This window comes from Salvelinus sp. IW2-2015, linkage group LG4q.1:29, assembly GCF_002910315.2.
Source record: "Salvelinus sp. IW2-2015 linkage group LG4q.1:29, ASM291031v2, whole genome shotgun sequence".
Lineage (NCBI taxonomy): Eukaryota > Metazoa > Chordata > Actinopteri > Salmoniformes > Salmonidae > Salvelinus > Salvelinus sp. IW2-2015.
In genome coordinates, this window is record NC_036842.1 from 42,909,336 (window position 1) to 43,053,514 (window position 144,179).

General features: G+C 43.5%; 2 protein-coding genes across 6 annotated transcripts; one reads left to right on the forward strand and one right to left on the reverse strand.

Annotated features, from left to right (window-relative positions):
* Nucleotides 1–38,694: 38,694 nt before the first annotated feature.
* On the reverse strand, nt 38,695–88,543 carry ptdss2 (phosphatidylserine synthase 2). 4 transcript variants are annotated; one of them, XM_023984733.3, is made up of 14 exons: nt 88,501–88,543; nt 88,312–88,347; nt 80,163–80,511; nt 67,682–67,783; nt 66,171–66,253; nt 55,208–55,275; nt 49,798–49,932; nt 49,623–49,673; nt 49,330–49,443; nt 48,611–48,729; nt 48,279–48,393; nt 47,894–48,039; nt 47,608–47,793; nt 38,695–44,547 (listed from the first exon to the last, which is right to left on the reverse strand). In XM_023984733.3, the coding sequence occupies exons 3-14, from the start codon at nt 80,402–80,404 to the stop codon at nt 44,361–44,363; spliced, it is 1,548 nt and encodes a 515-aa protein (XP_023840501.1). In that variant the 5' UTR covers nt 80,405–80,511; nt 88,312–88,347; nt 88,501–88,543; the 3' UTR covers nt 38,695–44,360. The 4 variants fall into 4 exon arrangements, with proteins under 4 accessions (XP_023840501.1, XP_023840500.1, XP_023840502.1 ...); XM_023984732.3 differs by lacking the exons at nt 88,312–88,347; nt 88,501–88,543 and adding an exon at nt 82,397–82,481; XM_023984734.3 differs by lacking the exons at nt 88,312–88,347; nt 88,501–88,543 and adding an exon at nt 82,185–82,378.
* A 21,311-nt stretch (nt 88,544–109,854) lies between these two features.
* On the forward strand, nt 109,855–111,705 carry cdkn1cb (cyclin dependent kinase inhibitor 1Cb). Of its 2 annotated transcripts, none has more exons than XM_023984737.2 (3): nt 109,855–110,568; nt 110,743–110,860; nt 111,246–111,705. In XM_023984737.2, exons 1-2 carry the CDS (start codon nt 110,040–110,042, stop codon nt 110,856–110,858), a joined length of 645 nt encoding a protein of 214 aa, XP_023840505.1. In that variant the 5' UTR covers nt 109,855–110,039; the 3' UTR covers nt 110,859–110,860; nt 111,246–111,705. The 2 variants fall into 2 exon arrangements, with proteins under 2 accessions (XP_023840505.1, XP_023840506.1); XM_023984738.2 differs by having other exon boundaries at nt 111,297–111,416.
* The last annotated feature ends 32,474 nt before the right edge of the window (nt 111,706–144,179 follow it).

Sequence of the window (144,179 nt, forward strand, 5' to 3'; positions counted from 1 at the left end):
CCATGGAGCTGGACCGGACGCCGTGCCTGGACTGGGAGTCGGCGCAGGGGAAGGCTCCCGCCATGGAGTGGGACTGGACGCTGTGCCTGGACTGGGCACCAACGCAGTAGAAGACTCTAGCCTTGGAGCTGGACTGGACGCCGTGCTTAGACTGGGCATCGGCGCAGGGGAAGGCTCCGGCCATGGAGCTGGACCGGACGCCATGCCTGGACTGGGAATCGGCGCAGGGGAAGGCTCCCGCCATGGAGCAGGACTAGACGCTGTGCCTGGACTGGGCACCAATGCAGTAGAAGACTCTGGCCTTGGAGCTGGACTGGACGCCGTGCTTAGACTGGGCATCGGCGCAGGGGAAGGCTCCAGCCATGGAGCTGCAGGTTCTGGACCATTGACCGTCAGAGGATGGTTCCGTGCCGTGGACCGTCTCAGGAGGTTCCGGACCGTGGACCGTCTCAGGAGGTTCCGGACCGTGGACCGTCGTTGGAGGTTCCGGACTGTGGACTGTCGTTGGAGGTTCCGGACTGTGAAACGTTGCCAGAAGCTCTGGACTGTGAACCGTCGCCGGAAGCTCTGGACTGGGAATCGTCGCCGGAAGCTCTGGACCGGGGGCCGTCGCCGGAAGCTCTGGACCGGGGACAGTCGCCGGACGCTCTGGACTGGGGACCGTCGCTTGAAGCTCTGGACTGGGGACCGTCGCCTGAAGCTCTGGAATGGGGAGGCGCACTGGAGATCTGATGCGTGGGGCCGACACAGGTGGCACCGGACTGGTGGCACCAGACTGGTGACACGCACCTCTGGGCGAGTGAGAGGAGCAGGCACAGGACGCACCGGACTGGGAAGGCGCACTGGAGGCCTAGTGCGTGGAGCCGGCACAGGTGGCGCCAGACTGTTGGACAGCACTTCCCCACAAGGCGAGTCGGAGCAGGAACAGGACACACCTGACTGGATAGGCACACTGAGGAAGAGTGCGAGTGACAGCACAGGACGTACCTGCTGTGGAGACTGTACTGGAGACCTGGTGCGTATAGCGGCATCAATGGCACCGTTCGATGACACACCTCACCCGGCAACGTGCGACGAGCTGGCAAGACTACTGGGCTGTGAAGCCGCACTTGCGAGACCTGGTGCGTATAGCCGGCCTCAATCTGTACCGGAACTTTAACACAACTTCTCAGGACGAGTACGGGGAGCTGACTCAGGTGGCATTAAACTAAATACACGCTCCTCAGGGCAACTGTCGTGCAATCTTCCACCAACTTAACAACTCTCTTAACAACTCTCTTTAACACTTCAACCAACATACATACCCCACCCAGACACGCCACTATGGTTTCTTCACTGTCCCCAAAACAAAAACTATTTAATACGTCACTCCAGTTATTATAGAGCCATCGTGGATGCTCTGCGACCGAGGTTACTCAGGCAAAAAAGCAAATTTAGCTTTAAAAAACAGATAACAAATTTTTGTGTCTCTTGGTGTCTTTCAATATCAACACTTTATATATAATTTTCTTTTTTGGGGGGGGTTTAATGGCTTGTCTATAACTGCTTCTGTACTTTGTAATGTATTGTATGTTTTATATGTGACCACAGGAAGAGTAGCTGCTGCATGTGCAGTAACTAATGGGGATCCTACTAAACTAAACTAAACTAGAGATACAATAAATACAATAGGTGTTGGACTGCCCGGCCGCAGAACATTTATCTCCAATCGCCCACATGTGCGAAGCAACAATCCCCACTGAGCTTGCAAAGTATCTGCTGTATCTGACAGAATAAATCTAAACTTGGCCACATTGAGACCCAATCGGATGAATGACGTCTAACAGTTTAAAAACACATCCCCATCTTAGTTACACCCGTGAACACACACACACACACACACACACACACACACACACACACACACACACACACACACACACACACACACACACACACACACACACACACACACACACACACACACACACAACACACACACACACACACACACACACACACACACACACACACACACGTTACAGGTGGACCCTGTAACACAGCCCCCTCTTGTCCTTTCACTGAGCCCATGGTGCTGCACTCAGCTAATATTTGCACAACCAGCTGTTCAGCTCTGCCAGCCCAGGGAGGATGCAGGGGAGGCGGGGACAGAGAGGCGGGAGGGAGCCGTGGGCTGTGGAGCTTGGATAGCTGTAAAGTGCTGTTTTGTGCATTGCAGGTGTCTCCTATTGTCTCTCAGGTGTCACGCTGATCAAGCTCATCGTGTGGGTCGCAAATGTGTCGAATAATGTGACGTTTGTCCATGGACTGTCGGTTTTACAGTAAACATAGATGTACACATAGGTTTGATGTACTGTATTTAACGGATTGATGTTATAATACAGAGTCTCAATCAGGGGAGACATGCCAAATCATGGTCCGGTACCAAGATACACTTTCTCATACTCACACACTCTCATTCCTTCCATTGTACAGTACCTCTGCTTCAGTCACTACCCCAGTGTTCATGTAACACATACTGGCACATTTTACCCATGGCACGATATTTCCAAAACAGCCATTAAATGTTCGATACTAGATCCAGGCTCTTCCTAAATGCTACAAAATCACATTTGACTCTCTCTGAGTGCAGACCCTGCTGGTAAATGTCACGCCTTGACATGGACAAGCCTGGACAACACAATCGTGCCCCGAGGGCCTCTGGTCCTGTCACTTCCTGTCTTGAGAGAGTGCCCTGCCAGTCCATATAAAAAAAATACTATAATATACTATGCTCTAAATACTGTAGTCTTTCTATATTTATATACTATAGTATTCACTGTAGTGTTTTTGCTGAAGTATACTATAGTATTCACTGTAGCGTTTTTGTTGACTTTGCTGTAGTATTTATTCAGATCCTAAAAAGTTCTACAGCTGTACCACTGACAGCATTTTGACTGGCTGCATTACCACTCGGTATGGCAACTGCTTGGCATCCAACCATAAGGAGCTACAGAGGGTAGTGTGTACAGCCCAGTACATCACTAGGGCTGAGCTCCCTGCCATCCAGGACCTCTATACCAGGCAGTGGAGGAAGGCCCATAGGCTGTTCTCTCTGCTACCGCAAGAGGTACCGGAGAGCCAAGTCTGGGACCAAAAGGCTCTTGAACAGCTTCTATCGCCCAAGCCATAAGACTGCTGAACAGTTAATCAAATGGTTACCCTGACTATTTGCATTGACCCCCTTTTTATTTGCAGGGACTCTCTTGCACCAGCTCTATAAGACTCTCCACACACACTCACACATACTACACTGACACTTCACACACACACACATAGACTACATATAGCGCCTTCGAAAAGTATTCAGACCCCTTGACTTTTTCCACATTTTGTTACGGTACAGCCTTATTCTAAAATGGATCAAATTAAATAAAATCAACATCAATCTATACACAATACCCCATAATGACAAAGCAAAAACAGTTTTTTATAAATTTTTGCTAATGTATTAAAAACACAACCTTATTTACATATGTATTCAGACCCTTTGCTATGAGACTCTACATCAAGCTCAGGTGCATCCTGTTTCGATTGATCATCCTTAAGATGTTTCTTCAACATGACTGGAGTCCAATTGATTGACACACATATAGATACACCTATCTATATAAAGGTCCCACAGTTGACAGTGCATGCCAGAGCAAAAATCAAGCCATGAGGTCGATGGAATTATACATGGAGCTCCGAGACAGTATTGTTTAGAGGTACAGATCTGGGGAAGGGTACCAAAACATTTCTGCAGCATTGAAGGTACACAAGAACACAGCGGCCTCCATCATTCTTAAATGGAAGAAGTTTGGAACCACCAAGACTCGTCCCAGAGCTGGCCGCCCGGCCAAACTGAACAAACGGGGGAGAAGGGCCTTGGTCAGGGAGGTGATCAAGAACCCAATGGTTACTCTGACAGAGCTCCAGAGTTCCTCTGTTGAGATGGGAGAACCTTCCAGAAGGAAAACTATCTCTGCAGCACTTCCCCAATCAGGCCTTTATGGTAGAATGGCCAGACTGATCCCACTACCCAGTAAAAGGCACATGACAGCCTGGTTGGAATTTGCCAAAATGCACCTCAAGACTCTCAGATGATGAAACCAAGATTGAACTCTTTAGCCTGAATGCCATGCATCACGTCTGGAAGAAACCTGGCACCGTCCCTACGGGGAAGCATGGTGGTGGCAGCATCAGACTGATGTTTATCAGCGGCAGGGACTGGGAGACTAGTCAGGATCGAGGCAAAGATAAACAGAGCAAAGTACAGAGAGATCCTTGATGAAAACCTGCTCCAGACCACTCAGGACCTCAGACTGGAGCGAAAGTTCACCTTCCAACAGGACAATGACCCTAAGCACATAGCCAAGACAACGCGGGAGTGGCTTCAAGACAAGTCTCTGAATGTCAATGAGAAGCCCAGCCAGAGCTTGAACCCAATCGAACATCTCTGGAGAGACCTGAAAATAGCTGTGCAGCAACGCTCCCCATCCAACCTGACAGAGCTTGAGAGGATCTGCAGAGAAGAATGGGAGTAACTCCCCAAATACAGGTGTGCCAAGCTTGTAGCGTCGTACCCAAGAAGACTAGAGGCTGTAATCACTGCCAAAGGTGCTTGGTAGCGAAAGGTTCTGAAAACTTATGAAAATGTAATATTTCAGTTGTTTATTCTTTATAAATGTACAACATTTAATAAAAACTAGTTTTTGCTTTGTCATTACAGGGTATTGTGTGTAGATTGATGTCATGCATTTTAGAATAAGGCTGTAACCTAACAAAATGTGGTACAAGTCAAGGGGTCTGAATACTTTCCGAATGCACTGTACGAAATACATACACTCACACGCACAAAACACACACACATGCATATTGACGGCACACACCACACACTCACACATAGACACACTTTCACACTCTTTACATATGCTGTTGCTACTCTGTTTATTATCTACCCTGATTGCCTAGTCACTTTTACCCCTACCTACATTTAGATATTTTCTCAATTACCTCAACTACCTCGTACCCCTGCACATTGACTCGGTACCGGTACTCCTTGTATATAGTGACGTTATTGTTATTTTTTGTGTCACTATTTCCTTCGTACTTTCTAACTCCGCATTGTTGGGAAATGGCTCGTAAGTAAGCATCTCAGGATAAAGTCTACAGCTGTTGTATTCGGCGCATAAATGGCAAATAAAATTGAAGTTGATTTTATTATATTTTATTCACCGTAGTGTTTTGTGGACATGATTGTAGTATACTGTAGTAAAGTTTATTATAGTATAAATACTGTAGTATTACTATAGTAAAAACTATAGTATACACTATAGTAATTACTGTAGTGTTTTTGTGGATATTATTGTAGTATTTACTATAGTGTTTTTTAATTTATTCTCTTTGACAGAATTGGGGGCTTTCTCCTTGAGGAAATGTACATGTCAAATACTAAGAGCGAATTTTCCTTAACCTGTATGACAGCAGACGCTTCTGCTCTTTTCTATAACCTGTAGAGAACACAATATACAGTATGGTCTGTACTTAGCATGCAGGTTGCTAACTAATGGGTGGCACAAATTGGGATATAGGGGATAGGAATGGGTGGAGCATATGTAAATGAAATAATGTAGTATTACTATACTGTAGTTGTCACACCCTGGCCTTAGTTATCTTTGTTTTCATTATTATTTTAGTTAGGTCAGGGTGTGACATGGGGAATGTATGTGTTTTGGTTTGTCTAGGGGTTTGTACGTTTAATGGGTCAGTGTCTTGTCTAGGTGTTTGTATGTCTATGGCTGCCTAGATTGGTTCTCAATTAGAGGCAGCTGTGGTTTATTGTCTCTGATTGAGAGCCATATTTAAGGCAGCCATAGGCATTTGGGTTTTGTGGGTAATTGTCTATGTTGTACGTTTGTAGCTTGTGTGTGCACTTACGTTTATAGCTTCACGATCGTTTGTTGTTTTGTTTAGGTTTATAATAGTGTTCGTTTCGTGTTTTTTCTTTATTCTCAAATAAAAGAGAATGTATTTTCCACACGCTGCGCCTTGGTCCACTTCTTCCACTCAAGACGATCGTGACAGTAGTATTGACTACAGTGTTTTTTGCAGATAAAACTGTTGTATTTAATATAGTATTCTACAGTATACTACAAAATTGTATAGTAAGCACTACACGGCCGAGGGATACTACAGAATGTAGTATAGTATGCTACAGTATATTACAGTTCACTATAGAATTCTATAGTAAGTACTGTATTATTCTATAGTAAACTGTAGTATATGTTTATGTGGGAGTGCCTGACAGCAAACAGAAGGAAAGCCAGTGTGAGTGACATTCAGCCTTTGTAAACCTGGGTGACTTCTTCTTACTGTACACATACTGACTCACCACTGTTTAAAAAAAATTAACTCTTACGTCAGATAGAGCATGCATACTATTAATAGATCGATTGACAGATAATAACAGCCACTGTTGCTACGTGTAGGCTACCTCGAGAGTTCTGGGTTTGTTCATTGTGTGGAAACGTGCATAATATCGAAACATGAACACATTAATTGCACCTGAAATCAAGGTACCTGAAACTAGATCGGACAAAATGTGTATGTTTTAACCTCTGATTGATTTAAATGACATTCGTAACAAGTTGCTAGTTAGGTTTAAATGCACACTTCATGAGATTATCCCACATGTGTTTTAGAGTCGAGGTAGCAAACTTCTACAACATTTCCATATGTCAGTATATGCTGGGAAAGTGGGTTTTTTCAGTCTCCACTTATGTATCCACCTTTTCTGTGCTTCACTGAACTTTAAGATTGTTTCATCAAAATCATGAAAATGTGTCCCCTTAACCTGGTTCATGTTATATTCGTATTAATGGATTAAATTACTTCTACGCGATGCCTTTTATGAAGGTTTTCAAGTTTGTTTTTGTGCCATTTGCGCTTGAAGTCAATAAAAAGAAGTGAATACGTCAGACTTTCCCAGTGCTATATAAGATTCTCTATTGAGGGTAGGTCATTCTGATGGAAAACTTGTTATACTGGCTGCATTTCTGCCTGCTTGAACCGCACTAGCTCAGATACACACGAAAACATTAAATGACCCTGGGAATTGATAGGACATCGCTCAGAGATGCACAAAAATGATATAACATTCAAAAGTCAACAAAGTAACACCAAAAACTTTTCAGCGCTAATTGAACCACAGAAAAGACAAGGCTATTACCACTTCCTCAAACCTCTTTCCATTGACATCACTGTCTCGTTAACACTGATATTATCTGACAAAGCAAGTAAATGATAGCTCTGGTCTCTGTACCTTGGCCTTGCCACGGTAACTTCCTATCAAATCATGCTGTCACAAGCATCATTTTTGATTCCTCCGTTTTGCCACTTTGCTCAGTGTCCCTCGCTTATGGCTCTCAGAGTAATGGTGATGCGGTGCTTCGTAGCATAAAGAGGCCTTTCATTCTCCGTCGATGCACAAACACACAAACAATATCAACATGATGAGATTATCTACTGACAGAGAACAACAAAGTCAATGTAATTGTAATACAAGCCCTGTTACGGAAAGCCCTGTATTGTAAACAATGCATGGAATGCATTAACAATACCTGGCCTAAAAACATCCTAAAATAGCTCATACACATAAATTAAATGTATCACTTGAGAACATCACTTGAGAACGTCTGTGTTGTTGACTCAGAATTCAAAGTTTTGGAACAGAGCTGTTTTCAACGGAACAGGCCTCTGTCTTTTTCAAACCCCATTACCTGCCCTGAGAATTTGGACAGATTACTGTCCAGATTACTGATTACTGATGATCACGTGATTAGGCACTCACAGCTGAACATATAGCCTCCTGCAGTCTAAAAAGTGTATGGTTGAGGTATTGTCCCTAGGGTACAAAAAGGTCAAAAAACACAATGTACATTCAGCGGTACACATATGATCTGATTGTTCAGTACTTTTTTTAGTTCATGTGTGGATAATCTAGTATAATGGTATATTTATGTACTCACTATTTTGAATATTAGGTACAATCATTACTGCCCTATGAAATGTAGGTGGGGCAATGTACTGGCGAGGTTACATTAGCATATATGGGGGCATGGTTTACACGGTGATGTATTTGTGCCAACCATTAGTGGAAGTGTTGTACCAGTTGAAGTGGTCTATGGTTATTTAAAAGCACAATATGTGAGATTTTTCAATCAAATAGCTCTAAATGCCAGTCTGGCCTCGGTGGCCGCAGATGAAATTCCATTGGTCGGGTCGCCTCTCACGGGAAAATTGGCCTGCGTGCTCTAAAAGGGACACATACGTAATAGGCGTGGCCACTTGCCTTTTCTGAGGACCCCAGTTAAACAAAAAATCATCAAATTACATGTTATTGGTCACATACACATGGTTAGCAGATGTTATTGCGAGTGTAGCAAAATACTTATGCTTCTAGATCCGACAGTGCAGCTGTAGCTAATATCTAACAAATTCCACAACAAAACCTAATACAAACAATCTAGTAAAGGAATGGGATAAGAATATATAAGTATAAAATATATGAATGAGCAGTGACAGTAAAGAATAGATAGTGAAGGATACAGTATACAGTATATACATATCAGATGAGTAATGTGAGATATGTAAATATTCTTAGAGGCATTATTAAAGTGACTAGTGTTCCATTTATTAAAGTGGCAAATTATATCAAGTCTGTAGGTAGGCAGCCGCCTCTCTGTGCTAGTGGTGGCTGTTTAACAATCTGATGGCCTTGAGATAGAAGCTGTTTTTCAATCTCTCTGTCCCAGCTTTGATGCACCTGCCCATAAAAACAACATCCTCTCTGGGCAGCTTTAAAAATAAAGTAAAACATATGTTTGATGTCTTCTGTGCCCATATGAATAACCCCTATGATGTAACTGGAATGATGCGAAAGATGTTCTTCTTCTCTGTTTTTGTTGTATTATTTCACTGCCATACTGTGTTCGATCTTGTCAAGCCTTGTCTCAAGAGGACCACAATGGAAATAAGTCCCAGACTTTATTGTGTGTTATCCTCAAAGATTTTACTCATGTATATGTATGGCGCTTTCAAGTTTTATGTGTGCTTCTTTTTTTAAATGGTTGAATTAAAAACTAAACTAAACTAAACCTGTACTGACCTCACCTCCTGGATGGAAGCGGGGTGAACAGGCAGTGGCTCGGGTGGTTATTGCCCTTGATGATCTTTTTTGTCTTCCTGTGACATCGGGTGTTGTAGGTGTCCTGGGGGGCAGGTAGTTTGCCCCCGGTGATGCGTTGTGCAGACCGCACCACCCTCTGGAGAGCCTTACGCTTGTGGGTGGTGCAGTTGCCTTACCAGGGGATGATACAGCCTGACAGGATGCTCTTAATTGTGCACCTGTAAAAGTTAGTGAGGGTTTTGCGGTGACAAGACACATTTTTTCAGCCTCTTGAGGTTGAAGAGGCGCTGTTGCGCCTTCATCACCACAGTCTGTGTGCGTGGACCATTTCAGAGGCGATGAGGAACGGGCAGTGGCTGAAGGAGACCAGATGGAGCTTGCCTTTTGAGTCTTATTCTGGGCACATACCGTGCATACGGTGATGAAGGCAGAGGCGTCAGGGACCATGGTGCGCCACCAGAAGCGTTGTCGGAGGAAGGCCAGGGTTCGACGGGACCCCGGCTGACATGTAAGCCTGGAGGAATGAGCCCATTCCAGGACCTGGGACCGGGCCGAATCAGGAACGAACATCCGGTTAGCCTGGGCACCCTCTAGAGTCCGGCTGAGACAGCCGAATTCTTTCTCTTTGCTCTTGTTTTCCTTAATAGGATGTCTGTGGGCGGAGCCGGGAGGGTCGTCAGAGAAATGGGACACACCTGGGCTCGGGTGTGTCCCAGGATAAATGCACCTCTTCCCCATTCATTGGGAAGACTCTCTCCATGCAGACACAGATTTTGGTTGTGGCATTTTTGTGGCTGTTTTTGGTTGTTTGCGTTGGCACCTTTCAACACCCTTCATTATCACATTTATGCACGCAACCACTCACTTTACTGATTACTGACTACACACACACCATTGTTAATTATATTTAGTTTACTTTAGTTAATAAATATATTTTGTTATTCCTTATCTCCACGTTGTCTCCCTTTTTGTTACACACTTTGAGCCGGTTCGTGACACCAGTGTGTCCGACTCACCCGTCGCCGATGATTCTCGAGGGAACTTGGGTGGCTTCGGAACTTCTCGGAAATGCAGCCTTCGGGGACTTCAGGATTCCTTTGGAGGTGAGCAAGCAGCAGCGGATGAACAAGTGTGACCCAGACCCGACCTCCTCTCACTCCTGCGTTCACGTAGATGCCCATCAATCCTAACGGTAAGGGCGATGAGGGAATCGAGGCCGAAAGGTAGCTCCCGAGCTGCAAGCTCATTTTTTATCTCCCCTGATAGTCGTAAAGGAAGGTATCAAACAGGGCCTCTGGATTCCAGGCACTCTCAGCGGCCAATGTCCGAAAATCTACAGCGTAGTCTGTCACACTATGGGAGTTCTGAATTCATTTCAGTAGTTTTCCTGTCGCCTCTCTTCCGGGCAACGGAGAATCGAGCACCTTCCTCACCTCCGCCATGACATCTTCCAGATTATAGCAAACACCGGATTGTTGCTCTCAAACAACCGTAGCCCAGGAGAGCGCCCTTCCAGACATTAGCGTAATAAGATACGCTATCTTTGACTGATCTGAAGGGAACGAAGATGGCTGTAGTTCAAAAATAAGGGATCCCTGGGAAAGAAATGACCGGCAGGTTCCAGGATCCCCAGCATATTGCTCCGGAGGAGGAGGTAAGCGGGGTTCTCGCGTAGCCGAGGTATGCTGACCAAACCCACCACTGGTAGGGGGGTTATTGAGCGACTGGGAGGTCTCAGATGTGGCATGCTGCCTGTGAGACAATTCACGGAACTGCTCCATTAACGCCTTGAACCCCTGGACAGGCAAGAGTTCATAACCAGGTCAGAGTCCAAACGGTACAGGGCGGCAGGCAGGCTCGAGGTCAGGGGCAGGCAGAATGGACAGGCAGGCTGGCTCAGTGTCAGGGCAGGCAAAAGGTCAGGCAGGAGGGCTCAGTGTCAGGGCAGGCAAAAGGTCAGGCAGGAGGGCTCAGTGTCAGGGCAGGCAAAAGGTCAGGCAGGAGGGCTCAGTGTCAGGGCAGGCAAAAGGTCAGAACCGGGAGGACTAGAAAAGAGAGACTAGGAATAACAGGAGCTTGGAAAAACGCTGGTTGACTTGGCAAGACAAGACTAACTGGCAACAGACAAACAGAGAAAAACAGGTATAAATATACTAATAATAATAATAGGTAATAGGGAAGATGGGTGACACTTGGAGGGAGGTGGAGACAATCACAAGGACAGGTGAAACAGATCAGGGTGTTACAGCTGGTGACACTGTCTGTGATTCATTTAGAATTCAATGCACACTTAACCAGCATGGCTACCACAGCATTCTGCAGTGATATGCCATCCCATCTGGTTTGCGCTTAGTGGGTCTATCATTTGTTTTTCAACGGGACAATGACCCAACACACCTTCAGGCTGTGTAAGGGCTATTTTACCAAGAAGGAGAGTGATGGAGTTCTGCATCAGATGACCTGGCCACCACAATCACCTGACCTCTACCCAAATGAGATGGTTTGTGATGAGTTGGAACACAGATTGAAGGAAAAGCAGCCAACAAGTGCCCAGCATATGTGGGAACTCCTTCAAGACTGTTGGAAAAGCATTCCAAGTGAAGCTTGTTGATAGAATGCCAAGAGTGTGCAAAGCTGTCATCAAGGCAAAGGGTGGCTACTTTGAAGAATCTAAAATCTAAAATATATTTTGATTAAAAAAAATATATATTGGTTACTACATGATTCCATGTGTTATTTCATAGTTTTGATGTCTTCACTATTATTCCACAATGTAGAAAATAGTAAAAATAAAGAAAAACCCTTGAATGATTAGGTGTGTCCAAACTTTTGACTGGTACTGTATATAAAATATATTTAGATTTGTTTAACACTTTTTTGATTACTACATGATGCCATATGTGTTATTTCATATTTTTGAAGTCTTCACTATTATTCTACAATGTAAAAAATAAAGAAAAACTCTGAAATGAGTAGGTGTGTCCAAACTTTTGACTGGTACTGTATATATTTATACTCTGGATTCTGACATTGCTCATCCTATTCTTCCATTCTTTTACTTTTAGATTTATGTGTCTTGTTAGATATTACTGAACTGTTGGAGCTAGGAAAACAGGCATTTTGCTACACCGGCAACAACATCTGCTAAACGTGTATGCGACCAATAACATTTGATTTGATTAGTCGCTACTCAGCAATGTTGATTCTAAGATCTAGCCTGCTCATTTTAAATGTAAGTAATTTAGCTGACACTCTTATCCAGAGCGACTTACAGTAGCGAGTATTATATATATTTTCGTACTGGTCCCCTGTAGGAATCAAACCCACAATCTTTGTTACAAGCACAACGCTCTACCAACTGAGCCACATGGGACTCAGACTGCATTGTGAAGTATGGGTGTCTCTCAGTTCACACACTTCCTCACTCTCCTGGAGGTCCCACTCAGGCAACATACACATGAAACCAGTGGTGGAAAAAGTACCCCATTTTCATACTTGAGTAAAAGTAAAGCTACCTTAATAGAAACTTATTCAGGTAAAAGTGAAAGTCACTGACCAAAATACTAGTCGACTAAAAGTCTAAAATAATTTGTTTTTACATGTACTTAAATATCAAAAGTAAATATATACTGACCAAAAATATGAATGGAAGAATTTCATCGATTTTACTCAGTTACAGTTCATATAAGGAAATCAGTCAATTTAAGTGAATTCATTAGGTCCTAATCTATGGATTTCACATGACTGGGCAGGGGTGCAGCCTTGGGTGGGCCTGGGAGAGCATAGGCCCACCCACTGGGGAGCTAGGCCCAGCCAATCAGAATGAGTTTCTCTCCACAAAAGGGCTTTATTAAAGAACAGAAATACTCCATCAGCTGTCCGGGTGGCTGGTCTCGGACGATCCCGCAGGTGAACAAGCCAGATGTGGAGGTCCTGGGCTGGTGTGGTTACACATTTCTGTGGTTGTGAGGCCAGTTAGACATACTGCCAAATTCTTTTAAACGACGTTGGAGGTGGCTTATGGTAGAGAAATTAACATTAAATTCTCTGGCAACAGCTCTGGTGGACATTCCTGCAGTCAGCATGTCAATTGCATGATCCCTCAAAATTTGACATATCTGTGGCATTGTGTTGTGTGACAAAACTGAACATTTTAGAATGGCCTTTCATTGTCCCCTAGCGTGTACTCATGGACGCCCAAAAATACCAACAAAGTTATATTTTATCTTTCGTCTGTTTCATAATTTTCCTTCAATTCACAAGAGGCTGAATGTATCTCACAGGAGAAAGCATCCGAGCGAGCGAAACAGTGCCCCTCTATCTCTCTATGTGTAGGCCATCTATCTGATACTGTCTGGTCAAAACAACATTGTTTCTGCCTATAGCATTGAATGCAAAAGAAGCCAGCGAGCATGTGGCCTCCCTTGACAAAAAATAAGTATAAATAATGTACCAATCAGCGTTGAGCTAAACTGAGCAAGCTCAACTGTGAATGGTCCTGGCGAAAGAAAAAAAAGAAGCCAGCTTGGATTTGGCATCTCTCCTATTAAATCTCTTTGAGAGTATACGTCAATAACAAAAACAACTTGAATTGTTGCATCACGTTGTGTTGTCCTCCGGTGGCTAGCTAGCTATCTAAAATTGACCCTTTCCTAAATTAGCCATGGATGGAGATAGGGATTTGAACTTGTGGTTTTACTTAATTCTCCGTAATGTCCAATGATTATAACGGCGATTCTGATCCAACCATTAATTCATACATTGTTGTGCCCCTGGCCTGAGAGAATGGAAGTTCAATATATACTGTAGCTAGATGTAAAAGGCTAATGTTAACTAGCTAACGTTGCCCATTAATGGAAGTTCGGCTTAGCCAGGTAGCATTTTAGCCAGGTAGCTTAGGACAACAAAAAATAAAAGTGTGTACTGTATGACAGAGTGAAAGACCGTTTCATCAACATGAAAGAGAAGAGGATGGTATTGGCGTTTCTCTACAAGTAGGGTGAGTCAACATGGTTTACTACTTGTACGAATGCGCACACAAACAGAAATCAGAACCACGGACAGCCACATATTTAGCTTATGTTGATTGGACTAAATTGTTTTTGGTATCTTTTAGTTGTCACTGTATTAGACTAAGCATAGGTGGTTTGATGATGTTGAAATGGTGCTGGAAAAGTGGAGGCAGCTCCTGTTTTCTTTGCAACTTGCGGTAACTCTCTGTGGTTCTAAATCAATAGTTGTTTAGTGGTCCGAAAATGTCAGAAACATTAAACTTGCTTAACCATGCTGTAGGTCATGTAACTGTCTGTTACATGCAAAATGCGTTGTAGACTTCACAGAGGTTGCTATCTGGTTTTGTGATAAAACAAAGTGTGTGTGATGGAGAAGTCCGTCACTGGCCGCGGGCAGCATTTGGTAAGCTAACAGATCAACACGCACACTCATCTCCCCTCCCTGCTTCGTTGTCAGCTAAGTTAGCAATGTGGGTCGACACACAAGTTGACTTAGCGATGTCAGTTCATACATTACACACATTATTCTTACCTCCCTTCAGTAACAGTTTGGTATGGTATAAGGAATAGGCAGACAAGCTTTCATGTTTAATTTAAGTCACGTTTATTGTACACCCGTGGCTTATTTTTCAAATTGGTATGTTTTGTTTCTAAACGTCTGCGCAAGAATGAAGGTTTCATCGAGTTGTGAGATAGTACTTTAGCACATATAACACACTGTGGCCTGAGGAGAGGCACTACTCCCAATATAAGTGAACCCAAAATCAATGTAGTTCATATTTGTGCCTCTTCGATGGTCCAATGTCCATCGAACAACAAATGTAGAATTACTGATGCTAGCATTGGATGTGCTCGTGGAAGCAGAACAACTTGTGTCGTCGACAGGTAATAGCAATACTACCAGTAGAGCTAGTATGTGTCTCTATGGTTGCGGGCCTTACTTTTTTTAACCATGTATCAATTTTCGAGCAAGCGGAATGAGCAGAAGCTACGTTTGGCTACATACGGACTTTTAGTGGAATTCCTGCGAGAGAATAACAGTTAATGTGATTGGATGTTAATAATTTGACTAGGCTTCCTGTGTTTGACATTGTGTTGTTATTTCGCTGAACACTATATGGTTTAATTTTACTTTTGGCAGTGAAATGAGGCTACTCATGTGAGAAAAAAAACTCACCCAAATGTATAGTCCCGTTGGAAAATATAAATGGACTGTTTGAAAATGTGAAGAATAATTTTGTTTGTTAAAAAAAAAATGTTAATCACATTTTTATTTGGCATACCCCGACGGCATTGTGCCTACCCCTGGGGGTACCCAGTTTTGGAATACCTGTTCTACAGGAAGAACTCGATTAAGCCAAAAATAAATATGACGAAGTCCACGCAAACTAGATCAATCTGACAACCTAGTAAAAGACAGGGACGCACAACTTGATACCCTGCAAGCAAACTGCAAACCAAGGACGATCAGTTAATGAACACAATGACAAAGTTGGATGAAAAAACAGCGCAACTCATTGAAGTCGCTGATCAAATGAATGATAAGAAAACCCAGGTGTGGAATGTAGAAAACTTGAACTCTAAGCAAGCAGGGGACATCTCATCACTGATTCTCTCTCTCTGCACTCAAGACCTCTCCCTGCAAACCATGACAGATAAGTATGAGGCAGAATGGAGCAAGTGCGACACTCACATGTCTAAAATAAATACTCTAAGCGCCCAAGTGGACTCCGCGATGCAGCAGAATACCACCCGTCTGAAGTAACTCCAAAACAGTCACAGCATGACTACCTGCAGCGTGACTACCCAGTATTGAGCAGGAGCACTCACTCCAGTTAGAGGGTGTGGAATCAGGGATTTGAGCAGTGAATGATGACACACAAAGACGGTATCTACCATGAAACAACGACACCAATAGCCACAGCAGTAAAACTAACTATAAAGAATGTTCCCAACCAAACCGGTACCGCAACGATTGACCTGGCCACTACGTTCCTTTACCCAACCCACCGAAAGGGTCAGGGTACAAGAGTAACAAGGGTGACAAAGGGTTCAATGATGACCGAAGCATAAACCGATACTCTCTAGAAGCTCTGCTAAGAGAAGTAAAGAAGCGGGGAAACAATGAGAACGAGGACAAAGATAAGTCGCCATAACTAGGCGTGGACTCGCCGAACAAGTCAGAAAAAAATAACACCATTTGCGAGGACATAAACGATCAAATTACCCCCGCTCTCACTCGAAACCATATCCAGGACCCGCTTGATCAAGAAACAAGCCCACCAGCTTTGACTATAGACTCAGATACAAATGTTGCGACGCACAACGTAAGCAACATCGCAATAGCCAATTCCACTCAAACTCTGATAGAGGACCCACTTGATAGAGGACCCACTCCACATTGTTGGGGATATGACGAGGAAAAACAACTCAAACAGGCCATACCTCAAAACAGTCTTGGAGGACTGCTTAACCTGTGATGCGCTGATTGACTCAGGCTCGACAATTTCCCTAATTTCTCAAACTTTGCACGACGAACTCAAAAGGGCAGTGGACCCAGCAAAACATTGGTTAAAAACGGAAGAATGCGACACTAAACTTTGTGGCTTCACTCAGGCTACCTAGTCTCTCACCAGGTGTCTCCAACATAAACTAAACTTCCTTATCCACCCGGTGTAGCTTTGACACCGAGCAGATGCTAATTGGGGTAGATTTAATAGACCGTTTGATACCACTAATGGATTGGAAGACCAACCAAGTCTGGTCACAAATAACCATGCCACCTCCATTGACACCTCCGCCTTCATCAGAGGCTACTTACACCAGGAACGTACAATCCCTCCATCAGTGCTCAGACTGTCCGCAATAGGCTGAAAGAGGCTGGACTGAGGGCTTGTAGGCCTGTTGTAAAGCAGGTCCTCACCAGACATCACCGGCAACAACGTCTCCTATGGGCACAAACCCACCGTTGCTGAAACAGACAGGACTGGCAAAAAGTGCTCTTCACTGACGAGTCGCGGTTTTGAATCACCAGGGGGGATGGTCGGATTCACGTTTATCGTCAATGGAATGAGCGTTACACCGAGGCCTGTACTCTGGAGCGGGATCGATTTGGAGGTGGTGGGTCCGTCATAGTCTGGGGCGGTGTGTCACAGCATCATCGGACTGAGGTTGTCATTGCAGGCAATCTCAACACTGTGCATTACAGGGAAGACAACATCCTCCTCCCTCATGTGGTACCCTTCCTGCAGGCTCATCCTGACATGACCCTCCAGCATGACAATGCCACCAGCCATACGGTTCGTTCTGTGCGTGATTTCCTGCAAGACAGGATTGTCAGTGTTCTGCCATGGCCAGTGAAGAGCCCGGAACTCAATCCCATGGAGCACGTCTGGGACCTGTTGGATCGGAAGGTGAGGGCTAGGGCCATTCCCCCCAGAAATATCCGGGAACTAGCAGGTAACTTGGTGGAAGATTGGGGTAACATCTCACAGCAAGAACTGGCAAATCTGGTGCAGTCCATGAGGAGGAGATGCACTGCAGTACTTAATGCAGGTGGTGGCCACACCAGATACTGACTGTTACTTTTGATTTTGACCCCCCCTTTGTTCAGGGACTCATTATTCCATTTCTTGTTCATACAAATATTTACACATGTTAAGTTTGCTGAAAATAAACGCAGTTGACAGTGAGAGGACGTTTCTTTTTTTTTGTTTAGATTTACTGGTAAATGAAAAACCTGTATGGTCTGTTTGGTGCCTAATAATAAACCTACAACAGTAATTATAATAAGCCTTACCTACGAAACTCAAGTTTATTGTCATCATATGATAGCCAAACAGATGTCATAATGAGTTCTACACCTAATATGTATTGGTAAAAAGTGACATACATTTTTTTTATGTTAATTTAGCTGAGATAGGTGTTTGTTATATGTGTTTCGTTAAAATGAAACCGAAACAGTATGATTCTATCAAGATTAGTTCAAGCCTTTTTAGCTCTCCCAGTCATGTTTCACACGATAACGTATTACACCGCTCAATCAAAACAGAAACCAGTCACAGAGAAATTATCCAGTGCCTGATCCTCCCATGATTCTCCCATCAGTGCTCCCTATCCTCCCACTTCTCTCCATACGCCCATTAAGGGTCATTCCAGCATGCAGCTGCCTACACTTTACCAGACCAGGCACTGATATGGTGTCATTTCCTTCTCACAAATTGAAAGCGCAAGGGGGTATGTGCAGAACATGGAAAATAATGTTGAGAGCAGGTGGAGAGTTGAGAATTCCCCCCCAAAAATCAAGCCGTTGTCACGACTTCTGCCGAAGTTGGTCCCTCTCCTTGTTCGGCGGTCGACGTCACCGCTTTCTAGTCACCACCGATCCATGTTTCATTTTCGTTTTGTTTTGTCTTGATCATACACACCTGGTTTCCATTCCATTAATTATGTTCCTTATTTAACCCTCTGACTTCCCTCTCTGTTTTGTGCGCCATTGTTTGTCATGTGGGTTCGTGTTGATAGTGCTCTGGATGATTGTGTTTGTTCCTTGTTTGGAACTTTACGTATATTTTGAGTAAATTTGGACTATTACTCATATCTGTATCCTGCGCCTGACTCTGCATTTTCCCATTCACCAACAACCTCACAGCCGTAGAGGATCATGTTGGCGAGCTGAGAGAGAGTAAAGAGCTCAAACAAACATGTGTGCCCAGAAAATGGAATTGAGCGCATAAAAATTAAGTGTGGAGCATATGAAAAGCCAAAAGGTTCAAATCGTCTTACCCGGAACCTATCTTAACACTTGTAATTATCATTTTTCACTTGCTTTTTTCAAGTGGCAATGTCATTTTCTTTACGTGTTTTTTTTTTCACTCGTCCATTCTGTGTATTTACAGGTGATTTGAACACTTATGGTCATTTTTACATATATTCATTACACCTGTCCAGTCTGTATTTAGAGGTGATTAGAACACTCGTTATGGTCATTTTTACATATATTCATTACACCTGTCTAGTGTGTATTTACAGGTGATTAGAACGCTTGTTATGGTCCTTTTTACATATATTCATTACACCTGTCCAGTGTGTATTTACAGGTGATTAGAACGCTGTAATCCAGAGACTCCACCCAGAGACTGGGTGGGCCGACCACTGGGGACGAGGGCTGGCGGGGGGGATGAGGGGGACGGGGGCGAACCCCCCCCACCGATGGCCAAGGCCACCAGAGGGCTCCATTACATCCAGCCAGCTCCCTTCCCCAGCGATATGGGGGAGAGGGCCAGAGAGGGCTGCCTACCCCTGCCCAAGGCCACCAGGGGGCACCATTACATCCAGCCAGCTCCATGCCCCAGGGTGATGAGGTAAGAGGGCTGAGGTCAACCAAGACAGGGGGGGGCTGTCCCCCAGAGTGGGGGGGGGGGGGGGGGGGGGCATCCCCCACCAACGGCAACCAGGGGGCGCCAATACATCCACCCAGCTCCCTTCCACAGGGACGTTGCCTAACCTCCGCCAGTGGCCACCAGGGTGCGTCACTACATCCAGCCAGCTCCCTGCCCCAAGGATGTGGGTGTTGAGGGCCAGAGAGATCTGAGGCCGACCCAGGAAAGGGGCCGACCCCCGGCCACGGCCACTAGGGGGAGTCACTGCATCCACCCAACTCCCTGCACCAGATAAGGGGGAGAAGACGGCCGGAGAGGGCTGGGCCCAACTCAGGGAAGGGGGCCGACCCCCGGATAGGGTGCCCAATCTCTGCACTCTGCCAAGGCAGCAAGCGGGCGCCACTCCATCCAGACAGCTCCCTCCCAGGGAGGGGCACTAGGGAGATTGGGGGAGAGTGCCCGAGAGGAATGGGGCCTACCCAGGGAGAGAGAGGCCAACACACGGAGAGGGGGGCTGACCCCCTGCCCCCACCACCAGGTGGCGCCACAACATCCACCCTGCTCTCTGCACCATGGAAGAGGGGGGAAACTGCCAGGGTGGGGTGGCCGACCACCAGAGAGAGCCCGACCCCTACCAGTGGCCACCAGGGGACACCACTAAATACACCCAGAGAGGGCTGGGGCCGACCCAGAGAACGGGAGCTGGCCCCCGGACAGGGAAGGACCAGGAGGCACTACTTCATCCAGCCAGCTCCCAGCCGCAAGGACATAGCCCAGTGAGTGTGGGCCAATCTCCAGAAGGGTCCTATCCCCCGCCTACGGCCAGCAGGGAGTGCCACTACATTCAGCCAGCTCCCTGCATGGGCTGGGGAAACCCAGGGAGGGAGGGCCAACCCGAGCCCATAGTAAAGGCCACCAGTGGGTACCACTACATCCAGCCAGCTCCCTGTCCCAGCTATAGAGAAATAGTAATGGCGTCTTTTTGTAGGGACTAACCCCGCCATGGTTCGTTCGACAGCCCGGGGTAATGAATGGAGTTTTTGTAGGGTTTTTTGATTATGGCCAAAAACTACTTATTTGGTAAATACAGGCTTAGGAAATATTATACATTTTGTTCTATGAGATAATCTTCATCAGCTAATGTCATAGTTTGGGATTTTTTTAAACATTTATGTATTGAAAAAAAGCACATAAAGCACATATAGGCTTCACAATTGATAAAGGTCATGTTAAATGACTGATATTATCTCATAGAAGTAAACGTAAAAGATCTCCTAAGCGCGTCTTAACCTTCACCTCCTAAGCGCGTTTTGTCATACGTCATATTTGTACCATTATAATAGTACATTTACATTTGAGAAATTTAGACGCTCTGGTAAAATGTTGCTAAATACATATAACTCATATCTCTGGTGCATATTTTAGCATTTTTCTTACTGTAACACACGTTTTCCGCCTTTGTTGGTCTTATTACACCAATATTTCTTAATTTATGGCATTGAAAAAATGTATTCAGTTCCTCCACATTGAAATGAATGGTGGCCAACTTGAAAATAGGCTGCTATGACTGATTTTACACAAAATCTATGATGACTCTATGCAACTTTCCAATGAGTAATCTTGTGAAGTAATCATCTAGCATGTGATAATAAAGCACACCCCAATACTGCCTCAATATACCCCAAAATGCATACAGGTATGACCTTTGACCCCCCAAGGTGGACCCATTGGGATGTCATTATTGTAAAAGTTATTTTATACCTTCATTTGTGTTGTATTATTAAGTTAACATATCAATGGCCTTATTTTGGTATTGGTACTCCTTATATATGCCTCGTTATTGTTATTGTTACTATTTCGTTTTTTATATACCAAATATTTTTCTAACTTTTTAACTCCGCTTTGGTGGGAAATGGGCTCGTAAGTCAAGACACCTGTCGTATTCTTTCATTTTGCAACGATTGTTCCCTGATAATACAAAATTAAATTTCAGACCCTCTATCCTCTTGACCCAAACAACCAATGCCAGTGATAACCACATGTAGATATGTCACATGCACAGGGTCTCAGGTATAGTTGCAGGGTACAGTGAAATACTTCAGCTCTGAGCTTCAACAGTGCATCTGAGTGAAACAATAAAACATTTAATAATAATCATTTAGCTACCTCCCATAAGTGGTTATCATAACAGAATAAGACCCTCATAATGATTTTCACCAAGGTCCATGTATAAAACTTTGCCACCCCAAAGTGGACAAATAAGTCAAACTAATTTGAGATGCTTACAGTGACTCAAATTAAGAAGAAAATGTTTAACCATGTTTGTCCTTGTCCTGCATTGTGTAGTCCATATTTTGCTTTAAGTGTGCTTTGTATGCGTTTTCTGCTGTTAATTCAGAACCCATTTAGTTTCTGTATAACGTGAGCAATACAATCAGTCTATTGCTACTGATATCATAAAAGTGTCCTAGTGGTTAGCTGACTAATTGAATGACTGACTGACTAATAGACTCCCGGTGATGACAACAATACAACTCTAGAGCTCCATTCCAAGATTATAGTTTATCGTTTTTCACATTAATTAGCTATCCATCATTTTTCCTTGTCTGAAGTATTAAGCTGCATGTGAAACACATTTTAATGGCACTTTCCATCCACCAGATGGGGTTGTTTTGAGAAAAGTACCTACTTTTTCAAAAACTCCATGTGTTTGATGGATAAATTAAAACAATATTAGTCACCATACTTTCCAAACCAGAAAGGCTGGATGAAAATATTTTCCAAAAAGGAAATTATAAAACATTTTGAGAGACATAAGCTTTTTGTGCGTATGGAAAATGTCTGGGATCTTTTATTTCACTTTAGGTGTTGCATTTATAGTTTTGTTAATTGTATATACGTCCATGTGAAAACGTGCTGCAAACTGAGACGTCATTGCTCAAATTGGTAATCCAATGTTTTGAGAATTGCTGGCTAGCCCTGTTTCCAGTACATAAAATGCAAATATCTAATATTATCTTAAGGCTTCCTCTGCACAATTTCTTTTGTCACTGATAGGCTGTACATTTACCTGCTTATTCCCTGACATTGTCCAAGTTCTGATTACTCATAATTCTCCCTTTCTCCTCTGATGTATTTATTCCATGTTGCCCACTTCCCCACCAGACAGTAGCAACAAACTATTAAAAATGGTGCTAATTTCATTCATCAACTTTTTTTAAAGGGTAGTAGACATTTACAGTATATATTTACAGATCATAGTCTAGCCCAAAACTAATGAGACTGTTTCAGCATGTAAAAGGTAACAGTAAAAAACAAATATCATTTTTGCCAACTTTAAAAAAAGGCAACATAAAATGAGTGAGTTGTGACTGAATAGATATGTAATAAACATTTCAAAACAATACATTATACTATAGACCTGCTAAGTTACTCACGCCCAGCATAAAACACTTTAGAAACAGAATTAACTAAAATACCCGCAAAACACCAGTTTCAACGTCAACAGTGAAGAGGCAACTCCAGGAAGCTGGCCTTCTATGCAGAGTTCCTCTGTCCGGTGTCGGTGTTCTTTTGCCCATCTTAATCTTAAATTTTTATTGGCCAGTCTGAGATATGGCTTTTTCTTTGCAACTCTGCCTAGAAGGTCAGCATCCTGGAGTCGCCTCTTCACTGTTGACGTTGAGACTGGTGTTTTGCGGTTACTATTTAATGAAGCTGCCAGTTGAGGACTTGTGAGGTGTGTTTCTCAAACTAGACACTGATGTACTTGTCCCCTTGCTCAGTTGTGCACCGGGGCCTCCCACTCTTTCTATTCTGGTTAGAACCAGTTTGTGAGAGAGTGGTACACACGTTGTACGAGATCTTCAATTTCTTGGCAATTTCTCGCATGGAATAGACTTAATTTCTCAGAGCAAGAACATACATTTGTCTTATTTTATTGATTTTGTCCATAAGGCCTATGTTTTGTCCATTTGCCACATATGATCATAGGAAGTCGGCTTCCGAACCCAAAAGTCAGTGAACCAAGTCCAAATGGCATAAGAAACATCCAAATGATATATAATTTATCACTATGTTAAGCTCTGAAACAACCTAGAAGGGCCATAGGAAGTAATAATTTCTCATTGATGTTGATTCAGCATGTCCATTTCGTAATGGGAAGTCATTATGGAGATACACTGGCAATGGACACTGTCAACTTGCAGAAGAGCTGTTCACACCGACAATATAGCATATGTGTAATGGACACTGTCCAATCGCTCGTTGGTGTTGATTTCAGCCTTTCCATTTGGTGATGTTACAGTTGAAGTCTGAGGTTTACGTACACCTTAGCCAAATACATTTAAACTCAGTTTTTCCCAATTCCTGACATTTAATCTTAGTAACAATTCCCTGTCTTAGGTCAGTTAGGATCACCACTTTATTTTAAGAATGCTAGAATGATTTATTTCAGCTTTTATTTTGTTTCATCACATTCCCAGTGGGTCAGAAGTTTACATACACTCAATTAGTATTTGGTAGCTGGTAGAAGAATTTGTATGTTTAAGATAATGACTAAAGTATTCCACCCTGAAACCATATAATAATCCAATAATGAGTGTGACTAGACTTTTTAAAGACTAGGTCATTGTGTTACTATTTTGCAATATGAGCAGGGTATAGTTGAGACATTCAACGACACCTGAACTGTCGACTTGTGATAACGGTGAAACTAATAACTGGAAAGAGGCCTCCCAACCCTAGGGAGGAAAAAGCACTGTTAGAAACGGCTAGGCTTGCAGAAGATGATGAAACATGTTGCAGAAGGGTGATAAACAATGTATGTGAACTTTGGAAAAATACAGCCCACCTAAAGAGAGGTGGAGTTTCTACTGATGTGAGTTCATTTGTGTGTGTTTGTGCTATAAAAAGATTGTGTTCTCATTTTGAAGACAGAGCGCTCTCTGAATAAAGTGTTGATCAATTGCAGACTGGGACTTTGTCTAATTCTTCATTAACCAGAGCCTTACAACCTCTTGGAATTGGTCAAAGCGATAAAATACTTCAGTTAGAACATTGGGACAGAAATTCTCGTGACAGTAGCATTGCCTTTAGATTGTTTAACTTGGGTCAAACGTCATTTTGGGTAGCCTTCCACAAGCTTCCCACAATAAGTTGGGTGAATTTTGGCCCATTCCTCCTGACAGAGCTGGTGTAGCTGAGTCAGGTTTGTAGGCCTCCTTGCTCGCACACGCTTTTTCAGTTCTTCCCACAAATTTCTATAGGATTGAGGTCAGGGCTTTGTGACAGCCACTCCAATACCTTGACTTTGTTGTCCTTATGACATTTTGCCACAACTTTGGAGGTATGCTTGGGGTCAATGTCCATTTGGAAGACCCATTTGCGACCAAGCTTTAACTTCCTGACTGATGTCTTGAGATGTTCAATATATCCACATCATTTTCCTACCTCATGATGCCATCTATTTTGTGAAGTGCACCAGTCCCACCTGCAGCAAAGCACCCCCACAACATGATGCTGCCTCCCCCATGCTTCACGGTTGGGATGGTGTTCTTCGGCTTGCAAGCCTCCGCCCTTTTTCCTCCAAACATAACGATGGTCATTATGGCCAAACAGTTCTATTTTTGTTCCATCAGACCAGAGGACATTTCTCCAAAAAGTACGATCTTTGGCCCATGTGCAGTTGAAAACCATAGTCTGACTTTTTTATGGAGCAGTGGCTTCTACCTTGCTGAGCGGCCTTTCAGGTTATGTCGCTATAGGACTCGTTTTACTGTGGATATAGATAGTTTTGTACCCGTTACCTCCAGCATCTTCACAAGGTCCTTTGCTATTGTTCTGGGATTGATATACACTTCTCGCACCAAAGTACGTTCATCTCAAGTAGACAGAACGCGTCTCTTTCCTGAGCTGTATGACAGCTGCGTGGTTCAATGGTGTTTATACTTGCAGACTATTGTTTGTACAGATGAATGTGGTACCTTCAGGCGTTTGGAAATTGCTCCCAAGGATTAACCCGACTTGTGGAGGTCTACAATTTTTTTCTGAGGTCTTGGCTGATTTCTTTTGATTTTCCCATGATGTCAAGCAAAGAGGCACTGAGTTTGAAGGTAGGCCTTGAAATACATCCACAGGTACACCTCCAATTGACTCAAATTATGTCAATTAGCCTGTCAGAAGCTTCTAAAGCCATGAAATAATTTTCTGGAATTTTCTAAGCTGTTAAAAGGTACAGTCAACTTAGTGTATGTAAACTTCTGACCCACTGGAATTGTGATACAGTGAATTATCAGTGAAATAATTTGTCTGTAAACAATTGTTGGAAAAATGACTTATGTCATGCACAAAGTAGATGTCCTAACCAACTTGCCAAAACTATAGTTCGTTAACAAGAAGTTTGTGGAGTGGTTGAAAAACGAGTTTTAATGACTCCAACCTAAGGGTATGTAAACTTCTGACTTCAACTGTAAATCCTTCATTAAATACATTGTAAATTTACAATTGTACACTGTCCATTTGCAATGTCTTACAATGGGCATTAATCATCACGAACTGGAGATGCTCTAATATACTGCAGAAATGCCCAATTGACTGGCCAGTTCATGGGATGGCAGGATGGCCGAACAGTGACAGTGGTTTCTTTCCATCGTTGATTTCAGCCTGTCCATTTTGTGATGTAAATCCCTCATTAAATATATTGCAAATGGACAATGTACACCACTCATAGCACCTTCTGTTAAAACCATATCAAAACTTTCAAAAACATAGTTACATTCGAGCTGCGGGGTCCATGTGAAAGCCTAGCTGAGGCGACCCCGAATCCCGAGTTTCGGGTCAATAGGTCATTCGGAGCTCGAGCAGCGACTTTAATTAGTGATGAAAATTCACTTATTTCGGGGTTGCTACGGGGTCCCTGGGCGAGCTATCGGCCAGAAACGTTTAAGGTCAGTCTCTATGGGCCGAGGCGGTTTCAATGCACCTCGTTTTGTGATTCTGGGACTTTTCATGTAGGCTACTGTGGCTATTTGATCATAATATAGACATAACAGTGGCCTACCATCAAAAACAATGGAGAAAATGCATCCAATAACACTTTAAAATGGAAATAGCAGTTCTATCGTTCAGCCTACAGTATCAGCCAATGTCTGGTGTTCAACGTAGGCCTACAGAGACTTTTGAAAAAAACATGCAGAGCTTGACATTAACCTGTCCATCCACTTGTCCTTCGGACAAGGTGGTGACTGAAAATGTTTTTGTTTGATACAAGAAACCACAAAATAAAATGCATCATTATTCCCATACCATTATTAGAGAATCAGACAAATTATGTTACCCTCTGCCTGTTGGCTACTTAGCGAAGGATATGAACAAATGTGCACACGTGGCTACATGTAGCTCTCGCTTTGATCTCAAAACAAGTGCATCTACTCTCGACCGCTGTTGCTGTAAACAGTCCAGTTCAAAGTGAATGGCACAGATCCATATACGGCAATGGTTTATTTGCATATAGTCCTACTGAAGCTCCGATTGGGTATGGCGCACCGGTCTGCGTAGAGCCCTCAAACTCAACTCTGGACCTCGAAGCCAGTTCGACTGCATTTTTTCCATTGTCACCCTCTAATCAGGGACTGATTTAGACCAGGCGTATGCAATTATCAGGTAGAACAGAAAACCAGTAGGCTCCGGACCTCGTAGGGTAAGAGTTGTGCCTGAGTGGTGCCTGTCAATGCAATAGAATCCTACTCCGATGCGTTCTGCTTACAACAGAATCTCTTGCATAGTTAGTTTAGCATACTAAAGTTTTGCATAGTTCATTTTGGTTTGGTATGTTGCATTGAAAGTGGCTAATATTGCGTTGATTCGATCACAATTCCCACAGTAAAGGTAAACGTTAACAGTGTTAACAGGGAAAACTCCAGAAAGTTGAGTTCAATCTTGTGCATATTATGATATTTCTACTGTGCCGCAGGCAGCTTAGAGGGAACATTGGACACCCCGGCAACTTTGATAAAAGACAAACACTATCAGTTGTATCGAGTTGTATCGAGATGGCTATGCATATTCATGGCATGAGGCTAGTAGCATAGCATCTCTCTATATTGAATGCAGGCGGTTGACGTCAACAACCCTCATTTAATTTTCAAAAAAGGATTACAATAATGAGATGACTCCACCAATCCAAAGAAAGGATAGGTGGGAACTAGACAGCCCGCTGTTCCGCTTTGTGGACAACGAATCCCATTATTAGGGAGGAGAGACATGCATCTTGTCAGTATATCCATAATCTTTGGGTATAATAAGGACTAAAGACTGCCTCCATGATGGCTAACCTTTGTTTTCAACGTAATCTACTCACGTTCGCATACGCCATTTCGTGGTTGCTGCCATCTTTCTTACTGGGATTACCTTGCCTGCGCTGGATAGCAGTATCGCGCGAACATACTCTGTCAGAGCATGTGGACAACCGGCACTTCCCCTGGCTAGCCGGGGTCTTGACCTCAGAGCATGAATATAACATGTAAATATCTTTGGTTGAGAGTGATGAAGGGAAAAAAAAAACATCCTTGGCGACAAAAATTTGAATAATTAAATGGCTGTTTTGTGCACTAAGGTGATGACAAGTGTCTTGTTAGGAATTTTCAAATTTGACTTCTCTATGGGGTCATCAATAGGAGTTGTCTTTCTCTGAAGTGATTCAGATACACAAATTCCACATCAAGGTATTGCAGTTTAAGTGCTGTGTTTGTTGAGTGTCTGTAACGGTTTTCTTCCATTGGTGAAGGAGAGGACCAAAATGCAGCGCGGCTAGTGTTCAACATATTTAATAAACAAAGAGACGAATACGTGAACACTATACAAAATACAAAATAACAAATGTGAAAACCGAGACAGACCTATCTGGTGCAGAACACAAACACAGAGACAGGAAACAATCACCCACAAAATCCCAACACAAAACAAGCCTCCTATATATGATTCTCAATCAGGGACAACGATTGACAGCTGCCTCTGATTGAGAACCATATTAGGCTGGACACAGAAACAGACAAACTAGACACACAACATAGAATTCCCACCCAGCTCACGTCCTGACCAACACTAAACAAGCAAAACACATAAGAACTCTGGTCAGGACGTTACAGTGTCCTTCCCATAAGCGTGCTGAAAGTCGGTTGTCAATTTGTTTACTGTGAAATAGCATTGTATCTGGTCAAACACAATTTTCCCCAAAAGTTTCCTAAGGGTTGGTAACAGGCTGATTGGTCGGCTATTTTGAGCCAATTAAGGGGCTTTACTATTCTTAGGTAGAGAATAACTTTTGCTTCCCTCCAGCCTGAGGGCACACCCTTCTATTAGGGTTAAATTGAAGATATGGCAAATAGGAGTGGCAATATCGTCCGCTATTATCCTCAGTAATTTCCCATCCAAATTGTCAGACCCTGTTGGCTTGTCATTGTTGATATACAGCAACAAAAATTCACCTCTTCCACACTCACTTTACACAATTCAAAATAAACAATGCTTCTTTCATAATTTGTCAGAAGTTTGCTAATCTTGCAATGAAAAAGCATTAAAGCAGCTGGCAATATCAGTGGATTTCGTGATTAATGAGCCATCTGATTCAATGAATGACGGATCGGAGTTTGCCTTTTTGCCCAAAATGAAATTTAAGGAACTCCAAAGCTTTTTCAATCATTCTTTGTCATTTTCTTTGTTTCGTAGCGTAGTTTCTTCTTCTTTTTATTCAGTTTAGTCACATGATTTCTCAAAACAAGCCTCCTATATATGATTCTCAATCAAGGACAACGATTGACAGCTGCCTCTGATTGAGAACCATATTAGGCTGGACACAGAAAACGCTCTAGGCGACCAGTTTTGATAGCCTTTAGCCGCACCCTCATCCTACTACTCCTCTGTTCCTCGGGTGATGTGGAGGTAAACCCAGGCCCTGCATGTCCCCAGTCACCCTCATTTGTTGACTTCTGTGATCGAAAAAGCCTTGGCCTCATGCATGTCAACATCAGAAGCCTCCTCCCTAAGTTTGCCTTACTCACCGCTTTAGCACACTCTGCCAACCCTGATGTCCTTGCCGTGTCCGAATCGGCTTAGGAAGGCCACCAAAAATTCTGAGATTTCCATACCCAACTATAACACTTTCCGTCAAGAAGAACTGCCAAAGGGGAGGAGTTGCAATCTACTGCAGAGATAGCCTGCAAAGTTCTGTCATACTTTCCAGGTCTTGCCCAAACAGTTCGAACTTCTAATTTTAAAATTAATCCTCCAGAAATAAGTCTCTCACTGTTGCCGCCTGCTACCGACCCCCTCAGCTCCCAGCTGTGCCCTGGACACCATCTGTGAATTGATCGCTCCCCATCTAGCTTCAGAGTTTGTTCTGTTAGGTGACCTAAAAGGGATATGCTTAACACCCGGCATCCTACAATCCAAGCTGATGCCCTCAATCTCACACAAATCATCAAGGAACCCACCAGGTACAACCCTAAATCCGTAAACATGGGCACCCTAAAGACATTATCCTGACCAACCTGCCCTCCAAATACACCTCTGCTGTCTCAATCAAGATCTCAGCGATCACTGCCTCATTGCCTGTATCCGCCACGGGTCCGCGTCAAACGACCACCCCTCATCACTGTCAAACGCTCCCTAAAACACTTCTGCGAGCAGGCCTTCTAATCGACCTGGCCCGGGTACCCTGGAAGGATATTGACCTCATCCCGTCAGTTGAGGATGCCTGGTCATTCTTTAAATGTTACTTCCTCACCATATTAGACAAGCATGCTCCGTTCAAAAAATGCAGAACCAAGAACAGATATAGCCCTTGGTTCACTCCAGACCTGACTGCCTCGACCAGCACAAAAAAACCTGTGGCGAACTGCAATAGCATCGAAGAAGCCCCGCGGATATGCAACTGTTCAGGGAAGTCAGGAACCAATACACGCAGTCAGTCAGAAAGCAAAGGCCAGCTTTTTCAAGCAGAAATGTGCATCCTGTAGCTCTAACTCCAAAAAGTTCTGGGATACTGTAAATCCATGGAGAACAAGAGCACCTCCTCCCAGCTGCCCACTGCATTGAGGCTAGTAACACGGTCACCACCGATAAATCCGTGATAATCGAAGACTTCAACAAGCATTTCTCAATGGCTGGCCATGCCTTCCTCCTGGCAACTCCAACCTTGGCCAACAGCCCCGCCCCCCCCGCTGCTACTCGCCCAAGCCTCCCCAGCTTCCTTTACCCAAATCCAGATAGCAGATGTTCTGAAAGAGCTGGAAAACCTGGACCATACAAATCAGCGGGCTTGACAATCTGGACCCCCTATTTCTGAAACTGTCCCCCCCATTGTCGCACCCCCTATCACCAGCTGTTCAACCTCTCCTTCGTATCATCTGAGATCCCCAAGGATTGGGAAGCTGCCCGGTCATCCCCCTCTTCAAAGGGGAGACACCCTGGACCCAAACTGTTACAGACCTATATCCATCCTGCCTGCCTATCTAAGGTCTTCGAAAGCCAAGTCAACAAAACAGATCACTGACCATCTCGAATTCCCACCGACCTTCTCCGCTGTGCAATCCGCGTTTCCGAGCCGGTCATGGGTGCACCTCAGCCACGCCAAGGTACTAAACGATATCATAACCCCACGATAAAAGACATTACTGTGCAGCCGTCTTCATCGACCTGGCCAAGGCTTTCGACTCTGTCAATCACCATATTCTTATCGGCAGACTCAGTAGCCTCGGTTTTTCTAATGACTGCCTTGCCTGGTCACCAACTACTTTGCAGACAGAGTTCAGTGTGTCAAATCGAGGGCATGTTGTCCGGTCCTCTGGCAGTCTCTATGGGGTACCACAGGGTTCAATTCTCGGGCCGACTCTTTTCTCTGTATACATCAATGATGTTGCTTCTGCTGCGGGCGATTCCCTGATCCACCTCTACGCAGACGACACCATTCTATATACTTCCGGCCCTCCTGGACACTGTGCTACTAACATCCAAACGAGCTTCAATGCCATACAACACTCCTTCCGTGGCCTCCAACTGCTCTTAAACGCTGTAAAACCAAATGCATGCTTTTCAACCGTTCGCTGCCTGCACCCGCACGCCCGACTAGCATACACCACCCTGGACGGTTCCGACCTAGAATATGTGGACATCTATAAGTACCTAGGTGCTGGCTAGACTGCAAACTCCCTTCCAGACTCATATCAAACATCTCCAATCCAAAATCAAAGCAAGAATCGGCTTTCTATTCCGCAACAAAGCCTCCTTCACTCACGCCGCCAAACTTACCCTAGTAAAACTGACTATCCTACCATCCTCGACTTCGGCGATGTCATCTACAAAATAGCTTCCAATACTCTACTCAGCAAACTGGATGCAGTTTATCACAGTGCCATTCGTTTTGTTACTAAAGCACCTTATACGACCCACCACTGCGACCTGTATGCCCTAGTCGGCTGGCCCTCGCTACATGTTCGTCGTCAGACCCACTGGCTCCAGGTCATCTACAAGGCTATCTAGGTAAAGTCCGCCTTATCTCAGTTCACTGTCACGATGCTACACCCCACCGCAACACGCCTCCAGCAGGTGTATCTCACTGATCATCCCTAAAGCCAAAACCTCATTTGACCCTTTCCTTCCAGTTCTCTGCTGCCTGCGACTGGAACGAATTGCAAAAATCCTGAAGTTGGAGACTTATCTCCCTCAACAACTTTAAAATCTGCTATCCGAGCAGCTAACCGATCGCTGCAGCTTACATAGTCCATCTGTAAACTACCCACCCAATTTACCTACCTCACCCCCCATACTGCTTTTATTTATTTACTTTTCTGCTCTTTTGCACACCAGTATCTCTTCTTGCACATGATCATCTGATGATTTATCACTCCAGGTTCAATCTGCTAAATTGTAATTATTCGATTTATTGCCTACCTCATGCCTTTTGCACACATTGTATATAGATTCTCTTTTTTTTCTACCATGTTATTGACTTGTTTATTGTTTACTCCATGTGTAACTCTGTGTTGTCTGTTCACACTGCTATGCTTTATCTTGGCCAGGTCGCAGTTGCAAATGAGAACTTGTTCTCAACTAGCCTACCTGGTTAAATAAAGGTGAAATAAAAATAAATAAAAATAAAAAATTTGCCAATCGGTTCTACAACCAGACCTATTTGCCATCATCCCTAAACCATAAAATTGTTAAATTCCTCATCAATACACATCGATTTAGCAGTTTTTACAGTAATTTTCCTAATGGGTGCATGCTTATTAGTAAACTGGGATAAGCAATTTCATAAATGTGTCAAGTGCAGGGTCTGGTTGCTCGTCATTACACACCACAGACCAGCAAATATTATTCACATCAACAACAGAGGAATCACTACATAACTTATTGTATGACCTCTTATACACAATATTAGGCCCAGCCTTTGGAACTTTGGTTATCCTAGATATAGTATATTGTGATCACTGCATCCGATGGATTTGGTTACTGCTTCAAACAAATGTCTGCAGCATTAGTAAAGATCTGAAGAACAGATGATGATGATTTCATTCCTGTACTGTTTGTGGGTTGATTGGTAACCTGAACCAGGTTGGAGCACTGGCTACAGTTTGAAGCTTTCTCTTGGATGGGCAGCCTGATGAAAGCCAATCAATATTTAAAATCAACCAGAAAGCATAACTCTATTGACAGCACATACATTATCAAGCATTTCACACATATTATCCAGATACTGACTGTTAGCACTTGGTGGTCTATAGCAGATTCCTACCAGAATGGGCTTTAGGTGAGGCAGATGAATCCGTAGTCATATTACTTCAACAGTATTTAACATGAGATCCTCTCTAAGCTTCACAGGAATGTGGTTCTGAATATAAACATCCACACCTCTGGAATTTCTGTCTTTTCTGTAGATCTTATAACCGTGTATTGCTACCACTGTATCAAAGGTATCATCTAAGTGAGTTTTTAGAGATTGTCAAAATATGAATGTCATCTGTTAACAAATGATTGATTTCATGAACCTTGTTTCTTAAGCTACATATGTTAACGTGGTCTATGTTAACACTTTTCTGGGATGCTTGATTATTTTTCTTGCTTTACTGGGAAGCTTAGCAGAGGTAGACATGCTCTGGTTATTTTTATTAGTGCAGGGTGAGCTGCACACAGTGGACTTCCTACTAGGGCAGACCACCTCAGTGCTAACAGTATACATCTGGTTCATAGGGCACATGATTACTGCGTACAATAGCTGTAGGATCAGCAGAGGCATTACGGGCAGTAAGAGGGACATAAATTAGGTTATTTACATTGTGTCTTCCAACGCCCCTGGGATAATGTACATTTGCTGAAGCATTTTGACAACTCAGCGACACAATGGTAGGGATTAACTGAGCTGGGCTTGGGTCATTGATAAGTCATTGTCTCAACGCAGCCTTATAATGCTGTGAAATGATCCAGGAACCCAAATGATTTGGGTGGATCCTATCCTCCTTATAATACAAGCTTTGTTTCCAGAAGGTATCAAAATTGTTAATGAATGTAACACCCACAGAGCTGCAATAGTCTCCTAGCCAGTTAAGGGGGGCTAAAAGTTTGCTGAACCGTTCAAGGCTACGATTTAGGTAGGGCAGAGGGCCAGTATAGTATTATGGGCCATTTGTTGGTGTTAAGTAGGGACTTTAAAATCCATCTTCAGCTGTTCTGAGCTGACCTTCATGATGTAATTTGACCCCCCATTAACCATGACAGTATCAGCCCCCAGTGACTGACTCACAGCCTCGGGAAGCAACCAGGTGATATCCTGAACTTTTTGCCACAGGTTAAAAACACTAAGTCTTTGCCTCACCATCGAACTCCCTATCACAATCGCCGGAATGATCCAGCCTCTGCCGTGTCTCGAAGCAGAGGACAGAGCCACAGACCTCACCTGAGTTGGAATTGTCCGTAGAGCTCCGAGACAGGATTGTGTTGAGGCACAGATTTGGGGAAGAGTACCAAAAAATGTATTCGGTATTGAAGGTCCCCAAGAACATAATGGCCTCCATCAGTCTTAAATGGAAGCAAGTTGGAACCACCAAGACTCTTCCTAGAGCTGGCTACCTGGCCAAACTGAGAAGGGCCTTAGTCAGGGAGGTGACCAAGAACCCGATGGTCACTCTGAAAGAGCTCCAGAGTTCCTCTGTGAAGATGGGAGAATCTTCCAGAAGGACAACTACCTCTGCAGCACTCCACCTGTAACGCAGACGCTGGGAGTCAGGAAGCAAGTACAGGAGGTGAATTTAACAATAAATAGAACATGGAACAATACAAAACAAGAGTAGCGTCGGGACATGAGAAACATAACTAATACTGCCTGGGGAAAGAACCAAAGGGAGTGACAGATATAGGAGAGGTAATCACAGAACTGATGGAGTCCAGGTGAGTCTTATGAGGAGCAGGTGCGCGTAACGATGGTGGCAGGTGTGCGTAATAATAAGACAACTGTCAACAACAAGCGCCAGAGAGGAGGAGCGGGGGTAGACGTGACAACACCAATCAGGACTTTATGGAAGAGTGACTAGACAGAAGCCACTCCTCAGTAAAAAGGCACATGACAGGCCACTTGGAGTTTGCCAAAAGGCACCTTAAGACTCTCAGACCATGAGAAACAAGATTCTCTGGTCTGATTAAACCAGGATTTAACTCTTTGGCCTGAATGCCAAGCGTCACGTCTGGAGGAAACCTGGCACCATCCCTACAGTGAAGTATGGTGGGGGCAGCATCATGCTGTGGGGATGTTTTTCAGCGGCAGGAACAGGGAGACTAGTCAGGATCGAGGGAAAGATGAATGGAGCAAAGTACAGAGAGATCCTTGATGAAAACCTGCTCCAGAGCGCTCCAGACTGCGGTGAAGGTTTACCTTCCAACAGGACAACGATCCTAAGCACATGGCCAAGAGAACGCAGGAGTAGCTTTGGGATAATGTCCTTGAGTGGTCCAGCCAGAGCCCAGACTTGAAACTGATCGAACATCTCTGGAGATGCCTGAAAATAGCTGTGCAGCAATGCTCCCCATCCAACCTGACAGCTTGAGATGATCTGCTGAGAAAAATAGGAGAAACTCCACAAACACAGGTGTGCCAAGCTTGTAGCGTCGTACCCAAGAAGACGAGTCTGTAATTGCTGCCAAAGGTGCTTCAATAAAGTACTGACTAAAGGGTTTATGTAAATGTGATATACATTTAATAGATTTTAGAATAAGGCTGTAACATACCATAATTTTGAAAAAGCACTGCATTCACTAAGTATTCAGACCCCCATGCACTGTCAACTGTGGGACCTTATATAGACAGGTGTGTGCCTTTCCAAATCATGTCGAATCAATTGAATTTACCACAGGTGGACTCCAATCAAGTTGTAGAAACATCAAGGATGATCAATGGAGACAGGATGCACCTGAGATCAATTTCGAGTCTCATAGCGAAGGGTCTAAATACTTTTTATTTCTTTTTTTTTAAATTGCAGAATATCTAAACCTGTTTTCGCTTTGTCATTATGGGTATTGTGTGTAGATTGAGTTAAACAAATATCATCCATTTTCGAATAGGCTGTAATGTAACAAAATGTGGAAAAGGCAAGGGGCCCGAATACTTTCCCGAATGCACTGTATGTCTGACTCTGGCATTATAACTGAGAAGAATGGGATAAGTGGTCGTCATTTTATCTCGGCAGGCTTTTTATTCGAGAGAAACAGTGGTGTAGTTGACCTTGGTCAGTCAATCGACTGCTCTTCCCTCTGCCAGCCACTAGCTGACTTGTCGGTTTAACCCCTTCAACTTCTGGCGAATCTTTGTTTTCATTGCAAGAATTTACTATCTGTGATGTGCTAGATCCCTGCCCTGCATTTAATGCAAATAAAAATCCACTGGAGCTGATATGCTTGATCCATTTTTGCTGCAGCTCTCTGCCCCCGATTGCTGAATTATTAACCCATAAGTTTTACCTGACGATTATATATCTGGTACTATCCCCAAGGTTTGGAAGGCGGCCTATGTTCTCCCATTCACAAAGGTGGTGACTCTTGCGATCAACCTGACAGAGCTTGAGAGGATCTGAAGAGAATGGGAGAAACTCCCCAAATACAGGTGTGCCAAGCTTGTAGCATCATACCCAAGAAGACTCAAGGCTGTAACAAAGTACTGAGTAAAGGGTCTGAATACTTCTGTAAATTTGATGTTTTTTTTAATATATTTTTTTTAATAAATTTGGACAATTTTGAAAAACCTGTTTTTGCTTTGCATTATGGGGTATTGTGTGTGTAGATGGGTGAGGAAAAACAACAATTGAATCCATTTTAGAATAAGGCTGTAAAACGTAACAAAATGTGTAAAAAGTCAAAGGGTCTGAATACTTTGAATCATACGTTCTAATATGCATTAGTGTTTTGAATTAATCATCACCTTTGAAAGGCTGTGCATTCCATTGCGTTAGGCTTTGAAACAACATCCACAACCATGTTTTACTGTTTCAACCTGCTGTTGAACTTCTTTCCTCAAACGGATCATCACAGTGAGGTGAGTTGTACATGTACGATAGGCCTACTGTTTTGATGGTAAGTGTTTGTAATTTTCTATTGAATTTGCATTGATGTCAAAGTGGTTAGAGGGAGAATAGAGCCCCGAGTACGAGGCCATTAGGACCGGATGGTAGTTACAGTAGCAAGTTGGATACTACCAAAGTATGTCCAGAGTGCATAAAAGGAGATTACCGTGACTCAACGGTTCCCTGTAATTTTGATCACGTGGAATTTTACTGCAGTCATGACACGACTGCCGGTAATATGGTCACTACAACAGCCCTACAGCCAACCGGCCTCACAACTGCAGACCACGTGTAACCATGCCAGCCCAGGACCTCCACATCAGTCTCCTTCACTTGCGGGATCATCTGACACCAGCCACCCGGGACAACTGATGAAACTGTGGGTTTGCACAACCAAAGAATTTCTGCACAAACTGTCAGAAACAGTCTCAGGGAAGCTCATCTGCGTATTCGTCGTCCTCATCTGTCTGCAGTTCGGCGTCAAAACCGACTTCAGTGGGCAAATGCTCACCTTCGATGGCCACTGAAGAAGTGTGCTCTTTGGGTATGAATCCTGGTTTCAACTGTACCGGGCAGATGGCAGACAGTGTAGCGTGTGTGGGTGAGCGGTTTGTTGACGTCAACATTGTGAAGAGTGCCCCATGGAGGTGGGGTTATTGGTAAGGGCAGGCATAAGCTACAGACAACGCACGAGTGATTTCCTTATATGAACTGTAACTCAGTAAAATCTTTGAAATTGTTGTTTATATTTTTGTTCAGTGAAGACGTTCATTCTGGTTTATGAACATCTACAACCAGGAGCTCAAATTTCTTGGGAACAGAAAGATTTGGACACCATGAAATTTGATTTTACATATGGCCCCTCCTTCCTTTAATCTGTCACATCTAAATAGATTAATCACTTACTTCAATGTCTTTATCAGAGAAGGAACCATTTAACCATGTTTCCTAGAGAACCAGAATGTCAGGCATGAGCCCTAAACCTGAGTGTCAATTGTGTCCATTTTTTCTATCATACTTGTCACATTTAGTTGCATAAGCGTGAGCCCCCTATGAAGTGTAAAGTCAGAGGGTATTAAGATCATTCCCATAAGAGCTAACAGGCATAGGGTCATCTGCAGCTATTTGTTGAGTGAGATGAGACTTCGTTCAAGTCCCTGGCCAACCACGTGACAGCAGACCAGTCTGGACATTTGACATACCTCCCTCAAGTTGCTGGATGCAGGGGAGAGAACTGGGAGAGCAGTGTTGGTGGAGTTGCTTTGTGAGATGGTGTAAACTGTGGAAGGTGTGAACCCATGTTCACAGTTATTCCATTGTTATATGAACGCCAGCTGAAAAGTACCAGCGACCCCGCTTTGGCCAAGTCAGAGCAGGTCCGCTGAGGCCATGGCCAAGTGTGTCACTGGAGCCGGGCCGTGTAGGTGGAAACAAACGTCTGTGCCTTTTTGGTAAATTCTCAGTGGAAATTTGTCATAAAGCCAGAAATGTTCAAATTTTTCATTAGATTTTATTGAAAACTTTATAAAATAACATGCGACAGCAGCATTTCATTTTTTGTTTACTATCCTTTACATGTTCACATTTATTCAAACGGTAGAAAATGGCTTTAACAGCCCTCTCAGACCAACTGCACAGGCAGATGCTGTGACAGAAGGGATCTGCTGCCCTCTTGTGTCTAAGAGTGGGAGTTCACTTACCCGACACCACGCTATAGGCCTTTTTTAAATTTTTACCTTTATTTAACTAGGCAAGTCAAACAGATCTGTCTCGGAAACACGACCCTAGGCAGCACAGTGACCAAATTTACATGCGCACAGTATTCCAGATAGTAGCTCATATCCCACTTAAGGTCTTATTCTGGAATGAATAAACTGAATATTCCTCATTTAAGTTATAGGTTAAATGGAATTGTAACAGAAACACAGACTGACAGGAGGGCCTATAACCTCTCACATGCAGTGTAATATAATACTAACACTAGCAGTAAAATTATACAACAAATGTCTTGGAAACAAGAATGAAGAATATTAATATTATACTTTTTAATACTACTTTTTTTAATTTTATTTTTTTATAAATCTCTTGAGTTTATTAGTACGGAGAATCTGCAAAATAAATGATTATTGAATTATTTTGGTTGTACGAACTGTGCAGGTAGCCTACCTTTTGAAAGTGATTTGTTTGACAAACCAAATGAAAATATCACACATCACCCGTGATTTGCAAAATTGAGCCTCTGCACTCCACCAAAAACAACAGTAAACAGGATACATGCCACAATATCCCGTCAGCATATCCCAGACATCTTATCCGGGTTTCTCATAACCGAGATACAAGCCTTTTCAGGTTATTATAAATGGGATATGACGTTCATATGCATACACTCAAAAACAGTACACTTCAGTATCCCGAATAATAACGGGATATTGGTGTGCATGTAAAAGTGGTCAATGACTAGGTTCTGGTTTCAATGATGGTCTCTTTTGGCATGGAGGAACTACATCACTGCTTATGCCACTACTTTATCCCCTTGAATAAAATACTAAATAGATTTTGGCGGCAACTTTTGATTCACAAGGTTTTGGCATGTCTGCCTCGTGATTTGTTGGGAGAGTCCCCAGATCCCCACCCCCCCTTATCAACGTAGGCAGTGGCATAGTTCCTCTATGCCGAAAGAGTCCATCATTGAAACCAGGCTCTAGTCTCTGTTGCTTGGGGTCGGCTTTTGGAGAATAAGCAGGTTTGGGGATCAATCCCATTTCAGTGCCGTCATTTGAAAAGTAAACAACAAACAATTATCAAGCCAATACTTTGAATTTCAATCAGAGTTTCCTGAATTGAAATCCTGATCCTTAGCAACGGGCACGGTAGACTGAATTCTCAGGCCCACGCCTAAAAAAATAAAACAAAATTCTTAGTGTCATCTTCAAGACACTCCAACATATGACATAGTACAAGAAAACAGGTACAGACTTAGGGATACTTCAGCTAAACAGTATTTTTTTGTTGTACTTTGTACAGGCAGCCTGCACATTCAAAGGGGGCAAAATGTTCTGAAACCAATTTAAAAACACTCATTTGGAAAGTATTCAGAGCCCTTGACTTTTTCCACATTGATGAAGGCTGTAATGTAACAATCTACACACACTCACAATACCCCATAATGACAAAGTGAAAACAGGTTCTTAGAAATGTATTACAAATAAAAAACAAAATACCTTATTTACATAAGTACTCAGACCATTTGCTACGAGACACAAAATTGAGCTCAGCTGAATCCTGTTTCCATTGATCATCCTCGATGTTTCTACAACTTGATTGAGTCCACCTGTGGTAAATTCAATTAATTGGACATGATTTGAAAAAGGCACACACACCTTTCTAAATAATGTCCCACAGTTGACAGTGCATGTGATCAATGGAAACAGAATGCACCTGAGCTCAATTTCGAGTCTCATAGAAAAGAGTCTGAATACTTAAGTAAATAAGGCATCAGTTTATTTTTTTTATACATTTGACATGAGGTATTGTGTAGATTGCAAAATAAAATAAATCTTTAATCCATTTTAGAATAGGGCCGTAACATAAAATGTGGAAAAGGTCAAGGGGTCTGAATACTTTCCAAAGGCACCGTGTACACACTACCGGTAAGAAGTTTTAAAACACCTACTCACTCAAGGGTTTTTCTTTATTTTTTACTATTTTCTACATTGTAGAATAATAATGAAGACATCAAAACTATGAAATAACACATATGGAATCATGTAGTAACCAAAACTGTCAAACTAATCAAAATATATTTTATATTTGAGATTCTTCAAATAGCCACCCTTTGCCTTGATGACAGCTTTGCACACTCTTGGCATTCTCTCAACCAGCTTCATGAGGTAGTCACCTGGAACAGATTTCAATTAACAGGGGTGCCTCGTTAAAAGTTAATTTGTGAAATTTCTTTCCTTTTTAATGCCTTTGAGCCAATTAGTTATGTTGTGACAAGGTAGGGGTGGTATACAGAAGATAGCCCTATTTGGTAAAAGACGAAGTCCATATTATGGCAAGAACAGCTCAAATAAGCAAAGAGAAACGACAGTCCATCATTACTTTAAGACATGAAGGTCAGTCAATACGGAACATTTCAAGAACTTTAAAAGTTTCTTCAAGTGCAGTCGCAAAAACCATCAAGAGCTATGATGAAACTGGCTCTCATGAGGACTGCCACAGGAATGGACGATCCTGAGTGTTACCAGCCTCAGAAATTGCAGCCCAAATAAATGCTTCAGAGTTCAAGTAACAGACATCTCAACATCAACTGTTTAGAGGAGACTGTGTGAATCAGGCCTTCATGGATGAATTGGTGTCAATAAACCACTACTAAAAGGACACCAATAAGAAAGAGAGACTCTCTTGGACCAAGAAACACAAACAATGGACATTAGAGCGGTAGAAATGTGTCCTTTGGTCTGGAGTCCAAATTGGAGATTTTTGGTTCCAACCGCCGTGTCTTTTTGAGACACGGTGTGGGTGAACGGATTATCTACGCATGTGTATTTCCCACCGTAAAGCACGGAACTGGTGTTATGGTGCTTTGCTGGTGACACTGTCCGATTTATTTTTAATTCAAGGCACACTTAACCAGCATGGCTACAACAGCATTCTGCAGTGATACACCATCCCATCTGGTTTGCACTTAGTGGGACTATCATTTGTTTTTCAACAGGACAAACGACCCAACACACCTCCAGGTTGTGTAAGGACTATTTGACCAAGAGTGATGGCGTGCTGCATCAGATGACCTGGCCTCCACCATCACCCGACCTCAAGCAAATTGAGATGGTTTGGGATGAGCAGAGTGAAGGGAAAAGCAGCCAACAAGTGCTCAGCATATGTGGGAACTCTTTCAAAACTGTTGGAAAAGCATTCCAGTTGAAGCTGGTTGAGAGAATGCCAAGAGTGTGCAAAGCTGTCACAAAGGCAAAGGGTGGCTACTTTGAAGAATCTAAAATATATTTTGATTTGTTAAAAAACAAAAATGGGTTACTACATGAGTCCATACGCCTTATTTCATAGTTTAATGTCTTCACTATTATTCTACAATGTAGAAAATTGTAAAAATAAAGAAACACCCTTGAATGAGTAGGTGTGTCCGAACTTTTGACTGGTACTGTGCACAGAGAGACACACACATATATACATACATGTATACACATACATATATACACATACATATATAGACACATACATACACACTATACATACATATATGCCAACATTTTCAGAAACATTTCTGGAAGGAGAGAGGAAAAGCATTACAATTAAAAAAAGGAAACTTTTGAGAAATATATATGTAGACTTCAAATGGCGATAAACTCCTCTCCGACTCTACGTTGCACTACAGCCCAGTTTATAACCACCACATAACATGTTAAATAATTGGTGTTTAATGAGAAGCCGCCTTCATTTAAGGTTTAGAGCTGCTGGTATTACATTCACAATATATTATAAATGGCATTAAGCATGTTCTAGGTCAACAGGCGGTTTGGAACAATTTAGCACAAGTCCTCTACTCTCCATCCAGTGACATACATACTAATACCTATTGCGACTCACAACTAGTTATTTTACATCGGATGGCGCTTGTAATTACACACGGAACCAAGGTGCCGAAGCTCATGTCCCAGCAAGAGTCACCATCGAGCCCTGAGCAGTGCAAAGAAAGACTGCCCATTTTAGTCTCATCTTTGTGATGTGCTTTTTTCTCTCCCTTATTTATTGGGAGGGTGATCGCCAACACAAGTGGATTCAGTCTGTAGCCAACATCCACAATGTGGACACCTCTCCACGCAAAAAGAAATCCCTTCGTGTCATCTAGGCTCGATATTCACCTGTGATGAACAGTGCGAACAGTGCGGTGAGGGGCAACGGGTTATGTAATACTGTAGCTACCACTTCAACTTGAAAGCCCACACTAATTGGTACCCGTCACCTGGCTTTTGGCTATTCCGAGACGCGTTTCCCATGAATGACGCCAGTGTGATTAATTAAGACGTTAAAGAGCCCAATTAAAAACAGGTGTGTCAGACATGGTTAACATATCTCCAATGGCTGTGTGTGCGCCCTGCATTCTTTAAGCATATTTAGAATTGTACAGACGTTCATTCTGTATTTAAAGCTTTTTTTGGGGCCGGCTTTGCATCCCTCCTTTGAGTCCAATTTGGTTCGAATACCATCATCTGTCATGTTACAGCCATCATTACCACATGTTACTAGGATATAACGGTTGCACGGCACCTCCACGGCATTGGGACTTAATTGCCCGAGCGCAGGTTGAGTGGCACAGCCCAAATGGTTTAGACCAGGGTTTCCCAAACTCCATCCTGGTGCGCCCCCTGGGTGCACGTTCTGTTTTTGCCATAGCACTACACAGCTGATTCAAATAACCAACTCATCATCGGGCTGTGATCATTTGAGTCAGCTGTGTAGTGTTAAGAGGAAAAAGAGGAAAAAGATGCACCCAGGGGGGGGTCCCGGGCCCGAGTTTGGGAAACCCTGCTTTAGCAGAATATGGCTTGAGCAGGGATGAGTTCAAAGCTTTGGCTGTTATTTAGCTTGTAAGTAAGTATGTCTGCTGGCCCCTTGGGGGTTCTGTTCCTCTCCCTCCCAACCCTTGCTTCACCCTGATTACATTTTAAGTTAACATAATTCTGCCATGGTGAAAACAAAATCTATCATCTGTCCCAACCCAATACCCTTTGTGATCCCAGTGTCGCAAACAATTTTTTTTTATCATATTTGACCCAATTCAATTTCAACTCATAACAGAATAAGAAAATCTCCGCCCGTAAAGTTCCCAGCACGATTACACAATAAACGTACATGAGGTAAATCCCTGTAGTATGGGATAGCTAGCTGACACCACAACCCCAAATCCCTGTTCGGTGTTTTGTTCTGTGATTAGTGTTAACAGTGAAAAGCCAGCACAGGAATGACTATGACATTGTTCAGGTAGGCACAAGAACAACATCCCCCTTCCCCCAGACACACCTCTTCTAACACCGCTATACTTGTGATCCAGGTGACCTGTGTGTGTATGGCGCTGCGGCGCGGCTCTTTTTTGTCCCTTTCCCCACCCCCTACCAGCGGCAGGCTCCGCCTCTCAGGACTTCCTGTGTCGGAGTGACTCGGAGATGCCGTTGAGTTTGCTGCGTCCCGACGGGGTTGCCGTGCCACCGTTGCCGCGTCCCGACGGGGTTGCCGTGCCACCGTTGCCATGGGGACGGCCGCAGTCCCCCGTGACCTCCTGCTTCCGTCGGCGAGCGTCTTTGTAGCGGAGAGTGATGTCACTGCGGGTAGAGCAGAGGAGGAGAGTCAAGGGGGACACAGCGGCACACACACACACGTGTTAGGACGTTTACCAGCCTATATAGGCCTAAACGTTAGCACATTTCTTCACACACTTACAAATACCCTGATTCTAAAGCACCCCCAATGGTTTTGAACACACTCACCCCCATCCTCCCTAAGGGACAGTGTAGAACAGTAAGACATACATAGGTTGTGTGTTTCTCAAACAGCTGGGGAGGAGGACACGACTTTTCAAGTCTCTGTTTAAGGATGGCATGTCCAGACGACATGCGGCTATAATCCTCTGTTCGCTTCAGAACCATGACTGAAGACAGTTGGTGGAAGGTGCAGGGTGAGGAGCTGTTGATCTGATTGGCTATCAGAGGATGGCGGGTGGGGTCAGCATGCTGACTGACAGGTTGAAGGGCAACAGTCTCATAGCAACAATCTCCCTATTTTCATAGCAGTTCCCTGTGAAGAAACCCTTGGACACACTTTAAAAACGGCCAATAATACAGCCAGGACGGCCAACCCTCTTCTTGAGAGCTACTGGGTGTACTCCGGCCCTGCTTTAACACACCTGATTCAGTTAATCAAGCTTACCCGACTCCTGAGCTGCTGATTTGTAGAATTATGTGTGTTCAAGCAAAAATGTTGCCCGCTGAGGGTAGTAAAGGACTAGAGTTGAGAAACTGCATGCACCCAAGGAGGGTAACCCTCCCTCCAGAAGGAGGGTAGCTCTCCAGGAGGGTTGGCCACACTGGATTTGCCAGGGAGAATTGTTAGAAAAGCCCTCAGAGATATCATGACACGTCAGCTTTAGAAAACCGTCCGTGAGTTAAGCCATTTTTCTACTTCTTGCAGGGTGACATGGCATGTTACAGGAAATAATCATTGACACGGCATCTCACACCACCAGCTCATGCCATGTCATACTTTATAAACTGTGTTGGTGGCTGAGGAATGAGTCATACAGTGCATTTGGAAAGTATTCAGACCCCTTCACTTTTTCAAATTTTCATTAAGTTACAGCCTTATTCTAAAATGGATTAAATTGTTTCCCCCCCTCAATCAATCCACACACAATAACCCATAACGACAAAGCAAAAACAGGTTTAGAAATTGTTGCAAATGTATAAAAATATATATGTATATAAAAAAAAAATATATATATATATTTTTATATCACATTTCCATAAGTATTCAGACCCCTTACTGAGTACTTTGTTGAAGCACCTTTGGTAGCGATTACAGCCTCGAGTCTTCTTGGGTATGACGCTACAAGCTTGGCACACCTGTATTTGGGGATTCTCCCATTCTTCTCTGCAGATCCTCTCAAGCTCTGTCAGGTTGGATGGGGAGCGTCGCTGCACAGTTATTTTCAGACCTCTCAGATGTTCGATCGGGTTCAAGTCCGGACTCTGGCTGGGCCACTCAAGGACATTCAGATAATTGTCACGAAGCCACTCCTGCAATGTCTTGGCTGTGTGCTTAGGGTCATTGTCCTGTTGGAAGGTTAACCTTTACCCCAGCCTGAGGTCGGTCCTGAGTGCTCTGGAGTAGGTTTTCATCAAGCATCTCTCTGTACTTTGCTCCGTTCATCTTTCCCTCGATCCTGACTAGTCTCCCTGTCCATGCTGCTGAAAAACATCCCCACAACATGATGCTGCCACGACCAAGCTTCACTGTAGGGATGGTGCCAGGTTTCCTCCAGACGTGACACTTGGTATTCAAGCCAAAGAGTTCAATCTTGGTTTAATCAGACCAGAGAATCTTGTTTCTCATGGTCTGAGAGTCCTCCAAGCGGGCTGTCGTGCCTTTTACTGAGGGGCTTCTGTCTGGCCACTCTAAAAATAAAGGCCTGATTGGTGGAGTGCTGCATAGATGGTTGTCCTTCTGGAAGGTTCTCCCATATCCACAGAGGAACTCTGGAGCGACCATCAAGTTCCTGGTCAGAAATTTGCCAAAATTACTAAACCTGTTTTCGCTTTGTCATTATGGGGCTTTGTGTAAATTGATGAGGATTTTTCTTTTATCAATTTTAGAATAAGGCTGTAACGTAACAAATTGTGGAAAAAGGGGTCTGGGGTCTGAATACTTTCCGAATGCACTGTAGTCATAGCTTTCCAAATGTTCCAGAACGGCACTTTGAAGTTGACCACTTCCACTTCATTTAAAAGTGTTTTCACTGATCAAACCGTTTTCTAATTGAGGAACAATCTGAGAGAGAAAAGACAAAAAGTCCCGAGTGTGAGGTCAGAAAACAAAAAAAACAGGAAGAGGATAGTAGTACGACACGGCATAACCGAAAACATGCATCATGAGATGGATTGATTCTGTGGAGGGAAAACATGGATCCATTTTGGATCCAGAGAAGGTGAGGTGGTGGGTGATGATGGCACCACAGCAGACCACAGCTACGTAGGAGAAGAGACACAGCCTCGCTCCTACACCTACCTCACTGGACATGAACATTGCCCCTAAGAATGAGAAGGGACAGGAGGAGGGGTGGAGAAAACAGACGAGAAGCTTTAACATGCAGGGCTAATATACCCAGTCACGTCCAGCATGGGGGGGAAGGGGGCAACATTTTTTTTTTTTTGCACACTCAGCCACGTAAAAAAAAAAATACAACCATTATACCATATGGGGAGGTGAGGGGAAAAAAGGAACCCCCCCCCAAAAAATGGACAAAAAAATACATAAAGAAATAGAAAAACATTACTAAAATAATAAATGGGCAGCAATTGAACATAAGGTTCCATGAAGAATCAACATAAATGTATGTCTTCATAAACATGAATTTCATGCAAGGCATTTCTTATCAATTAACAATTCATTAATGTTGATGGAATCGGAATGTTAAGTGTTACCAAAGCACGTCTGCATGGCACAGGTAACAGAAGAGACCAGAATGACTCCAGTTCATGACCCCAACACCGCTGAAGACCTCTTTCACGCCAAACATGTTACGGTATATCTACACTCGTGTCATTATTGCTACGTTCTACAACAGAGGACTCAGAGGAGGAGACCAGGCAGACTGGTTGGCAGCTTACCGGATGAAGAAGCGCCACAATGTCCAGCTGAGGATGAGGACGATGCCCAGGAACCAGCATTGGGTGACAAAGAAGGGGATGGGCAGCATGATGGTCCTGGGGTCGTATTTGACTACGATGAGGAACTCGGTCACGGTGATGGCTGCCACCAGCCAAGCCTGCTGCCCCAGCTTCCTATAGAACTTCCTGAGGGAGGAAGGAGGAGACAAGAGGCGGAGGATGTAATTGCTAGACAGGGGAAAGGGATAACCTAGTCAGTTGTAAAGACGGTGTTACTAATACTCACGGGTCGTCCATGAAGTCGTAGATCTCCCTCATGGCCACGCCGCCCACGTTGACAAAGAAGACGAGGCGAAGCAACACCAGGTAGTGCTCCGGAGGCATCCACAGCACAAACTTCAGGTAGAAGGTGTTCAGCTCCGCCAGCAGGAACTAACAGAGAGAGCAAGAGAGAAGGGAGAGAGAGAGATGGAGAGACAGGCAGGGAGATTGCAGAGATTACAGGTCAGAGAGGAGGAAAACTTGAGTAGAGAGAGATAAGCGACAGATTAGTGTGGGCGAGAGTGAAAGTGAGAGCGCAACATAGACAGAGAGTGACGGTCGACAGAGTTAAGTGAGAGGGAAATGAGAGAGAGAGCAACAGTGGGAGAGAGAGAGAGATTGAGTCTCACCATGAAGATGATTCCCAGGACAGCCAGCCACCTGCGTAGGTTGGAGGCAGGCTTCCACTCAAACTTGACCCAGCTGTAGGGTGTGAACTGGAAGGCCATGCGCTTGATCTTCCCCCTGATTAACAGACACACACATATCGTACAAGATCCATCCCGAATAAGAAACGAGAACATTCTATAAAAAAAACTACTACTGCAAACTCTTTGATAGGAGAATATTAGTTAAGTAAACAATGGCCATATCTATAACTCTTATGACATGGGGACTTGGAACTTCTTTGGGCACAAGCTTAACGAAGCGTAACCAAGGTGCCAGGAGGTGGGCTGCGTACTTGTATGTGGGGATGTTCCACAGCCCCTGCCACTGGTAGGGCTTCATAGACAGCCAGCCTAAGGTCTTCATCCCAGCGTAGATCCCCAGGCCATTACACACCAGCACATCCATTATCCACTGAAAGACAGACATGACATTTAGGATTCACAGAACAAGACATGGCATTCAGCGTTCTCGAAAAGACAGAATCCTAACTCAAGCGTTCTGCACATAGCATTCAGCATCTGACTAAACACATCATTCAGTATCTACTTTAGAGGGAGACATAGCACTCAACATCAACTGACAGGCACGTCATTCAGTATCTACTGACGGCGAGACAGATCTACTGACGGGGCGTCAGGTAGCCTAGTGGGGTTAATAGCATTGAGCCAGTAACCGAATAGTTGCTAGATCGAAGCCCCGAGCTGACAAGGTAAAAATCTGTCGTTCTGCCCCTGAACAAGGCAATTAACACACTGTTCCTAGGCCGTCATTGTAAATAAGAATTTGTTCTCAACTCGCCTAGTTAAATAGAAGGTTAAATAAAAAATAAAATGAACATTCAACTGACACACACTTGAAATTCAATAAAGCCAGTCGCTTTTGAATTGCCTCCCAGTATCAAACCTGACTCAAACATCCATTATCCAAACTGTAAGCAATAACTAAAATCAACACTGGACAAACGTATCCTTGTCGGGACACAATTGTGTGTTATGAAGAACAGGTACATACATGGTCCCACCAGCACTCAGAGAAGTTGGGGAGCTGGTGCTCCAGACTGTACTCCAGGAACTCAAACATCACACTGATGATCATACACATCCACCAGTCTCTGATCACAAGTGTCTGGACAGAAGAAGAGAGGGAGATGGAGACCGCGAATTCGGTTGTGGTGGACTTCCGTAAGCAGTTGCCCACCACTGTGTATGATGATTTTATATTGCCAACTCTACCTTTAATCCTGTATTAATGCTAATCAAGTATGAAATATAGGCTTAGAAATACAGTACTCTACTCAGACCCACCTTAATATACCAGCCAAGAAAGTGCGCTGGGACAAAGCCATCCATCTTGTCCTGCAAAAATAGCATTCATGTAAATATTTTTTAACCTTAGTCAACAGTGACCTTTGGGACGGCCCTTTTATAAGCCACCGTTGCTATTGTGCTACAGGTTAATGTGTGCGCGCACGTGTCTTACCCAGATGTTATGCCAGGGGTCGGTGGTGTTCCCCGGGTCGTAGATGAGGCAGTTGCCGCCATAGTCCCTCTCCGGCAGGGCTACCCCCAGTTTGGGGTCAATGTACTTCATAAACTGTCTCCCATCACGGACCGTCTAATGAATGAGGGAAAATTAAGTATACACAAATAGATAGTATTTAGTGCTTGTCTATATGTACTTGTCTATGTATACTGAACAAAACAAAAACGCAGCATGTAAAGTGTTGGTCCCATGTTTGAGCTGAAATAAAAGATCCCAGAAATGTTCCAGACACACAAAAAGCTTACTTCTCTCAAATGTAGTGCACACATTATTTTTTATTTTTTTATATATCCCTGTGTGTGAACATTTCTCCTTTGCCAAGATAATCCATCCACCTGACAGGTGTTGCACATCAAGAAGCTGATTAAACAGCATTTTGTATTTTTTTTATTTCACCTTTATTTAACCAGGTAGGCTAGTTGAGAACAAGTTCTCGTTTGCAACTGCGACCTGGCCAAGATAAAGCAGTTCGACACATACGACAACACAGAATTACACATGGAATAAACAAAACATACAGTCAATAATACAGTAAAAAAATAAGTCTATATACAATGTGAGCAATTGAGGTGAGATAAGGGAGGTAAAGGCAAAAAAAAGGCCATGGCGGCGAGGTAAATACAATATAGCAAGTAAAACACTGGAATGGTAGATTTGCAGTGGAAGAATGTGCAAAGTAGAAATGGAAATAATTGGGTGCAAAGGAGCATAATAAATAAATAACTAAATACAGTACGGGAAGAGGTAGTTGTTTGGGCTAAATTATAGATAGGCTATGTACAGGTGCAGTAATCTGTGAGCTGCTCTGACAGCTGGTGCTTAAAGCTAGTGAGGGAGATGAGTGTTTCCAGCTTCAGAGATTTTTGCAGTTCGTTCCAGTCATTGGCAGCAGAGAACTGGAAGGAAAGACAACCAAAAGAGGAATTGGCTTTGAAGGTGACCAGTGAGATATACCTGCTGGAGCGCGTGCTACAAGTGGGTGCTGCTATGGTGACCAGTGAGCTGAGATAAGGCGGGGCTTTACCTAGCAGAGACTTGTAGATAACCTGTAGCCAGTCAGTTTGGCGACGAGTATGAAGCGAGGGCCAACCAACAAGAGCGTACAGGTCGCAATGGTGGGTAGTGCATGGGGCTTTGGTGATAAAACGGATGGCACTGTGATAGACTACATCCAGTTTGTGAGTAGAATGTTGGAGGCTATTTTATAGATGACATCACCGAAGTCGAGGATCGGTAGGATGGTCAGTTTTACGAGGGTATGTTTGGCAGCATGAGTGAAGGATGCTTTGTTGCGATATAGGAAGCCGATTCTAGATTTAATTTTGGATTGAAGATGCTTAATGTGAGTCTGGAAGGAGAGTTTAGTCTAACCAGACACCTAGGTATTTGTAGTTGTCCACGTATTCTAAGTCAGAGCCATCAAGAGTAGTGATGCTGGACACGCGAGCAGGTGCGGGCAGTGATCGGTTGAATAGCATGCATTTAGTTTTACTTGCGTTTAAGAGCAGTTGGAGGCCACGGAAGGAGAGTTGTATGGCATTGAAGCTCGTCTGGAGGTTAGTTAACAGTGTCCAAAGAGGGGCCAGAAGTATACAGAATGGTGTCGTCTGCATAGAGGTGGATCAGAGAATCACCAGCAGCAAGAGCAACATCATTGATGTATACAGAGCAGATTGAACCCTGTGGCACCCCCATAGAGACTGCCAGAGGCCCGGACAACAGGCCCTCCGATTTGACACACTGAACTCTATCAGAGAAGTAGTTCGTAAACCAGGCGAGGCAATCATTTGAGAAACCAAGGCTGTCGAGTCTACCAATAAGAATGTGGTGATTGACAGAGTCGAAAACCTTGGCCAGGTCGATGAATACAGCTGCGCAGTAATGTCTCTTATCGATGGCGGTTATGTCGTTTAGGACCTTGAGCGTGGCTGAGGTGCACCCATGACCAGCTCAAACCAGATTGCATAGCAGAGAAGGTACAGTGGGATTCGGAATGGTCGGTAATCTGTTAACTTGCCTTCCGAAGACCTTAGAAAGACAGGGTAGGATAGATAAGTCTGTAGCAGTTTGGGTCTAGAGTGTCACCCCCTTTGAAGAGGGGGATGACCGCGGCAGCTTTCCAATCTTTGGGAATCTCAGACAATACGAAAGAGAGGTTGAACAGGCTAGTAATAGGGGTTGCAACAATTTCAGCAGATCATTTTAGAAAGAGAGGGTCCAGATTGTCAAGCCCGGCTGATTTGTAGGGGTCCAGATTTGGCAGCTCTTTCAGAACATCAGCTATCTGGATTTGGGTGAAGGAGAAATGGTGGGGGCTTTGGCGGGTTGCTGTGGAGGGTGCCGGGCAGTTGACCGGGGTAGGGGTAGCCAGGTGGAAGCATGGCCAGCCGTAGAGAAATGCTTATTGAAATTCTCAATTATAGTGGATTTATCGGTGGTGACAGTGTTTGCTAGCCTCAGCGCAGTGGGCAGCTGGGAGGAGGTGCTCTTATTCTCCATGGACTTTACAGTGTCCCAGAACTTTTTTGAGTTACTGAAAAGTTGCATATCACGGGGGCTATTTGATGCTAATGCAGAACGCCACAGGATGTTTTTGTGCTGGTCAAGGGCCTACAGGTCTGGAGTGAACCAAGGACTAAATCTATTCCTAGTTCTAATTTTTTTGAATGGGGCATGCTTATTTAAGATGGTGAGGAAGGCAGTTTTAAAGAACAGCCAGGCATCATGTACTGACGGGATGAGGTCAATGTCATTCCAGGATACCCCGGCCAGGTTAATTAGAAAGGCCTGCTCGCAGAAGTGTTTTAGGGAGCGTTTGACAGTGATGAGGGGTGGTCGTTTGGTCGCAGACCCATTACGGATGCAGGCAATGAGGCAGTGATCGCTGAGATCTTGATTGAAAACAGCAGAGGTGTATTTGGAGGGCGAGTTAGTTAGGATGACATCTATGAGGGTGCCCGTGTTCACGGATTTGGAGTTGTACCTGGTAGGTTCATTGATAATTTGTGTGAGATTGAGGGCATCAAGCTTAGGATGGCCGGGATGTTAAGCATGTCCCAGTTTAGGTCACCTAGTCGCACGAGCTCAGAAGATAGATGGGGGGGCACTCAATTCACATATGGTTGAGGGCACAGCTGGGGGCAGAGGGAGGTCTATAGCAAGCGGCAACAGTGAGAGACTTGTATCTGGAAAGGTGCATTTTTAGAAGTAGAAGCTCGAATTGTTTGGGTACAGACTTGGATAGTAATACAGAACTCTGCAGGCTATCTTCGCCCCCTTTGGCAGTTCTATCTTGGCGGAAAATGTTATAGTTAGCGATGGAGATTTCAGGGTTTTTGGTGGTTTTCCTAAGCCAGGATTCAGACACGGCTAAGACATCCGGATTGGCAGAGTGTGCTAAAGCAGTGAGTAAAACAAACTTAGGGAGTAGGCTTCTAATGTTAACATGCATGAAAGCAAGGCTTTTACGGTTACAGAAGTCAACAAATGAGAGCACCTGGGGAGTGGGGCTAGGCACTGCAGGACCTGGATTAACCTCTACATCACCAGAGGAACAGAGGAGAAGTAGGATAAGGGTACGGCTAAATGCTATACGAACTGGCCTTCTAGCACTTTCGGAACAGAGTAAAAGGAGCAGGTTTCTGGACTCGATAGCATAGATTCAAGGCATAGGCATTGAGTAATGATGAGAGAGATAGTCTCTAGAGACGTTTAAACCAGGTGATGTCATCGCATATGTAGGAGGTGGAACAACATGGTTGGTTAAGGCATTTTGAGGAGGGCTAGAGGCTCTACAGTGAAATAAGACAGTAATCACTAACCAGGACAGTAATGGACGAGGCATATTGATATTAGAGAGGCATGCGTAGCCAAGTGAACATATGGGTCCAGTGAGTGGTTGGGCTGACTGGGGACACGGCGATTCAGACAGTTAGCAGGCCGATGCTAACAAGCTAGCAGTTAGCAGACCGAGGCTGGCAAGCTAGCAGTTAGCAGACCGGGTTAGCAAGCAAGCAGTTAGAAACCGGGACAGGCAAGCTAGCAGTTAGCAGACCGGGGCTAGCAAGTTAGCCTTTGGGGGACCTCCCGTTGGGGGTAAGTCTGTTTTTGCCTCTTCGTGCGGTGACGTCGATAGACCAGTCGTGGAATTAGTGGGGTTTCATGTAGCTAGCAGGCCTAGCAAGTTAGCAGAATGGGCCTTCAGCGGGCGTCGCGCCTGAGCGGCCTGTTGGAGTCCTCGGGCAGATTATCTCGGTATTCCAGTCGTAGAGGATCGGCGGGGTTCCGTGCCCCATACCGGCAGTAGAAGGGGTCCGGATATTGTAGCCCAGGAGTGGGCTTCGGTGGTAGCACAGGAGCCCTGGCCGGGCTAGCTTCAGGCTAATTGGTGCTTGCTCCGGGATGGAAACGCTAGCCAGGAGTGGTCACCCGGGATTGCGGTTAGCTAGTTGCGAATATCCAGATGAAAATGTTCAGAGTTTGCGGTAGGAATCCGGGGATATGGAGAGAAATAGGTCCGTTATGCTCTGGTTTGAGTCACGTTGTTCGAACTCGCGAGAGCTTTCCGAGGTAAAGGTTAGCTGATGACCGCTAGCAATGGTTTGCTAACTGATAGCTGGTAGGTAGTTAGCTGGCTATCTTCAGTTGAGGGATTCCAGATCCGAAGTAAATATAAATACTTTTGAAAAAAGCAGATCCACGCCACATTGGGTGAGGCGGGTTGCAGGAGAGTATTTAGAAGTTGATGTTTAGGAAAATATTTTTTTGAGATATGTGAAGAAAAATATGTAAAAATATAGGGACAGGACAAAGACATCTGACTGCTACGCCATCTTGGAATTGAGTGGTCATTACACAGGTGCACCCCGGTCTGCTAACTGCTAGCTTGCCAGCCTCGGTCCGCCTGACTCCCAGGCCCACCCATGGCTATATACCTGCCCTGTGAAATCCAGATTAGGGCCTAAATTATTTATTTCAATTGACTGATTTCCTTATATGAACTTTAACTCAGTAAAATAGTTGACATTGCTGCAGTTGCGTTTAGATTTTTGTTCAGTATACTTTGAACATAACTTAAGTTATGTTAACTAGTTTCTGGAAGACGTGTTTTCTTTCATTCCCTTTAAGTCCCTTCAGATCCATTCCGCATCTAATCATGTCATTGATCCTTTTCCCTTTTGATTGTCCCCCTTTACTAAAAAGACCTAGTTGTCAGTGCTCCCAGAGAGAACTTGCCTCTGTATTTCAAAGCTGATTGGGGTGATTATTCATTCAAACAATTCTATTGCAACTATAATAGCACAAACAATTCAGTGCTCGGGTGTGTGTGTTGGTGCACTCGACCCACCTGGAACAGCACAAAGATAAGGAATAGCTCGTAGACAACGGAGACACACAGCCAGAAGCGCCAGTATGCTGGAGAGAAAAAGAGATGTACAAAATATTATACATTTTAGCATAATCTACACTCAGGTATCCAAAAAAGTATATAGATTTTGGCCTTTACTACTAAATCCCACAGAAACACATTGAATAACACATTCATAAATGGCAAAAAGGACAGTCCAAAAATGTATCATAAGAAACCAGGTTGACGCATCTGTCCTAAATCTAGCAGATATAAAAATAACTCACAAAACTACCTTCATACGTCCATTCCTTTTTTTACCGGTACCGGTTACCTTCAGATGAGTCCCGTGACAGATATCTTCAGTTTAAACGGACAGATTTTGATGGGATTTAAAAAAAATGTAAATTAGATTGATGCACTGGTGAGTCAATCGACTCTAGGGGGTTAACGGAAAACAGTAAATAACCCCAAAACTGAGTCACTAATAAGGACCGCAAGTATGTACAGTACTGGTGAAAGACTCCCGTATTCACCGTTCTAGATGTAGAGATATGCAGAGTTAAAATTCACTTGTTGAGTACGGTTTACAAAGAAACTATTAATCCACTTGACCAGTAGAGTTGACACCCAAATTCACCAGTTTATCCACCAGTAGGTACAGTTGGATGGTGTTAAACGCGCTACTGAAGTCAATGAATACAATTTCCACAACACTATTTGCCTTTTGGCCTGTTGTTTTTAGGTACTGGGCCAATCAGTACCTGGAATTATCCCACAGTTCAGTGACAGCTGGAACAGCTTCTGGAACGGTAACGCGTACTGGTCAGCGCATGGCTGAAACGCATTGCTGCTGACGCCGTCTGGACCATATGATTTGTGGTTTGACACGTTGAAAGTGTTGCTTGACGTCATTCACAGCGATCTATATATCAACAGCTGGTATGCCGTCTATTACTGTCCAAGGACACTTTCTGCTGCGATGTAAAATCACACTTCAAACCTACAATAGAAACTGTTCAAATACTTTGCAAAAGCAAGGTCATTTTCAGCGGTCATAAACAAAAGCAGAAAAATAAACGTCCTCTCACTGTCAACTGCGTTTATCTTCAGCAAACTTAACATGTGTAAATATTTGTATGAACATAACAAGATTCAACAACTTAGACATAAACTGAACAAGTTCCACAGACATGTGACTAACAGAAATTGAATAATGTGTCCATGAACAAAGGGGGGGTCAAAAGTAACAGTCAGTAGCTGGTGTGGCCACCAGCTGCATTAAGTACTGCAAAGCATCTCCTCCTCATGGACTGCACCAGATTTGCCAGTTCTTGCTGTGAGATGTTACCCCAATCTTCCACAAGGCACATGCAAGTTCCTGGATATTTCTGGGGGGAATGGCCCTAGCCCTCACCCTCCGATCCAACAGGTCCCAGACGTGCTCAATGGGATTGAGATCCAGGCTCTTCGCTGGCCATGGCAGAACACTGACATTCCTGTCTTGCAGGAAATCACACACAGAACGAACCGTATGGCTGGTGGCATTGTCATGCTGGAGGGTCATGTCAGGATGAGCCTGCAGGAAGGGTACCACATGAGGGAGGAGGATGTTGTCTTCCATGTAACGCACAGCGTTGCAATTGCCTGCAATGACAACAAGCTCAGTCCGATGATGCTGTGACACACCGCCCCAGACCATGACGGACGCTCAATCTCCAAATCGATCCCGCTCCAGAGTACAGGCCTCAGTGTAACGCTCATTCCGTCGACTATAAACGCGAATCCGACAATCACCCATGGTGAGACAAAACCGTGACTAATCACTGAAGAGCACTTTTTGCCAGTCCTGTCTGTTCCAGCGACGGTGGGTTTGTGCCCATAGGCGACGTTGTTCCCGGTGATGTCTGGTGAGGACCTGCCTTACAACAGGCCTACAAGCCCTCAGTCCAGCCTGTCTCAGCCTATTGCGGACAGTCTGAGCACCGATGGAGGGATTGTGCTTTCCTGGTGTAACTCGGGCAGACGTTGCCATCCTGTACCTGTCCCGCAGGTGTGATGTTCGGATGTACCGATCCTGTGCAGGTGTTGTTACACGTGGTCTGCCACTGCAAGGATGATCAGCTGTCCGTCCTGTTTCTCTGTAGCGCCGTCATAGACGTCTCACAGTACGGACATTGCAATTTTTTTGGCACCCTGGGCCTCTTTGTATTGGCCTTTTTCAGTCAGTAGAAAGGCCTCTTTAGTGTCCTAAGTTTTCATAACTGTGACCTTAATTGCCTACCGTCTGTAAGCTGTTAGTGTCTTAATAACCTCTTGGCAATAGGGGGTGCTATTTGCACTCTGTAATAATTTCGTTCGCAAATTAAACTGCCTCGTACTCAATTCTTGCTCGTACAATATGCATATTATTATTACTATTTGATAGAAAACACTCTCTAGTTTCTAAAACCGTTTGAATTATTTCTCTGAGTGAAACAGAACTCATTCTGCAGCTCACTTCCTGTCAAGAAGTGAGATTTCTGAAATMGAGGTCTCTGTTCCAGGGTRGGTTTATAAATTCCCTTATAAGCTATGGGGCTACATGCACTGCATACGCCTTCCCCTAGATGTCAGTAAGCGGTGAGACTTTGAATGGAGCGGATAGCACCATCTGGGGGAGTATAAAACCTCTTGGAACGGAAGTACCGACCTTTTCGACGAGGCGCCTGACGCTTGAGGGAAACCGGCATGGTGTCTTCAAAAGCTTTCGGTTTAGCAGTTCTTTATCTCCGGCTCTGATTTAATTTGTTTTGTCTTAACTTCATAAGGTAGTTAATTTAAACCGACTTATAGCGGTTTATAGCAGTTTATTGCGATTTTCCTGGATTTCTTTGTGATGCGCTTTCACGAGTTGGACACCTCTCCAGTGGGTGGCTAACGTTAGCAGCTATTTCGACAGGACAAGAGGACATCTTTCAACCCAAAGACGATTGTTCTGGAGAAAGGACACCTTGCCCAAGATTCTGATGGAAGCTCAGCTAATAGTAAGCAGTCTTTATGCTGTTAATTCGTACTTATGTTGACAAATGTCAAATAATAATTCCGCCATGAATTATGGTGCGGTCTCGCTTTAGCGCACGCTGTATTGCGCAGTAACGTTAATTTTAAAAATCTAACACAGCGATTGCATTAAGAACTAATTTATCTTTCATTTGCTGTCCAACTTGTATTTTTTTGTCAAGTTTATGAATAGTTTTCGATTAGAATAGGTGCCTCTCCAAGATGGCGCCGTACAGATTGCTTGAAGTTTTGGCCACTAATCACATTGTATAACCACGATTTGTGCCGCGAAATATGCACATTTTCGAACAAACTCTACATGCATTGTGTAATATGATGTTATAGGACTGTCATCTGAAGAATTCTGAGAAGGTTAGTGAAAAAATTTATATCCTTTGGTGGTTTATACGTTATCCCTATGTTTGGCTTGAATCAATGCTGTTGTGATGTTTGCTATTGTGGTAAGCTAATATAACGCTATATTGTGTTTTCGCTGTAAAACACTTAGAAAATCTGAAATATTGTCTGGATTCACAAGATCTGTGTCTTTCAATTGCTGTACGCTGTGTATTTTTAAGAAATGTTTTATGATGAGTAATTAGGTAATACACGTTGCTCTCTGTAGTTATTCTAGTCGCTTTGGTGAGAGTTGTGATGGTGGCTGCAATGGTAAACTATGATTTATACCTGAAATATGCACATTTTTCTAACAAAACATATGCTATACAATAAATATGTTATCAGACTCATCTGATGAAGTTGTTTCTTGGTTAGTGGCTATTTATATCTTTATTTGGTCGAATTTGTGATAGCTACTGATGGAGTAAAAAACTGGTGGAGTAAAAAAAGTGGTATTTTGCTAACGTGGTTAGCTAATAGATTTACATATGTCTTCCCTGTAAAACATTTTAAAAATCAGAAATGATGGCTGGATTCACAAGATGTGTATCTTTCATCTGGTGTCTTGGACTTGTGATTTAATGATATTTAGATGCTAGTATTTACTTGTGACGCTATGCTAGGCTATGCTAGTCAGCTTTTTTACTGATGGGGGTGCTCCCGGATCCGGGTTTGGGAGGAATTAGAGGTTAACAACTGTTCCACAGGTGCATGTTCATTAATTGCTTATGGTTCATTGAACAAGCATGGGACAAATTGTTTAAACCCTTTACAATGAAGATCTGTGAAGTTTTGGATATTTACTAATTATCTTTGAAAGACCGGGTCCTGAAAAAGGGACGTTTCTTTTTTTTGCTGAGTTTACAATGGCTCTTTGGTTTGTAGCCTGTGATGGTTTGTAGCCCTTGCCAGGCTTTCCTACTGTGCTTGAAAATGTTTTCATATTTGTCTTTGTATGCTGCCTTGCACTCCTTGATCATATCAACATATTGCTGATATGGTAAATGTTCAGATTGTAACATGTGCAATCTGTCTCCCATGATTAGCTTTACTGCTTCTTTACTAGCTTATCAATGCTAACTTTACCCCCATCATAAATGTTTTAATACAAAAGGGGTAGCACTCTAGATTATCAGAGGGTTATTTAAATTCCTGACAGCTAGGTCCCAAAATTGAACCCGCACAAATTGTTCCAGAGGACTGAGCTACTATTCAAATCCCAATTCAGAGTTTCACAGCTGAATGGGACAAGTTGTAAAAGACAAATTCCCAGTTTCCACTGTTCCTGACCAATGCACATGCCGTGATTAAATAAACAAAAAGGTGTTAAACTGGTGGTGCTTGAAACGACACACAGAAAAAGGCCAAATCTGGCTCTGCAGTAAGGCTGCGCGATTTGGACAAATCAACAAATTGCGATTTTGGGGGGGGGGGGGGCAGATATGTGATCATGAATTGCAATTTTCCAACACTGCCAAAATTACCAAGTTAAAAAAAACTGTCCGGGTAGAGAACATCACTTCTAAAATGAGATCATATGAATGAATACATACTTTGCTAACAGAATACAAGACCAAATGAAACAAATCTTTCCCAACATTGTTATAGGCTACATATGATAATAGGATCATTACACCTACATATTAACACATTTTTTATACGATCATCAAAATAGTGTCCTTTAAGCGTAGCACTTATTACATTATGGAGTTCTTAAATTTAGCATTCGTTTTTAAACAACTAGCAGCACTCATGTTTTGAACACTCACTGATGTAAAGACGCAGAGTTCCTAAACGTCATAGTGTACCGTCTTTGGTAAAGCCCTTTCTCTCCTCAACAGCATCTAACTGCGCGCTCTAAGTGGGGACACTTGTCACTGGCCATCATGTGCATGCCATGCAGAGAGTAAGAGAGGCCGCTTGTTGTATTAAAGGAGGATCAAAGGAGAAAATCGCAGCCTCTTACGATATGGATATTGCACATGTCAATTTCAAATCTGAATTAGATTTACCGTGCAGCCTTACTCTGCAGGCTCAACGAGTCGGAAAACGTGGTTGTCGGTAGACGACCGAGGGGTGGATGGGTTGAGAGCGAGAGAATCCAAGGCCGGGTGTCAACACCATCATTTTATCAATATTTCTGCTTTTTGTGACTCCTCTCTTTGGTTGGAAAAATCACTGTATGCTTTGTGACTAGTTGCTGACCTAACATAATGATATGGTCTGCTTTTTTGAAATCGGACACTGGTTGGATTAACGAGAATTTTATCTTTAAAATTGTGTCTAATACTTGTATGTTTGAGAAAATTGAATTATGAGATTTCTGATTGAATTTTGCACCCTGCAACTTCATTGGCTGTTGGCGAGGGGTTCCAATCCTAGACAGGTTAAAGTGCAGTCGCAAAAACCAAGCGCTATGATGAAAAAGGACGACCCAGAGTCACCTCTGCTGCAGAGGATAAGTTCATTAGAGTTAATGGCACGTCAGAAATCGCAGCCCGAATAAATGCTTCAGAGTTCAAGTAACGGACACATCGCAACATCAAATGTTCAGAGACTGCGTGAATCGGGCCTTCATGGTCAAATTCCTGCAAAGAAACCACCACTAAAAGGACACCAAGAAACACAAGCAATGGACAGACCGGTGGAAATCTGTCCTTTGGTCTGATGAGTCTAAATTTGAGATTTTTGGGTCCTACTGCCGTGTCTTTGTGAAACGCAGAGTAAGTGAAAGGATGATCTCTGCATGTGTAGTTCCCACCGTGAAGCATGGAGGTGGTGAGATGGTTTGGGGGTGCTTTGCTGGTGACACTGATTTATTTAGAATTCAAGACACACTTAACCAGCATGGCTAACACAGCATTCTGCAGCGGTACACCATTGCGCTTAGTGGGACTATCATTTGTTTTTCAACAGGACAATGACCCAACTAGTGTTGCACATTTTGGGGAATACTCAGAGGTGGAAACTTTCCGTGGGAATTAACAGGAATATATGCAAATGAATATTAATAACATTTAAATGTAGATGTTTTTTGCAGTGGATATATTTACCATATCATATGGAGACAGAAACATAAACCTTCTACAGTATCATAGTATACAAGTATACATTGCAAATGATTAATACTTCCAATAGAAATAAAAAACAATTTAGTTACAAATTGAACTTTAAATGAGTTGATTCTTCGCATGGGATAATTTCACTGAACAATAAAATAAATGGTATACTGAATGATCCCCAATTATCCATTGCATCTCCCAAAAACGTTTTCAACTTACATCTGTAAAACGATAGTCTAGAAACTAAAGCTTTGGTTGTCTTCCTCTCAGGCTTCCATGTCTTCTCCCTGATCCTCCTCAATGTCCAACTCTTGGCCACCAGTCTCTGAGGGCTCATCTTCACTGTCACTTTCCAACCTTGAGGATGGCTCGCTGTCAAGCTCAAAAAGGCTCAAATTTGCCCAGATGGCAACCAATATTTCAACCCTTGTATTGGTCAGCCTATTGCATGCTTTGGTGTGTGTGTGTGTTCCCAAACAAGGACCAGTTGCGCTCTGAGGCGGCTGATGTTGGTGGGATTTGGAGGATGGGGCAACAGGGGAAAGAGCCTCAGATCCACAAAGTCCCTTCCACCAGGTGGCTGATGAGATGTGTTGGCACGACTGCCATATTGCATCTCCATCCCAAAGCCCTTGATTGGAAGTGTACTTCGCCAGACTGCAAAGAACCTTGCCCTCATCCAGGCCAAGGTGGCGAGACACGGTAGTGATGACACCATAGGCCTTGTTGATCTCTGCACCAGACAGGATGCACTTGTCAGCATACTTGGTGTTCAACATGTACACTGCAGCGTGTATGAGCTTCAGGCAGAAGTCTTCACGCTTTTTGATGCATTTCAAAACTGCAGGTCTGAACTACGTTCCTCCATTGAGTGAAACAAACTTTTGATTCCATGAGGACCATGAGCTGTTGCTATCGATAAGTTGTCTTGATTCATCATTTTCACCTCAAATAGAAGTAGAAGGACTTTTGTCAGAGGTTGCTTGTTGTGAGCGCTGAGGGACCTTTACGCATTTGGCCAGAGGATTCTGCATCTTTATTGCATTCTTCACATATGATTTGGCACAGTATTTGCAAATGTACACAGCATTTCCTTCTAAATTAGCTGCAGTGAAATGTCTCCACACGTCAGATAGTGCCCGTGGCATTTTCCTTTAAAGATTAGAAGAAAAAAGAGAAAAAAAATACAATTCCATGTGCAGATAAATAGTTAAGCAGTTAGATTAAACAACTCCTTTGTAAGATAAATGTTTTAAAATGAAACATGTATGGAAACAGGTGAATTACCACTCAGTTAGCAGGCTCAAGCAGGCAAAAACTTACTAGCAGAAATTGTTAACAAGTTATAAATTATTTAAAACACACTGATGTAGGCAACTGTTTACTAGTTAACAAAAAATTATTTATGTCATATAAAATATATTCACCCCACCCAGTATTGTAATCAAAACTTACCAGAAAGCATGTAGTCCATGGTTCAGACAGTGTAGTAGTGTGGGCTAAATCGCATCTCAGTGTGCAAGATCTTGAGAATCAGCTGTACATGTGAATGCACTGTGCATGCAGAGGATTGCAATTCCATTGAATTGGGGATAGTTTAACCAAAATATGCCACAATACCTAGAAATGCCTTGTGTATCCCACAAAAAAAGGTTTCCTTTTTCTAAGATAACTTTTTGATGAATATAAGAAAAATTCCCGGGCTTATCTTCCCATCGAAAATTTACCGGAAAGTTTGCGACCCTTTGCAACCCTAGACCCAACACACCTCCAGGCTGTGTAATGACTATTTGACCAAGAAGGAGAGCTGCATCAGGTGACCTGGCCTCCACAATCACCTGACCTCAAACCAATTAAGATGGTTTGGGATGAGTTGGACTGCAGAGTGAAGGCAAAGCACCCAACAAGTGCTCAGCATATGTGGGAACTCCTTCAAGACTATAGAAAATTGTAAAAAAAAAAAAAAAAAAAAAACTTGAATGAGAAGGGGTCAGCAAACCGCTCGCCAAGACAACGCGACACACGCAGTCTGCCCGGTACAGTTGAAATCAGGATTCATCCGTAAAGAGCACACTTCTCCAGCGTACCAGTGGCCATTGAAGGTGAGCATTTGCCCATTGAAGTTGGTTACGACGCCAAACTGCAGTCAGGTCAAGACCCTGGTGGGGATGACGAGCACGCAGATGAACTTCCCAGAGACGGTTCCTGACAGTTTGTGCAGAAATTCTTTGGTGTACAAACCCACAGTTTCATCAGCTGTCCGGGTGGCTGGTCTCAGGCCATGCCGCAGGTGAAGAAGCTGGGAAGTGGATGTCCTGGGGTGGCTTGGTTACACTTGATCTGCGGTTGAACGTACTGCCAAATTCTCGGAAACGACATTGGAGGCAACTTATGGTAAGGTAGAGAAATGAACATTCAATTCTCTGGCAACAGCTCTGATGGACATTCCTGTAGTCAGCATGCCAATTCCCTCAAAACATGAGACATCTGTGGCATTGTCTTGTGTGCGTGCACCTGCACATTTTAGAGTAGCCTTTTATTGTCCCCAGCACCCGGTGTTCCTGTGTAATGATCATGCTGTTTAATCAGCTTCTTGATATGCCACCCCTGTCAGGTGGATGGACTATCTTGGCAAAGGAGAAATGCTCGCTAACAGGAATATAAACAAATTTGTGCACAAAATTTGAGAGAAAGAACATTTTATTCAGTATAGATACACTATATACACACACACACAAAAGCATGTGAACACCCCTTAAAATTAGTGGATTTGGCTATTTCAGCCACACTCGTTGCTGACAAGTGTATAAAATTGAGCACACAGCCATGCAATCTCCATAGACAAACATTAGCAGTAGAATGGCCTTAGTGAAGAGCTCAGTGACTTTCAATCTGGCACCGTCATAGGATGCCACCTTTCCAACAAATCAGTTCGTAAAATGTATGCCCTGCTAGAATTGCCCCGGTCAACTGTAAGTGCTGTTATTGTGAAGTGGAAACATCACTCACAGGACGGTAACAAGCTCACAGGACGGGGCCGCAGAGTGCTGAAGCTTGTAAAAATAGTCTGTCCTCGGTTGCAACACTCACTTCCAAGTCCCAAACTGCCGCTGGAAGCAACGTCAGCACAAGAACTGTTCGTCGGGAGCAGCATGAAATGGTTTTCCATGACCGAGCAGCTGCACACAAGCCTAAAATCACCATGTGCAATGGCAAGCATTGGCTGGAGTGGAGTAAAGCGCGCCGCCATTGGCCTCTGGAGCAGTGGAAATGTGTTCTCTGGAGTGACAAATCACGCTTCACCATCTGGCAGTCCAACGTACGAATCTGGATTTGGCGGATGTATTGTAATCCCTATGTAATATGATGCAGTGCATGTAATCTGTATGTACTTCACACACAGCCGGGATAGTCTTCATGGCCCACTCCATTGTAATGTAATCTGATGCAGTGCATGTAATCTGTATGTACTTCACACACAGTCGGGATAGTCTTCATGGCCCACTCCATTGTAATGTAATTCCTATGTAATCTGATGCAGTGTATGTAATCTGTATGTACTTTACACACAGTCGGGATAGTCTTCATGATAGTCTTCATGGCCCACTCCATTGCTGTGCCTCCAAACATCTATATTAATCTAAAAGCAGACAGGCATTCTTTCTCTCCCCACTAAAGACATTTTCAGAGGAAAAAGAACATACCTACTCTTTACACCCTAGTATCTCTACTTACACATTCATCATCTGCCCATCTATCACTCCACTGTTTAATTGCTAAATTGTAATTACTTCGCCACTATGGCCTATTTATTGCCCTACCTCCCTAATCTTACCACATTTGCACACACTATATATAGACTTTTCTATTGTGTTATTGACTGTATGTTTGTTTATCCCATGTGTAACTCTGTTGTTTGTGTCACACTGCTGTGCTTTATCTTGGCCAGGTCGCAGCTGTAAGTGAGAACTTGTTCTCAACTGGCCTACCTGGTTAAAATAAAGGTGAGATATAAAAATAAAACACCGGAGAGCAATGCACCATTAGAGAGTTTGATTTAACACCTGTGCTTGCCACGGCAGTTGGCAACTTTTTATGGTTTGACAGGTACACAGTGCTGCTGCAGCACCATCACCTTTGAAAGCAGTGACTCACCATTTCTTGGGAAGAATAATATAGGGATGCCGCTTTTCGGTTTCACAAAAGCATCAACTTCCTCTTTTCTTCTTTCAAAGTTTAAAAGTGACCATGTTGACTCACTAGCGGTGTCTCGTTGGACAGGATGTTGTTTTGCTGAGAGCGTGTCCCGTATCATATGTCAATGCACTTAGCCTACGTATCAAAAGGCTTACACTGTCTGCAACTTCTAAGGACTGGCAGGCTCGTATTAACTGAAGTACAACAGCATGGAGAAGCAGAAATGTGAAGGGTATTTGCCCTGCGGGTGGAGGTTGTGTTACCTGGATGTGGTCTGGTGAACGGGCCATCTTTGGCTTGTGTCACTCCAAAGCAGAGGAACACAAGGATGCTGGCCACAATCCCTCTGGTAGAAAAGCACAAGCAGACTTAAGTAAATAGAACAACTAATGATAAACTCACATACAGCTCAGTCCTCTTTACAGGACGACTAAAATATACATTTAGAATATTATGACATCTAAATACATGGACTGGAATGCATGGTTTGCATTGAAATATCATGATTTGACCAATGTTTTGGCTAAAGAGCATAAATCATAATTTTACTTTCAACCCTCCTTAGAGGTTGTTCTGTAGGTCAGGGTGGGTGAAAGTGCAAGTTTGAGAGGTTGAAGACCAGGAAAGTTAAGGACAGGGCCCAGGCAAGCTGAGTATATGTGGCATGCTCGCTATAAGGTATTCAGGGTTGTATCTCAATCCACACAGCCTCCTCTCCTTTCACCACACCCATCTGAGAGACCTGGATCGACACAGACAATATTGCAAACGGCATTACGCCTAGGAGGGCATGTGTGCTTTTACCCATCATGTCCTTTCAGATCGGTGCACATGACTGAAGAGGCGACAAGGTGAGAAAAGGTGCGTGAGACAACCACCCCCAGGGGATCAGTACATTCAGGTGAAGGCATTCAGCCAGGCATGCATTAGGGCAGTGCCGTCGGTGGTGACCCGGGGGGGGGGGGGGGGAGTTGTAGCGGGCTCTAATCTCCCAGGCGAGCTGGGCCTCGCTGACCACGGCAAATCCCATTAATGACCGTCGGATTGTCAGCACAAATAACAGGAATAGCTGGTTGGGGTTAACTCCTTCCTAAGTAACGCCGACACGCATACTACACACAGAAACAAGCGTGCAAACACACTTCCTCTGTCTGATGACTCCCCAATGCTGCCAAATTCCTCTGCTCGCAAAACTCACTGCAATTGCTTAAGACCATGCAAAGGCTCTTAAAGTTCTTACTTACATTATAGTCCCAAAATGTACAAAAAAAAGTATATGTTAATGACTAGTACCAAAGCAGGGGGGTGGGAAAAGAAACAGTCCTCTGCTCTCCGAAGCATCCATTAGTCAAAACCTAGCTTTTCCCCCACATTATATCTACGCCTTGCAATCTTAGATGTATTCTCCAACAGCCGTTAATATTTAAGTGCTGGCCATCTCTTTCATAATAGTGCGATTTCTACTAGGCTTCACGGCATCTTTACGCTACAGAACTTAGTACGAGTTGAGCACGTATTACTACCGTGCAACATATATTTTGACATTTCCAAAAAAAGTGCTCAAGAACAGAACAGTCCAAGCTAAAAATAAAAGGAGGATCCTAAAAGTCTGTGTGCTGACTGCGCTACGAGCCAGCTGGGCTGAAGGTGACTGGCTGGTCGGAGGCGGAAGTGACTCATTTCACACAAGCAGTCGTGACTAAGTGCGTGTAAGTGCATGATTATACAGGACGTCATGGAAGAGACGGCGTGAGTGCGTAACCGAATGGCTGACCTTTTAGTGTTGTACGTCGTATCCTGGGGTGTCTCCTCCAACAGAGTGACATAGACCAACACGCATGTGAGAATGAAAAGCACAGTGACTGTATGTGCTCTCCTGAAACGAGAGAGAGGGAGGGTGAGGAGAGAGAAAGGCAATCAATGACAGTGTGGCAAGTAGAATCAGCAACATTCATTGGCTGGACATGCAATGAGCAGAAGTGACTAAGACTGTGTGTGTGTGTGTAAGAGAAAGATGAGCTTTTTGGGCGAATTCAGTTCAATGACAACAGATAGTTAATTTCCACTTTGCCATGCATGTGCTGATACTGGGCTGTTATACCATTCCTCCATACAGCATCCTAGTTTGAGTATACTTAAGAGACTTCCCTTTTCTCCACAGTTAATAAGTGTGCTGCAAAGGAACAGGCCACATTGCATGTTTCAAGTATGTACCTACCACACACCATCTACAGACACTGATTACCCAAAAAGACTGGTAGGGACAGGGAAAAGAAAAAAACAGAGGGAACGTTAATGATAGGCCGGAGGTTGTTCAAGAGGGTAAATGGTGTGAAAGAGCAATAGGGGAAGGAGGGAGAAGGGTGGAAGAACGGGAGAGGACATTGAGCACAGGGGTCACAGAATCCCTCTGAGGTACGACGCCTGTCTGCCAGCATTCTTGAGAGAGACGGGGTGAGCATAGGGCTAGGCAATATATCCAATTCATTTGGACTTATGTTTACGCGCGATATTCCAAACGCAATTTATTTAAAAAAAAAAAAATTAAACGAGCGTTTATGCCCGCTTGTTCTCATGTGGTCTTTTTGGTCTCATCTCCTTCTGTGCTGGGTGCACCTTCCCATTTACACCAGAGATCTGTATACACAGTGCCTTCAGAAAGTATTCACACCCCTAGACTTTATCTACATTTTGTTGTGTTACAACCTGAAGTTAAAATCGATTGAATTGAGAATGTGTCACTGATCTATGCACAAAATACCCCAGAATGTCAAAGTGGATTTATTTTTTTATTTTTTACGTTTACAAATGAATTACAAATGAGAAGATGAAATATCTTGAGGCAATAAGTATTCAATCCTTTTGTTATGGCAAGCCTAAATAAGTTCAGAAGTAAAAAAAATAATTTAAAAAAAGTCTAAATAACTTGCAAGGACTCACACGGTGTGCATTGATAGTGTTTAACATGATTTTTGAATGACTACCTCAGCTCTACGCCATACACATACTGATAATTGTAAAGGTTCCTCAGTCAAGCAGTGAATTTCAAGCACAGCTTAAACCACAAAGACCAGGGAGGTTTTCCACAGAAGGGCAACTATTGGTAGATGGGTAAAAAAAAAAAGGCAGGCATTGAATATCCCTTTGAGCATGGTGCAGTTAATTATACTTCTGATGGTGTATCAATACACCCGTCACTACAAAGACAGGCGCCCTTCCTAACTCAGTTGCCGGAGAAGAAGGAAACAACTCAGGGATTTCCCCATGAGGCCAATGATGATTAAAACGGTTAGAGTTTAATGGCTGTGTTAAGAGATAAAGGAGGATGGATCAACAACATTGTAGTTACTCCGCAATACTAACTTAAATGACAGAGTGAAAATGAAAGCTGTACAGAATAAACATTTTAAAAAATTAAAAAATGCATTCTGTTTGCAAAAAGGCAATACTGTAAACATTTTGGCAAAGAAATTAACTTTTTGTCCTGAATACAAGGCGTTATGCTTTGGAAAATGGAAAACTTGGTTCAGTCTGCTTTCCAACAGACACTGGGAGACAAACTCACCTTTCAGCAGGACAACTTTCACAGTAAAGTCTGCACTTGTTGTATTCGGCACAGGTGGCAAATAAAGTTGGATTTGAACTATCTACACTGGAGCTGCTTACCAAGACGGCATTGAATGTTCCTGAGTAGCCTAGTTACAGTATTGAATTAAATCGTCTTGAAAATCTATGGCAAGACTATAAAATAACTGTTTGGCAATGATAACAATCAACTTGACAGATCTTGAAACATTTTTTAAAGAATGGGAAAATATTGTACAATCAAGGTCTGCAAAACATAGACTTACCCAGAAAGACTTGCAGCAGTAAACTCTGCCAAAGGTGATTCTAACATGTATTGACTCACAGGCTGAATACTTATGTAATAAAGATAGGGTTTACTTTTCCATAAAGAAAACAAAAATAAAACATTTCTCCACTTTGACATTAGAGTATTGAGGGTAGATCATTGACAAGAGAGACAATCAAATCCATTTTAATCCCACTTTGTAACAAAACGTGGAAAAAGTCAAGGGGTGTGAATACTTTGATGGCACTGTATACTGACGAGATGCTCATGTATTCGCCCAAACAATGGGAATCGTTGTCCCAGAGGCAGGTAACAAGCTTAGGTCCAAAATATGCCCATAGAAACACATTGGGGTCATTTTGGACAGATTTTGGCAAGAGTGAAACCTCTTCACCTCTTCCTCTGTTCGCACACACAAACACCCCCCAGCCCCTCCCCGTGCCACTCAAAAGAACAAAGATGAAATCACTTCTTCCTCTCTGACAAGTGGTTTCAACTCGCTATTTGCATTTGAGGTTTGGTCTGGGTCATATGGACACCGGAACACATTTTACTGTAACAGAGAAGACAACCTTTCTAACGATACTCCTCAAAGCAGACACTACTAAACGGGAAGATTCAAATTAACATTGATTCTGGAAAATGAATGCTTAATTTGTCACACATGGCATTGCTGTACCACTAGAAGCATTTTAGCCAAAGACTGTTATACTACCTGTCAAGTCTGTTTTATAAACGTGCAATCATTGCGAGAAATAAGGTAGGCCACTTTATTTCAAATCTGAACAAAGAGGACAGGCTAGCATGCTATTCAAACAGTTGGAGACAGACAGAAGGGTGTGTATGACTATTCAACTGTTCTGCCTTGTTAGCTAGCAAATAGATCTAAGTTGGCTAAACTTGAAATATAAAGATCAGCTAGCTACTGATTAGCACGTGGGCTTGTGATTGAGAGATTGTTTTTGAGAACTGTGTCAATTTTCTATAATGCCTGCTGTAAGTAGTGAGTCAATATTAGTGAATGTGGCAGGGCTTGAAAACTAATACAGACTACGAAGGGAAACCCAGCCGGGAGCTGCCCAGTGACACGAACCTACCAGACGAGCTAAATGCGGCAATCAACACTGAAGCATGCATGAGAGCACCAGCTGTTCCGGCCGACTGCGTGATCACGCTCTCCGTAGCCGATGTGGGCAAGACCTTTAAACAGGTCAAAATTCAAAGCTGTGGGGCCAGACGGATTACCAGGACGTGTACTCAAAGCATGTGCGGACAAACTGGCAAGTGTATTCACTGACATTTTCAACTCCTCCCTGACCAAGTCTATAATACCTACATGTTGTTTCAAGCAGACCACCATAGTCCATGTGCCCAAGGAAGCAAAGGTAACCTGCCTAAATGATTACTGCTCGTAGCACTCACGTCGGTAGCCATGAAGTGCTTTGAAAAGCTGGTCATTGCGCACATCAACAGCATCCTCCCAGAACCCTAGACCCACTCCAATTCACATACCGCAACAACAGGTCCACAGATGAGGCAATCACACTCCACACTGCCCTTTCCCAGCTGGACAAAAGAAACACCAATGTGAGAATGCTGATCATTGACTACAGCTCAGCGTTTAACACCATAGTGACAACAAAGCTCATCACTAAGCTAAGAACCCTTTGACCAAACACCTCCCTCTGCAACTGGATCCTGGACTTCCTGACGGGCCACCCCCAGGTGGTAATGGTAGGCCACTCTAATCCTCAACACTGGGGCCCCTCAGGGGTGCGTGCTTAGTCCCCTCCTATACTCCCTGTTCACCCACGACTGCGTGGCCAAACACGACTCCAACACCATCATTAAGATTGCTGACAACAACAGTGGTAGGCCGGATTACCAACAATGATGACGGCCTGTAGGGAGGAGGTCAGAGACCTGCAGTGTGGTGCCAGGAAAACAACCTCTCCCTCAATGTGAGCAAGACAAAGATGCTGATCGTGGACCATAGGAAAAAGCGGGCCGAACAGGCCCCCATTAATGTCGACAGGGCTGTAATGTCCACATCAACAAACTAACATGGTCCAAACACACCAAGACAGTCGTGAAGAGCTCACAATTTTGCAGTTCTACTACATGATATCTTTCAAAAAAGGCCCATTAGAAAGGATGACCAACACATACTGACCCGCTCATGTTAGACAGAAGCGTGATACATGGCTGATCAATCCAAACTCCTCTTTGCATGTCCAGCCAATGCATTCTCAGCCAATCATGGTTAGCGGGAAGATTCCCGGCTTTTCCCGTGGCTAAATCAACTAGGCTCAATTTAAAAATTTAATTAGTATTTCCAGATGGAATACAAGTTTGTTATTAGGCACACGAAAGTTCCCATGTTCCAGAAGGCATTTCTGCCAAAAAAATGCCTTTTGATAAAAAAAATACGTTTACCTTCAAAATGGCTCCTGTGAAGTAGTGACACGCAACATACGCCTAGTTTCCTGAAACAAATCACATTTACATAAGAATTCAGACCCTTTACTCAGTACTTTGTTGAAGCACCTTTGGCAGCGATTACAGCCTTTATTCTTCATGGATATGATGCTACAAGCTTAGAACACCTGTATTTGGAGAGTTTCTCCCCTTCTTCTCTGCAGATCCTCTCAAGCTCTGTCAGGTTGGATGGGGAGCGTCTCCAGAGATGTTTGATTGGGTTCAAGTCCGAGCTCTGGCTAGGCCACTCAAGGACATTTAGAGACTACTCCCGAAGCCACTCCTGCATTGTCTTAGGGTCATTGTCCTGTTGGAAGGTGAACCTTCGCCCCAGTCGGAGTTCTTCATCAATGATCTCTCAGTACTTTGATCAGTTAATCTTTCCTGACTAGTCTCCCAGTCCCAGCCACTGAAAAACATCCCACAGCATGATACTGCTACCACCATGCTTCACCGTAGGGATGGTGCCAGGTTTCCTCCGGTCGTGACGCTTGGCATTCAGGCCAAAGGTTTCATCAGACCAGAGAATTTGGTTTCTCATAGTCAAAGTCCTTTAGGTAGCTTTTGGCAAACTCCAAATGTCCCTTTACTGAGGAGTGGCTTCCGTCTGGCCACTCTACCATAAAGGCCTGATAGGTGGAGTGGTGCAGAGGTGCAGAGATGGTTGTCTTTCTGTAAGTTTCTCCCATCTCCATAGAGGAACTCTGGAGCTCTGTCAGAGTGACCATTGGATTCTTGGTTACCTCCCTGACCAAAGTCCTTCTCCCCCAATTGCTCAGTTTGGCAGGGCAGCCAGCTCTAGGAAGAGTCTTGGTGGTTCCAAACTTCTTCTATTTAAGAATGGAGGCCACTGTGTTCTTGGGGACCTTCAATGTTGCAGAAATATTAATGGTATCCTTCCCCAGATATGTGCCTCGACACAATCATGTGTCAAAGCTCTACGGACAATTCATTCGACCTCAAGGCTTGGTTTTTGCTCTGACGTGCAATGTCAAATGCGGGACCTTATTTAGACAGGTGTGTGCCTTTCCAAATCATGTCCAATAAATGTACTTTACATTTTTTTTTTTGTCATTTAGCAGACGCTCTTATCCAGAGCGACTTACAGTAGAGTGCATACATTTTTACATACTGAGACAAGGATATCCCTACCGGCCAAGAGCAGACGCTCTTATCCAGAGCGACTTACAGTAGAGTTCAAACATTTATTTTTTATATACCGAGACAAGGACAAGGATATCCCTACCGCCAAACTCCCTAACCCGGACGACGCTATGCCAATTCTGCGACAGAGCCTGGGCGCGAAACCCAGCCCAGCCTGGGCGCGAACCCAGAGACTCTGGTGGCGCAGCTAGCACTGCGATGCAGTGCCCTAGACCACTGCGCACCCGGGAGATACACTTTACCACAGGTGGAACACCAATCAAGTTGTAGAAACATCAAGGATGATTAATTGAAAACAGGATGCACCTGAGCTCAATTTCAAATCTTTTAGAAAAGGGTCTGAATACATATGTAAATAATGTATGTTTTTATATATTTCTAATACATTTGCAAAAAATGTAAAAATACGTTTTTGCTTTGTCATTATGGGGTATTGTATGTTCAGTCGTGGTCAAAAGTTTTGAGAATGACACAAAATAAAATTTTCCACAAAGTCTGCTGCCACAGCTCATATGATGGCAATTTGCATATACAGTAATCCCTCGTTTATCGCGGGGGTTACGTTCCGAAAATGACCCGCGATAAGTGAAATCCGCGAAAATAGAAAACTTTTTTTTTTTTTACAATTAGCAACTATTACATGTATACAAATACAGTGACTCACGTGTAGGCCGTTTCACTGCTCTTCAGACTGGGCCGCTGCATCCTGACTGCGCTCTGCAGTGTTCTCTTCTTCTGAAGCCCGCGGTGCAGGTGTGTTTGTTCGGGAGAAGAACATAGTGATAGGCAGCTGTTGTCGCTCTTTTTTCTTCTTTGCAAAAAAGATCCTTGTACACCGACATGCCACCATCGATTACGTTGGAGAACTGTAATGAACGGCTCATCAAAGGGTCCCATTCCTCAGCTACTCGCTTAAGTTCAGTGGCCATATCGCACCATGGTTGCTAAGCGACCAAGCGTTAGTCCTTCCTCCTCATCTCTCGTGTCCTCTTCTCCTCTTCTCTTTCATCGTCGCTTTGTGGCTTTGTCATTTCTGCCAGCTCTGCATCGGTCAGCGGCTGTGCGTCTTTTATGTACGTACACATAACTGCACGAGACGAAAAATGATAGCACAATTCGTAGCATGTTTGATACAAGAAGCGGGAGTGAGTTTTTAGCGAATCAGAATGCAGAGCACAATGCACCAAAAAAAAAAAAAAAATGCATTATGAAAATCCGCGAAATAGCGAATCCGCGATAAGTGAACCGCGAAGTGGCGAGGGATCACTGTACTCCAGAATGTTATGAAAAGTGATCAGATGATTGTAATTAATTGTAAAGTCCCTCTTTGCCATGCAAATGAACTGAATCCCCAAAAACATTTCCACTGCATTTTCAGCCCTGCCACAAAAGGACCAGCTGACATGTCAGTGATTCTCTCGTTAACACAGGTGTGGTGTTGACGAGGACAAGGCTGGAGATCACTCTGTCATGCTGATTGAGTTTGAATAACAGACTGGAAGCTTCAAAAGAGGGTGGTGCTTGGAATCATGTGTTCTTCCTCTGGTCAACCATGGTTACCGTGCAAGAAACACGTGCCGTCATCATTGCGTTGCACAAAAAAGGGCTTCAACAGGCAAGGATCTAGCTGCCAGTAGGTTGCACCTAATTCAACCATTTATCAGAACATCAAGAACTTCAAGGAGAGCGGTTCAATTGTTTTTGGGGCTTCAGGCGCGCCAAGAAAGGCCAGCAAGCGCCAGGACCGTCTCCTAAAGTTGATTCAGCTGCGAGAATCGGAGCACCACCAGTAGAGCTTGCTCAGGAATGGCAGCAGGCAGGTGGTGAGGCATCTGCATGCACAGTGAGGCAAAGCTTTGAGGATGGCCTGGTGTCAAGAAGGGCAGCAAAGAAGCCACTTCTCCTCAGGAAAAACATCAGGGACAGACTGATATTCTGCAAAAGGTACAGGGATTGGACTGCTGGGACTGGGGTGAAGTCATTTTCTCTGAAGTGAATCCTTTCCGATTGTTTGGGGCATCCGGAAAAAAGCTTGTCCGGAGAAGACAAGGTGAGCGCTACCATCAGCCCTGTGTCATGCCAACAGTAAAGCATCCTGACACCATTCACGTATGGGGTTGCTTCTCAGCCAAGGGAGTGGGCTCACTCACAATTTTGCCTAAGAACACAGCCATGAATAAAGAATGGTACCAACACAACCTCTGAGAGCAACTTCTCACAACCATCCAGGAAGAGTTTGGTGACGAATAATGCCTTTTCCAGCATGATGGAGCACTTTGCCATAAGGCAAAAGTGATAACTAAGTGGCTCGGGGAACAAAACATCGATATTTTGGGTCCATGGCCAGGAAACTCCCCAGACCTTAATCCCATTGAGAACTTGTGGTCAATCCTCAAGAGGCGGGTGGACAAACAAAAACTCACAAATTCTGACAAACTCCAAGCATTGATTATGCAAGAATGGGCTGCCATAGGTCAGGATGTGGCCCAGAAGTTAATTGACAGCATGCCAGGGCAGATTGCAGAGGTCTTGAAAAACTCTGCAAATATTGACACTCTGCATCAACTTCATGTAATTGTCAATAAAAGCCTTTGACACTTATGAAATGCTTGTAATTATACTTCAGTATTCCATAGTAACATCTGACAAAAATATCTAAAGACACTGAGGCAGCAGYCTTTGTGAAAATAAATATTTGTGTCATTCTCAACTTTTGGCCACAACTGTAGATTGATGAGGATTTTATGGTGTGTAATCCATTTTAGAATAAGGCTGTAACGTAACAAAATGTGGAAAAGAGGAAGGGGTCTGAAAACTTTACGAATGCACTGTATATCGTGAGTCTCCCATAAGTTTGAAAAAAATTAATCACATTTTTAGGCCAAATCGCCCAGCCCTAGGTGAGCTAGTGAGTTTGTGAGAGACACAGAGAGAAAAATAACGATTGAGTTGGCTTTGGCAATATTTACAAAATGTCCTATCAATCGAGTATCCTTGAATTGGAAATGTAAAGTGATGGAGGGGGAGGGAAAGGGATAACGATAAATATACATGGAGCATGGAGGGGAATAAAGAGAGCTGCCGTATGCCATAAAGGAGGTGTTGTATGCGGATCGCATAGGCCTGATATGACAAGATGGTGATGTTGAGTCATGGAGCGGGCATGTGGTTTTGTTGTTCTCCCTCTAATCCGTTTAGTGTGAGCCAGCCTCTTGTAGGACTCCTGCCGAACAAACCACTGGGGAGAAAAGCTTGCTGGGACATCCTTCCATAAAGGCACCAAACAAAGATCAGCCCACTCCAATTGACTAGCTTTAAGGCCTAGCCTCTCTCACAGTCCACTATTCACTTGGTAGTGTCGTGTCTTCCGTGAAGTGAAAGGTTTCTAAAAAAGATCTAGAAAAGGTCAAACTGAAAAGCGGTGCGTACATATGTATTCACCCCGGCCGCTATGAAGCACCTCAATACGATCTGGTGCAACCAATTACCTTCAGAAGTCACACAATTAGTTAGATTGCACACAGTTGGACTTTATTTAAGTGTCACATGATCTCATATACATATAATATAGACCGCACACAGGTACAGTTGAAGTCGGAAGTTTACATACACCATAGCCAAATACATTTAAACTCAGTTTTTCACAATTCCTGACATTTATTCATAGTAAAAATGTCCTGTCTTAGGTCAGTTAGGAACACCACTATTTTAAGTGAAATGTCAGAAAAATAGTAGAGAGAATTATTTATTTCATCACATTCCCAGTGGGCCAGAAGTTTACATACACTCAATTAGTATTTGGTAGCATTGCGTTTAACTTGCGTTAAACGTCATTTCGGGTAGCCTTCTACAATAAGTTGGGTGAATTTTGGCCCATTCCTCCTGACAGAGCTGGTGTAACTGAGTCAGGTTTGTAGGCTTCCTTGCTCACACGCTTTTTCAGTTCTGCCCACAAATGTCCTATAGGATTGAGGTCAGGGCTTTGTCATGGCCACTCCATGGGGACAGAGATCTTACTTTATTTTTTTTGAAATGTCCTCTGGTCTGATGAAACAAAAATATAACTGTTTGGCCATAAATGACCATCGTTATGTTTGTAGGAAAAAGGGGGATGCTTGCAAGCTGAAGAATACCATCCCAACCGTGAAGCACGGGGGTGGCAGCATCATGTTGTGGGGATGCTTTGCTGCAGGAGGGAATGGTGCACTTCACAAAATAGATGGCATCATGAGGGAGGAAAATTATGTGGATATATTGTAGCAACATCAAGACATCAGTCAGAAAGTTAAAGCTTGGTCGCAAATGGGTCTTCCAAATGGACAATGACCGCAAGCATACTTCCAAAGTTGTGGCAAAATGGCTTAAGGACAACAAAGTCAAAGTACTGGAGTGGCCATCACAATGCCCTGACCTCAATCCTACAGAAAATTTCTGGGCAGAACTGAAAAAGCATGCGTTAGCAAGGAGGCCTACAAACCTGACTCAGTTACACCAGCTCTGTCAGGAGGAATGGGGGAAGCTTGTGGAAGGCTACCCGAAACATTTGACCCAAGTTAAACAATTTAAAGGCAATGCTACCAAATACTAATTGAGTGCATGTAAACTTCTGACCCACTGGGAATGTGATGAAAGAAATAAGAGCTGAAATAAATCATTTTCTCAACTATTATTCTGACATTTCACATTCTTTAAATAAAGTGGTGAATCTAACTGGCCTAAAACAGGGAATTTTTACTAGGATTAAATGTCAGGAACTGCGAAAAACTGAGTTTAAACATATTTGGCTAAGGTGTATGTAAACAGTTATTAAATGTATTATTCCCATGCATAACAGAGATATACAAAACACACCTGCTTTTCCATGACAGACTGACTAGGTGAAAGCTATGATCCCTTATTGATGTCAATTGTTAAATCCACTTCAGAATCAGTGTATAAGAAAGGGAGGAGACAGGTTAAAGAAGGATTTTTAAGCCTCGAGACAATTGAGACATGGATTGTGTATGTGTACCATTCAGAGGGTGAATGGGAAAGTGCCTTTGAACGGGGTATAGTAGTAGGTGCCCGGCATAGGGCGGTGACTGTATTACCGTCACACCGCCGGTCACAAGTCATGAAGGCAGTCAAATTCCATGTGACCGTTTAGTCACGGCAATCAGACTTCTCCGAGCTCTGATGCTGCTGATGGTCATTAGTGGCCTACCAAACTTGCTAACTGCCTGGTACTCAGCACTCTATTGTGCCGCTAATCACTCTGACATCAATGTAAAGGTAATCGAAAAGGCTATGAGAAAAAAGAGTGATGGCCTCTATTAAAAAAAGAGGGTCCCATCAGAAGTAATGTAGGCTAGGCCTACTATATTCATTTCTCAACTTTCCTAATATTGAGCAAATATTAAATCACATTGCTTATCTTTACAACATGAGTATAGCCTACCTAGCTGGCATGAAGATTAACCACAAGAAAAGCATCCTCTATTCGCTATTTAAGTCCATAGATGACATGTATTTTTTCCCCTGCCCCCATTTCAAGACAGGTGCATGATAATAGTCCATTCTAAATCAAAACTATTTTCACACAGAGCTGAAGGAATTTTGAAATTAATAAAATGGGCAAATGTTGCACAATCCAGGTGTAGAAAGCTCTTAGAGACTTGCCCAGAAAGACTCACAGCTGTGATCACTGCCAAAGGTGCTTCTACAAAGTATTGACTCACGGGTTTGAATACTTAAGTAAATTAGATATTTCTGTATTTATGTTCTTAGACATTTTAGCAAATGTATTGAAAATGATTTTCACTTTGTCATTATGGGGCATTGTGTGCAGATGGGGGTGAAAGAAAAAAATGTCAATTTTGAATTCAGGCTGTAACAACAAAATGTGGAATAAGTCAAGGGGTATAAATACTTTGAATATACACTTTTCATATGCTGCTGCAATGCCGTTCTTCATTTGACTCTTATCTATCCTGATGCCTCGTTACTTTACCCTGCCTTCATGTACAAATCTACCTCAAATACCTCATACCCCTGCACATTGATCTGGTACTCCCTGTATATAGCTCCATCCTGTGCATTTTATTCCTTGTGTTACTATTTTCTTTTATTATAACTTATTTTACTCTGCATCGTTGGGAAGGGCTCGTAAGTAAGCATTTCACAGTTAAGTCTACACCCGTTTTATTCGGCGCATGTGACAAATATCATTTTATTTTAGATTTGATCCGAATCACATCTGTGAAAGAGCTGTTAATTTGGCTCTCTGATTTGCATACTGCTACAAATACTTTTTGAGCTCCAGACAACAATTATCTGGAGAGATCTTATAAAAACCTTATCTGAAGATGGTAATTCCTGTCTGCAGGTACAATAGGTTGTGAGGAGAGCCCATACTCATTTTTGCAAAGTGTTAAAAAAAAAAGCTCTAATTTTTTTTTTATTGAACACACATTTCACAATCTGAGATAATGGTAGGTAACTTTTTAGGCATGTCGCTTTCAGTTTAACAGAGACAAAAGATCTGTCTCACCAAAAACACTCAAAATGTCCATCACAAATACATGGGGGCATAAAGAACCTGTCCGAGCTTGTATTCCAGTGGCATGTGACAAATTTACATTTAACCTTGAATTCATAGCCCACATAAATAGCAGAGCTGTCCCTTTCTAAAGAGCCCCAGGCACTGTCACGTCAATAGCCAACAATGACAGCCTTCAGTTTGGGAGAATAAAATGACCTGCCATTGATCAGCAGCACTCACCAGAAAAAGGTGTTGGTTCCGTCGTCGAATACTTCAGACTCCGTGTTTCGCCTAGAAAGGTTGTCTCGGGAGACTTGTTTAGCAGATTTGTGTTTGGTTGGAGTCGCCGGAGTCACTGCGTGGTGGGGAGAACCGGACACTGACGGGTCCGATGAGACATTATTGACCTGCTCCTCCGCAGCATTGGCAGGTTTGCCAGTGACAAGAGCCATGCTGCTCCTCTTCGAGTCAGGCTTGGTCATTGTGTTCTGAATCCCTAGGTTGAGTAGATATCTTCTGTTATAACAGAATATCTTCTGTTATTTCACTGCGTGTCATCCAAAACAGCCCCACCCAAGTCTGTCAGCATCTGAAGCGGGTTGAGACAGTAAAACACACCGTTAATTGAAAAGCACATGTGAAGTTTATGGGAGCATGTTAAATCTGGTGTCAAATGAAAGTTAGGAGTCTATATTTGAGAAATTACAGCATATGTAACCATTTCAAAGATTTTCCATCCTAAAAGTTAGGGATAAGCAAAGGCTTTGATTTTTGGACCGAGTTTGGGAAACCATGCCATTGATTTCCAGTCAAATCTGTGGTATCTGCTAGTATGATGTCAGATACCATAGACTTCGAGTCATTGCGCAAACGCTAGTTAGGATTGGCTCGAAAAAATCCGCGAGTTCATCTGACTCTGGGGAAGTAGATAAAGGGGCCTCGTTGCCTAAATATCCCTTTAAATAGGTGCTAGAAATACATCAAAACATAACAATGCTGAAGACCCCTGCCAACTAATAACACTTAAATATTTAGTTATTGAGAAATGATTTGCCGTGTGTACGTTTAAGAAACATTGCCCTGGACCTTTAAGGAATACTTCGGGATTTTGGCAGAGGCTCTTTATATACTTCCTCAATCAGAACTTATAGATACCATTTATTTATCTGCGTGCAGTTTGAAGGAAGTTGCTAACTAGCGATAGCGCAATGACTGAAAGTCTATATACCCATTAGACTTCCATTCATTGCGCTAACGGTAGTTAGCATTGGCTCACGAAACTACCTTCATACTGGACACAGAGACATAAAAATGGTATCCACGAGTTCATCGGACTCGTGAGGAGTAGATGAATGGCCTCGTTGCCAAAACCCCGAAGTATTCCTTTAATTCTGTTACCAAAAACTCACATATCTTTGAGATATTTTCTTATTTCTCTCATGCAGGGATGATAATGATAGTCTACCTTCTCTTGTGTGAACTAAGACCTTCCCGTTAGTACGCGTTTTTACTGATAGCTATATGGCTTATGAATTATTAAGTGATTAAAACTTAAAATTCTGTCACCAAATTGAATTGGCTACAAAGGGAAATGATTATCACAAATACAGATATAAATTGAACCCGTTCCAAAATTAACCTGGGGCTTTCCCATCCGGACCCGATATAGATAAACGAACCTCCTCTGTTGTAATGGTGAGAGGATAGTGTGTAATCGAACTGAGATTCACGATCAAGGGCAGGGACGTCCAATGGACCCCGGATAGCACTGGTCCTTCATGAATGACATGTTAGAACAGTGTTACCACGAGCTTTTTTCTCTAATTGACCTTGTAAATGCCCGGGCCAGACAATTCATGCCAACACGACAAGCAAACATGACACAATGTATACATTTATATTAACGCGATGACTTGCTACAAATGTTCCCGTGCCTCAACGATTATACTATAATAACGTTGTTGTATTGATACATTACTGAAGAACAAAAAAACATCTCGCTAGCTAGCTAGCCATTTTCCACCCACCACAAATCTAAGAAATGTACCACTTATTCCAACTGTTCATACCCCGCAAATGTTGTGTCACTGCAAATAAGATAGCTAAATACATCAGTTCAACGTCAGACTGTGGCTAACTGGATAGTTACATAAATGATAGTCATTACGCAATTTGCAAATCACTGATGATAGCCTATAAAGCCAGACCCAGTGTCTACAGCTCTCCAAGCTAGCAACTGTAGCTAACGTTAGCTAATCCAACCTGGACACATGGGCATTCCGTCTAGCGGTCTAGAGTGATGACTCGCGAACAAAAAAATTAAATGTGAGCGTCGTCAAATTCGCATATAACTGGCTTGTAAACGACGGGTTGGTCCCATAAGGCGACTCCCCTCTTAAGTTGTGCTACACAAATAATTGTCTCTCCACGCAACGTCCAGTTTGTGGAAGAGCTACTGTTGCTACCCAACTTACCTGTAACGTTGCCTCGAAAATGATTTCAGGAGATGCGAACAAACATATTGTTGTGGCCGCTTTTGTCGTCACTTCCTTCTGGATCAGCATACACATAATCCCATTGCGTCACCAAATTTGTCGTTTTCGTCATTTATTTTACTCAAATATAACTGTGCCACTGCACTGTGTCAAAGATTTTCTTTAGAATATTTATAGTGAATAAGAATATCTATATTACTGACATAGATCTATATAGATATTGATTTTCTAATCTGTATAAGTAAAGACTATAAAATATATATTATATAGCTCATAGCTTCACCAATACTCTTATGTGATTCATAATTTCAGGTTCAAACATCTCCCCCATGGTTTCTCTTTTGAACATTTGAAGAGTGTTCAGATGTATTCTGGAGAAAAGACAGGTTACAATTAATGCAGAATAGGTCTGTCTTTATTTCTTGTGAATACAATTAAGAGCAGGCAACAATACAACTGAATAGCCAAAAATGATTTGAATTTAACCCAAATGTTCTTGATTCCCCTTTAGCCTATAGGCTAAAACAGATTAAGTGCCTCAACATCAGTCTGTCTTTTATACTTAGTCACTCCACTACTGTCAGAACATGTCTTGGGCTAAAGTGTTAAAAACTTTTGTCAAAGTGATAGATCTTGTCATGATTGATCTTTGACTGAATGTGTAGATAGCACAAGGTTATCATAGCGAACATCTGTTCACCAGACCGAATATGGAATATCCTACAGAAATCCTGGCGAAAATCTCCAAAAAGTGTCACACCATCTATATCTTCCTTTTGTGTGGGTTCAAACAACCACTGATGAGCTGGAGATTTAACACAAAGGTCATTTACCCACTGCACAGTCCAACTGGCTGACCCAACCACTAACACTATTGGCTCTTCTCTTGGTTTTATTTGATAATAGCCTGATAGATGGTCAATCTATAATGTAGCCTATCTTTAGATCCATACAGTTTTGCAATATCACATGAATTCAAAAGTTGTTGTTTTTTGCCTTGCCTTGGGGTCCCAGACTAAATTAATGAGGTACTAATATGAGGTCTCCAAAGTCTACGTAAAACAAACCAAATAGAAATAGAAGAACTGAGCAAATATGATCTTTGCAGGCAGGGGGCCATTGTGAGGGGATTTCTTCAGTGCAACACAGAAAGCAAACTTTCCCAACACAATTACGTCCACACTGTTTCTTTGAGTTAATGTATAACTGGAGTTAATCTCCAGCTATTCTCGTGTAGCCATACCTCCTAGTGGTGCATGGGTCAGCTGTTTGTTCACCTGCAGCTGCCCACAATTGCTAATAACCCATCCACAACTACCGGACTATATGTGATCAAGTGAAAATCTGAGGCTCACACACACGACACGCTAATATAGAAAAAAATGCTATAGGCTACAGTCAGAGACAGCGGAACGTTTTATTGACAGGTGCAGGATACATTTTTTTCTGATTTAGATACGTTTCTGCCTATAAATTCCGACATTTTGTTATCTTATTTGTTCGTCAACTTGTCTATAGTTCAGCCTGGTCTCGTATAACGCAAACGTTTAGCAACTCAAAGGTTGCATGCTCAAATCTTGGACAACTTTCAAATTTTAGCTTATTACCAATAAAAAAACTTTGCAACTACTTACTACTTTTTATAGTTACTTTTCAACGACTTAGCATATAAGCTAACCCTTCCCCTAACCTTAACTCTTTAACCTAAATCCTAACCTTAACCCAGGGCTTGCAAACTATTACAGACTACAAAGGGAAGCACAGCCGAGAACTGCCCAGTGACACGAGCCTACCAGATGAGCTAAATTACTTCTACGCTTGCTTCGAGGCAAGTAACACTGAAACATGCATGAGAGCATCAACTGTTCCGGATGACTGTATGATCACGCTCTCTGCAGCCGATGTGAGTAAGACCTTTAAACAGGTCAACATTCATAAGCCCGCAGGGCCAGACGGATTACCAGGATGTGTCCTCCGAGCATGTGCTGACTAGCTGGCAAGTGTCTTCACTGACAGTTTCAACCTCTCCCTGCCTGAGTCTGTAATACCAACATGTTTCAAGCAGACCACCATAATCCCTGTGCCCAAGAACACTAAGCTAACCTGCCCAAATGACTACCGAACCGTAGCACTCACGTCAGTAGCCATAAGTGCTTTGAAAGGCTGGTCATGGCTCACCTCAACACCATTATCCCAGAAACCCTTGACCCACTCCAATTTGCATACCGCACCTACAGATCCACAGATGATGCAATCTCTATTGCACCACACACTGCCCTTTCACACCTGGACAAAAGGAACACCTTTGTGAGAATGCTATTAATTGACTACAGGTCAGTGTTCAACACCATAGAGCAGGTTGAGAGCTTCAAGTTCCTTGGTGTCCACATCACCAACAAACTAACATAGTCCATGCACACCAAGACAGTCGTGAAGAGGGCACGACAAAACCTATTCCCTCTCAGGAGACTGAAAAGATTTGGCATGGGTCCTCAGTTCGTCAAAAGGTTCTACAGCTGCACCATCGAGAGCATTCTGACGGGTTGCATCACTGCCTGGTATGGCAGCTGCTCGGCCTCCAACCGCAAGGCACTACAGAGTGTTTTTTATTTTATTTCACCTTTATTTAACCAGTCAGGCCAGTTGAGAACAAGTTCTCATTTACAACTGCGACCTGGTCAAGATAAACACATGGAATAAACAAACGTACAGTCAAAAACACAATAGAAAAAAAGTATATATATACAGTGTGTGCAAATGGCGTGAGGTGGTAAGGCAATAAATAGGCCAGTGGTGAAGTAATTACAATTTAGCAAATTAAACACTGGAGTGATAGATGTGCAGATGATGATGTGCAAGTAGAAATAATGGTGTGCAAAAGAGCAAAAAAGTAAATAAAAACAATATGGGGATGAGGTAGGTAGATTGGATGGGCTGTTTACAGATGGGCTGTGTACAGCTGCAGCGATCGATTAGCTGCTCAGATAGCTGATGTTTAAAGTTAGTGAGTGAGATATAAGTCCCCAACTTCAGCTATTTTTGCAATTCGTTCCAGTCATTGGCAGCAGAGAACTGGAAGGAAAGGCGGCCAAATAGGTGTTGGCTTTGGGGATGACCAGTGAGATATACCTGCTGGAGCACGTGCTACGGGTGGGTGTTGTTATCGTGACCAGTGAGCTGAGATAAGGCGAAGCATTACCTAGTAAAGACTTATAGATGACCTGGAGCCAGTGGGACTGCCGACGAATATGTAGCGAGGGCCAGCCGACGAGAGCATACAGGTCGCAGTGGTGGGTGGTATATGGGGCTTTGGTGACAAAACGGATGGCACTGTGATAGACTACATCCAGTTTGCTGAGTAGAGTGTTGGAGGCGATTTTTTAAATTACATCGCCGAAGTCGAGGATCGGTAGGATAGACAGTTTTACGAGGGTATGTTTGGCGGCGGGAGTGAAGGAGGCTTTGTTGCGAAATAGGAAGTAGATTCTAGATTTAATTTTGGATTGGAGATGTTTAATATGAGTCTGGAAGGAGTGTTTACCATCTAGCAAGACACCTAGGTATTTGTTGTTGTCCACATATTCTAAGTCAGAACCGTCCAGAGTAGTGATGCTAGTCAGGCGGGCGGGTGGGTGCGGGCAGCGATCGGTTGAAAAGCATGCATTTAGTTTTACTAGCGTTTAAGAGCAGTTGGAGGCCACGGAAGGAGTGTTGTATGGCATTGAAGCTAGTTTGGAGGTTTGTTAGTGTAGAGAATGTAGTGCGTACGGCCCAGTACATAACTGGGGCCAAGCTTCCTGCCATCCAGGACCTCTATACCAGGCAGTGTCTGAGGAAGGCCCTAAAAATTGTCAAAGACTCCAGCCACCCTAGCCATAGACTGTTCTCTATGCTACCGCACAGCAAGTGGTACCGGAGCACCAAGAGGCTTCTAAACAGCTTCTACCCCCAAGCCATAAGACTCCTGAATATCTAATCAAATGGTAACCCAGACTATTTGCATTGCCCCCCCCTCCCCTCTCTGTTATTATCTATGTATAGTCACTTTAATAACTCTACCTACATGTATATATTACCTCAATTACCTTGACTAACCAGTGCCTCCACACATTGACTCTGTACCGGTACCACCTGTATATAGCCTAGCCATTGTTATTTTACTGCTGCTCTTTAATATTTGTTACTTTTATTTCTTAATTTGTTATTTTCTTTAGGTATTTTTTTTTAAACTGCATTGTTGGTTAAGGGCTTGTAAGTAAGCATTTGACTGTAAGGTCTACATCTGTTGTATTCGGCGCATGTGACAATAACAATTGTATTTTATTTGAACCCCTAGCCTAGCTAACATTAGCCAGCTAGCTAACGTTAGCGTTAGCCACCTAGCTAACGTTAGCCACAACACATTGGAATTCGTAACATATCATACTTTTAGCAAATTCGTAACATATTGTACGAATTGCAATTTGTAACATATCATACGAATTGTAATTCGTAACATTTCATACTAAATGGAGTGCCTCGGATTTATGTACAGAATAATACAAGATGCTTTGAGACCAGGTCGTATAATTATATACATGCAGCTTCTCTTCTGTCATTTTATGTTGCCCTAGAAGACTAAATAAACCCTTTCTCACCAGAATAATGTCATAAATACTGTAGATAGTATTGTTGACAGCAGTAAAGTTTTATACATCATCTCTGCTTCTTTCATGGCGCAAAGACGTTTAGGGATGGGGGACAAAATGCAATAACTCAGGAAAGTTTTCTGTGTAAAATGTCAAATGATATCAGCTTGACCGGTTGTAAGGAAATAGAAAGCTGTGAAAACGACGCAACATGTTTCTTAAAAGATTTCAGTTTGGCTTGGGTGCATATTTTGTGGTTGAAATACTATCAGCTTTTATAATGCTAATACAGATAGCACCTATACAAATGGTAGGCCTATCTAACTGAGCATTTGCATTCTCTCAAGATGCTGAAAGAAATCTGATTTCGTCACTCCTGTTCCTGAGTAAAAATGTAGCCTAAATTTGGTCTATCATATTGTCTTACATGTCGTAAGACATGCTTAATTCTGCAGGAGTTAAGGCTATGTGAGAAGTTATAGACCTACATTCAATGTCCAGATTTCAGATCCCATTTAACCCACCTGAACAGTTGGCTACAGTTCCCTTGAAGTGCCATAGGCCTTATTTGAAGTCCCATCTTGTGACTGTAGAATTTGTAGGCTATAGCACCTCACAATCGTCACACATAGCATAGGCACTGCAGTCATCCTCATTAACCACTTCACCAAATCTTTCTCAAACATTAAGCTACTTTTCTGACCCTCCCTCCTCTTTATTTTCAACTCTCCATTTCACAGCATTTTCAGTTATTGTCTCGGTGGATCAACCTGTTTAACCAAAAGCATTTGGCGATTGGCATGTAGGCTATTTGGCATGCCTACAGTTAGGCCCTAAAGATTAGGTTTACGCACTAATGCCAGATAGCCTAAAATAATGAAAGAAAAACCTCAATGTAGCCAATATATATATATATATTGCACAAGAACTTAAGAAACACTTAAAATAAGGACTGTGTTTCATGTAGGCTTACTCTGGTGTGACGTTTTGATAACCATGGGTATTATGACTCATACTGTGGTACTCTATTACCGTTGAGGTGTTTTAGTAATGCTGAAGATTCACAGTAATTGGCACAGAACAGCACAGTGCAGTGTATGTAGTACAAGGGCTAGGGCACTTTAGGGCGGCAGGTAGCCTAGCAGTTAGGGCGGCAGGTAGCCGAGCAGTTTGGGCGTTGGGCCAGCAATTGAAAGGTTGCTGGTTTAAATATCTGAACCGACAAGGTGAAACCTCTGTCAATGTGCCCTTGAGCAAGGCACTTACCTTAATTTGCTCCAGGGGCGCTGTACATGGATGACCCTGTAAAACAACACATTTCATTACACCTATCTGGTGTAGCCTACATTATGTGACAATGAAAACATCTTATTTACTTTAAGGCTTACATCAACCCCTAAAGCGTCTATCAGAGTACCGTACCGGTACACATAGCAGTGTTCTAGAATATTGTACCTTTGACATTCATACTTTTCGAATTCTCAGCGCACCTCCAGCAATTCCTCCAACTGTCAACAAATTCAAATGTACAGAAGCCGTGTACTGGAGACTTGTTGGTTAGGAATTGCGGGGAGGTGCGTGTTTGGGTCATTCCCCTTGGATGTTGGTCTCAGAGCTGCGTAGCTATGTCACAATCAGTGGTGTGTGCTCATGGATGCCAAGGGAATTAACCAAAAATGTTTTATAAAATAACAGCCAATCAGCGATGAGCTAAACTGAGCGATTTCAACTGTGAATGGTCCTGGCACACCAAAAAAAAGTGTCATAGAATAGAATAAAACGTTATTGTCCATCCAGAATGGCCATTTTTCTTTGGCATCACCTTCATTAAAAGAATCACATACATTCTCACATCATACACATTTAAACCAGTCAGTGCATCATGTTGCATAAACAACAACAGAGGACATTAATTCATTCACTCACAACAACCACTGTCCCAACTGCACTAGATAGATAGGTCCAGATACCAATACAATTTACTTTACTTTTTTAGTAGTCCAACAGCACAAGGAACAAATTAATGTTTGAACACATTCTTCTTGGCCATGGGCGTTCTGAAGCACCGGCCAGAAGAAAGCCTCTCGAACTGAGGGTGTAGAGGGTGGGAGGGTTCGCCAACGACAGCCAGTGCTTTCTTTATGGTTGCCTTGTGGAACAGAAGTCATAGGAAGACAGTTTGGATTTAACTTCACACCAATTACATCACATCAAAAACAGATTGCCATTTCCAGATTTTTTTTTAATTGTTGCATCTTATTGTGCTTCGGTGGCTAGCTAGCTAGCTAAAATCATCACATTCCTAAATTAGCCATGGATGGAGATAGGAATTTGGACTTGTGGTTTTACTTAATTCTCCGTACTGGCCAACGATTATAACGACTATTGTTGATAATTGGATATGGAGAAGGGCGAGCCGGTCAAGGATCGATTCAGACAAGGTGGTAAATTGTATGACAAGTGACAGTTTTATTTAAGAGTAAAGATATCTGGTACAAGCGTGCACGGACTTATTCATTTAGCTCATATGGAACTTGCAGAAATAAGCCCAGATAACAGAGTGCATATACATTTTATACAGTTAAGTAAAGATATTAGGTGCAGTGGGACTTCTTGTAAAATGGTTTTATAAATGAAAACATAGCAATGTATCAACCTACATGACATCAATGAGGGCCAACCAACTTTCTGGTAGAGAATGCAGTGATGAGTACTACAATTGGCGCCAGTAATAAAGCGCGGTATGCTATGATGATCTGCATCGGCTTTAATGAAGTTGCAGCTGTGTTCATGTCACCAAAGTCTAGGACTGATAGGAACGTCAACTAAATAATCTGCTTTCTACTATTTAGCAAGAGGCAGGACCTATTTCTATAAAAAGAAGGCCATTTTTATTCTCAGCTTCTTAATTAATTCCTCGATATGGTTTTAAAAAGACAGCTTTTAATGTATCCAGATATTTGTAAGCAGGGACATGATCAACATGGACACCACCAGAGAGCTGCAGCAGAAATGGATAAAGCATATGAGCCCCAGTGGATTTGTTTTCTTCACATCAATCCTAAGCAAGGCATCTAGCACATCACGGATAGTAAATTGTTGAAATGAAAACAGAGATTCACTAGATGTTGACAGTTTAACCGTAATTTATAACATTGATGATTCACTTTCTTTCACTTAAATATCCACACTCGCCCAATAATTACTTTTGGTAGCTACTTTCAGCAGACAGTGTGGCAATTCAGGTTGGGTTTTAGTATGTTTGTACATCTTTACAAACCGGAGAACATGCAGAGTTAAGCGTCTATCGTAGTCCAAAACGTGTAATATGTACTCACAGCAGTGTTGGAATATTGGACCGTTGGCCAAATGACAACATTCAAATGAATAGAGGACATGTACCGGGAGCCGTGTTGGTTGGGAATTTAATCGAACGCCGTTTGGGTCTTTGCGTATGGAACGCCGTTTGGGTCTTTGCGTGTCCAAAAAGATACACGTCAAAGATACACGTCAAATAATAATTTTAATTACAGAATGTTGTGTGCACAAGCCAAGCGCCACCAGGTAGCCTAGTGGTTAGAGCATTGGGCCAGTAACCGAAAAGTTGCTGGATCAAATCCCCAAGCTGACAAGGTAAAAATCTGTTGTTCTGCCCCTGAGCAAGGCACTTAACACACTGTTCCCCGGGTGCTGTGGATGTTGATTAAGGCAACCTCACCTCTCTGATTCAGAGGTTGGATAAAATACACATTTCATTTGAAGGCATTCAGTTGTACATCTGATTAGGTATCCCCCTTTCATGTTATTGTCAAAGCTGTAGAGTACTGCGTTGGTAATAAGGCATTATTGTTTGACCGTATGGGAAAAGGAATCCTTTTAGGTTTAGGAATCCTTGTAAGTATTAGCTAGGTAGCCACTTGTTGTTCTCCTATTAAAATAACTAGCTAGCCAGCTACTTAACCCTGTTGCCCAAAACTAACGCTATAAACATCCATACTAGTATTGCTTGACCGGACGGGTTATGTGTCGCCAAAATAAAAGTCCCTCTTTGAAAGTGATGCAGAAGGTTACAATTGGTGGAATCATGCCATATTTAGACTAGATAATCGTAAACAAGGTTGGAGTGTTGGAATGTGGAGCAATGAAATGGAGTATGAGTCTAGTCCCACAGAACACAACTGGGAAGAGTTTACACAAATATTAGTGTCATAGTAGCTCTTATCGCGGGACTGTGACTGTGGGAAATCACCTCCCCAGTCAGCCTATTGTGCGTATTGACATGTATATTTCATTGTACAGCTTTACCTAAGGATTGGGGATCAATTAAATGGGGTATCAGTCTACTCAGTATCCAAGTGCTTTTTTAGCAAAGTCCTCCTCAGAGTTAGCAGGCTCCAAAACATCCAGGTTGTATTGTTTTTCCACTGAAATAGTGTTCAATACACATAGTAGGTTGACTGATACAATAAATGTGTCTCAATTCACAGTATTTTCAGATACTGATGCACCGATACCCAATATTTTCCTTGCCAAAAAAAAATAGATACCGATAACCGTTATTGAACATTTTTGCCGCCTTTTAAGCATTCCAGTACAGTTAAATAGTTAACACACACACGGACGCAGCAGTCTAAGGCACTGCATCTCAGTGCACGGGGCATCACTACAGTCCCTGGTTCGAATCCAGGCTGTATCACATCCGTCCGTGATTGGGAGTCCCATAGGGCGGCGCACAATTGTCCCAGCGTCCTCAGGGTTTGGCCGGTGTAGGCCGTCATTGTAAATAAGAATTTGTTCTTAACTGACTTGCCCAGTTAAATAAAGGTTACACACACCACACTGACCAAAAAGTTATTTTGTTGGCATTTATGTATGTCCCTATTACCAGTAAAACATAATCAAAACCTATTTCTTTCACTTACTTGCTGTGGTGTTTCATTGTTCATTTGTTCAGTCGTTTCATTCTCAACCAGGATTTCATCATACATGTCAAGCAGTAAAGTTTCAGCTGTCTGTCAGTCCGTGTCCGTCCGTGGCCTCTCTTCCCTGGTGCTCATGGGGCTGATATCGCTGGTCCAAATGTCAGTCGTGAAGCTAATAGCAGTGGCGCTATTACTGTGTAACTCCGGTAGGGCAACATCTGAAAAATAGCACACTTGGTAATGTGTACAAGTGCTCGACCAGTCGGCGAAAGCCAACGTCACCCACCACAGAGAATGGTTGATTGTCAAGGGCAATGAATTACATTATCTTGGCGTTAATGGATTTCGCCTTTGAGTTGTCTCGCTGAAATTGTCTTACTCTTTCAAATGACTGCTTGACTTGTTGACTGCTCGATCCACACAGCAGACATTATGGGCTAGGTTAGGAATGTTGTGTTGCACGTGTAGAGCAACATTTTACGTGGCGTCATTACGTCATGTACCTACGTTATATAGGTATGTATGTAAGCTTTGACATCAGTTTTGCACATCGGCGTTAAACTAGACATCAGGCCAATGTCGATGTTGGCATTTTTAGCTAATATCGTCCGATTCCGATATCTTCACTGATAATTCGTGCATCCGTAGTTTCAGAGTGCCGCAATAAAAGCTACTACTCTAATGTTCTCTGGGTAGACTGAATTTATTATTATTTTTTTATTTTTTTATCACCTTTATTTAACCAGGTAGGCCAGTTGAGAGCAAGTTCTCATTTACAACTGCGACCTGGCCAAGATAAAGCAAAGCAGTGCGACTGTCACGCCCTGATCTTAGAGAGCCTTTTTATGTCTCTATTTGGTTTTGTCAGGGTGCGATTTTGGGTGGGCATTCCTTGTTTTTGTTTTCTATGATTTTGTATTTCTATGTTTTGGCCGGGTATGGTTCTCAATCAGGGACAGCTGTCTATCATTGTCTCTGATTGGGAACCATACTCTAGGTAGCCCTTTTCCCTCCTTTCTGGGTGGGAAGTCAACTTTGTTTGTGGCACATAGCCCTTTAGCTTCACGGTTGTTTTGTATTGTTTATTGTTTTTGTCGGCGTCATTTCTAATAAAAATGGTCCTCTTCATTCGACGACCGTGACAGCAACAAACACAGAGTTACACATGGGATAAACAAATGTACAGTCAATAACACAATAGAAAAATCTATATACAGTGTGTGCAAATGTAGTAAGATTAGGGAGGTAAGGCAATAAATAGGCCATAGTGGTGAAATAATTACAATTTAGCAATTAAACACTGGAGTGATAGATGTGCAGAAGATGAATGTGCAAGTAGAGATACTGGTGTGCAAAGGAGCAAAAAATAAATAACAATATGGGATGAGGTAGTAGGGTGGGCTATTTACAGATGAGCTGTGTACAGGTGCAATGATCGGTAAGCTGCTCTGACAGCTGATGCTTAAAGTTAGTGAGGGAGATATAAGACTCCAGCTTCAGTGATTTTTGCAATTCGTTCCAGTCATTGGCAGCAGAGAACTGGAAGGAAAGGCGGCCAAAGGTGGAGTTGGCTTTGGGGATGACCAGTGAAATATACCTGCTGGAGCGCGTGCTACGGGTGGGTGCTGCTATGGTGACCAGTGAGCTGAGATAAGGCGGGGCTTTACCTAGCAAAGACTTATAGATGACCTGGAGCCAGTCGGTTTGGCGACGAATATGAACTGAGGGCCAGCCAACGAGAGAATACAGGTCGCAGTGGTGGGTAGTATATGGGGCTTTGGTGATAAAACGGATGGCACTGTGATAGACTACATCCAGTTTGTGAGTAGAATGTTGGAGGCTATTTTGTAAATGACATCGCCAAAGTCAAGGATCGGTAGGATAGTCAGTTTTACGAGGGTATGTTTGGCAGCATGAGTGAAGGATGCTTTATTGTGAAATAGGAAGCCGATTCTAGATTTAATTTTGGATTGGAGATGCTTAATGTGAGTCTGGAAGGAGAGTTTACAGTCTAACCAGACACCTAGGTATTTGTATTTGCCCACATATTCTAAGTCAGAACCGTCCAGAGTAGTGATGCTAGACGGGCTGGCGTATGCGAGCAGCGATCGGTTGAAGAGCATGCATTTAGTTTTACTTGCATTTAAGAGCAGTTGGAGGCCACGGAAGGAGTGTTGTATGGCATTGAAGTCCATCTGGAGGTTTGTTAACACAGTGTCCAAAGAAGGGCCAGAAGTATACAGAATGGTGTCGTCTGCATAGAGGTGGATCAGAGAATCACCAGCAGCAAGAGCGACATCATTGATGTATACAGAGAAGCGAGTCGGCCCGAGAATTGAACCCTGTGGCACCCCCATAGAGACTGCCAGAGTTCTGGACAACAGGCCCTCCGATTTGACACACTGAACTCTATCTGAGAAGTAGTTGGTGAACCAGGCGAGGCAGTTATTTGAGAAGCCAAGGCTGTTGAGTCTGCCAATAAGAATGCGGTGATTGACAGAGTCGAAAGCCTTGGCCAGGTCGATGAAGACGGCTGCACAGTATTGCGTCTTATCGATAGCGGTTATGATATCGTTTAGGACCTTGAGCGTGGCTAAGGTGCACCCATGACCAGCTCTGAAACCAGATTGCATTGCGGAGAAGGTGCGGTGGGATTCGAAATGGTCGGTGATCTGTTTGTTAACTTGGCTTTCGAAGACCTTAGAAATCTCAGGCAATACAAAAGAGGTTGAACAGACTAGTAATAGGGGTTGCAACAATTGCGGTGGATAATTTTAGAAAGAGACGGTCAAGATTGTCTAGCCCTGCTGATTTGTAGGGGTTCAGATTTTGTAGCTCTTTCAGAACATCAGCTATCTGGATTTGGGTGAAGGAGAAATGGAGGAGGCTTGGGCCAGTTGCTGTGGGGGGTGCAGTGCTGTTGACCGGGGTAGGGGTAGCCAGGTGGAAAGCATGGCCAGCTGTAGAAAAATGCTTATTGAAATTCTCAATTATAGTGGATTTATCGGTGGTGACAGTGTTTCCTAGCCTCAGTGCAGTGGGCAGCTGGGAGGAGATGCTCTTATTCTCCATGGACTTTACTGTGTCCCAGAACTTTTGGGAGTTTGTGCTACAGGATGCAAATTTCTGTTTGAAAAAGCTAGCCTTTCCTTTCTTAACTGCCTGTGTATATTGGTTCCTAACTTCCCTGAAAAGTTGCATATCGTGGAGGCTATTCGATGCTAATGCCGTACGCCACAGGATGTTTTTGTGCTGGTCAAGGGCAGTCAAGTCTGGAGTGAACCAAAGCTAAATCTGTTCTCAGTTCTATATTTTTTGAATGGGGCATGCTTATTTAAGATGGTGAGGAAAGCATTTTTAAAGAATAACCAGGCATCCTCTACTGACAGAATGAGGTCAATATCCTTCCAGGATACCCAGGCCAGGTCAATTAGAAAGGCCTGCTCGCTGAAGTGTTTTAGGGGTCGTTTGACCGCAGACCCATTACGGACGCAGGCAATGAAGCAGTGATCGCTGAGATCCTGGTTGAAGACAGCAGAGGTGTATTTAGACGGCAGGTTGGTCAGGATGATATCTATGAGGGTGACCTTGTTTACGAATTTTTAGAGCTGTACCTGGTAGGTTCCTTGATAATTTGTGTGAGATTGAGGGCATCTAGCTTAGATTGCAGGATAGCCGGGGTGTTAAGCATATCCCAGTTTAGGTCACCTAACAGTACAAACTCTGAAGATAAATGGGGGGCAATTAATTCACATATGGTGTCCAGGGCACAGCTGGTGGATGAGGGGGGTCTATAACAACCGGCAATGGTGAGAGACTGGATTTTTAGAAGTTGAAGCTCAAATTTTTGGGGCACAGACCTGGATAGCATGACTGAACTCTGCAGGCTATCTCTGCAGTAGATTGCAACTCCACCCCCTTTGGCAGTTCTACCTTGGCGGAAAATGTTGTACTTGGGGATGGAAATTTCAGAATTTTTGGTGGACTTCCTATGCCAGGATTCAGACATGCTAGGACATCAGGGCTGGCGAAGTGTGCCAAAGCAGTGAATAAAACAAACTAAGGGAGGAGGCTTCTGATGTTAACCTGATGAGGACAGAGGGCGCTGTTTTCACTTTGGGGGAAAATCGTGCCCAATTTAAACGGCCTCGTACTCAATTCTTGCTCGTACAATATGCATATTATTATTACTATTGGATAGAAAACACTCTAGTTTCTAAAACCGTTTGAATTTTGTCTGTGAGTAAAACAGAACTCATTTGGCAGCACACTTTCTGACCAGGAAGTGGAAAGTCTGAAAATTATGCTCTGTTCAAGGGCCTGCCTATAAATGGGCATGATACGTATGAGTATACATGCACGTTATACACCTTCCCCTAGATGTCAAGAGGAAGTGAGAGAAGAAATGAAGTGATTATCTTGGTCTGAGGTGGAATAAATCCTCTTGGCACGACGAGTCATCCATTTTCTGTTTTCTGGAAAGCGCGAAGATGAACCTGGAATTGCCTTCTGGAAAGCTGTCGTTATAGGCGAATACTATCTCCGGCTTTGATTTTATTTGATACATGTCACAATATCATCGTAAAGTATGTTTTTTCAATATAGTTTTATTAGATTACTTGAATTTTTTTCGGGACGTTAGGCGTGTTGCGTTGTCTGTGTTTGTTGACGATGGAGAGCTTCGCGCCACTTGGCCAGTGTGCTTGCTAATTCAAGAGGGAAAAACGATGTTCTAAATCCAAACAACGACTGTTCTGGACAAAGGACCCTTGTACAACATTCTGATGGAAGATCACCAAAAGTAGGACCCATTTTGTGATGCTATTTCATATATCTGTCGAACTGTGTACTAGTAGTTTTGCGCCCAGGTTTTGGCCACTCTCTCGCTATAACATAAGCCTTATGTCGTAATGAAGATATTTTTAGAATTCTAACACTGCGATTGCATTAAGAACTAGTGTATCTATCATTTCCTATACAACAAGTATTTTTTTGTAATGTTTATGAATAGCTATTTGGTCAGAATAGGTGAGAGTCTAATAGAAATATCCGCACATTCTGGGAAAAAGATGCTACGTTAGCATAATGGATAACCACTGATTTCAGCTCTAATATGCCACATTTTCGAACAAAACATAAGTGTATGTATAACCTGATGTTATAGGACTGTCATCTGAGGAAGGTTTATGAAGGTTAGTGAAAATTTATATATTTTGCTGGTTTATTCGCTAACGCTAACGTGCCTATTGCTATCGCTAAAGTGCCTTGATGAATGAATGCGGTTGTGTGGTAGGCTATTTGTAGTAAGCTAAATATAATGCTATATTGTGTTTTCGCTGTAAACTTAAAAAATCGGAAATATTGGCTGGATTCACAAGATGTTTGTCTTTAATTTGCTGTACACCATGTATTTTTCAGAAATGTTTTATGATGAGTATTTAGGTATTTCACGTTGGTCTCTATAATTACTCTGGCTGCTTCGGTGCTATTTCTGATGGTAGCTGTGATGGTAGCAGCAATGTAAAACTGATTTTACTCAAATATGCACATTTTTCGAACAAAACATAGATTTATTGTGTAACATGTTATAGGACTGTCATCTGATGAAGTTGTTTCTTGGTTAGTTTGGTTGGTTCTGTTAGTTTGGTTGGTTTCGTGCATGCTACCTGTGCTGTGAAAAATGTCTGTCCTTTTTTGTATTTGGTGGTGAGCTAACATAAATATATGTGGTGTTTTCGCTGTAAAACATTTTAAAAATCGGACATGTTGACTGGATTCACAAGATGTGTATCTTTCATTTGCTGTATTGGACTTGTTAATGTGTGAAAGTTAAATATTTCTAAAAAATATTTTTTGAATTTCGCGCTCTGCCTTTTCAGTGGAATGTGGGAGGAGTTCCGCTAGCGGAACGCCGGGGCTAGAAAGGTTAACATGCATGAAACCAAAGCTTTTACGGTTACAGAAGTCAACAAATGACAGCGCCTGGGGAATATGAGTGGAACTGGGGGCTACAGAGCCTGGGTTAACCTCTACATCACGAGAGGAACAGAGGAGGAGTAGGATAAGGGTACTGCTAAGGGCTATAAGAACTGGTCTTCTAGTGCGTTGGGGACTGACAATAAAAGGAGCAGATTTTTGGGCGTGGCAGAATAGATTCAGGGCATAATGTACAGACAATGGTATGGTAGGATGTGAGTACAGTGGAGGTAAACCTAGGTGTTGATGAGAGGTTTCGTTTCTGTAGGCACCAGTTAAGCCAGGTGAGGTCTCTCCGCATGTGTGTGGGGTGGGCCAAAAGAGCTATCTAAGGCATTTTGAGTGGGACTGAGGGCTCTACAGTGAAATAAATCAATAAGAATTAGCCAAGACAGCAGTAGACAAGGCATATTGACATTAGAGGCATAAAGCAATCACAGGTGTTGATCAGGAGAGCTAAGACAACAATGGGTAAATGGCGATGAATGGGCAGAGCGGGTCAGTTAGGTACATACAGGACCTGAGTTCTAGACTGGGGCCGGCAGGTAAACAAAATGAGGTACCATGTTATTGAAACAGTACAGGGGCCATCAGCTGTGTAGCTGAGTGATCATAGGGTCAAAAGAGCAGCAATAGGTGAGTCAGGGTGCCGTTCAGTAGTCACTACTACGCTAGGCGAGCAGGGAACACAGCGTTCAGAAAAGCTAGCGGGCCGGGGCTAGTAGATGGTTCTTCGGCGACATTGTAACAGAATAACCTGTTGAGACCACATCGGGCGATCACGTCGGCAGTCCAGTTGTGATGAATCGGCGGGGCTCCGTGTCGACAAAGGGTCCACGCCAATTGGAAAAGGAGGTATATTTGCCCTAGAATTAGCTGGTATATGGGCCTAGCTTGAGGCTAGCTCAAGGCTAGCTGGTGCTTGCTTCGGGACAGAGGTCTTAGCTAACAGTAGCCACTCGTTTGCAGCTAGCTAGCTGCAATGATCCGGTGTAATGATCCAGAGCGGCAGGAATCCGGCGATATGGTAGAGAGAAGCAGTCCGATATGCTCTGGGTTGATATCGCGCTGTGCAGACTGGCAGGTGTTATCCGATCTAAGGCTGGCTGGTGACCGAGAAAAAGGTGAAGACCGCTAGCCGTGGCTAACAAAGACTAGTAGCTAGTTAGCTGGCTAGATCCTGATGGAAGTTCCAGTTATAATGGAATAAAAATAGCAGATCCGTACCACATTGGGTGAGGTGGGTTGCAGGAAAGTATATTTAGTCCGTAGATAGAAAGTGAGATTAAGATATATACGAAATAGACCGGCTATTTACACGGGATAAGACACGGGATAAGACAAAGACAAATACACACGTCCTACTGCTACGCCATCTTGGATCCAAATGACCTCATGTCATTGATCCACAATTCATAGGTAAGGCTGTACAGTGAGATATCTATTCTCCCAATGCAATTCTACACAACCAACAGCGTCAGGGGGTAAAGCCACATTCCTTAGCTGTGCCACATTATGTAGCACAGGACACTCCCTCACAATGTCCCAGACGTTTTCAGACTTGTATAAAAGGTTTCCGCCTGAGGAATCGAGGCAGCACCATCTGCCCTTCAGAAGCCCGATGGTGCGCTCCACAACAGTGTGTACCTGGCAATGGCGCACGTTGTAGTTCCTCTCCTCTGCGCTCTGTGGGTTGGTGAATAGGGTGAGCAGCCACGCTTGAGGGGATATCCACTGTCGCCTGTAAGGTTAGTGAATAGGTTAGGCACTGCAGTAGAGAAATTGCAATTGATTTAGAATTTCTACACTAATCATCTGTACCTAGAAGCCAGCCAACACGCACAGCTGCGGCCTCAAGTCTGCGCCCAACACTGCTGTTGCTCCATATGAATGAGTCGTGGGTTGACCCAGGCCACCGAGCCACTACATTAGTCAGTACCATGTCCGGATCACATATGATTTGGACATTAGTGGAATGGTAATGCTTTCGATTATTGAAAGAAAATTAATTCTCACTCGGTGCCCATATAGCAACATGAGAGCAGTCAATAGCACCAATTACATTTGGGAAACCGGACATTGCTGCAAACTGCACTTTTTTATTTGCCTGTTCACCCACCGTGTAAGGAAACTTTATGTAGAGGTGCATCACTCCAATTATACCTCCTAACACGTCTGGCATAACATGCCTAAAGGTTGTCTGAGAGATTCCTGACCTGTCAGCCAATTCCCTTTTAAAAGTGCCTGTTACGTTCCCCAGTTTCTGTGTTGTGGGTTTGTGTATATGTATGTGTGTATTTCAGGAAATGGCTTCCTGAATTCCCCCAAGCAGCTGATTGGTCGGCCCCATTGCAGTTTGGAGCTCTGATCCCGCCCTCTCATTAGGGGAAACAGCTGTCGGCAATTACAAACTCCTTCTGCAGCTGGATAAAAGAGTGTTCCTTTGTTAGGAGAGAGAGCTTCTTTGATGTCTTGTGTTGGTTATTGCTCAGAGACAGTTTGTAAAGTATTTTGTAGCTGTTCCGGCTGAGGTATGTGTATGCAAGAAGGACTGTGTTTGATTATTGAATTTGTTCACTAAGTTTGTATTCTGTTTAATTTGTTCCCGAAGGGGAAGGTACTTTGGGAGTGCTTAGGCAAGAGGCCTGCGGGCATACATATACCCGTAGTATGTACTCTGTCTATGCACACTAGGTAAGACCTGGACGGACCCACCCCCCTATATTTTGGTTAGCGTGCCAGGTGGTGTTAATGTAGGTAAGTCGTGGGTAGGCAGGTAAGGTAGGAGGGGACTTTTGAACTTTTACTTTCTTTGCTTTGGTTCCTTCCAGCCCCTTTTCCCCAGATGACCGTGTGAATGTCATCCTTACCCACACCTACTGTACAGTCACATACCTCTTTCACTCCACGGGGAGTTGAGTGTAGCAGGGTGTTCCGTTCCCTCCAAGGCGTATGTAACAGTGCCTGTTGTCAGGATTTTAAGTGGGGCAGGCACGGCTTGGTTTCTGCGGGTGTTTCTCTGTATAGCTGGGCCCACTACAGCACAGAGATCCAAGAGAACAGTTCTTGGTAATTGGAGCTGGCTCATAAGCCGCTCATCATTGGCCAGTAAATCTTGCTGGTCTCTGAAAACGTGCGCTTACTGAATTCTTCCATTTGCCAAATCTTCCAACAGTGCCAAAGCAGCCATTGTGCGTCATTACGCATTGTAATTGCATGCCTTTTTATACCCACCCATTTGATTGTCAAAGTTACCCACTTGCGTAACACCTTCAGGTGTGGTAATTACCCTAAATGTAACTGACCATGACAGGGCCATTATCACATTGACATTCTGCGCAATGAACATGTGATAACAATATAGACAACTGTGCACTCTTATCTGCCCGACTGAGGCATTGAAAACGGCTTCAGTTTAAATGTAGTTTGTCTTACTGTTCACCTTTATTACATTTCAGAATAAATTTCATTACATGCAAGTATTGTTTAATTTCAGAACCAAATATGATTCCAGATTAAACTGTACAACATATTTGAGGGGTTATTTTGCAAGAACAGATATCTCCATTTGTATTTATTATACTAAATCATGTTTTTTGTGTGCACTCCAGGGAAGTCTTCATATATAATACGTGAGGTAATATTTCAATTTATTTTACACAATGGTATCAATTTCACATCGTTTCTCGAGTTTCATCATTCTGCCATCGGAGTCGCAGTTTCTCATTTTGTCCAGTTTACGTGCGTACCTATGGGTGACAGTGTCTGTGGAGGGCCGCACATTCTCCCGTCAACATTTTTTTTTAAAAGAAAATCCCAAAATTTGTTTAGAAAGTGGCGTACGCAGCCTTTTGTGTCTACGCAACATTTATAAATGAGGCCCCAGAGCTTGGGGATATCTTAGCACTTGTAATTATAATTTTTCACTTGCATTTTTCAAGTGTTAAATGTCATTTTTTCGTACGTGTGTTTTTTTTGCCTGTCTAGTGTGCGTTTACTATGGAAAGGCAAAAAGTTCAAATCATCTTACCTGGAACACGTCTTAATTATAATTTTTCACTTGCTTTATTCAAATCAATTGTTATTTGTCACATGCGCCAAATACAACAGCTGTAGATGCTTACAGTGAAATGCTTACTTACAAGCCCTTAACCAACAATGCTTTAAGAAGTTAATAAAAAAAAAAGTAACAAATAATGAAACAACACCAGTAAAAGTGTCAAATGTCATTTTTGTACACGTGATTTTTTTTTCTCACCTGTCCAGTGTGCATTTGCAGGTAATTAGAATGATTATGGTCATTTCTACACGTATCCATTACACCTTTCCAGTGTGCATTTACAGGTGATGTTAACACTAACCCAGAGACTGGTGTTTTTAATTCTTTATTTGGTCTAGTAAACCCCCGTTCCCGGGGGGGGGGGCCGACCCCCCCCCCCCCCCCGGAACGGGGGTTTACTAGACCAAATAAAGAATTAAAAACACCCTAATTACATATAACACAGACAGAATAAGACACTTCCTTGACCAATTAGATCATAACCTATATGACATAACTTAGCCTTTTGATGAATAATCCTTGGGTTGTTGTCATTTCTGATGTCCACAGTTGGGAAGTTAGCTACTGAGATGATTTCTACTGTCTCTGTTGCCTATGTATCCAGCCAAACAGGCTACAGTAGTTGCTTTGTATCTTCCAATATCTGGAAATGTTATTTGCTTGTATCTACAAATGTTTTCACACACTGGTAGGTATACACTGTGACAAATACTCTTCTTACAAGGAAATAGTTATAGCCTGAGGCACCTGTGGTTGATTACGGGATATGGTATTAAAACTCACTTTCTTCTGGGAATGCATGTGTCGATAGACTATTTCAAAAGTTGTTTGAGATTTGATTATCGTAAATATTGAAGGAAACGCGTTAGTTGTTGTACAAATAGCTTTAATTTCTTGAAATAGATATAAGACTATGGACTATTTCATACTTGTTTATCTATTTCCCTTCGTGTGTCAAAACATGTGTTCAGAGCTAAACATTTGTTGCCAGAGTGAATAATATGTGAATGATTGTCAAAATAGAAAAAATACATTTTTTTTTCTTAGTTTCCTATCTCTCCATTATTCCTACCTAATAAAAACTGATAATAGGAATATTAAGCAGATCAGCTTAATACCCTGTTTTCACAGGAGGCTGCTGAGGGGAGAACGGCTCATAATAATGGCCGGAAGGGAGCAAATGGAGTGGCATCAAACACCTGGAAACCATATGTTTGATGTATTTGATATCATTCCACTCATTCCAATCCAGTCATTACCATGAGCCCGTTCTCCCCYATTATGGTGCCACTTACCTCCCGTTCCTGTTTTACGTTGTAAATTTGACTAACATGACAGACTTGATTGAGTATTAAACATTCCACCTAATGGGGCATTTTCATAACTAGGTGGCACTCCGCACTACATGCAGACAATAACTGAGGTCGAAGAGGTCAAGGATCAGTTGTATAGAAAAAAACATTTAGAATAAAAAAATCCAAACTTTGACCTTTATTTTTCCCTATCGCCGTTCCTGTCTAAACAACATCAAGCAATATGTCTCAACAGGGAGAGACTATAAGGACACACCTGGCCAGCGAAACAACTAACCAAGATCTAACTTTCACCCAAACCCTTAACCTGACCTTAACCTAAGTTCAACCAATATTTCAATTCAATTTGTTTTGCATGCCGGGTATGTGCGCATATATTTTTTCCCATCTCAACACCGGCAACCGTGTTTTGTATCTTCAAAACTACAACTTCACAAACAACTTTCACCTCGAATAAAGCGAGGCATTGGAAAACCTCCCTGGTCTTTGTGGTTGAATCTGAGTTTGGAATTCACTGCTCGACTGAGGGATCTTACGGATAATTGTATGTGTGGGGTACAGAGATGAGGTCGTACAAAAATGATAAACACTATTATTGCACACAGAGTGAGTCCATGCACCTTATTATGGGACTATTGTGTTACATTTTTATTCCTGAACTTATTTAGGCCTGCCAAAACAAACGAGTTGAATACTTATTTGCTCAAGACATTTAAGTTTTTCATTTGAAATAATTTGTAATAAAAAACAACAACATAATTCCACTTTGACATTATTGGGTATTGTGTGTAGGCCAGTGACAAATAATCTCAATGTAATCAATTTTAAATTCAGGCTGCCTGTGACACAACAAAATCTAGAAAAAGTCAAGGGGTGTGAATACTTTCTAAAGGCACTATATGTTTTGCTCAGTCTGGCAGTAACACAGCACTATCAGAGGCAGAGGATCTCTCTGTCGACTGCTGCTCATAACAACTGCATGTACTGTAAGTTCTTCTACATCATACTAATTACATGTCTGCATAGAATTCTGTCTTCATTTTGGCAGATTAACTCATGCTAATTTCTGAAGATTAACTGGGTTTTTCTCTGGAACCAGTCTCATACAACCCATGTGTACTAGCGGTAGTTAGCCCAGCAGCTGAGGAGTTGGACCTGTGGCCGAAAAGTGGCCGGTATGAATCCCGGGTCGGGCGCTGGAAAAAACTGCCGTAATTGATCTGACAACTGGAGTGCCTCTGGTTTCATCCTCAAAACATTCACCTACCTTTGAGCCCTTGACCATGGCCCTGAACTCCACAACATGCTCTCCATCCAGGGGCGCTGCTCTGCAGCTTGAACCTGTGCTCATCTCAACTGTACGTTTTTTGCAAGTAGAGATACTGGAGTGCAAAGGAGCAAAAAAATAAATAACAGTATGGGGATGAGGTAGTTGGATGGGCTATTTACAGATGGGCTATGTACAGGTGCAGTGAACTGTGAGCTGCTCTGACAGCTGGTGCTTGAAGTTAGTGAGGGAAATATGGATCTCCAGCTTCAGTGACTTTTGCAATTTGTTCCAGTCATTGGCAGCAGAGAACTGGAAGGAAAGGCAGCCAAATAGTAATTGGCTTTGGGGGTGACCAGTAAAATATACCTTCTGGAGCGAGGGCCAGCCAACGAGAGCATACAGGTCGCAGTGGTGGGTAGTATATGGGCTTTGGTGATAAAACAGATGGCACTGTGATACACTGCATCCAATTTGTTGAGTAGAGTTTTGGAGGCTATTTTATAGATGACATCACCGAAGTCGAGGATCGGTAGGATGGTCAGTTTTACGAGGGTATGTTTGGCAGCATGAGTGAAGGATGCTTTGTTGCGATATAGGAAGCCGATTCTAGATTTAATTTTGGATTGGAGATGCTTAATGTGAGTCTGGAAGGAGAGTTTACAGTCTAACCAGACACCTAGGTATTTGTAGTTGTCCACGTATTTTATGTCAGAGCCGTCCAGAGTAGTGATGCTGGACGGGCGAGCAGGTGCGGGCAGTGTTCGGTTGAATAGCATGCATTTAGTTTTACTTGCGTTTAAGAGCAGTTGGAGGCCACGGAAGGAGAGTTGTATGGCATTGAAGCTCGTCTGGAGGGTAGTTAACACAGTGTCCAAAGAGTGGCCAGAAGTATACAGAATGGTGTCGTCTGCATAGAGGTGTATCAGAGAATCACCAGCAGCAAGAGCAACATCATTGATGTATACAGAGAAGAGAGTCGGCCCGAGGATTGAACCCTGTGGCACCCCCATAGAGACTGCCAGAGGTCCGGACAACAGGCTCTCCGATTTGACACACTGAACTCTATCTGAGAAGTAGTTGGTGAACCAGGCAAGGCAATCATTTCAGAAACCAAGGCTATCGAGTCTGCCGATGAGAATGTGGTGATTGACAGAGTCGAAAGCCTTGGCCAGGTCAATGAATATGGTTGCGCAGTAATGTCTCTTATCGATGGCGGTTATGATGTCGTTTAGGACCTTGAGCGTGGCTGAGGTGCACCCATGACCAGCTCTGAAACCAGATTGCATAGCGGAGAAGGTACGGTGGGATTCGAAATGGTCGGTAATCTGTTTGTTAACTTGGCTTTCGAAGACCTTACAGGCAGTAATGTTTCTAGGATTGCCTGAGAGTTGTTTGAGTGGGGAGGAGAACACTGAAAACTAGCTGCTATTCTCAGAGGGGTTTGGAATTCTCTTTCTTATTGGTCTATTAACTAATTTACCGCCTGATGATGTCACCAGGCAGGCCAAAATTCCATCCCACCAAAAACAGGCTGAAATGTCAGGTGGTCTTTTCAAACAGCTCTTACACTGAAAGGGTATTATCATAATTTTCACAGCATTATTCCAACTTCTTACTAGTCTATTACAGAATTCCACTGGTAAATCACTCACTCTGTTACATGGCCTACGGAATGTAATGTAAAATGTGACCAAATTGGCATTTTTGGTTTCATTTGCTTGTCTTAAAGGCCCAGTGCAGACAAAAAAATTGATTTCCCGCACTATGAAGTTATGTAGTATATTCTTGGCCAGGTTACAGTTGTAAATGAGAACGTGTTCTCAACTAGCCTACCTGGTTAAATAAAGGTGAAATAAAAAAATATGTAAGCATTCACATTTTTGCATTTTCTTATAAACAAATACAGCAAAAAATATGCACCCGCCTGCAGGTAATGCAGATGTAGATGTAATGTACATGCAAATGTTGGCACCATATAAACCTCTACAGAAATCCAATGGTGTAATAAACAACACCAAATTGGTGGTGGCTGGTTGGGTGTGTCAGCTCACCTTTTCTCCAGGTAAGCTGACGAAGAGTGGAGGACACAGACCAAATGGTTTTACAGGTGGCAATAGGGACATCAGTTGTATAAATGGTTGGCCATTTCCCCTAGTAATGAACATAGCCTAATCACACTTCAAAAGGCCCAGTCGTATAGGTAAGATCTTAGTGCACCACACCCTGGAAATGGGTCTTGTAGTTCCGGCCGTAATGCTGTTTAGAATTGGAAATGCCACTTGAAAATGCAGAGCCACTCGCAAATGACGTCTGATGTGCAGTCAGTCACATTTGCAAAATAAGGCAATTTGTATACTTACTCCATGTTTTGTTACAATCCTTCAGATTTTTATTTTTGGGGGAGTCAACACTGTATTTAATGGAAAATGTCCTTCAAGCTCTGAACTGTGTTTCTGATCTTGAACATAAATAATTAATTGTCTGTTTTGTGGTATCATGCACATTTGCTAAATAGCATGTTTAATGAATCTCACAAGTGAGTGGGGCCCCCTATTCCCATCTTCACACAGGCTTCATATGTATAACCAGACAAACAGTCCGTGGACATGAACCTGAAAATCCACAACTCAGCATTAACTTCCAGGTAAATCCCATGACAAAACAAGATAAAACATGGGCCACACCTCCCTGCCCCAAGGGTCCTGAAGAGCAGGTCCTGGGGCCACAAAAGAAGCCAATTACGTCACCCACTGCTGCAGTTCCAGACAACGGGCCAGAGACACACACACAGGGAGGGTCAAGGGTGTGTGCGTGTGTGTCTGTCGGATTTGGGAAAGGTTTCCACTTCAGGGAAAATGGTCTGACAACAACACTCTATTCCTTACCTTTAGGCCAGCAGCATACCACCCTGCATACCACTGCTGGCTTGCTTCTGAAGCTAAGCAGGGTTGGTCCTGGTCAGTCCCTGGATGGGAGACCAGGTGCTGCTGGAAGTGGTGTTGGAGGGCCAGTAGGAGGCACTCTTTCCTCTGGTCTAAACAAAGATCCCAATGCCCCAGGGCAGTGATTGGGGACACTGCTCTGTGTAGGGTGCCGTCTTTCGGATGGGACGTTAAACGGGTGTCCTGACTCTCTGAGGTCATTAAAGATCCCATGGCACTTATCGTAAGAGTAGGGGTGTTAACCCCGGTGTCCTGGCTAAATTCCCAATCTGGCCCTCAACCATCACGGTCACCTAATAATCCCCAGTTTACAATTGGCTCATTCATCCCCCTCCTCTCCCCTGTAACTATTCCCCAGGTCGTTGCTGCAAATGAGAACGTGTTCTCAGTCAACTTACCTGGTAAAATAACGGTAAAATAAAAAATAAAAAAATAAACCTGAAAGAGTAGGTCAAATACATACCATTAATCAACCTATTTTCTATTTTCTTGGTTCATCAATTGCTTGATTAATTTGTCAGAAAACATCAAACACTTTCATGAGTTAATATATTAATGTAGTCTACTTGCAATGAACCAGTACTGCCACATAATTAAGTTTGCACTAAATAAAATAATCTGCACATTTAGAATTGGTGCTGTTGTGAAGCCTATTTTGATATAAATTAGAATTTGAGAACCACGAGAGGGCGCTACCGCATAGCAAATAAAAGTGACACCATAGGCTTTAACAAACCCAATCCAACATAAACCACTAGCGTGTAAACCAAAGGAGGTCGCTCTCTCCCTTCACACTGCAACGTTAGGCGTTTCCATTTGGTCTCTGGTTTCTTAGTAGATTATTAATGTTATTGCTAGAAGAGTATGGGTTCTGCTGCACAATTATATCAGTTACCTAACTTGGGAGTGTCGGTATTGTGAATTCAATGAGCAACAACAGACCAATGCAACAATTTAGATATTACCTGACAAAAAATATGGTTTCAAAAGCAGTTTACAAATGATAGCATTGAGAACAACAATAGGCTAATCATGATAATATAAATAAATGTCGACAAAAACATTTAAAATATAAAAAATAAAGAGTAAGTCTTGTCAATCAAATGCAAGAATTATATTATATTTTTAATATGGTTGCATGGTTGCTTTGCATCTAGCCTCAGGGCCAGATTACGGGGAGGCAGGGTACGTGCTCCAGGGCTCCCGACCTACAGGGGGCCCCCAACCCAACAACAACAAAAAAATATATATTTTTTATACAGATAGCATATGTTAGCAAAATGTGTAGAATTGCAGAAAATTTGCTTTAAAAATGCAACTTTTTGTTTTTGAACAAAAACATAAAATGAGCTATAAAACAGCACATTTTATTCTCTGCCTCATGGCAAAAAGAGTAGAATTACAGGAAATTTGCTTTAAAACTACAAATATATATCTTAGCCTCAAAACAAAATGTGTAGAATAGCATTATAAAACTACACCTTTTTCTCTCTGCACCATGGTGAAATGTATTGTAATGCAGTAAATTAGCTGATTTCCACCCCCAAAAATTATAAATCCCCCCCAAAAGGTCGGTGCCAGGGGTCCCAAATGCAGTAGTCTGGCCCTGTCTAGCCTACTGTTCACTTCATTAACTTCACATCAAATCAAATGTATTTATATAGCCCTTCTTACATCAGCTGATATCTCAAAGTGCTGTACAGAAACATACTTAGTTGAGTATTAGGATGAGATTTGATGTTTCACTCGTAGAACTAATATTTCACCAAATTTGTTTCACTTGTAAACGAGACAGGTAGGCTATTCGATTTTTAAATGGTGGGTGTTTGCTGTTTTACATGGGTTAGGTTCTTTACAACGGAGCAGCAATGAAACATCTGAAATCTCACAATAATTTAAAATGGTGGTCTTTACAATAGGCTATTGGACTATTAGAAGCGGAGACATTTTTTCTTAAACAGCAATAATATGTGGTAGACTTCTGCACTGCCAACCTCTACGCTTTGGTTTGTGAAGCGGTTATTCGATCTCTCCTGCGGGACGTGGCTGTGCAGCTGGTGAGGGAGAAGCGGTAGGGGCTGGGGATTGGAGGAAAGGAAAAATACATAGTAAGCAATCTTTAGGCAGCAACAACAGTTTCCCATCGACTTTCGAAAGGCATTTCACTCACTGCCAATACTGACACCACAGGCACAAATCAAAAGCTAAGCTCTAGATGGCCCCCGTCCAAATCTTCGTACCAGCCAATGGAAATGGGGTATGGAGGCATTTTTTTAAAGGGTTGGACGTAAACGAACCAATGGGATGGTCGAGCGATCCGGCTACATGAACCTACAACTGTTTGGGACTTTAAATACGGTGTGGCGCTCTACTCGGGTACATTTAAACAGAACCGTGTGGCACAACTCGACAGAAACGAAAATATTTTGCAACACTCTAAATCCAGGCATTTATCCATAAAGCATTTTGTAAATTTTTTTGTGGCTTTTTGGGTTGGACTTTGGTAAGACAATGTCCAACGTCCAGCTATCAAGCAGCGCCCTGGAGAGGTTGGCCGCACGGAGGACCTTTCCTCTCCACGCACGCACAGGCGTCTGCCGTAACCTTTTTGGACCGGTGGACCACGACGAACTGAACCGGGAGATGAAATCCAAGATGTGGGAGATTTCTGAGAGGGACCAGCGGAGATGGAACTTTAATTTCGACGCCGACGTGCCACTGTCTGGGGACTACGAGTGGGAGGAAACCCCGGTAGATACGATTCCAGTCTTCTACCAGGACTCTGTACAGGTCGGGAGGAACAGGATTGTAATACCAGTCAATCTGAAGCAATGCGTGGACTTTATCCCACTGGATGTATCGCCTCTTTGCGAGGACCGTTTGACCAACTCTGAAAGTAGCACTCCCTGTCCCACCGAAGTCAACCAGGAGAACTGGGCAATGAAGCAGAACTCGGGGAAGATTACCCGCAAACCAGCCCCGTGCGTTCGAAGCAAAAGAACGGCTACTACTGATACAACGACCACGGCACATATTACAGGTAAATATCGCTCACCTGTAAGCCTATTGTGTTTTACGCGTTGACGGTGATTGTCGAGATATATTTGATCTAGTGATGTAGTCATTTTCATGCTGTCCGGTCAAGTAGCTAATATTTGGCTACTTGGGGCCATGGCGTGAATTCCTGGTTTTTAAATGTTACTTTTCTTTCCAGACTTCTACGTGAAACGTAAAAGGACGACGACCGAGACGAAGCTGAGTGAAAGCACTTGCCAGCATCCTTCGTCTCCCATTCCTGTAGAACAAACTCCACGCAAGAGAATTCGTTGAAGGTCTGTAATGGTTTATAGTTTCAAGAGAAATGTGTGGCATTTTAGACATAGGCCGTGCGTTTTACTAATACTGGACAAAATGGTTACTTGTGTGTAATTTAGTTGACGATAAGCATTCGCCAGTAATGCAAAATCAAAATACTGTTACACGCTTGCACTGATTGAGGAGGCTGAAAAATGAGTGAGCGCTCGTAGTAGAGTAATGTGTGGTTGGGGGAGGGGAGTCTGTGTCACTGTGGCGGGAAAGGCTCATGCAAATGGTGACGCCTGCTGGGGTTAGGCTACAACTCTGATTTTATTTTGAGACCACACTCGTGATTGTTGTCTGTACTATTTTTTTTTTTTTTGTCAACGGCCACTAATGTATTTTTTATTTCCTTTTCAGGCGTTAGCACTATTTTTGTGATAATCGTTTCTCCTACCGTCCGATTTGAAGGAGACAGAAAACAAGGGATGGAGAACCCGCCTGCTCGACTGTCCATCGGCTTGGTGCGTCTCCGAGTGGACCTATATGGAACGTAGCCTACAGTCCGTGGACTCTCAGGATTGAACGGTCGGGAGAGAGAATTCGCCTAAGGACTCAGACAAAATGTAGCATTCATGGTTGCTTTGCATACAGCCACTTGACAGTGTTAAATGTTTAACAACTGTGCAATCCTAAATTACTTTAAATTGTCTACACTGGCCAAAAGTGTACAGCTTTATAAAGACATTATAAATGTTTATTTCTGTTAAATATTTCTGGGTTGTGTAAATAGGCAATTTTTTAAGACTATTCTAACTTATAATTTATTTGTTTCTTTAGGCCTACATTTGCAAATGCCGTTTTGATTTAGTCAAAGGGCACATTTTTTATTTTATTTACAAAGTTTTATTGTGATGTTTTGCAATCATGTAGCTTTTTATAGTGCACTTGAAACGTAGATTTCATCGTGTTTCTGAGCCGTTTCTATATCATTGCCCTCATTTTCTGTTTTGCAAAAGATGCAAATAAAATATTGTCATTGAAATTTAAACATTTGTTAATGTTTGTATCTTCTCCGAATGTTTGTTTATAGTAAGGGTCAGCTTTATAGTGTGTAAGAATAGTGTGAATTATCTAACGTGTAAAGTAGTAACTGAAGCTTACAGCAGTATAGACACCAAAGCCTACGTCACCTCATAGCTAAGCCAACATCTGTTGCCRCCCCCCCCCCCCCCKGTCARTGCACCAGACACAAGAAAAATTTGCACCGCCTGCTCTGTTTTGCCATCAAATAGCCTACCCCTTTCCCTGTGATGAAAATAATTAGCCACTTCTAATTACACACTCATATGGCAAGATAATTATAGCCATTAGATGAAACAAGCATAGGCCTAGACACAACAATAAAATCTTACCTAAAATAAAATAAAAATGTACATTTTATAATGTCTTGTCGGTTCACCAATGTCAGCCCCACATAACCTAAACTTCCCTCGAGCAAAAACATAATTCAAGGTCAGCTTAAGGTTTTTGCTGGATGCAAAAAAAAGTTGTCCTTGTTTTTTTAATGAAATGATGATAGGCCTAAAAAGAAATATGAAAGACAATGTAAGCCTATATTTTCAAGAGGTTATAGGCTACAATCACCATACATTTTCAAGTTATATTTCTTTGATACCGGTAGTTTAAGTTTATCTCTGTGTGCCAATATTGCTTGTAGGCTTTAGAAAAAAAGTATAAGCTTAGTTGAATTGCATGATGGCGCATTTAAACGTGCAGCCATTGGCAGCTGCGGGATATAGTCTGGGATTTAAAGGCCCTTTCGCCCTTCTAAAGAAAGGCAGCAGCTGCCTTTGGAACCCCGCATTGTCCACACGGACACCCCCACATTCACCCGCACTCAACAACTCGTCTAAAGAACCTCTCACCCACACTGTTTACTCCGTGGAAACACCGCGCCACACCACTTCGGTCGTGGAGGCCACCTGCCCAAATAAAAAAAAACGACTAGTCTTTGTAATTGTCCTTGTCCATTGAAAGGAACCATTCAGTTGGTCATACTTGCAAGTTTACCCTTAATTGAAAGAAAGCAAACCACGCACTCAGCATGCTCATGCGCTATAGGACTTTGCTAAATGTATAGGCCTATGCCCCCTTCATAACGCTGACAAATGCCCCTATCCGTGGCTTAACCAATTAATATAACATGTTTATGCGTTATAATGTCTACATTTTGAGGAATTGGAAGACTTTTGATGGCGAGAATGACTTTGCCAGCTCCACGCATACACGCGTACCTCGGACGGTCTTGTTCTCATTTCCAACACAAAGAGCTTCCCATCTCCATTCTTTCCTTTTTGTTGCCATATGGCAAATCCATGTAGACATAGCCAAGACCCATTAATTCAGCCACATAATGTCCTGCATTGAAGAACAAAAGAAACGTTGTTTGCCTCCTCTATTGATATGAACGGCTGCAAAAAATATATAATTAAACTATGGCGATATCCAGCTAATTATAGCCCATATGTCCACAGAGAGTATCAGGGTTGTTCAACAAACTGTTAAATTCTCCATACTTTACATGTTTAAGATGACATATGTTCACGGGTAGCCTAACTTTAATGATGTCCCTTCCATGTTAAAGACCTTTAGGCCCAATTCCTCGAGAGTTTTAGGGGTCATCTTTCTTTCGTGTCAGCATTTGAATTTGAACAATTTGAATTTGGCCTATGGTCTTTTTTGTCTTCCCTGAAAGTGTTATTCTTTTTTATTTTAAACGATTTTAAATATGATTCACCACATGATTCAGCGCATATTTTCTATGTTACTTTATTTCCCACGTATATTCCATCTACTTACTTATGCCTAAATACAATTAAAACACCATAACACTAATGGAAATTGGCGATAACAACCATTTCTCATTAGTTCATGAAAATACACTATGAATTATTGATGGCCTACTGATGATGTTTATAGGCCTACATTTCTTATAAGGAGTTTGGGTCATAGGCCTATTGCTTTCCAATGTGAAATAAAACTAATGAGGAGATAGCATTTTTTTCGATTTTGAAAAATAAAATGACAGATAGGTCTACAAGTTTCAAAATGAACATTGGCGTTCCCCATTTGCCAAATGTTGAAAAATATTACCAAAATGGTCTCAACAAATCACCAGAAAACGAAACAGCCCTAAGATGTTCAGTAAATTGTCAACAAAATGTGGTCAAATATAATTTATTATACGCTGTACATAACTTTTTATTAGGCCCACTAGATAACATTTTATGAAAAAATAATAGAAGTCTAGTCTTGTCGAAGAGTAGCTTAGCTGTAGACACATAAAACAATTATACTTAAACATCTCACTTGCAATATTATAGATGCAAAACGAATTAATGTATTTATCTATGATATGGATGATAGGATGAATGCAGCAGATATCATAAGCACTCCACAGGCTTATATTTCCATTCATTTGAACTATTTCCAAAGAGTGAAATGTGATAGGCCCATCTGAATTAAACATATGATTCAGAGGCGTCATGTCCATAGGGGGCATAGGGGGCATGTGCCCCCTCAGATTTGTCCTGTTCAAAAACTATAGCTTCACATCTTCACATACTTTGGGGTGCATGATGCCCCTGCATATGCGTGTTTAAAGTCAGATAATATTTTGCTCTTGGTTAAGTCAAGATTGGATAAGGGAGTGTGTGGTTTTCTCAGTCTATGAGCATTTTCCGATTGTGTCTATTTGGAAAGAGTTGTTGAACCTAAAATATGAGTGTTGTTTCCTCGTAAAATAGTACAAATTATGGAAATAATATAAATTGTACATGTAAAACACTTGAAACCGAAACGGAACAGTCTTTGCACATTTGCCTGATCAGATGGGCCGTCCCAGTTTTCTGATTGGCTGAGCTGAGTTCACATTTAAAGTCAAGCGCACATTACCAAAGAGACTTGCTATGATGGATCATAAAAAACAGAAAAGATGGTGCAGAGACATTTTGAGAAGACCATAAAAAAAATGCTCTTGAGGCCAACGCTGCAAATTTTGTGTGAAATTAACCAACTTCTAAAAGTTCTGGTTCTGCTGGTCCAAGTTCTGTTACTGTGTCTGTGCTGAGAAATAATGCTAGGCTTAGCACCGACAGATCAGCAGTGCAGTCGAGGTAGCGAGAAAACAGAGAAAGACGCAGATTTAGCCTACAGCTGCCAGTTAATATTTTGGCTGTATATCGTATGAAATAGTAGGCTAATTAACACTTAGGCTAGGGGGGATTCGGGGGAACACTGGCAATAAAAAGTTGTTAGATTGGCTTTTATAACACAATAAATACAGTGCTACTGATTTTTATTAAATACAAGTCTTCATGTATTACAATGAAACACTAAATTAATGCATATAATTGCTAAATAATCCTCTGTTAAAGGTCAATTTGGGGACTGACTATGTATTTGAATTGTTTTATCAACATTTATTCTCTTCTGAATCTCAATCTCTTCTGCCAGCGAATGGGTCTTAGTTTATGAGCTGTAGTAACGAGTGACTCTGGTGTCAAATTACATTACATAGCCACCTGGAAAGTCCCGCCTATTTCCTTCGCTGAAAGGCCAGTCACTTCTTGGCAGATGAAGCACAATGCTGGAAATCTCCCGCATCCAGCTAGCAATATAAGTAGTTATAGGCTTTCATAATGTATTATGAGCCAATGCTCATCTATTATGCATTTATTCAGTCATTATTATTCTCTATCTAAGAAATGTGTTTATTCATTCACAACTAGGATGCTGCTGGTCCCAGCACAGGCAGTCCAGCACAGGCAGTGTGGTCACCTGGTATTATGGTACCAGTGCTATGTGAAAGGATGATAGGCTTAGCAGGGAGCTCAGAGGTGGGTGCAGTGGAATTAGGAAGAAAACAGAGATACACAGATGTACTGCCAGTTCCTTAATATGTTAACTCTATATATAATAGCTATTAACACTTAGTGACAGACGGACAGACGGACAGACATACAGACAGACAGACAGACAGACAAGATGCAGAGATGCAACAGAGGCACAGTTATAGTGGTGATTTGTATCTCCAGCGGTGTTTTTACATGTTGTATTCATCCTGAACATGAGCTGGTTAAAAAGAGCTGGTTTAAAAAGGAGGGCTATGTTTCACCGGTCACCGGTACAGTAAAAGTTGATAAGTGTTGTGCTGTAGTGTACGGCATATGTTAGGTGTCAGTAGCATTACTGCCTGTGTGTGTAAGTAACGTGGTGATGGTGATGTGCGATGTGGGCTGGTGTGGCTGAAATGCCAGGGCTGAATTTTTGACCCAGTCTACCCCTGCGTGCCAGACTCTGCTGTAGACTCATGTAAAAGTTAAGAAACGTGTCTGTAAATGTATTGAATTGTGCCTATAACATGTCAAAAGTTCCTCAAACTGGAAACAAAGATAGTCGATAAAATATGAGTTTACTCAGGACCTTTCCCCCTGGAAAAAAACTTGTCGCAGTTCCTGTCTGTGTAAGTGGGCTTTTCCTCTCTCACGTGAGCATACTTTTCCTGCGTGAGCATGCCTTTACCCTTGTAATAATATCGAGTATACTTATGCAAGAGAGGGAACAGTTGGTCTAGTTATTGTCCCCTCCCCGAACATAATTTTTTTGCCAGTGAGATGTCTCCCCTGGGACACCCCGTCTGTGGAGCTGGGGCATTAAGTAGATCAGAGTGGCCCCACGCCGATCAAAAAAAATTAGGGAGTGGGGTGTCTCGCTTTCTCTACGGTTTCTGCAGGAAATATCTATTGCCAACTGAGCAGAGGCGCTGTCCATTTCAGCACCATGGAGCTTGGCTTTATCTGTCTCATGAGTGGAGATTCAGCTAAGGCGCTGTCCATTTCAGCACCACGGAGCTCGGCTTTATCTGTCTCATGAGTGGAGATTCAGCTAAGGCGCTGTCCATTCAGAATACGGAGCTCGGCTATATCTGTCTCATGAGTGGAGATACAGCTAAAGGCGCTGTCCATTAGAATACGGAGCTCGGCATATCTGTCTCATGAGTGGAGATACAGCTAAGGCGCTGTCCATTTCAGAATACGGAGCTCGGCTATATCTGTCTCATGAGTGGAGATACAGCTAAGGCGCTGTCCTTTCAGCACACGGAGCTCGGCTAATCTGTCTCATGAGTGGAGATAAAGCTAAGGCGCTGTCCATTTCAGCACCACGGAGCTCGGCTATATCTGTCTCATGAGTGGAGATACAGCTAAGGCGCTGTCCATTCAGAATACGGGCGCGGCCTCAGCTTCCTATAAAAACGCATGTATCAAATTTTGCTTTGTACTTCCTGATTTCGCCAATTGTTTGGTTGAGTTTCCTATTCTTCCATGCGTCTTTGATTATTGTGAGTAATCCCTTTTTATCTATGCTTTTTATTTCAATGTATTATGTAGTTTTTACCGCTGTTTTGTCCTGCATAGTTTGCATTAGCCAGGTAGTTGTTTATGTAATGTTTGTTGTTTGATGTCTGCATGTAAAGTCGGCCCTGTTGGACCTTGCAGCCTGTATTTAGTGGCTTTAGTATGTATTTTAATTTGGTAAAGCTGTCGAGATGCTCATGGTTTGTATTTATGAGCAATTCTCCTTTAATGTATTTGATTTATCTCAAATCAAATCAAACTTTATTTAACACTTCCCCCGAATACAATAAGTGTAGACCTTACCGTGAAATGCTTACTTACAAGCCCTTAACCAAAAGTGCAGTTCAAGAAGAGTTAGGAAAATATTTACCAAATAAACTAAAGTAAAAATTATAGAATGTAACAGAATAAAATAACAATAACGAGGCTATATACAGGGGGTACAGGTTAGTCGAGGTAATATGTACATGTAGGTAGGGGTGAAGTGACTATGCATAGAAAATAAACAGCGAGTAGCAGCAGTGTCCGGTGGCCATTTGATTAATTGTTCAGCAGTTTTATGGCTTGAGGGTAGAAGCTGTTAAGGAGCCTTTTGGTCCTAGACTTGGCGCTCCGGTACCGCTTGTTGTGCGGTAGAAGAGAGAATAGTCTGTGACTTGGGTGGCTGGAGTCTCTGAGAACTTTTTGGTCTTTCCTCTGACACTGTCTATTATATAGGTCCTGGATAGCAGGAAGCTTGGCCCCAGTGATGTACTGGTTCATACGCACTACCCTCTGTAGCGTCTTACTGTCAGATGCCGAGCAGTTGCCATACCAGGCGGTGATGCAACCGGTCAGGATGCTCTCGATGGTGCAGCTGTAGAACTTTTTGAGGATCTGGGGACCCATGCCAAATATTTTCAGTCTCCTGAGGGGGAAATGGTGTTGTCGTGCCCTCTTCACGACTGTCTTGGTGTGTTTGGACCATGTTAGTTCGTTGGTGATGTGGACACCAAGGAGCTTGAAACTCTCGACCCGCTCCACTACAGCCCCGTCGATGTTAATGGGGGCCTGTTCAGCCTGCCTTTTCCTGTAGTCCACGATCAGCTCCTTTGTCTTGCTCACATTGAGGGAGAGGTTGTTGTCCTGGCACCACACTGCCAGGTCTATGACCTCCTCCCTATAGGCTGTCTCATCGTTGTCGGTGGTCAGGCCTACCACTGTTGTGTCATCAGCAAACTTAATGATGGTGTTGGAGTTGTGTTTGTCCACGCAGTCGTGGGGAGTACAGGAAGGGAATAAGTACACACCCCTGAGGGGCCCCAGTCTTGAGGATCAGCGTGGCAGACGTGTTGTTGCCTACCCTTCCCACCTGGGGGCGGCTCGTCAGGAAGTCCAGGATCCAGTTGGAGAGGGAGGTGTTTAGTGCCAGGGTTCTTAGCTTTGTGATGAGCTTCGTGGGGATTATGGTGTTAGAGAATTTGTTATATTATTAATGCATATTTGTTTATTGTTATAATGTTTATAAATTCAATGTTTGAATATTGCCGAGAACATATCATTTACTGTCCTTTTTCACTCCATTTAGGAACCATGGCTGAACTAAATTCGGCAAAATAAATGATTGGTTCCTCTGAAACTCCTGACTCCTGTGTGAACTGTGTAACTCTATTTAAACCCTAACTGCAAACTTCTCCTTCAAATGGTCCTGCAGGCAGTATAGAGTGAGCAATCATACAGTGACCTATGGAGATCAGGAGTTCAGAACCCAATAATGTGCTTCAAAGTACCATGGACATGGCTGAATGGACATGGCCTTTCCTTTGTCAGTACACCATTATGCAAAGTTAACCCCCTCCCTACTGCCAGCTTGTCTCACCTAGCACATGGGGCCTCCAACAGCAGGTGGTTCGTCCTAAGAGGGATAGAGCCCCCACCCCCCCCCACTGCTATGGGATAGGATGTCAGAATCCCATACTGAACAAACCTACAGTGCAACAAGTAAAAAGTCAACTGTGACAATGGTCTTTTATCGTTTGGGCAAAAGCCAGTCCTTCATCCTCTCTCCTCCGTCCTCTCTCTTCTATGACCCGGAAACCGATAAGTGGTTGAATGGTTGGGGAGTCTGTTAATTCGTTAGTAGGCAAATGGAAAACTGTCTTCCCCTCCTTGATAGAGTCCTTTTGGCAAGGAAGCACAAATCTATCCTAGAGCAGAAGAATTTTGATATCTGCCACATCCCCTTTGAATGAGATGTTGTACTGTCGGAGGAGAAAAGCGTGCACACATTTAAAAACAACACGCTACTTATCCTTTTGTCTATAAAATGTCTTGCACAACTTACTTCATTTGTTTTGGTCACTTTTCACATTTATTTTGGGATCCAACCCTCTAAACGTAATTTGTCTGATGATGCGCGAGTGGAAAGATAGCTTCTTATTTAACACAAGCGCATTTTCCTCCACGTTCACTCTCCTCGCACCCTCTCCTCTATTAGAGGATGGCGTAGCAGTGTAGGCGTGTTTCGTTTCGTCCTCTCGTGTACTTTTGTATTTTTCGTGTTTTTTGTATATATAAAAAAAAAAAAATCTATCTCTTTTTGATTTTTAATTCGATTATACCTTCCGGTAACCTACCTCACCCAATGTGATACGGAATCGCTATTATTTTTTAACTTTGGAACCAGTTCAAGAACCCCAGTAGCTAACAGCTAATCAGCCTACAAGCTATTTAGTCATTTTTTAGCCACTGCTAGCAGCTTTTACCTTCTGCACAGACACCAGCCTATTATTAGCCTGGATATTACTCACCAATTTACCAGCATCGGACTGTCTCTCCACAACAACGCCGGATTCTGCCGTAATCCTGAGCACTACTTCTGATCCTCACAGCTAGCTTGCAGCTAGCGCCACTGCACAAAGCTAGCACCAGTTAGCAAAAATTCTACAATACCTCTTTCGCCATCTGGCTTGGATTCTCTGTCGACACGGCGCCGCCGCACCACCAGTCTGGTCTGCCGACAAATACCCATCCGCTGTGCCTCAACCGGCCTCGTCTGAGCAGACCCTCCGTCTGAGCAGTCCACCCGGGCTATTAACTTTAAACGCCGCGTGCTAGCGTAGTGGCGGCTTCCCTGCTCCATCTACGGCTGCCCCTGGACACTATGATCATTGGCTACATAGCTGATGCCTGCTGGTCTGTCCATTAATTCACGGTACTCCATTCTGTTTATTTGTGTTTATCTGTCGGCTCTGTGTTTTAACTCAGGCTCTGTGTGTAGTTAATCCGACCTCTCCTGCTAGTCATCGGCATTTTACTGCTGTTGCTGTGTTAGCTGACTAGCTGCTGTTACTCACCTGTTGTTTTAGCTAGCTCTCCATCAAGACCTGCAATTACTTTATGCCTTACTGTTGTCTCTCTCAAATATCAATATGCCTTGTATACTGTTGTTCAGGCTAGTTATCATTGTTTTGGTTTGCAATGGAGCCCGTAGTTCCACTCCCGTACCTCTGATACCTCCTTTGTCCACTCCCACCATGCGGTGACCTCACCCATTGTGACCAGCATGTCCAGAGATACAACCTCTCTTATCATCACCAGTGCCTGGCTTGCTCCGCTGTACCCGTGCCCACCATACCCTGTCTGCACATTATGCCCAGAATCTATTCTACCACCCCATAATCTGCTCCTTTTATTCCTTGTCCCCAACGCTCTAGGCGACCAGTTTTGGTAGCTTTAGCCGCACCTCATCCTACTACTCCTCTGTTCTCGGTGATGTGGGGTAAACCCAGGCCCTGCATGTCCCAGGCACCTCATTTGTTGACTTCTGTGAATCGAAAAGACTTGTCTCATGCATGTCAACATCAGAAGCCTCCTCCTAAGTTTTGTCTTACTCACGCTTTAGCACACTCTGCCAACCCTGATGTCTTGCGTGTCTGAATCCTGGCTTAGGAAGCCACAAAAATTCTGAGATTTCCATACAAACTATAACACTTTCCGTCAAGATAGAACTGCCAAAGGGGGAGGAGTTGCAATCTACTGAGAGATAGCCTGCAAAGTTCTGTCATACTTTCCAGGTCTATGCCAAACAGTTCGAACTTCTAATTTTAAAAATGAATCTCTCCAGAAATAAGTCTCTCACTGTTGCCGCTGCTACGACCCCCTCAGCTCCAGCTGTGCCCTGGACACCATCTGTGAATTGATTGCCCATCTAGCTTCAGAGTTTTGTTCTGTTAGGTGACCTAAACTGGGATATGCTTAACACCCGGCAGTGCTAACATCTAAGCTAGATGCCCTAATCTCACACAAATCATCAAGGAACCAAAGTTTACTTCCTCCCATATTAGACAGTCATGCTCCGTTCAAAAAATGCAGAACTAAGAACAGATATAGCCTTGGTTCACTCCAGACTGACTGCCCTCGACCAGCACAAAACATCCTGTGGCGAACTGCAATAGCATCGAAGAGTCCCGCGATATGCAACTGTTCAGGGAAGTCAGGAACAATACACGCAGTCAGTCAGGAAAGCAAAGGCCAGCTTTTTCAAGCAGAAATTTGATCCTGTAGCTCTAACTCCAAAAAGTTCTGGGATACTGTAAAGTCCATGGAGAACAAGAGCCTCCTCCCAGCTGCCCACTGCACTGAGGCTAGGTAACACGGTCACCACCGATAATCCGTGATAATGAAACTTAACAAGCATTTCTCAACGGTGGCATGCCTTCCTCCTGGCGACTCCAACCTTGGCCAACAGCTCCGCCCCCCCCGCTGCTACTCGCCCAAGCCTCCCCAGCTTCTCCTTTCCCAAATCCAGATAGCAGATGTTCTGAAAGAGCTGCAAAACCTGGACCCATACAATAAGCTGGGCTTGACAATCTGGACCCCTATTTCTGAAACTGTCCGCGCCATTGTCGCACCCCCTATTACCAGCCTGTTCACACTCTCCTTCGTATCATCTGAGATCCCCAAGGTTGGAAGCTGCCGCGGTCATCCCCCTCTTCAAAGGGGGGACACCCTGGACCCAAACTGTTACAGCCCTATATCCATCCTGCCCTGCCTATCTAAGGTCTTCGAAAGCCAAGTAACAAACAGATCACTGACCATCTTGAATCCACCGTACCTTCTCTGCTGTGCAATCCGGTTTCCGAGCCGGTCACGGGTGCACCTCAGCCACGCTCAGGTACTAAACGATATCATAACCGCCATCGATAAAGACAGTACTGTGCAGCTGTCTTCATCGACCTGGCAAGGCTTTCGACTCTGTCAATCACATACTTCTATCGGCAGACTCAGTAGCCTCGGTTTTTCTAATGACTGCCTTGCCTGGTTCACCAACTACTTTGCAGACAGAGTTCAGTGTGTCAAATCGGAGGGCATGTTGTCCGGTCCTCTGGCAGTCTCTATGGGGGTACCACAGGGTCACTTCTCGGGCGATCTTTTCTCTGTATATAGCAATGATGTTGCTCTTGCTGCGGGCGATTCCCTGATCCACCTCTACGCAGACGACACCATTCTGTATACTTCTGGCCTTCTTGGACACTGTGCTATCTCTCCAAACGCGCTTCAATGCCATCAACATCTTCTGTGGCCTCTCAACTGCTCTTAACGCTAGTAAACAAAATGCATGCTTTTCAACCGTTCGCTCCTGCACCCGACGCCCGACTAGCATCACCACCTGGACGGTTTCCGACCTAGAATATGTGGACATCTATAAGTACCTAGGTGTCTGGCTAGACTGCAAACTCTCCTTCCAGACTCATACAAACATCTCCAATCAAAAATCAAATCTAGAGTCGGCTTTCTATTTCGCAACAAAGCCTCCTTCACTCACGCCGCCAAACTTACCCTAGTAAAACTGACTATCCTACCGATCCTCGACTTCGGCGATGTCATCTACAAAATAGCTTCCAATACTCTACTCAGAAAATGGATGCAGTTTATCACAGTGCCATCCGTTTTGTTACTAAAGCACTTATACGACCACCACTGCGACCTGTATGCCCTAGTCGGCTGGCCTCGCTACATGTTCGTCGTCAGACCCACTGGCTCCAGGTCATCTACAAGGCTATGCTAGGTAAAGTGCCGCTTATCTCAGTTCACTGGTCACGATGGCTACACCCCCGTAGCACGTGTCGCGTTCCAGCAGGTGTATCTCACTGATCATCCCTAAAGCCAAAACCTCATTTGCCCGCCTTTCTTTCCAGTTCTCTGCTGCCTGCGACTGGAACGAATTGCAAAAATCTCTGAAGTTGGAGACTTTTATCTCCCTCAACAACTTTAAACATCTGCTATCTGAGCAGCTAACCGATCGCTGCAGCTGTACATAGTCCATCGGTATATAGCCCACCCAATTTACCTACCTCACCCCCATACTGCTTTTATTTATTTACTTTTCTGCTCTTATGCACACCAGTATCTCTACTTGCACATGATCGTCTGATGATTTATCACTCCAGTGTTAATCTGCTAAATTGTAATTATTCGATTTATTGCCTACCTCCTCATGGCTTTTGCACACATTGTATATAGATTCTCTTTTTTTTCTACCATGTTATTGACTTGTTTATTGTTTACTCCATGTGTAACTCTGTGTTGTTGTCTGTTCACACTGCTATGCTTTATCTTGGCCAGGTCGCAGTTGCAAATGAGAACTTGTTCTCAACTAGCCTACCTGGTTAAATAAAGGTGAAATACATTTTTTTAATAAAAAATAAATAAAAGAGAGAGGACGGATGAGAGAGGACGCAGGAGTTGAGCAAATCTAATTGAAAAAAAGACCTAGGACTTCAAGTGCAACTTCACAGAGCAGACCTCAGTCACAGAACAGTAGACATTCTCACTGAGTGGCCTACAAACCAGTATGGTAGAGTAGAAATAAAGGACAGATAAAGTTGAGGATCTGAAAATACAAATGGAGGAGGAGGATGCACAATGCCTTCAGATGGATGCTTAAGCCAAAGCAGCTTAAAGGGTAAAGAAAAGAGCAACAAGGGAGAGAGAAGGGATTGCTAGGAGAATAAACCTTGACTAAACCTCCGCCAAGCAGAATTGACCTCTCGTCAGCTGAGCTTGTTTCCAGCTAGGCCCTCACTAACCCCCCCACTAGCTCCTGCTCAAGATGCTAGGCTAACTCATCCTCAACCTCTGCTAGCCAGTAGCCATGCTATGCTAGCCCCTCTCCAACCACTGCTAGCCCTTGGCCATTCTACGCTAGCTCCCCAACCTATAATAGCTCCAGTTGACAATGAGCTAGCTTCCCCCAACCTCTGCTAGCCCCAGGCCATGCTATGCTAGCCCAGCTGCAACCTCTGTATATAAATACCAGGTCCTCTTGGATCATCTCCAGTTCCCAGGTGCACACAAACTTGCCAAAGCCGGTATAAATTATGCCAGGCCCTACACCACTGCACTTCAATCCCTACAGTACAAATATGGCCAAACACGTCACTTGTCCAGAGTGAGATCGGAGTTATCGTATGCCGTATGCCACCTGTCCTCCTGTGGATGTAGGTGCGCGACAATGTATTCTTTGGCCCTGGTTGGGTCCACGAATGTCTTCTGCTCGCCGGAGGAACTAGTGATCTTCAGCACTGCTGCGTAGAGAATTCAGAATTTGGTGTCCCGGCAGCGATGTAGGAGCCCCCTCCCCTCGTTAAAGGCTGACCTCTTCTTCATGACTGCTGCCGTGTAGTCCAGGTAAATGTGAATCTTCTTGCCATTGTGGTTGATGGGAGCCGCTCGTGGTGCCTTACAGAGAACATCCTCCTTCTCCTGGCTTCTGTGCACAAGGTCAAGGGTTGGGGCTTAATCGAGGCCTAGGATTTCCTGTAGCAGTTTATCTATGAACTGGGTTGCCCGCAATCTGCCTACGGTCTCAAGTCCCTCTCTCCCAATGAAAATGTGTGTTGACCGAGAGTGGCTATTTATGCGGATACTCAGTGGATAGTGTCTCCACCTTAGCCAGCACAGTCTGTCCAGACTTAATGATAGTCGCCATTACCTTGGCTAGGTCGGGGGTCAGAGTCCGTGTCAGTGTCCGGTGAGCCCCAGGCTTTAGTAGAGGCCTGCTCTTTTGTGACTCGGGTCCGTTTTTGTTTAGACATTTTAGAATGAAAAGGCCAAAAATGTCTGGAAAAACTGCCAAATTAGTGAATTGCATTTGATTCTGAATTAAATGTTATAACATTTACGTGGTAGGGGAGGTGTTGGTGAAGTATTTATAGTAAATTGTTTGCCCAGGACGGGAGCACCGGGAAAACACGTCTTCACATGTTGCTGCATACCTGCGCCTCAGAACAGTTATTTTAATTGCATGGGTAATCTTAGGTTTCATTACATACAGTCGGGAGGAACTACTGAATATACGATTAACGTCAACTCACCATCGTTCCTACCAGGAATATGACTTTCCCGAAACGGATCCAGTGTTTTGCCTTCCACACAATTCAATGGATCTGATCCCAGCCGGCGACCCTGGGCGACGCCGAAAAAGGGGAAAACGTGGCGGTCTCGTGGTCAGGCTTCGGAGACGGGCACATCGCGCTCCACTCCCTAGCATACTACTCGCCAATGTCCAGTCTCTTGACAATAAGGTTGATGAAATCCGAGCACGGGTAGCATTCCAGAGAGGACATCAGGGATTGCAACGTGCTCTGCTTCACGGAACATGGCTAACTCAAGGACGCTAACGGAGTCGCGTGCGCCAGCTGGTTTCTCCATGCATCGCGCCGACAGAAACAAACATCTTTCCGGTAAGAAGAGGGCGGGGGGGTATGCTTATGATTAACGAGAAGGTGGTGTGACCATCATAATAACACACAAGAACTCAAGTCGTTCTGTTCACCTGATCTAGAACTCCTCACAATCAAATGTCAGCCGCATTATCTACCAAGGGAATTCTCGTCAATCATAATCACAGCCGTTTACATTCCCCCCCAAGCAGACACATCGATGGCCCTGAACGAACTTATCTGACTCTTTGTAAACTGGAAACCACACCCCGAGGCTGCATTCACGTAGCTGGGGATTTTAACAAGGCTAATCTAAAAACAAAATCCCTAAATTCTATCAGCATATCGATTGTGCTACCAGGGCTGGAAAAACACTGGACCATTGCTACACTAATTTCCGCGACGCTTACAAGGCCCTCCCCGCCCCCTTTCGGAAAAGCTGACCACGACTCCATTTTGTTGATTCCTGGCCTACAAACAGAAACTCAAACAACAAGCTCCCGCGCTCAGGTCTGGTTCAACGCTGGTCCGAACCAATCTGAATCCACGCTTCAAGACTGCTTCGATCACGCGGATTGGAATATGTTCCGCATCGCGTCCAACAACAATATTGACGAATATGCTGATTCGGTGAGCGAGTTCATTAGGAAGTGCATTGACGATGTCGTACCCACAGCAACGATAAAAACATTCCCAAACCAGAAACCGTGGATTGACGGCAGCATTCGCGTGAAACTGAAAGCGCGAACCACTGCTTTTAACCAGGGCAAGGTGACCGGAAGCATGACCGAATACAAACAGTGTAGCTATTCTCTCCGCAAGGCAATCAAACAGGCTAAGTCTCAGTACAGAGACAAAATCGAGTCGAAATTCAACAGCTCAGACACAAGAGGTATGTGGCAGGGTCTACAGTCAATCACGGATTACAAAAAGAAACCAGCCCCGTGCGAGGACCAGGATGTCTTGCCCCAGACAGGCTAAACAACTTTTTGCCCGCTTTGAGGACAATACAGTGCCACTGACACGGCCCCTACCAAAACCTGCGGGCTCTCCTTCACTGCAGCCGAGGTGAGTAAAACATTTAAACGTGTTAACCCTCGCAAGGCTGCAGCCCAGACGGCATTCCCAGCCGCGTCCTCAGAGAGTGCGCAGACCAGGCTGGCTGTGTGTTTACGGACATATTCAATCAATCCTTATCCCAGTCTGCTGTTCCCCATGCTTCAAGAGGGCCACCATTGTTCCTGTTCCCAAGAAAGCTAAGGTAACTGAGCTAAACGACTATCGCCCCGTAGCACTCACTTCCGTCATCATGAAGTGCTTTAGAGACTAGTCAAGGACCATATCACCTCACCCTACCGGACACCTAGACCCACTCCAATTTGCTTACCGACCCAATAGGTCCACAGACGACGCAATCGCAACCACACTGCACACTGCCCTAACCCATCTGGACAAGAGGAATACCCATGTGAGAATGCTGTCATCGATTACAGCTCAGCATTTAACACCATAGTACCTCCAAACTCGTCATCAAGCTCGAGACCTGGGTCTCGACCCCCGCCTGTGAACTGGGTCCTGGACTTCCTGACGGGCCGCCCCCAGGTGGTGAGGGTAGGTAACAACTCTCCACCCCGCTGATCCTCAACACTGGGCCCCACGAAGGGTGCGTTCTGAGCCTCTCCTGTAATCCCTGTTCACCCACGACTGCGTGGCCATGCACGCCTCCAAACTCGATCATCAAGTTTGCGGATGACACTACAGTGAGGCTTATCACCAACAACGACGAGACGGCCTACAGGGAGGAGGTGAGGGCCCTCGGAGTGTGGTGTCAGGAAAATAACCTCATACTCAACGTCAACAAAACAAAGGAGATGATTGTGGACTTCAGGAAACAGCAGAGGGAGCATCCCCTATCCACATCGACGGGTCAGGTAGTGGAGAAGGTGGAAAGTTTTAAGTTCCTCGGTGTACACATCACGGACAAACTGAATTGGTCCACCCACACAGACAGCGGCGTTGTGAAGAAGGCGCAGCAGCGCCTCTTCAACCTCAGGAGGCTGAAGAATTCGGCTTGTCACCAAAAGCACTCACAAACTTCTACAGATGCACAATCGAGAGCATCCTGTCGGCTGTATCACCGCCTGGTACGGCAACTGCTCCGCCCACAACCGTAAGGCTCTCCAGAGGGTAGTGAGGTCTGCAGAACGCATCACCAGGGGCAAACTACCTGCCCTCCAGGACACCTACACCACCGAGTCACAGGAAGGCCATAAAGATCATCAAGGACAACCAACCACCCAAGCCACTGCCTGTTCACCCGCTATCATCCAGAAGGCGAGGTCAGTACAGGTGCATCAAAGCAGGGACCGAGAGACTGAAAACAGCTTCTATCTCAAGGGCATCAGACTGTTAAACAGCCACCACTTAACATTTAGCGGCCGCTGCCAACATACTGACTCAACTCCAGCCACTTTAAAAATGGGAATTGATGGAAATTATGTAAAAATGTACCACTAGCCACTTTAAGCAATGCCACTTAATACAATGTTTACATTACCCTACATTACCCATCTCTATTGTATATTACTGTACTCTATATCATCTACTGCATCTTGCCATCTTTATGCAATACATGTACCACTAGCCACTTTAAACTATGCCACTTTATGTTTACATACCCTACAGTACTCATCTCATATGATATACCTACTCTATACCATCTACTGCATCTGCCATGCCTTCTGTACCACCACTCATCCATATATCTTTATGTACATATTCTTATCCCTTCACACTTGTGTGTGTGTGTAAGGTAGTAGCGTGAATTGTTAGGTTAGATTACTGTTGGTTATTACTGCATTGTCGGAACTAGAAGCACAAGCATTTCGCTACACTCGCATTAACATCTGCTAACCATGTGTATGTGACTAATAAAATTTGATTTGATTTGATTTGATTTGGGAACCGGTTAATAACGTTATTTTACGCTCCGGGCATTTTTTAACAGTCCCACAAAAATCCTAAATAAGTGCCTTTAACGTTTGCTCTGGTCAAACGTTAAACTAACTAGAAAGTACAAAGACATTCAAAGTTTCTTCATAGAAGCCGCTCCTCCGTAGGTATAATTCTGTAGGCCTAATTCAGATAATGCATGTCATAACAAGATGCTCAGTACTTCAAGGCAAGCTTCCTCCATCCTCTCTCACCCTCACCTCACCTGCAAAATTTCAGTTGCGCCCTACACAGTGACTGGCAGCACAGTGTTTGTGCTTGTCTTTCATTATGATTAAACCATGCTGTTGTGGCAAAAACATTTTTTCTCTCAATGACTTTCTTAAGTACATTTAAGTAAAGTTTAATTGAACAGTAAGGGCAGGTTTCCATGTTAAAATGCCTATATGTACAATAACAAACTTCAGTGTAATATATCTCCGCTCTCACTGTGACAATTAACCAGTTAAATGTAACTTAAATGTAATCAAAAATGTAATCTAAGTAATTATTTATCATGAGAGGGTCATAAATAATACCTAGTAATGCTGCATTCTCAAAGACAGGTTAACATCTCCCCTTTCTGGTGAAAATAGTTTTAAATTGCTGAGGTGTAGTCATTTTTGAGGACTAAAGCTCAAGTAAACAGTACAAATATGATGAAAATATGAAAATATGAAATATTTTATATGATGTATTTCCTATTCAACAAAAATATATGAATAAGGTGTCACAACTTCCGCTGAAGTCGGTCCCTCTCCTTGTTCGGGTGGCGTTCGGCGGTCGACGTCACCGGCCTTCTAGACATCGCCGATCCACTTTTCATTTTCCATTTGTTTTGTCTTTGTCTTACACACCTGGTTTCAATTCCCCAATTACCTGTTCATTATTTAACCCTCTGTTTCCCCATGTATGTTTGTGAGTAATTGTTTGTTGTATTGTGGTCCGTATTGTGGGCTTGGTAATTCTCTTGTATTTTGATGACTTTGAGTAAAGTTACTTTTATTTACTCATCTCTGCTGTCCTTCGCCTGACTCCTCTGCACCAGCTACACACAGACCCTTACATAAGGCTTGAAATTACTTATATGCTTTCTAAATATAGTAGAATCAAATTATAAAACCACTAACTATAAGATTTCATCTTCCTTATAACAATAAAAACATATTTGTATGTTTAGTGTTAGAGGAAATTTGCATACAGTATTTTCTAAAGGTCTCTGTTGATTAAAACGTCTGCCTCCTTCTATGTGAACTTCTCACATATCTTTAGCTTGGCTTCCTGAAATCCTTTGGAATTCGCCTTTCTTCTCATATTAATATTGTCCGTCTATGACAAAACAAAGTGTTTTTGTTTAAAATGTATGAATTATTTGAGATGAATTGCTATAAATCGATCTTGAATGTGCTACCATGATGAACCCATTTTCTCCTGTTGCACTACGATGTAACAGTTCAGCCAGGAGTTGATGGACAGTCGGAAGAGCAAATTAAATGGTAGGAGGGACATTCCAGGTTCAACTGGTTTCAGATTTCACATCCTATGTCACACAGGCTAAGAAATACTATAGTGTTCATGGGAACAAGGGCTATCGCTCAATGCAAGCCATTTCGATCTACGGTATCCACAGATCAATTTATAAGCGAAAATGTCAGTCAGAACCAGTAGCAGAACCACGCAGGTCCGGGACCTTACATCTAAGAGGTCTTAAGTGCTCACTTAGGGGTAGATTGGGGAATATGGGGGGCGTAGTAGCCAGTTCCCGATTCAAAGCTTGTGACTTCCATCAGAGCTTGGACCAAAACTTTTGCCAACAAACAATACTAAACATAACCTTAACCTTGTCATTGTTGTCGCCTAACCTTCATACATGTTAACATAAATAGCTGAAGAAGGCTCTATGTCGAAACGTATGAAACTGTGAAGCTTGTGGACTGAACCCACAAGCTGTCTCTATTGCCATTAGGTAAAAGCAATCAATTGGTTCTCTGACTAGTTTATTTATCTGATAAAGTTTAAATATGACTAGAACCGAGGGAAGTCATAAAAGCAATATGTCCTTCAAATTATAGTTACATGACAATTAAACAATTTAGCTGAAATCTAACATGGTCAAAAGCTTTAGGGAGGAATGCAGTTGTAAAAATGATTTGCATGTTCTTAAATTTGTAAAACAAAACATTGCAATCAACTATCCAAGTAATTAAAGTCTCTGGCTAAAATCTCTCTGGGGTAATCAATTAGTCAAGATAGGAACAAAATAATTCCTCTCAACTTTAGACCACACCTATGTAACAGTATAGCTTCTGTCCCTCTCCTCACTGGGCTTGAACCAGGGACCCTCTGCACACATCAACAACAGCCACCCTCAAAGCATTGTTACCCATCGCTCCACTAAAGCCGCAGCCCTTGCAGAGCAAGGAAAACAACTACTTCAAGGTCTCAGAGCGAGTGACGTCACCGATTGAAACGCTATTAGTGCGCACCCCGCTAACTAGCTAGCCATTTCACATCGGTTACACCTAGATAACTGGCATGCATCCAGGTAGATAAAGATTCTAGACAGATATGTCTTGTTTGCCTTACAAATATAATGTTTGTATTGAATCTTATAATGAGTAAAAAATATAAAGGCAACATGTAAAGTGTTGGTCCCATGTTTCATGAACTGAAATAAAAGACCAAGGAAATTCTCATATGCACAAAAAGCTTATTTCTCTCCAATTTTGTGCACAAATTAATTTACATCCCTCTTAGTGAACATTTCTCCTTCACCAAGATAGTCCATCCACCTGACAGGTGTGGCATATCAAGAAGCTGATTAAACAGCATGATCATTACACAGGTGCACCATGTGCTCGGGACAATAAAAGGCCACTCTAAAATGTGCAGTTGTGTCACACAACACAATGACACAGATGTGTCATGTTTTGAGGGAGCATGCTGACTGAACGACTGTCCACCAGAGCTGTTGACAGAGAATTGAATGTTCATTTCTCTACCATAAGCTGCCTACGACGTAATTTTAGAGATTTTGGCAGTACGTCCAACCGGCCTCACAACTGCAGACCACGTGTAACCACGCCAGCTCAGGACCTCCACATCCAGTTTCTTCACCTGTGGGATCCTCTGAGACTACCCACCCAGACAGCTGATGAAACTGAGGAGTATTTCTGTCTGTCGTAAAAACCTTTTTGTAAGGAAAAACTCATTCTGATTGGCTGGGCCTGGCTCCCAAGTGGGTGGGCCTATGCTCTCCCAGGCCAACCCATGGCAGCACCACTGCCCAGTCATGTGAAATCCATAGATTAGGGCCGAATTAATTAATTTCAATTAACTGATTTCCTTATATAATCTGTAACTCAGTAAAATTGGTGCAATTGTTGCATGTTGTGTTTAGATTTTTGTGCAGTATATAAATGTTTTTTTAAACAAAATATGTTCTACTTTATTGCTGGAACGGGCTGCTTGCATGACATTGTGTGATGAGAGAAAAGTGAGAGACAAACACACTCTGAACTGGCACGCTTGTGAGAAGAACAATTACAAAACCGAATCTGAATTTTTTATATTTTTTTATAGCTTTTTTCAGCCAGCCATTTAGCCCTTGGCCGATGTGAGCTCCTACAGGCTCGCAACAAAAACAATAAACAAAACTTTGATAATATGTGTGTGTCTCACCATTGAGCTTTATTCTCCCTCAGCGCCACAACAGTGAAGCACATCGGTAAAAACATAGGCTCTACTGTCAGATTAGTTGAGAAATATGTGTACATTTTGATTACATATGTGTCTCTGCAATCAGTAATGCAAAAGAATAATTGACTCTGACTGTCACTCTACAAGTGGATCTGTGGCTGTGTCAATGTGGGGGGCAGAGAAATGACAGTATCAAACCTGCTATATTTAATCTTTGTATCAACAAGCTGCTCTATCCATTGGTGAAGTAATTTAATGTTGTGAGTGAAGAGAGTGTGTGAGAGAGAGAGAGAGAGAGAGAGAGAGAGAGAGAGAGAGAGAGAGAGAGAGAGAGAGAGAGAAATAAAGACACACACCTTTGAATAAACTCCAGTATGCAAGCAGCCTCTTCTTGGTATCTACAGGTTGAAAATATAGTTAGCACGCGAACAATGCTGCCAGGCCAGACAGAAAAGTAGGCTGTGTCACATATGACTTGGCCTTCCACAATGACCATCCAGGGTGCACTGGTCAGTGTTTCACCTGAAACCAAAGATCAATAACAGTCAAACATCTAAGTGATTGTCACTGTGAGTTAGTGAGTGAGTGACTGAGTGAGTGAGTGCAAGAGGGAAAGAATACAGACAGTACCAAGTACAATGAGTCATTGACTCCCAGGTAGGTTGTCCGCAGCTGTGGCAGGCCTCTGCAAGACATGACGAACATATCAATACCACAGAAAGCGGTCGCATAATTATTCAAATTAACATGATTTAAGATCATTTTATTCATGGTCTACAAGATAACCACACAAAAAAACAACTCTGTCCTCTGTAAATAGGAAAGTAAATGCAAAACCCTTGTTTAGTTTACCTTCTTAGGTACTCTGGTCTAAAAGCATCTGCTAAATGACTAAAATGTGAATGTACAACTTAAAGATCTGTCTATTGAGGGCAGTGTGGTGCTGAACCAACACAAGCACACGAATAAACACAACGGGAAGTGTGCTGTACGGAATTAATTAAACTTTGTCACAAAGTTGTCACAAAGTTGTCACAAAGTAAATCTGAAAATGAATTGTTCATAACCTCATCCCCAGGCTTTTGCGCAACGATTCAAAATTGGCTTCAATAGTAATGACCATAGAACTCTGTGGGAGGGACGGAAGGGACCTGAGTAAAGTATTTGTCATCATTACATTTTAGAGAATCACACGACTGAGAGGTGTGGCTCCAAACGGAAGCAAGACACGTATGGGGGAGGTTTATGGTTGCTGTGAGAGAGAATGTGCTGGTATATTAACCGATTAAGCCAATGCCTCTGCACCGAGAGTTCCTCCTTCGATTATTCTGTATTGGCTAACAAAGGTTTGACATGTTGGTCCACCAGGCATTTGGGCTGAATGTGTCTGGGAACGAGATTACACTGTTCACAACCTATGCATTGATACATTGTATCGCAAAACTGTAATTGATATGGTAATTTGGAATATTATCAACATTATAATGGTACTGTAATTCCATCCCACAGAATACAGTACTGTACCCTATCGTATCTTTGGTGCGCCAAAAGTCTTTTGACCACTAGTGGGTGAGGCGTACCTTGTAAGAGGCTATATTTGTTGCGCCCATCCCATGAGTGAGAATGCTGTACCAATTTAACTCCTATGTGGTTATAGTGCCACTTTAAATGTAAAATGTATAGGGGACAGATTGGAGTGGAAGCAAGTCTTAAACCTTAAATGGTTGAGCAGTTTGCCATGTCCTTTAGGTCTGTTGTGCCCTGTAGTTGCTGCCAGTTTGGGCCTCTAGAGGAGCAAGTCGTATAAACACTTTACCAAGCAGCCAACCTGCATGAATCAATCCAGACCACTCCCCTAAATGAATTTCATTCATTCATTCATTCTTTCCAATTATGGTAGCATTCACTTTTTACAGTATAATACAGTACATTTTATTATTGTACTATGACATTACACAGTACTTGCTTTGAAAACGTATTTATATGACAGTAGGTGTACTGTAATATGAAATACAGAATTTTACTTTTAAAATGGTTTTATTTATTTAACCTTTATTTAACTAATTAACTAGTTAAGAACAAATTCTTATTTACAATGACGGCCTACCAAAAGGCAAAAGGCCTCCTGCGGGGACGGTGGCCTGGGATTAAAATAAATAAATAAATACAATATAAATATAGGACAAAACACACATCATAACAAGAGAGACAACACAACACTACATAAAGAGAGACCTAGATGACAACATAGCAAGGCAGCAACACATGACAACACAGCATGGAAGCAACACAACATAACAACAACATGGTAGCAACACAACATGGTACAAACGTTATTGGGCACAGACAACAGCACAAAGGGCAAGAAGGTAGAGACAACAATACATCATACAAAGCAGCCACAACTGTCAGTAAGTGTCCATGATTGAGTCTTTGAATGAAGAGATTGAGATAAAACTGTCCAGTTTGAGGTTTTGTTGCAGCTCGTTCCAGTCGCTGGCTGCAACGAACTGAAAAGAGGAGCGACCCAGGGATGTGTGTGCTTTGGGGACCTTTAACAGAATGTGACTGGCAGAACGAGTGTTGTGGAGGATGAGGGCTGCAGTAGATATCTCAGATCGGGGGGAGTGAGGCCTAAGAGGGTTTTATAAATAAGCATCAACCAGTGGGTCTTGCGACCAGCATACAGAGATGACCAGTTTACAGAGGAGTATAGAGTGCAGTGAATTGTCCTATAAGGAGCATTGGTGGCAAATCTGATGGCCGAATGGTGAAGAACATCTAGCTGCTCGAGAGCCCCCTTACCTGCCGATCTATAAATTATGTCTCCGTAATCTAGCATGGGTAGGATGGTCATCTGAATCAGGGTTAGTTTGGCAGCTGGGGTGAATGTGGAGCGATTACGATAGAGGAAACCAAGTCTAGATTTAACTTTAGCCTGCAGCTTTGATATGTGCTGAGAGAAGGACAGTGCACTGTCTAGTCATACTCCCAAGTACTTGTATGAGGTGACGACCTCAAGTTCTAAACCCTCAAAGGTAGGAATAACACCTGTGGGAAGAGGGGCATTCTTCTTACCAAACCACATTACCTTTGTTTTGGAGGTGTTCAGAACAAGGCTAAGGGTAGAGAAAGCTTGTTGGACACTAAGAACGCTTTGTTGTAGAGCATTTAACACAAAATCCAGGGAGGGGCCGGCTGAGTATAAGACTGTATCATCTGCATTTAAATGGATGAGGGAGCTTCTTTACTGCCTGAGCTATGTTGTTGAAGTAAATTGAGAAGAGCGTTGGGCCTAGGATCGAGCCTTGGGGTACTCCCTTGGTGACAGGCAGTGGCTGAGACAGCAGATTTTCTGACATTATATACTGCACTCTTTGAGAGAGGTAGTTAGAAAACCAGGCCAAAGACAGAGACACCAATACTCCTTAACCAGCCCACAAGAATGGAATGGTCTACCGTGTCAAAAGATTCGGCCAAGCCAAAAATAGCAGCACAATATTGCTTAGAATCAAGGGCAATGGTGACATCATTGAGGACCTTTAAGGTTGCAGTGACACATCCATAACATAAGCGGAAACCAGATTACATACCCAAGAGAATACTATAGACATCAAGAAAGCCAGTCAGTTGATTATTGACAAGTTTTTCCAACACTTTTGATAAACAGTACAAAATAGAAATAGGTCTATAACAGTTAGGATCAGCTTTATCTCCCCCTTTAAATAAAGGATGAACTCTGGCTGCCTTCCAAGCAATGGGAACCTCCCCAGAAAGGAGAGACAAATTAAAAAGGCTGGAGATAGCCTTGGCGATGATAGGGGCAGCAACCTTAAAGAAGAAAGGTTCTAAACCATCTGACCCAGATGTTTTTTTGGGGTCAAGTTTAAGGAGCTCATTTAGCACCCTAGACTCAGTGACTGCCTGCAGGGAGAAACTTTGTAGCGGGGCAGGGGGAAAAGAGGGAGAAGCATCGGGGATAGTCATATTAGAAGGGGTAGGAGATGAGGAAATGTTGAACGGGCAATGAGGCATGGCTGAGTCAAATATGAATCCTGACTTAATGAAGTGGTGATTAAAGAGCTCAGCCATGTGCTTCTTGTCAGTAACAACCTCATCATCAACATTAAGGGACATGGGCAGCTGTGAGGAGTAGGGTTTATTCTCCAGATCTTTAACCGTTTTCCAGAACTTCTTGGGGTTAGACCCATAGAGAGAACTGCTCCTTAAAGTAACTAACTTTGGCCTTGTCACGACTTCCGCCGAAGTCGGTCCCTCTCCTTGTTCGGGCGGCGTTCGGCGGTCGACGTCACCGACCTTCTAGCCATCGCCGGTCCACTTTTCATTTTCCATTTGTTTTGTCTTTGTCTTACACACCTGGTTTCAATCCCCCAATTACTTGTTCATTATTTAACCCTCTTTTCCCCCATGTTTGTTTGTGAGTAATTGTTCGTTGTATATCGGTCCGTTGTTGTGGGCTTGCATTATTGCTTTGTATTTGTTTTTTTTTGAGTAAAGTACGTTGATTACTCATATCTGCTGTCCTGCGCCTGACTCTCTACACCAGCTACACACAGGACCCATTACAGAATTACTCACCAGAAATGGGAGTCAGCAGGAGCAGACCCCCCTGTCTCGGTCGAAGAGCGCGTCCAGCAGCACGCAACCTTGTTACAACGTCTGGGCACCGCCATGGATCGCGTGCTGCAGACGATGGATAGATGGGAGATAGAAGGATGTTTTCCAACGCCTCCACCAGCCCCACTACAGCATGCTCCATGGTCCAGCCCTCCTTCACCCGGTACCAGCGGGATTCGGCTCGCACTCCCGAGGGAGTATGATGGGACGGCTGCCGGATGCCAGGGGTTCCTACTCCAGCTGGAGCTCTACCTGGCAACCGTCCACCAGGCTCTTTCGGGACGTGAGAGCATGTCCGCCCTCGTCTCCTGCCTCTCAGGCAAAGCCCTGGAGTGGGCCAATGCCGTATGGAGTGAGGGAGACGCGGCATTGGATCATTACGCAGAGTTCACCCGCCGCTTCCTGAGGCAGGGGACGAGGAGCGCGCAGGATTTCGATTTGGACTTCCGGACCCTGGCCGCCAGTGCGGGATGGACGCCCATGGAGCTGGGAGGTGCTGCGCTTATGGAGACCGGAGGACGGGCCATTCCGAGGGCACACTGCTGGTCGGTGCTGGGGAGGATCCTCAGGGAGTCGAGGTAGCAGGCAGGGCACTATCGTGTTACCCCAGGTGAGTCGGCACCAGGCTCACCCAGAGCCCCCTGTTGCTCACATGTATGTGTTTATTACATTTTCTGAGTTTTACCCGCATTCCCAGCATAAGGTGCTCGTAGATTCAGGCGCAGCTGGGAATTTTATTGACCATTCATTTGCTCATAGTTTAGGGATCCCCCTTGTTCCTGTAGATATGCCCTTCCCTGTGCACGCCCTAGATAGTCGACCATTAGGGTCAGGGCTGAATAGGGAGGCCACCGCTCCACTAAGCATGGTTACGCAGGAGGGTCACAAGGAGAGAATTAGTCTCTTCCTTATTGATTCTCCTGCGTTTCCCGTGGTGCTGAGCCTACCCTGGTTGGCCTGTCATGACCCCACTATTTCGTGGCAACAGAGGGCTCTCAAGGGGTGGTCACGAGGGTGCACAGGGAGGTGTGGGAGTTTCCATCGGTGCGACTACGGTGGAAAGTCCAGACCAGGTCTCCACCTTGCCCATCCTCTCAGAATATGCCGATTTGGCTCTCGCCTTCTGTAAGAAGAAGGCGACTCAATTACCACCCCATTGACGGGGGGATTGTGCGATAAATCTCCTGGTAGACGCAGCACTTCCCAGGAGTCACGTGTATCCTCTGTCACAGGAGGAGACGGCGGCTATGGAAACATATGTCTTCGAATCCTTGGGGCAGGGATACATTCGGCCCTCCACTTCCCCTGCCTCCTCGAGTTTATTTTTTGTGAAGAAGAAGGATGGAGGTCTGCGCCCGTGTATTGACTATCGGGGTGTCAATCAGATCACAGTGAGGTACAGCTACCCGCTGCCTCTCATTGCCAGTGCGATTGAGTCAATGCACGGGGCGCGCTTCTTCACAAAATTGGAACTCAGGAGCGCTTACAACCTGGTGCGTATCCGGGAGGGGGACGAGTGGAAGACGGCATTTAGTACCACCTCAGGGCGCTATGAGTACCTCGTCATGCCGTACGGGTTGATGAATGCTCCATCAGTCTCCAGGCATTTGTTGACGAGATTTCCCGGGACCTGGACGGGCAGGGTGTAGTGGTGTATATCGACGACATTCTGATATACTCCGTTACACGCGCCAAGCATGTGTCCCTGGTGCGCAGGGTGCTTGGTCGAATGTTGGAGCATGACCTGTACGTCAAGGCTGAGAAATGTCTGTTCTTCCAACAGTCCGTCTCCTTCCTAGGGTACCGCATTTCCACTTCAGGGGTGGAGATGGAGAGTGACCGCATTTCAGCGGTGCGTAATTGGCCGACTCCAACCACGGTAAAGGAAGTGCAGCGGTTTCTAGAGTTTGCCAACTACTACCGGAGGTTTATCCAGGGTTTTGGTCAGGTAGTGGCTCCCATTACCTCACTGCTGAAGTGGGGACCGGTGCGACTGCAGTGCTCAGCAGAGGCAGACAAGGCTTTTGGTCACCTGAAGGCTCTGTTAACCTCGGCTCCCGTGCTGGCTCATCCGGATCCCTCTTTGGCGTTCGTAGTGGAGGTGGACGCGTCCGAGGCTGGGATAGGAGCCGTGCTCTCTCAGCACTCAGGCACGCCACCAAAGCTCCGCCCCTGTGCTTTCTTGTCGAAGAAGCTCAGCCCTGCGGAGCGAAACTCTGATGTGGGGGACCGAGAGCTGTTGGCTGTTGTCAGGGCTCTGAAGGCGTGGAGACATTGGCTTGAGGGGGACTGACCACCGCATCTGGACTGACCACCGCAATCTGGAGTACATCCGGGCGGCGAGGAGTCTGAACCCTCGCCAGGCAAGGTGGGCCATGTTCTTTACCCGTTTTGTTTTCACTCTTTCCTACAGACCAGGTTCCCAGAATGCTAAGGCAGACGCACTGTCCCAGATGTATGACACAGAGGAGCGGTCCATGGATCACACTCCCATACTTCCGGCCTCTTGCCTGGTGGCACCGGTGGTGTGGGAGCTGGACGCGGACATCGAGCTGGCGTTACTCACAGAGCCCACTCCCCCTCAGTGTCTAGCTGGGTGCCTGTGCATTCCGTCTGCTGTCCGCGACCATCTGATCTATTGGGCCCACACATCACCCTCCTCTGGTCACTCTGGCATCGGTCGGATGGTGCGTTGCCTTAGTGCGAAGTACTGGTGGTCCACCTTGGCCAAGGACGTGAGGGTTTATGTTTCCTCCTGCTCGGTGTGCGCCCAGTGCAAGGCTCCCAAGCACCTGCCCAGAGGGAAGTTACAACCCCTACCCGTTCTACAACGGCCGTGGTCGCACCTGTCGGTGGACTTCCTGACGGACCTTCCTCCCTCACAGGGCAACACCACGTTGTGGATCGGTTTTCAAAGTCCTGCCGTCTCCTCCCTTTGCCCAGTCTCCCTACGGCCCTACAGACTGCGGAGGCCCTGTTCACTCACGTCTTCCGGCACTTCGGGGTGCCTGAGGACATAGTCTCTGATCGTGGGCCCACACAGTAACAACTTTTTTTTGTATCAAGGATGAGGGCACACTTTCACGCCAGTAAAACAGATTCTAAGCTAACTGGCTAGGTAGAGAGCTATATAGCTAGGCTACCTTGCTTGGAAGCTATCCAGCTAACGGTAGATATGTAGCTAAGAACACAGATAGATGTTAGTTCTAAAATCTTTGGTAAGAATGTGTAGTGGTCAGGGCCGCTGTCTTGGTGATGTGTACTTTTGATTATTGACTTATTCAAATACGCTGGCAGTGGCTACTCAAACCACCATGCCTAGTCTCTCTCACGTTGTGACCTAAACTGAAAGCTTACCGAGAGGCTCCTTACCTGAAGCTCCTTGCACTGCGAGTCGTAGACGTATCTGAAGCTCCTTGAACTGTGAGTCGTGGACGTATCTGAAGCTCCTTGCACTGCGAGTCGTAGACGTATCTGAAGCTCCTTGAACTGTGATTCGTAGACGTATCTGAAGCTCCTTGCACTGCGAGACGTAGACGTATCTGAAGCTCCTTGCACTGCAAGTTGTAGACGTACCTGAAGCTCCTTGCACTGCGAGTTGTAGACGTATCTGAAGCTCCTTGCACTTTGAGTCGTAGACGTATCACACGCACCGGAACATTGGAGAACACCCAGGTGAACACAGCCCACAGAAAACTTTAGCTACAATCAAAAGTTTGCATGATGTCTAACTTGAATAAAGGCGAGATAAGCTATCTAGCATAACCACTGTCTTTCAACTTGACACGAAATTAGCTATGCTAGTCGAACATGCATCGAAGGGCGCTGTTGTTATTCATTATAGCTAGCCACATCATTGCCTAGCTAGCTAAGTTAATTAAATGGAATGGGACACATTCAGTACACTCTATTCAGGTAAAGCATGCTAAAATAATTTACATACCTTGTTTGTTGATTCCTTACTTCTGTTTGATTGATGCATCCACCATTAAAATTGGTGCGCGGCAATCCCACAATGCTACCTGCTTGATAGCTGTCAAATCCCACTTCGATTTGAGTTTAAGACAGGTCAAAGAATTACCCATCATGCATTGCCATTTACAGTAAAACGGTAAAACCTATAACTTCTTAGTGCCAGGGGTTCCGACAACATTCCGCTGAAAAGGCAGCGCGGGAAATTCATATATATATTTTTTAAATATGTAACTTTCACACATTAACAAGTGCAATACACCAAATGAAAGATAAACTTCTTGTTAATCTACACATCGTGTCCGATTTCAAAAAGGCTTTACAGCGAAAGCACAACATATGATTATGCTAGGTCAGAGCCAAGTCACAAAAACACACACAGCCATTTTTCCAGCCAAAGATAGGAGTCACAAAAAGCAGAAATAGAGATCAAATGAATCACTAACCTTTGATGATCTTCATCAGATGACACATAGTACATCATGTTACACAATACATGTATGTTTTGTTCGATAAAGTGCATATTTATATCCAAAAATCTCTGTTTACATTGGCGCGTTACGTTCAGTAATGTTTTGCTTCCAAAACATCCGGTGATTTTGCAGAGAGCCACATAAATTCACAGGAATACTCATAATAAACATTGATAAAAGATAAAAGTGTTATCCACAGAATTAAAGATAGACTTCTCCTTAATGCAACCGCTGTGTCAGAATTTTAAAAAACTTTACGGAAAAAGCACACCATGCAATAATCTGAGTACAGAGCTCAGACGACAAAATCAGCCAAAGAAATATCCGCCATGTTGGAGTCAACATTAGTCAGAAATAGCATTATAAATATTCACTTACCTTTGATGATCTTCATCAGAATGCACTCCCAGGAATCCCAGTTCCAACATAAATGTTGGATTTGTTCGATAAAGTTTGTCATTTATGTCCAAATTCCTCCCTGTTGTTAACGCGTTCAGCCCAGTAATCCATCTCCATGAGGCGCGAGCACTACGTCCAGACAAAGTCCTAAAGTTCCATTACAGACCGTAGAAACATTTCAAACGATGTATACAATAAATCTTTAGGATGTTTTTAACATAAATCTTCAATAATGTTACAACCGGAGAAATCCTTTGTCTGTAGAAAAGCCATGGAACGAGAGCTACCACTCATGTGAACGAGCGTCAGAGTTTGTGGCACTCTGCCAGACCACTCACTCAAAGAGCACTTATGAGCCCCTCCTTTACAGTAGAAGCCTCAAACAAGTTTCTAAAGATGGTTGACATCTAGTGGAAGCCTTAGTGGAACACATAGACACTGTGTATTCGATAGGCCAAGCTTTCAAAAACTACAAACCTCAGATTTCCCACTTCCTGGTTGGATTTTTCTGAGGTTTTCGCCTGCCATATGAGTTCTGTTATACTCACAGACATCATTCAAAGAGTTTTAGAAACTTCAGAGTGTTGTATATCCAATACTACTAATAATATGCATATATTAGCATCTGGGACTGAGTAGGAGGCTGTTTACTCTGGGCACGCTTTTCATCCAAAAGTGAAAATGCTGACCCCTATCCCAAACAGGATAACATGGTGAATTTCCCTCAAACAGAAATATCCACTGCTAACTGGGCAGAGGCATTGTCCAGTTCAGCACCAAGGAGCTCCGCTATACCTGTCTCATGAGTGGAGATGCAGCCAAGGCGCTTTCCATTCAGCAGTGCTGAATATGGGCACAGTCTCATCTCCCTTTAAAAATGCATGTGTCAAGATTTTGCCAATTGTTTGGTTGAGTTTCCTTTTCTTCCATGCGTCTTTAACTATTGCACTGAGACTAGGAAACACTGTCACCACTGATAAATCCACGATAATCGAGAATTTCAATAAGCATTTCTCTACGGCTGGCCATGCTTTCCACCTGGCTACCCCAACCCCGGCCAACAGCTTCGCACCCCCCGCAGCAACTGGCCCAACTGGCTCCACCTTATCTCAGCTTACTGGTCACCATAGCAACACCCACCTGTACCACGCGCTCCAGCAGGTATATTTCACTGGTCATCCCCAAAGCCAACACCTCCTTTGACCGCCTTTCCTTCCAGTTCTCTGCAAAATAGCCTCCAACACTCTACTCACAAACTGGATGTAGTCTATCACAGTGCCATCCGTTTTATCACCAAAGCCCCATATACTACCCACCACTGCGACCTGTATTCTCTCATTGGCTGGCCCTCAGTTAATATTCGTCGCCAAACCGACTGGCTCCAGGTCATCTATAAGTCTTTGCTAGGTAAAGCCCCGCCTTATCTCAGCTCACTGTTCACCATAGAAGCACCCACCCGTAGCACGCGCTCCAGCAGGTATATTTCACTGGTCATCCCCAAAGCCAACTCCACCTTTAGCCGCCTTTCCTTCCAGTTCTCTGCTGCCAATGACTGGAACGAATTGCAAAAATCACTGAAGTTGAAGACTTATATCTCCCTCACTAACTCTAAGCATCAGCTGTCAGATCAACTTTCCGATTTCTGCAGCTGTACACAGCCCATCTGTAAATAGCCCATCCAACCAACTACCTACCTCATCCCCATATTTGTTTTTGTTTTTCTGCTCTTTTGCACACCAGTATTTCTACTTGCACATCCTCATCTGCACATATATCACTCCAGTGTAAATTGCTAAATTGTAATTACTTCGCCACTGTTGGCCTATTTGTTGCCTTACTTCCTTACTTCATTTGCACACACTGTATACAGATTTTTCTATTGTGTTATTGACTGTACGTTTGTTTATCCCATGTGTAACTCTGTGTTGTTGTTTTTGTCGTACTGCTTTGCTTTATCTTGGCCAGGCCGCAGTTGTAAATGAGAACTTGTTCTCAACTGGCCTACCTGGTTAAATAAAGGTGAAATAAAAAATAAAATAAAAACTATTGTAAGGAATG

What these genes read in the sequence shown, in the direction of transcription:
- ptdss2 (XM_023984733.3), bottom strand. Translation starts at nt 80,404, where the DNA reads ATGACCAAGCCTGACTCGAAGAGGAGCAGCATGGCTCTTGTCACTGGC. An exon ending in GGAACCAACACCTTTTTCTG is followed by an intron (nt 67,784 to 80,162) that starts GTGAGTGCTGCT and finishes CTCTCGTTTCAG; the next exon opens with GAGAGCACATACAGTCACTG. An exon ending in GTTCACCAGACCACATCCAG is followed by an intron (nt 55,276 to 66,170) that starts GTAACACAACCT and finishes TTTTCTCTCCAG; the next exon opens with CATACTGGCGCTTCTGGCTG.
- cdkn1cb (XM_023984737.2), top strand. Translation starts at nt 110,040, where the DNA reads ATGTCCAACGTCCAGCTATCAAGCAGCGCCCTGGAGAGGTTGGCCGCA. An exon ending in GACCACGGCACATATTACAG is followed by an intron (nt 110,569 to 110,742) that starts GTAAATATCGCT and finishes TTTTCTTTCCAG; the next exon opens with ACTTCTACGTGAAACGTAAA.